The sequence below is a fragment of the Podarcis tiliguerta genome (assembly GCF_965153285.1).
Source record: "Podarcis tiliguerta genome assembly, chromosome: 12".
Classification (NCBI taxonomy): domain Eukaryota; kingdom Metazoa; phylum Chordata; class Lepidosauria; order Squamata; family Lacertidae; genus Podarcis; species Podarcis tiliguerta.
Window position 1 is genome coordinate 16,904,393 of NC_139545.1, and position 111,040 is coordinate 17,015,432.

The 111,040-nt window shown below is 43.4% G+C and overlaps 1 protein-coding gene and 2 long non-coding RNA genes across 7 annotated transcripts; 1 reads left to right on the top strand and 2 right to left on the bottom strand.

Annotated features, from left to right (window-relative positions):
• Positions 1–2,288: 2,288 nt before the first annotated feature.
• On the top strand, positions 2,289–99,359 carry GADL1 (glutamate decarboxylase like 1; the record flags this gene model as incomplete). 5 transcript variants are annotated; one of them, XM_083404980.1, is made up of 16 exons in its annotated part: positions 12,823–12,877; positions 17,896–18,017; positions 19,503–19,678; positions 20,195–20,321; positions 23,533–23,623; positions 24,683–24,789; positions 25,905–26,020; positions 30,584–30,663; positions 30,778–30,832; positions 41,641–41,757; positions 45,582–45,646; positions 45,898–45,979; positions 61,668–61,867; positions 67,634–67,685; positions 69,093–69,182; positions 97,614–99,359. In XM_083404980.1, 15 exons carry the CDS (start codon positions 17,993–17,995, stop codon positions 97,785–97,787), a joined length of 1,557 nt encoding a protein of 518 aa, XP_083261106.1. In that variant the 3' UTR covers positions 97,788–99,359. The 5 variants fall into 5 exon arrangements, with proteins under 5 accessions (XP_083261105.1, XP_083261106.1, XP_083261102.1 ...); XM_083404976.1 differs by lacking the exon at positions 12,823–12,877 and adding an exon at positions 13,438–13,502; XM_083404977.1 differs by lacking the exon at positions 12,823–12,877 and adding an exon at positions 15,217–15,233.
• LOC310660539 lies at positions 38,702–39,683 on the bottom strand. Its single transcript, XR_014503493.1, has 2 exons — positions 39,367–39,683; positions 38,702–39,001 (listed from the first exon to the last, which is right to left on the bottom strand). It is a non-coding gene; the product is annotated as an uncharacterized lncRNA (long non-coding RNA).
• LOC310660514 lies at positions 42,207–52,545 on the bottom strand. The gene is made up of 3 exons (XR_014503467.1): positions 52,168–52,545; positions 45,760–45,813; positions 42,207–42,875 (listed from the first exon to the last, which is right to left on the bottom strand). It is a non-coding gene; the product is annotated as an uncharacterized lncRNA (long non-coding RNA).
• Positions 99,360–111,040: the final 11,681 nt, after the last annotated feature.

Below are 111,040 nucleotides of genomic sequence, written 5' to 3' on the forward strand. Positions count from 1 at the left end.
TTGAGTGTTAAGATAGTAATCATTCTTACCCACATGGCATCTTTGCAGTTCTGCAACAGGGGGATTGGGCGACTTTGAGCGAGTTTACTATTTCAGCATTTTAGGCCCATGCCTCTAAAATATAAATGGGAGCAATTCATCTTTTAGGATTCAAGTTCACCCCATCCCACCAACTGAGCTGCAAGGCAGAACTTGCAGTTTCAGAAGCAATCAGGTTGTCCACCTCCGCCACCCAGCTCTGTTTCAATTTGCATTTGCACATTGCTGTACACACCAGAGAAGAGCAGTGGTGTATTCATGCAAAGCATCTTACCTGTTGGTTTCCCTGCACCTGCAACCCTCGCCCTCCTTATTTGTGAAATTACCATCTACGCATGTGTTGTCATCAAGGCTGGCCCAATACATTTTGGCGCCTGAGGCAAACCACAAAATGGCATTCCCTCCCTGCCAGGAAAGAAGGGATGGGTGAAGATTTACATCAGGAACGGGGGGGGGGGGGGGGATAAAGATCTACATCAGGATCTGCTGCCCCTGTGGATCTTGCTGCCTGAGGTGGTCTCCTCACCTTGCCTCATGTGGGGGGCTGGCCCCGGTTGTCATTTGCTCATGCGCAGCAGATGTCTGAAATGTATACACTCCACCTTAACTGCAAAGTGAATGTGGCTTACATCTTCAAATTGAATGGAAGGTGGTTTCAGGTGTATGTTTCCAACAGGTAGATATGAGTTGTGGCTAACATCATGTGCTTCCAACACCAGGAGTGGGAGTGCACTGGAGCTGGAGTAAATGATAATGTGCACACAGCCTTCATTTCTAGTTACAGGGGTCATGTTGCGGAAAAACAACAACAACCAGTGAAAGCCTTTGGTTATAAAACAAATCTATTAAAATACAGATAGTAAAATGAAGCTGTAGCAGGCAAGAAATGCTTCATTTCAGAAGTGGCATTCTATGCTCTGGTAACCTCTAGGTTAGATTATTACTGCAATGCATTATACAGTAGGGTTGCCTCTGAAGATGATTTGGAAACTTCACCTAATGCAGAATTCAGCAGCCAGGTTGCTCACCGGGCAAGATGGTTTGAGCATATTAGACCGATCTTGGTCTGACTGCACTGGCTACCAATTAGTTTCCTGGCCCAATTCAAAGTGCTGGTTTTGACCTATAAAGCCTTAAATGGCTCGGGACTGCAAGGACTGCCTCTCTCCATATGAACCTAGCCGGTCTCTAAGATCATCCTCTGAGGCCCTTCTTCGTGTGCCTCCTCCACGAGAGATCCAGAGGGTGGCGACATGAGACCAGGCCTTTTCTGCAGTGGCCCCCCCATTTGTGGAATGCTCTCCCTGGGGATGTTCAACTAGTGCCTTCATTTTACACATTTAGGCACCAGGCAAAAACCTTCCTCTTCAACCAGGCCTTTTGCGGACTGACATCCGATGCCCTTTTAAATGTGTGTGTGTGTGGGGGGGAGGGGTTATTGGTTATTTGTTCTTATTTGTACTCTCTGTTTTGTAGTTTTTATATTGCAATTTTGTGTTGTGAACTGCCCTTAGATATTTAGAAATAAATTTAAAAAGCGCACACAAATATACACTTAAAAATGTAAGGTAGCCCCCCCCCCAAGGAGGGGGAATAAACACGTAGTAGTATTGCAGCAGGCACCAAGTGAAACTGCTGGTTTTCAAACAAAAAAAGCCAGCAAAATGTTACTTTCCAGAGGCAGCTGGTGTTAGCACATACTTTTCGAAAGGGAGCTAGAAGGCGTCAATAAATTATAGGCCTGTTAACCTAATATATAGCCAAGATAAATAGATGAAAAGCATTTCTTAACAAAACCCTGTTAGAATCCACCTTGGGCACATTGCAGACTTCATACAGAAGACCTGCAACACAGTCCTTAGGATAGTGTCACCTGCATAAAGCACTTTCATTATGTCTCCAAATTCCCCTCCCCAACCCATAGTTTTCTTGCAGAAAATGTTTTTCGGGGGAAATAGTTCCCCCAAAATTTGGCGTGAGGGGGACAGCTGACCCCCTCCATGCAACTTTTCCCTTTCTGTGTATTTGCACGTGAGACACGGAAGAGGGGTTAAAAATGTATTTATTGAGAGGGCTAGTCCCTGCCTCTGGGGACAGGTCAAATTTCCGAAGGAAATAATGGAAATATCTCTCTCGTGGCGCCCCCTGAATTCTGCCCTCAGCGTCCCCTCAGCTCAACCCCCCCCCCCCGGCCAGGCAGGAGGGTCTCCGCGCCTTCGTGTGAGGTATTTATAGCCGGCCTTGCGCTACAATCCGGCAGCGGCGGCACCAGGAGTCCAGCCGAGCGCCTAAGGGCGGAGCCGAGCGCAGCTCCGGGGCGGGCACGGCGCGCAGAGGAGCCCCGGCTATAATTCCACCTGCAGCCATTTGCGTCGCGGCTTCGGCGGCTAGGCGACAGCGCGGAGCCCCGGCGACACCGGCCGCCACCACCGCCGCGCCTCTCCGCCTTTCTTTCCCTGACCAAAAGGAGTGGCGGCGCCCAATGAACGGCAACGCCGGCGGCGAAGGCGGGATGATGATGGAGGAGGAGGAGGAGGAGGGTAAAGAAGCAAACTGGCCCCGAGGCTTTCTTTCTCGTAATGTGGAGGTTCAAAACCCTCCTTTTGGAGGGATACAGCAGGAGCGAAGTCGTGCGCTCCCGCCGCCCTTTCGCGCGCGCGCTGGGGGTCGCGTTTGTGCGCTCCTGAGGCGGACGGCAGCCAGAACTGCACCGGCCCAGGGACGCTTCTTTGTTCTGGGTGCTTTATTGAGTATTTGTGTGGTTGTGTGTGGCGCTTTTGGTGTTCCTTCTCCCCGCCAAGCTGACTCTCCCGGCTGCGCCTCCCTGGGCAGCGGCAGCAGCAGCATCCTCGGTGGCGCGCGAGCAAAGTTAAATGGAGAGCTTGAGGTGAAACGGGGCAGACTTTCCCCAAGAACTCCTCCAGGCGGGCGGGGGGGGGGGGGGGCTGTGCGTGTGTGGGAGTCAGGCATGCGGGGGGGGGGGGGGGAGGAGGAACCCGGCATCTCTTCCCAGCAGCAAGTGACTAATGGTGCTCCTGCGCTTATCAGTCGCCACCATTACGGTAACTTCTGGCTTTGCAAGGGCGCTTGGGAGGGGAAACCTAAACACGCCGCCACCCACTTAGTATAAACAAACGCACACCCTCAAAGGCGGTCGGGGGGGGGGAGTGGGGGGGTGGGAGAGAACCCAGCAGCCCAAAACTTTGTCCACATTCACTCAGTTTTTAGCAAGTGGGCGTGTCCCTTTTAAATAATGAGCAGCAGCAGCAATAATAATGATGATGTAGTGCAATAAAGCGTATTCACATTGCTATGGGCACAAAAATGAAGTTCTTAGCGAAACGCCCCAGAGGAGATGGTTTTTTTTTAAAAAAAGTCCAGTGCTTTTATCAGAATGCAACTGGCAATGAAGCCTGGCAGATCCAAAGTTTTTGCATTTTTATTTTTAGATTGAGGTAGGTATCTGGGTTGGTCTGACGCAGTCGAAATAAAAATAAAATAAATAAAATGAAAAAATTGTCCAGTAGCACCTTATAGACCAACTAAGTTTGTTGTGATATAAGCTTTCGTGTTCATGCACACTTCTTCAGATATTTTTATTTTTCTTATTTTATACAATACGGTCGCAGCAAAGAGAAGACCGCAGCATAAAGTTTGTGGCGTTATTTTACACGGAACCTATATGGACTGCCAATGTTTTAAGGTCATGTAAATAGTAACCATACTGGCATCCTCAAGAGTTGAGCAGCGATCCTAGTCACAATCAACTTAAGTGTAAGCCCCTTTAAAATTTCGTGGGGCTTGCTTGAGTTTAGCTGCCAGGTAGCTCCATCCAGTTCTTTTTTATTATTATTTAAATACATTTAAAAAGTTTTTAAAAGGGGGGGGAGAATAGGGTATAGTATATTGCTATAACAATTGATCACATTTTTAACCTATTGTATTTTGCAAAAATGAGTTCCAAATTCCATTATACTTGTCCATGCAATAAGCATATTTGTCCTTCTATAAGCAACCTGCTTACAGGTAACAAGTGTAATCAAGTCTTTGATCCACTGGAGAAATGGAGAGCTCCATGTAGTTTTTATCAGCTTTGCCTGGCTGTGAGTAGGATTGGCCCAAAAGTTGACTTGTAGTGTGAGGATGAAACCTGTTTGAGGTTGCAGGTGTAGGCTGCAGTCTTACGTAGAGCTGGGTGTGCCCAAGCCATCGGTTTCCATGGACTTGAGCACCTAATTCAATATAACATTGTATGGCTCATACTGCACACATAGGAAGATTAAGCTTTCAAAAGGTTAGAGATAGTGAAAAACAGAAAAATACAAGCGAGTTTTCCAGGTATTTCCCAGAGTGTGTGGAGCTTTCTTTTAGCAGTGTGAACGTTTTCCTTTACTAACTTTAATTTTGGTAAACAACTTTTCAAAAATGTTGCTAATGAAAGCCCTTATTGCTATTTTAGCAGCATAATGTAGCCACATGCTTTATTTCCCTGCCCTTCCTTTAAGGAACTTATTCCGTGGTTCTTCTCTTTCTCCACGCATCCGTATTCCCAATTCAGTAGCTTGCTCAGAGACATGATGATAAAGCACAGGTCATCCAGCGAGTTTTGTAAAAATTCACACTCGGGTATTTCATATGCAAACCATAGGCCAAGGCCCTATGGTTTGAAGTGCATAGTTTGTTTGGGAGCGCTGAACTTTGAATCCAGTTCAGACAATCCACTGTCCTCCAATGGCTTAGATCAGCATGGTGCAGCAGAATGACCAGGGATGAGTAAAAGCAGCTGTGATCTTGGTCATGCATTTAAAGCATTCTTGCACCACTGTAGCAGTCATGGCGTACCCCAAAGATTTCTGGGACCCCTCACAGAACTGCAATTCCTAGCACCCTTATCAAACAACAGTTCCCAGAATTCTTTGTGGGAAGACATGATGATTTACATGTATGGTGCGGGTGTGTTCCTCCTCTGTAAGTTTGTTCCTCCTGTAAGTTTGTTCTGAGCCATGGTGTGGCTCAATGTGGTTGTGCAAACCAGGCCACTATGGCAGTAGCACTCCAGGGTTTCAGATGACAATCTTTCCTACCCTGCATGGCGTTTCCAGGGACGCGGGTGGCGCTCTGGGTTACACCACAGAGCCTAGGACTTGCTGATCAGAAGGTCGGCGGTTTGAATCCCCGCGATGGGGTGAGCTCCCGTTGCTCGGTTCCTGCTCCTGCCAACCTAGCAGTCTGAAAGCATGCCAGTGCAAGTAGATAAATAGGTACCGCTCTGGCGGGAAGGTAAACGGCATTTTCGTGCACTGCTCTGGTTCGCCAGAAGCAGCTTAGTCATGCTGGCCTCATGACCCGGAAGCTGTACGCCGGCTCCCTTGTCCAGTAAAGCGAGATGAGCGCCGCAACTCCAGAGTCGGCCACGACTGGACCTAATGGTCAGGGGTCTCTTTACCTTGATGGCGTTTCCAGGGATTGAACTCAAAGCATGTGCCTTGTTTAGGGGTGCCATATTTCAGAAAGGGAAGATCCAGACACAAAAGATGTTGAGCTTTTGTTTGGCAAAGTTGTAGGTTGAGTTGGTTGGATTTTTTTTGCAAAATATCTTTAAAAAATGAAGTTTTCACCATAATCTACACTTCATGGGTTGCCAAGCATCCGGATTTTCCCGGTCATTTTGGAGATTTTCACCCAGACACTTTTTGATAGCTGTATTCTTGCTATGTCTGGGAAATTCCGCACGTATGGCCAACCCAAGCCTCATCAATACAGTCGTACCTTTGTTCTCGAACATAATCCGTCCGGAAGTCCGGTTGACTTCCGAAACATTCAAAAACCAAGGCATGGCTTCTGATTGGCTGCAGGAGCTTCCTGCACTCAAGTGGAAGCCGTGTCAGACATTTGGCTTCCGAAAAAATTAGAAAACTGGAACACTTCAGCGTTCAGGAGCCAAAACGTAAGAGTAGCACAGCATTCAAGAACCAAGGTACGACTGTACTGTTGAGCTGCGGCCCCTACCTTGAATATTGCATGTCCAGTTTCATGGCAAATTTCTTGCACAAGTGCCCCCTGTTGTTGCCAAGGTGCCATCCTTTGTGTTTACAAAATAAATAACCCATTTGGGGGGTTTTGGATTTTTTTGTCCATGGACGAAAACTTAATCTCTTTTACGTACAACTGGAAAAGTTACTATCTTGGCGTCTCTTACTGTACACTCAAGAGTCTTGTTTGAACACAAATGACTTGATGTAGTTAAAACATCAGTTTAGCTTTGCTTTTAATGTTTGTTAAACATACAACAAGTAAATTAAATCATATTATTGCCCGGCACAGCATGCCCCTTTAATATATTACAGTTCTGTTTGCCAGTGAAGAATGAATTGGCCCAGATAGATCTGTTTAATGTTCCTGCTGATGTCAGCTTTCTTTGTTGGAAAAATATGAATGCAAAGTAATAATCTTATAAAATTAAGTTCCGTTTAGTCCATGCTGGTGTCCAAGGTACTTATTCTGCTTCTTTCAACTGACTTGATTTCGCCTAGATAAAAAGCCGTAGGCAAGGAAACTATCACTTTTCCAATGTATGGGATTCCATCACTTTCTGGCAAATTAAGATTGCACAAGTCACCAGGGAGTCTTGCAAAAAAACAAAAAATAAAAATCCTTTCCCCAAAAAGGTCAGACTTTTTCTGATAAGGAGTGTGATGTGGAAATGCACTGGGAAGGGTGGGATAAAACTTGTCACCCTCTTTTTAGATTCAGCATCATCTAACCTCCCGTCAAACAAACTGAGATGAACACTCAATTAAACAGGGGGGTGGTCCCCACTGCTTGAAAATACTGAGTTGAATCCAATTAAGTCTTACTATGGACAGACCAATAAAATCAATGGACTTAAGTTAATCATGCAGTCCTAACTGCTCCTGGAAGGAGTTAGGGTCCTGAGAGGTGGGTCCCTCTGCTGATAGCGAACTCTTCTACACCTGCTGAGAATGTGTGTGGTTGCAGTAACTAACACAAGGTTCCCAAAATGGAGTGTTATTGGAGGAGCAGGGCCAGTTATTGATTCATTGGCTTAAAAACCTGCCAATTTCTAGGTGAAAAAGCCCAATCTGGCTCCCTCCGCTGTGCTAACTTCAAGCTGGTGCAGCAAAAAGAGAATTAGAAGCAGACACAAAGGTAGCTCCACCCTGGCTCCTCATTAGATTGTACATTAAAGGTAAAGAGACCCCTGACCATTAGGTCCAGTCGTGGCCGACTCTGGGGTTGCGGTGCTCATCTCGCTTTATTGGTCGAGGGAGCCGGCGTACAGCTTCCCGGTCATGTGGCCAGCATGACTAAGCCACTTCTGGTGAACCAGAGCAGCGCACGGGAACGCCGTTTACCTTCCCGCCAGAGCAGTACCTATTTATCTACTTGTATTTAGACGTGCTTTCGAACTCTAGGTTGACAGGAGAAGGGACTGAGCAACGGGAGCTCACCCCGTCGCGGGGTTTCGAACCGTTGACCTTCTGATCAGCAAGTCCTAGGCTCTGTGGTTTAACCCACAGCGCCACCTGATTGTACAGTACTGTAACTGAAATTCGTTTATTTGGATCCTGAAGATTTGCAATTGGAGAAGGTTTGGTTTAAAACTATGGGGAAATGATCATGATTTTAAGAGTGCTGTCTGAGACAGGCACACAGACTGAGCTGCTTAAAATAATTTACAGCCAACATGCCTTTTTTCTTTTCTTCTTTCTGTACAAAAACTAGACATATTGATGACCATCCCTCAGGCAGGCACACACAGTTTGGAATGATCCCTTGGCACCAATTGAACTGTTACTCTTCTCCCCCCCCCCCCAACAAGGAGTTAGTGAGTTATTCCATACCTTAGATCTAAGGAGTGATTCAATCTAAATGAACAATGAAACTTGTGTACCCTGTAATCCAGGGGTAGGCAAGGTTTAACTTGCCTGGTCCGGTTCATTCCAGCGGAGAACCCTCTGTGGGCCGGATCCTGCTCACGTGCCCGCGATTTCCGGCGTCTGTGCAGACACAATTTCCAGTGTCTGCGTCTGCACATACAGTGGTGCCTCGCAAGACGAAAAGAATCCGTTCCACGAGTCTCTTCGTCTAGGGGTTTTTTCGTCTTGCGAAGCAACCTTATTAGCGGATTAGCGCTATTAGCGGTTTAGCGGCTATTAGCGGCTATTAAAGGCTTAAGGGATTAGCGGATTAGCTGCTAAAAGGCTATTAGCAGCTTAGTGCCTTAGAAAAAGGGGGTGGGGAGCGAAAAAACCCCTCAAGAATCGCAAGACATTTTCGTCTTGCAAAGCAAGCCCATAGAGAAATTCGTCCTGCGAAGCGCATTGAAAAACGGAAAACCCTTTCGTCTAGCGGGTTTTCTGTCTTGCGAGGCATTCGTCTTGCGGGGCACCACTGTATGCAATTTTCAGCCCCACGGAAGTGAGTCCCTGCAATGTTTAGTGCAGCGTGCGGGGACTTGCCAAGCAAGCGGCTTGGTTCGGGGGCGGCTCGGGGGGGCGGTTAAACGACCCCTGTGGGCCGATTGTGGCCCATGGGCCTTAGGTTGCCTACCCCTGCTTGTAATCCATATATTATATCTATTTTCTTATAATGTATATTAAATCAGTTTCCTGTACTGGAGCATTCTTCCCAGCTGTTTTAGCGGTAGGACTACTTAAATAATCTAACCACGATGATCATATATGACTCAAATAGCTATGGACACAATGACATTGATGACTAATTTATTCGGCACATCAAACTGAAAAGGTAGAAAATAACTTAAAATTGTGCTTCCGTGAGACCTAAGAATGCACTTAAACTTCATAAAAGGTTGACCGGCAGAGTAATTCTGTGCAGGGTTATTTGGAAGCAAACTTAACTTGCATTCGATGGGGCTCACTCCCGAATAAGTTTATTTGGATAGGTTTGCAGTCCAAACTATGTACTGGAAGATGTGGCTGCTGTGTGTTTAACACGGGCAAAGTGTGCCCTGCCAGAAGAGTTAGGCTATATAGTTTGTAATGGAAAGTGTTGCATTTTAGGTTGGGTTGAGTTGAAATCATAAAAAAATAAAGAAATGCTTTATTGGTTTTAAAAACAATTAGAAAACAAACAATTCGCAACCATCAACAAAAGGCAATTCAAGGTCAACACTCATTACAAAAGAAAAGAAAAGGTTGAATTCACATGTCACGAATGCCAACCTCCCCCCCCCCCCCCCACTGTTGTGATTCCTAATTTACGTTACAACTGCACACTTAACTTTATCTCTCCTAGGTTATTCGGTTGTGTTAATTTTGTAATGTTCATGCAGAAATCAATCCGGGCCTACCAAAGAATTTAGATTATTGCAATGTTCTTTTAAGCGTTCTCTGTAAATATTCCACTCTCTATTAAGTATTTGATCTGTGTGGTCTCAAAACCTTGCTGTCAATCTTGCTATCTCTGCATATTCTAACATTTTATTCTTCCAGTCTAGTTTTGAGGAAGTAGAATCTCCTTTCCATACCTTTGCAATTAAATCAAGTCTTTATAGTGTACAGTGGTGCCCCGCAAGACGAATGCCTCGCAAGACGGAAAACCCGCTAGACGAAAGGGTTTTCCGTTTTGGAGGTGCTTCGCAGGCCGAGTTTCTCTATGGGCTTGCTTCGCAAGACGAAAATGTCTTGCGATTCCTGGGGGTTTTTTTCCGCTCCCCACACCCTTTTTCTAAGGCACTAAGCTGCTAATAGCCTTTTAGCAGCTAATCTGCTAATCCCTTAAGCCTTTAATAGCCGCTAATAGCTGCTAAACCGCTAATAGCGCTAATCTGCTAATCCGCTAATGGGCTTGCTTCGCAAGACGAAAAAACCGCTAGACGAAGAGACTCACGGAATGGATTCTTTTCGTCTTGCGAGGCACCACTGTAGTTCGGTTGAAGGCTCTCCTCGCTTTCCTGCAATGGTGATGGGATAGCAAAGACTACCCTCCATTTTTTGGAGGTGTTAAGAAACATGCTGCATAGGGCAAAAGGAAATTTGAACACTACTAGCATTGTGATTACTAGTATTGTACCAAGGAGACCCTTGCTCCATCGTGAAGGTTCTCATTGGCTTATGGCTAGCTAGCCTCTCTTTCAGTCTAGCCTGCCTCTCAGAGCTGTTCGGAGGATAAGTAGAGGAAAACTATCAACCCTGCTCCAGATGAGTGAGATAAAAATGTAAGATTTTTAATGATTCTTACCTTTGTATAGGGACGCGGGTGGCGCTGTGGGTAAAAACTCAGCGCCTAGGACCTGCCGATCGCATGGTCGGCGGTTCGAATCCCCGCGGCGGGGTGCGCTCCCGTCATTCGGTCCCAGCGCCTGCCAACCTAGCAGTTAGAAAGCACCCCCGGGTGCAAGTAGATAAATAGGGACCGCTTACCAGCGGGAAGGTAAACGGCGTTCTGTGTGCTGCGCTGGCTTGCCAGATGCAGCTTGTCACACTGGCCACGTGACCCGGAAGTGTCTGCGGACAGCACTGGCTCCCGGCCTATAGAGTGAGATGAGCGCACAACGCTAGAGTCTGGCAAGACTGGCCCGTACGGGCAGGGGTACCTTTACCTTACCTTTGTATAGTACACTATGCATCAGAGCCAGCAGTTTCTATACTTGCCCACGCATCTCTCCATTGTCCCATCAGCGAGCAAGATCAGTTTATCACAGAGACTCATTCCGGCCAAGCAAACGCTTTTGAGGAGGGTGCAAAAAAAAAGGTCAGCTAGGGGGAATACTTGGGGCCAGTTGCTTTTGACTCTTTGGTATGCCAGCCTTGCCCTATCCTGTGCCAGCCCCCAATTAAAAGAATAAGACACTTGTACAATCGCTTTTTCTCTTTGCAGAGTTTACAGCAGGGCAAAGCATTTTCCTTTGGGTTAACTTAAGTTGCATCGGGTAACAGCTTCTGTTCAGAAAGTTACTGTTTTTGGAAACTCAGTGCTGCAAGATATCCAGGCCCTGTGCTTACTCAAGCAGTGCCCATATTTAATTTCAGTACAAATGCTTGAATGCCCAGTGACTCTGACAAGGGGCCTTTTGTCACAGAAAGCTCACGCTTGCCCTGAAGTGTGAGCTCCAAGTATGGGTCAGTCTGTAAAAGTGACCTTTTCTATATAAGCTAAATATAGATGCAGACATAACAGGGACATAGTCTGTGTCTTCTTGGAGAGAAGTGTAATTTGGAAAGAGATTTATTGTTCCTAAAAGGGCAAATTAATGGGCATAACCCTCCAGAGAGCTTTAAAAAACAAACACCCATCCCACAAATGTTGTTCTTATCCCTAATAACAACAACAACAACAACAACAATAATAGTTGTTATTATTTTATTTATATCCCATCTGACTGCGTTGCCCTAGCCACTATGGGTGAGTTCCAGCGTAGTATAAAAACACAACTAGACATCAAAAACTTCCTGATACTGGGTTGCCTTTAGATGTCTTCAAAAGGTTGTGTAATTGTTTATCTCTTTGACATCTGATAGGAGGGTGTTACACAGGGCGGGTGCCACCACCAAGAAGGCCCTCTGCCTGGTTCCTTGTAGCTTCACTTCTCGCAGTGAGGGATAAGTCATTGAAGGAACTTACTGGATTTTACTATGGGTTTATCTTCGGACTAGATCAGCTGTACAGGTGCATTAAATTTGCCACGTAATCACTTCCGTCGAGTAATGATGGAGAGGTGAGCATAGTAAAAAAAAAACCATAGTAAATAAAACAGAGCGCTTTAAAACACACATACAAAAAAGAACTTTACATAATGAACAGAAGCAGCACAACACCAGTACCAGAATGAGTAGAAGCATTTGATGGCCTGGGAAAAGAAATATGGCGAAGTACGTGCCAAAGGAGATCATTTTACAAGTGGGCCACCACTGGTATGATCTGCCACCTTGCTTCTGTTGTTGGGGGCACCTGGAGGTGGACCTCAAAAAAGATCTTAACAGACAGGCAGGCTGACATGAAGGCAAATTATCCTTCAGCATAACTGGCCCCAAGGCATATAGGGCAAAGCTTTAAAAAGCAGCACTCAATGTTTATTTCTAGTTAGCAGGCCGCACCAGAATCTTGAACTAGCTGCAATTTCCAGGAAGACTTAAAACAGGCCCCACTTGCTGTGAGGTTCACCCATGGGAAGAGTGGACGGCATCCCTCCATCAAATAGTTGCTACCATGAACAAATCCTTGAGTGCTGCAACCAGTTTGAGCCGTGAACTTTACCATAGGTTTATGTGTCTTTGTTACAGAGAACCCGGAATCAAGGATATTAGGTGGCATTTCCAGAAACGAGAAATGTGTGCAGGGAGTCATGGTTCTAGCCACAGGGCTATAGAACTGTGATCTGCTGAACTGAACCTTGCTAAATCTCTTGCTTTTTTAATGCACGTCAAGACCACAGAACAGGGTTGTTGTGTCCAGTGCTAGCCATATGCAAGAATTAGGCCCATTGAAATGAATGGACTAACTTGCATTTGTTAATTTGAGTGGGTCTTTTCTGAGCAGAGCTTCATTGTCAACAAGCGTGAGTTTGTCATGGCTTCTTATACCTAGGAAGTATAGCTAATGGTGTCCATCTGTCATACCTTGGATCCCAAACTGCCTTGGTACTCGGACGTTTTGGCTCCCAAACGCCGCAAACCTGGAAGTGGCTGTTCCGGTTTGCGAATGTTCTTTGGAACTCGAATGTCCAATGGAGCTTCCGCAGCTTCTGATTGGCTGTGGGAGCTTCCCGCAGCCAATCAGAAGCTGCGCTTTGGTTTCCGAACGTTTTGGAAGTCGAAAGGACTTCCGTAACGGATTCTGTTCGACTTCCAAGGTATGACTGTACCAGCTGAACAGTGGACAAAGAAATGTATGTGGGGGGGGGGATCAAGAATGTGTATAATGGGGGGAAATCCTCCATTTTACATTTTTCTAGTAAACGTTAGCGAGGTGGTATTAAGGAAAACTTACGACGAATGACAAATTAACATCCTATACTTCATTAAACTATCTTGTCAATTAAGCTTCCGAAATTGCTATCACATTAATGCATTGGGATCGTTGTTGCACATTAACTCAATTTTTCATGCTTATTAGACAAGCTGTATTTTATGTGCCAGATTTCTCTCTCTTCTGCTTTAAGTAATTCAAGCTAATTCCCCCCCCCCCTTTGTGTGTGTGTGTGTGTGTGTAGGATTTGTGTGTTGGTAAAAGTCAGTGGTTATGTGTGGAACACCAAGCACTAAAGTATGGAAAACTACAGCAGTTCATTTAAAAGTAATCCAAAACAGGAATCGGCAGCAAATGGCTTCCAGGCCTCTCCTGAAGAAAAGCTTTATTCCTGAATGATTAATTATCCTGTGGGTGGCAGCCAGATAACAGCACCCTGGCTGTTGCTGGGAAAGAGATATGGGTCTTGGTATAAGGCAACTTCCTGTGATATATTTGGCCATTAAAATGTCAGAAGAATTCACGGTTCAGTTTTTAATTTTTTCAAATTATATCTTAAATAACTGAGAATATTAAAACAACTAGAGTGGCTCATTCCCTGTTGTGCTTATGGTATTTCTGCCGCCTCTGGCAGTTTTCCTTGTATTATGTCCCCCCCACTTTTCTGCTTTCAGGGAACTCTTCCCATATTGGTTTGTCTGCCAAAGAATCTCAGTGCATCTGCCACAAAATTCTTGCCCGTTAGAAAAGTCCTGAGGTTGCACGCTTGAGTAGCCCAAAAATTGCAAGATGCAAGCAATCAGGCCAGGATTCTTAGGCCACATCGCAGCCCAGTGTGAACTCAGAATGCATTGAATGCTGCAAAACCTCTCTCCAATGCTAAACACTGCAGGGCAAGTACAGTGGTACCTTGGATCTCAAACTTAATCCGTTCCGGAAGTCCGTTCCAAAACCAAAGCATTCCAAAACCAAGGTGCGCTTTCCCATAGAAAGTAATGCAAAACGGAATCCGAGACCAGGGAGAAGAGTCGGTGGAAGAAGATTGGAAAAAGTTTAAAGACTATTTACAGAAATACTATAAAATTAATGAATGTTAGAAAAGTGTTGGAATGAAGTTATATGAAGTTATATAGTAGAAATGTTATAAGGAATTAAGTATAAATAGATTATTAGAGTATTAAAGGGAAAAATAAGGTTAGAATGTGTTAAGACAATTATAGGATAGAGGAAGATGGAAAGGAATTGCTGAAACAGGAACGAAGAGGAATACAAAAAGGGAGGTGTGAGGAGGTCGTGGAAATTAGTAAAAGAAAGATAAGATATTGAAATGGTTTTTGTTTTGTTTAGTTAGTTGTATGTTAGTGTTGTTAGTTTGTATGTTAGTTTTTGTTTTTTGTTTTTTCCCCCCCTTTTTCTTTTTGTATTGTATGTTTTTTCTTTTTTCGTTTTTGGTGGTATTATGTTTAATTTGCTGGAAAACTAATAAATATTATTATAAAATATAAAGAAAAGAAAGTAATGCAAAACGGATTAATCCATTCCAGACTTTTAAAAACAATTCCTAAAACAGCAATTTAACATGAATTTTACTTTCTAACAGGATCATTGATCCTTAAAATGAAAGCAATAAACAATGTACTGCAGTCACACAATCAGTCAATCAATCAGTAGCTGACCTGGGTTTCAAACAGTCACAAAAAAGAGCCACAGAAACGCAAAATAAATAGCAAAAACAGACAGTCCTCAGCATAACACTTAAAACAGACGTGTGGCACTCGAATTGGAAGTGTAACACTCAAAACGGAGCACGTTTGGCTTCTGAAAAAAGTTTGCAAACACGAACTCTTACTTCCGGGTTTGCAGTGTTTGGGTTCCAAGGCGTTTGAGAACCAAGGTACCACTGTATTTAATTTCTTATTGAAGAACTCCTGAGAAATTTCCAGAGCTCCAGAAGCTCAGTTTGAAAAATTGACTCCCCAAAGGGGTGATACCAAAATTTATTTTTTCACTTGTGCATATTTTTTCATGTTGCACTGTGTGCTTGTTCAAGCATTGGCCTGTTGCATAATCTGCTTGTGCAAGCAATGATGTCACATAAGTCTGAAGTTTGTAGATTGAGGTCGGGGAAACATGCCACAGGGGTTGATAAATGCAGGTTCTTGGAACACAGTATTACGGCTTCTTACTATTATCATGGCTGCTTATGATGTTAACGAAGTTAAAATGGATTTATTTGAAAGGTAACCAAGAGCTTACATTTGTAGCTGCTGCTGTTTGTTAGGATTGACTTGTTTTGGCGTGTGTTATCTGAATTGTGTAGGCTTGTAAGCTCTTCAGTGGAAATGCGCTATATAAATATTTTAAATAATAATAAAAAAGATGATTTGCACACATCTGAATAGGATCTAACATTTACTGGGGAGTATACCCCCATTGAACAGAGTTGGACTTCCTTCAGAGTAAACATGCATAGAATTGTGCTAAAACGCTGCAGTTCCATGTATACTTTCATGGGGGGGGGGCGGTACTCTCTGAAATTTTAGTTGGTTACTTCTGAGTAAAAATGTTTAATATTGCATTGCATGTTTTGGAAGTCTCTAAAATCCCGTTGCAACAGCTAAACAAAGCAATTGCTTTAAACATTTTTTTAGCTGCTCTTGTATCATAATTTGTGAGTTCTCTAGCATCGAGAGTTTGCAATTTTCTTGAAATTCCATTATACAGTGGATGCATGAGGATTACCTAGTATTTATTCTTAGGACTTTTATCATGTGTTATGTAAGAGGCGAAACAACCTCTACTGTTGCTTGTAATTTTAGACATTCTTGTTTTTTAAAGGTGTGCACTTCCGCACTGCAGTTTGTTGTGGTATCGCTGCTGATCGTGCACGTTTTAGTTTTGCACAGCAGCCACATAACACTCTTAACCAAAATTCCTTCCCAGATTATCCCATTTTAATCTGATTTACAACCACCACTACCCTATAACCCTATACAGTGGTGCCCCGCAAGACGAATGCCTCGCAAGACGGAAAACCCGCTAGACGAAAGGGTTTTCCGTTTTTCAATGCGCTTCGCAGGACAAATTTCTCTATGGGCTTGCTTCGCAAGACGAAAATGTCTTGCGATTCTTGAGATTTTTTTTCGCTCCCCACCCCCTTTTTCTAAGGCGCTAAGCTGCTAATAGCCTTTTAGCAGCTAATCCGCTAATCCCTTAAGCCTTTAATAGCTGCTAATAGCCACTAAACCGCTAATAGCGCTAATCCGCTAAACCGCTAATAGGGTTGCTTCGCAAGACAAAAAAACCGCTAGATGAAGAGACTCGCGGAACGGATTCTTTTCGTCTTGCGAGGCACCACTGTACTGTAATGTGGACTAAGTTGGGCTTGTATCTGAATATGTATGCCAGGGTAAACCTAGCCATGGTTTCCTGGGACCGTGATGCTGCTGGAGTGGCTCCACTCCCACCAGAGCAAAGTGGGGCTGCACTGATCCGCCTGCCCACCCACGTAGGAGGGAGCCCACCTTGCTGATGTGGCCCTTGGCAGCTGGAGAGGAGCACTGGGCTGGGCCAGGCTGGGGGCGCCTATGTGGAGGTACCTGGTTCATGCCCCCACAAAAATTGTGTGCCTGGAGCCCTGGCCCTCCCTGCCACCCCAGACACTACGCCCCTGGCATTGAGACACATTTAGATGGGGCATGTCAACCTGGGAAGGTGGTCCATCTGGGAGAAGAAAAACTCTGATCCTAAGCCTCTGTGGCCTTGTAGGAATATCTTTGGGAGAAGGGTCCCTAAAACGGTTGAATGGCGCCCTGTGCGCCTCCTTCCGGTAGCTCCTGCAGCCAGCTGATGCCAAACATCTTTCTCTGCTTAATTTTGGACCACACAGGCAAGGCTGGGTCTTGACATCTGGGCTAGGACCCTGCTCAGGCTTATGCCCCAGGGAGGTCCCTTCTGTGCTGCTAACACAGTAGTTTGACTTTACCTCTGGAGGCACACTCCATTGTCTCTTGAGACAGACAGATGTCAACAACAATTCAGACACATAATTTCTCACCAGTAAAACAATGTAGTCTGGAAAAAGAAGTACCGTATTTTTCGCTCTATAAGACGCACCAGACCACAAGACGCACCATGTTTTTGGAGGAGGAAAACAAGAAAAAAAATATTCTGAATCTCAGAAGCCAGAACAGCAAGAGGGATCGCTGCGCAGTGAAAGCAGCAATCCCTCTTGCTGTTCTGGCTTATGGGATAGCTGCGCAGCCTGCATTCGCTCCATAGGACGCACACACATTTCCCCTTACTTTTTAGGAGGGAAAAAGTGAGTCTTATAGAGCAAGAAATACGGTATTTCATCTGCTATTTCTGTGCAAATGGAATCTTAACTTTTCTGCATTGCAAATTCCTGACCATGTTAGAAAACTTCAGAGCGCTGCATGCTGGGAGCTACACTGCCGTCGACAAAACTTTCTTTTTTGTAGCTTGACAAATACACAAAATAGATTTACTGTGGAGAAACGTATTTGTTTCATCTTGAGACTGACCATTATTTTAATAGTGTGAATTCACAGAGTGGCGACTATACGAAACCAGCATGAGAAGTGAATTCCCTGCCATTCATAAATAATGATATAAGCTTTTGAACACAATGCACGGTACGATGGCAACAAACCAATATTCCTTGTAGGGCATTCAGCTTAAAATCATTGTGGTTCGTCTTTAAAATTTAATTGGTACAACAGGAGATCTATTCTGAAGCGCTGTCTGTTTCTCTTGGCAGTTACCATGAATAAGTAATGAAGGATAGTGATATTTTAAGAGATGTTGATGCTCTAAATATGCATAGTTCTAATACCACTGCATTCAATTATTTACTTACTATATTTTTACCCCTCTTTGCAGACAATTGCTGTTTCTCAAAGCAGCTCGTATCAATAGAGAGAGAGACAAAGAGAGAGAATTCTGCCACCAGGCTTACAAACTAAAAAAAAATGACAAGATGCACAAGGAAAGGGGAGTAACAGGTAGCGGTGGGAAACCAGCTCTTTAAAGCCAGAACAAAGTGTTGAGCTAAAAGCACTTATGCCCAGTTTGAGCCAGCCTGATTTTCCTTGATTGGTAGTCTGTCAACTGGTGCCGTTGTCTCTTCAGCAGACAGCCATTTCCCCTTGCTTCTGCCAGCCGCAGGGTCCCCTGGAAGCTAGTGTCCTTTCAGGCAGGGAGGAGCCAACTTTTTGGCTGATGGATGGGACCAGGTTGGTCTCCGTCTTGCCATGATGCTCTCACTGGGAGGCAGGGAGTACAGCTGCCCGGTGACTATTGGTCCCCTGGCTGATGGCAGAGGCCAGGGTGTGCTGATCAAATGACTGATCTGTTCCTGTTTGCTGAGCCTCTCTTGCATCAGTTTGCAATTCATGTACCCATCTGACTAAGCGAGTGAAATTTGGTCTTCTGTATGGAGGGACAGTTTGTTTAGCACCAAGCGCCCATCCCCTTTTTGTGAGTTATTACTCTATTTTTATTGTGAAACACCAGACGGTACTCTTTCTTAATTTTTTATTTTACAGTGCACAATCAGTCTCTTTCGCTCTCTCTCTCTCTGCCTCTGCATGTATGCACTAGTTTTGTATATATGCATGCACATGCACAAGGACACAAGCACGCACATCCTCTTTCATGCTCTGCTGCCAAAGAGGAGGAGAAAAATACAGATGTTTTGCATATTTGGACGTTCACATAAGTAACACACACATTTTAGTGATCACAACGCTCCACACACCCCTAATAGGGCGCTAAAGGTAATTTTTAAAAAGCTTCACTCTCCCACCCAAAAAAAGCTCAACTCTGACCCCCCCCCCAGTTCAGCGATTGCCAGCAAGGGAACAGCTGATAGCAGTGGCGTAGCGTGGGGGTGCAGGGGGGGCCGGCCGCACCGGGCGCAACATTTGGGGGGGGGCACGCTCGCAGCTCTCTGCCCCTACCTGGCTCACTCACTCTCTCTCAGTGCAGTGCTGGCTGTGCGAATCCAATCCAAGCCGCCGGGTCGCCGCCCACTGTCGAGGGGGGGGGGTGCCAGGCGTGCGGTGCAGTGCGGAGAGAGAGCGAGGGGGAGGGACAGTGCAGCGGGGGGCGCAAATTACTTGCCTTGCCCCGGGTGCTGACAACCCACGCTACACCACTGGCTGATAGGCAGCCTGTTAGACACGTGGGGCTGTTAGCCTTTGGGCAATCCTCCCCCCCCCCCCAATCTCAACAAGTCAGGGCAATTTCCCCACATTTTCTTAATTTGGAGTCCTCAAAAATGGGCGTCGTATACATGAGGGCATCCAATACACTGAAAAATACGGTATATAAAAAAGGATCAGTAAATACTTATAAGCCAGTCATCTTTCTCACAGAGCTTTGCCTGCCATTTTGCAATTATACTTGTGACAGTCTTATATATAGTTTAATTCAGTGCATGATGCAGTTGTCACTGTTTTCCCCCATTTTATCTTACTAATTTACAGCTAAAATGAATAACCAGCGGGAAGCACTGCAGAGAAAGAAGAACGCAATCTTAGTGGATGGCGTAGTTTTAAACGGCCCAGTGGCGGATGCGAAAGCAGGAGAGAAATTTGTGGAAGAGGCCAGCAAGATCATAATGGAGGAAGTGATAAAGAAAGCTGCGGATGTAACAGAAAAGGTAGTGATCTCAAATGTAATACTTTTCAGTACATAATTCACAATAAACTGTCACTTTCCTCGTCCCTCACATGCCATTATCCTAAACGAGAAGCCAGTTTTTTCCTAGTACGGCCGTAGCTTGGTTTTCCAACAGCTTAGTTCTCGAATGGTTTGACTCTCGAATACCGCAAACCTGGAAGTGACTGTTCCGGTTTGCGAACTATTTTTGGAAGCCGAACGTCCGATGGGGCTTCCGTGGCTTCTGATTGGCTGCAGGAGCTTCCTGCAGCCAATCAGAAGCCGTGCTTTGGTTTCCAAAAGTTTTGGAAATCGAAAGGACTTCCGTAACGGATTCCGTTGGACTTCCAAGGTATTACTGTATGTGATTAAAAATTGGCACAGTTCTTCTTTAAAGACTTATTTTCAGTTATTTACATTTGTGTGTTTAACTGAGGGTCTGTAGTGGGAGATAATATATGAATGCTGTGTCCTTGGCAAGTTTCTTTCCACTAACCCGATAATTTCCCCAAATTAGGTGTGTGAGTGGCACCCTCCTGAAAAGCTGAAAACGTTGCTTGATTTGGAATTGAAAGACACCGGAGAGACCCATCAGAGACTCCTGCAGTTTTGCCAGGATATTATACGTTTCAGTGTCAAAACCAGTACGGATCCTATGTCTATTATCTACTGTTTTTATTCCATTAAATACTATGATGCTCTTTGAAATAGGTTTTCGGAACGTCAGGCTGTTCTTGCTTTTGCTGTCTGACAAACAAGGTGACAGTTTGACAGATTCTTCATTTTCTGCTATGTCAAACCAGAAAGACCCGTAAGGCCCATTTTGGATGTACGGCACCAGCTTCATAAGCCATGGTTTATGAAGCTGTGATTGAGCATCAGGGCTGTGCGCTTGTCCATCACCTCCTGATGCTCACCCCTGCGGCTTAATATTCTGGTTGGTTAACCTACATTAAACCAGAGTTTTCCGGTTTAAACAAAGCAACATCCTAATGCTGAAGTTGGTGTGGAAATGGAAAACAGCAAGAAGGGCATGGTTCAAGTATTCCTTCTTGACTCCATAAACTGTGGTTTATGAAGCCAGGAACCTAAGTCTGTAAGAGTTTATTTTACTGTTGCTCTGGGGCAGTTCCTGAAAACTGACATCTGTGGGTGAGTTTTCTATGTCTTGCCTTGATGTCATTCTGCACTTACTGTATGAATTGGGAACATCATGAAATGAATTTCCCTGCCATTATGCAATTGGCGGTCAGCTGTTGTGGCAGAAAAAAATCAGTACATGATGGCCCTGGTTCACGTTGTTTAATATCATAGCACAGACTGAGGATCTTTTTTCCTCAAGATGTCAAGTCTTATTGGTAAGGAATATATTGGACAACATTCCTGTAAAATGCAAATGCAAATCATGGTATAATTAAGTTTAAACCTAACTTTATGAACAAATGAATATTACGGCTTCTTCTAAAGCTTTTATTATGTAGGGGTGTGGGAGGAAAATAAATGTGCAGACAGAGCCCACAGTAAATGTTAATCTATTGCTATTGCTATTAATTTCATTTCTATATCGCTTTATATTTTTTAAGAGGGGGGTGAATCTCAAGGTGGTTTACATACAACCTACGTTAAAACATCAAATAAAACTATCCAGAATTAAACATTACTGAAGAAAGCCAGATATAAAGTATACATTCAAAGCAACATAACTAAATGGAAACTAAAATATCTTAAAGATAATACATTACAAAGGAGGTCAACTACAGAATGCACATATAGTGCAGCAAAGATAACAAAAAAAATTACCTTAAGCATTTCAAAAGAAAACATTACTAAAGGAATATAAAATGCACATTTAAAACAGCATAATTAGCAAGAGAATCAAGCACTGATTGATTTTGTAGCTGGAGTCTATCCAGGCCCCTCCTTCCCAGGCCAGATGGAAAAAGACCGGCAATTCAGGGAACAGGTCTTCTAGGACTTCCAGCCAGTTCTTTATTTCAGGGCGCACTTAAGGGTACGCAGAACCGGCACCTCTTTTTGTTGTTGTGAAAAAGTGTGGCACTTACTATAACAACTTCATGGTGAATGCTAGCACCTATTTTTCTAGAAGAAGAAAAAAGCACTGGTTGTAGCTAATCAATACTTACGAAAGCTTCAGAGGTAAAATTCCCAAGTGTGCATTAATGTTCTAACATCCCATATGATGGATCTAATTCTAACTCTTTTTATCACAGAATGCTAGATAGCTTTAATATGCTCTTTTTCATTATTGATGCTGTTTACCTATTGCTTATGCAGCTTGAACTATTCCCATCTAAGATAACAAACTCTGATAAGCTTTTAATTATTCGCCTTTTAACAGAGCCTCTTGTGTGTCTCTTAAAGGGGACAGCATAAGTTAAAAAGTATAGATAAAGGGAGAAAATACCTTTCTGAAACTTTTGGAGAATCCCCCCCCCCCCAAATTATGGGCAGTGTAATAATATATTTATTTGCAAAAAATTATATACTTCCTACGTTAAGAAAACAAGGACGCGGGTGGCACTGTGGGTAAAACCTCAGTGCCTAGGACTTGCTGATCATAAAGTCGGCGGTTCAAATCCCCGCGGCGGGGTGAGCTCCCGTCGTTCAGTCCCAGCTCCTGCCCACCTAGCAGTTCGAAAGCACCCTAAGTGCAAGTAGATAAATAGGTACCGCTTTATAGGGGGAAGGTAAACGGCGTTTCCTGTGCGGCGCTGGTGCTGGCTTGCTAGCTGCAGCTTCGTCACGCTGGCCACGTGACCCGGAAGTGTCTTCGGACGGCGCCGGCTCCCGGCCTCTTGAGCGCGATGAGCGCGCAACCCTAGAGTCGGTCACGACTGGCCCGTACGGGCAGGGGTACCTTTACCTTATGTTAAGAAAAAAATACACTTGCTGTGAACAGCATAAACATCAGTGATAAAACTGCAACAACAATATAATATTAAAATTTATATCCCACCCTTCCTCTCAAGTGATGAAACAATTAAAACATGTAAAAACAATTCTAGTACAGATGGAGACTAGGAAAGACCACTCCTTCAAAAGTTTGTTAAAAGGGGAAGGTCTTCACTAAGTCGCCATAATTTTCCATGCAGGTTTTCTAAGCCCTATGTGCTCTATATATCCACTATCCCTATTGGGCAAACTTGTCCTCATTGTATATAGAAAGTGAGGGCAGATAATAGAAATTTCAAATGCTCAATTTTCCCCCAGGACCCCTGCAATTAGGTGTGTAGAGGTTTACCTTCTTAGCGACGAAACGGAGACAACCCCCCACCCCCTAAAAAAATACTAAAACAAGAAACTATCTTTTTGTCTTTATGCAACCCAGTTTCAATTTAGAGATCTCTCTACTTCTGTAGTTAGAAGAAGAGTTGGGGTTATTCTTTCATTTGGAGAGGCGTTCCACCTCATCAAATAGATCAGACCCAATTCTAAGGGGACACAGGTGTATCAATAAGCAGGTGTGCCTTGAAGAGGGCCGGCTCAAATTCAGCTTTGCAGTGGTCCTGTGCGCTACATTTGTCCCTCCCTGACGGTCCATCTCTCAGGCAAAGGAAAAAGCCTGGAGCAGGGGGGGAAAGGATTAACAGGCAGCGCAGAGCTTCTGTCTGTTCAGAAGAGGCTGCAAGTGATACACAGGGTATCTCTCCCTGCAGGTACTTGTGGGACTTAAAAATCCTCCCTTTTCAAGCAAGTGATAGGAACATCCTCTGCCCTCTGATATTTATCAGGAAGGGCTGATCATCATCTCTAGCTGAAACTGAGAGGAGGGATTGCGCATTGGTTTTCCTGCACCACTTACGCTAACCAGATTTATGTCTTTTTAATCTACAGATCACCCAAGATTTTTTAATCAGTTGTACGCTGGTATTGATTATTACTCTTTAGCAGCGCGTTTCATTACTGAAGCATTAAACCCGAGTGTGTAAGTGCTTTTTATTTTTAATTGATCTGCTGGGTCTGCCATGCTGTTTCAGTGTAAAAAAAATCTTATTTCCTGCAGATGTCCATGTGCGTTAACAGCATTGATGGTGGGGTGGGGTTTTTCAGATGTCGGATGAGTTAAAGCTTATTTTGTCATATTGTAAGTTCAGTATAGACACTCAAGTAAAAATGTGGAGGAAACTCTTGGCTTAAGAATGTTAGAATACCCATGTTAGATCAGACCAAACACTAGTCCAACACTCTGTTTGCATAGGATCCAACCTTACACTCACAAGGAATATCAGTGTCTTTTTCATGTTCCCAAACAATTGGTATTATGCTGCCTCCGATGGCAGCCCTGTTTAGGGAAGTTTTTAATATTTAATGCTGTATTGTTTTTAACCCTCTATTGGAAGCCGCCCAGAGTGGCAGGGGAAACTCAGCCAGATGGGCGGGGTATAAATAAATTATTATTATTATTATTAAGGCTATGGATGGGAAAGGGAAAGGACCCCTGGAAGATTAAGTCCAGCCAAATGTGACTATGGGGTGCAGTGCTCATCTCACTTTCTAACCAAGGGAGCCGGCGTTTGTCCACAGACAACTTTCTGGGTCATGTGGCCAGCATGACTAAACCGCTTCTGGTGCAGAACTAGAGCAGCACACGGAAACGCCGTTTACCTTCCCGCCAGAGCAGTACCTATTTATCTACTTGCACTTTGACATGCGTTCGAACTGCTAGGTTGGCAGGAGCTGGGACCGAGCAATGGGAGCTCACCCTGTCGCGGGGATTCGAACTGCCGACCTTCTGATCGGCAAGTCCTAGGCTCTGTGGTTTAATCCACAGCGCTACCTGCGTCAACTATAAAACCTCACGTGGGCTTGACTGCTGGAATACTGACTACACTCAAGGAAGGAATCCATCATTTAGCTCGTATTCTTCCTTGTTCAGCTATTCATGCTCTCTACCTCACTACCTTTTCATTCAATTTTCTTAGACACATTTTGTCAAAGCATTGTTCACACAGTTGCCTTTTATGTCACGTTTATATTTATTCAGATATACCTATGAAGTGTCCCCAGTGTTTTTGTTAGTGGAAGAAGCAGTCCTAAAGAAAATGATTGAATTCATTGGGTGGGAAGAAGGTGACGGTATATTTAATCCAGGTAAGAAAGTATTCCCCCCCCCCCTTTTCTTCTTGCATGCAATTTAATTTAAAGTTATATTTTACTGCTTTTGCCAGTGCTGTGTATTGGAGTAAAGCCTTCGTTAGGTCACGAGTGGTTCTTAGGCAATGTCCATACAGGAGTTGCCTTGCTTTAGGCAAGTACATTCCCCTGCTTGGGCAGCCTGGTTTTTACAGAGGGATAGAAGCAATTTATGTTACATAGTTCATGGTGCTTCCTCCTGCTGTGTGAACTATGCAGTGAAATATGAGGCCAGATCCGTACCATTTTTGCGTACTCTGAGGTTCAAATGTGCTACCAATGTTCAAAAGATCTTCCAAATTTGATCCTCACTGCGAGAAGTGAGGTTACAGGGAACCAGGCAAGTGAGGTTACAGGGCCTTCTCGGTAGTGGCGCCCACCCTGTGGAATGCCCTCCCATCAGATGACAAGGAGATAAGCAGCTATACAACCTTTAGAAGACATTTGAAAGCAGCCCTGTATAGGGAAGTTTTGGTATATGCTGGAAGCTGCCTTGAGTGGCCTCGGGCAACCCAGTCAGATGGGTGGGGTACAAATAATAAAATAATAATAATAATAATAATAATAATAATAATAATTATTTTTTATTCACTCATCTCCTTGAAAGCATTCTTGACAAGGTTACCATTGGAACCTCATGGTAACCAAAAGCCCAGATATATTTATTTTAATTTTAAAATGTTTTAAAACTTTTTTTTCACGCACTGTTAAAAGCTTTCATCTTTTAAATGTATTACTGTGTATATATATTTTTAAAACTTCAGATTTTATTTACCTTACAAAAATTAGGTCAACTTGTTTTAACACCTGATTTTATTGATAAATTAAATGCATATTTCATATGGTTTCATGTGAGCAGCTCAGAGGTTTTTTTAATCATTATGTGGTATATAAATCCTGTTAAACATTCAGAAAGTTGTACCTTGATGTGGCTAATTTTTGCTGGTAACCCTTCGCTGACATGGCAAATGTCCACGCCTGAACATTGGGCACCTCAGTGCTTATAAATTGGAACTGCGAAGTATTAATGAGTATGAGTGTTGTATGAATCTTTTCCTTTTCATTTTTTAAAGGTGGCTCTGTTTCTAATATGTATGCGATGAACTTGGCAAGATACAGATACTGCCCTGACATAAAGGAAAGGGGTCTTTCAGGGATGCCTCGACTGGTGGTATTTACGTCAGAAGAGGTAACCAACCTTCCTCCTTTGTAATTATTCAAACAGTACATTATGCCGGATTTACGTATAAGCCAAGCAAGCTATAGCTTAGGGCCCCACTCTCTTGGGCCCCCCCAAAAAAATTTAAAGGGAAAAAAACCTGGATGTACATTTCCAAAATATAAGGTAAAAAACAAATAAAATAAAACCTACATACAGCAACAGATTTTTGTGTTGTGTAGGCTCCTATGATGTAAGTAACGGGCCCCGCCTGCTAGCCTGCTCCCTAAAATATCACTGGTTTGCTCATTTCTATATATAGGGTGCCTACATTCTGCATGGACTAGTTGCATGGCAACATGTGCAAATGGCTTTAGATACCTATTAGGTCCATAAATGGCCATATAGCATATATTCAAGACAGAGACAATTCGTTGTTGACAAAGGTCAGCTGGACATATAAAGGGCCCCATTACCTTCAGTAGCTTAGGGCCTCATCAAACCTAAATCCGGCCCTGTTCGAGAAAATGTATTTGTTATAGCAAGCATAAAAGGCTTACTACTAGCATAGAGAATCAATGCTGGTCTAGGATCCAGGCTTGAACTGGTTCTGTCTGCTTCTGAATCTCTTTACCTGGTTAAAACACAGCTCGGTTCTCAATTTCAATGGAAAGTTAATTGAAATGCATGGAAACACAGCATTTCATAAGAAACGGCAGGATTGATACGGATTGTGTTGGTGGGATCAGGGCCGGATTTAGGTTTGATGAGGCTCTAAGCTACTGAAGGTAATGGGGCCCTTTATATAACAGGCGGGGCCCATTACTTACATCATAGGAGCCTGTTGTTGTTGTTTAGTCGTGTCCGACTCTTCGTGACCCCATGGACCAGAGCACACCAGGCACTCCTGTCTTCCACTGCCTCCCGCAGTTTGGTCAGACTCATGCTGATAGCTTCGAGAACACTGTCCAACCATCTCGTCCTCTGTCGTCCCCTTCTCCGTGTGCCCTCCATCTTTCCCAACATCACGGTCTTTTCCAGGGAGTCTTCTCTTCTCATGAGGTGGCCAAAGTATTGGAGCCTCAGCTTCAGGATCTGTCCTTCCAGTGAGCACTCAGGGCTGATTTCCTTAAGAATGGAGAGGTTTGATCTTGCAGTCCATGGGACTCTCAAGAGTCTCCTCCAGCACCAGAATTCAAAAGCATCAATTCTTCGGCGATCAGCCTTCTTTATGGTCCAGCTCTCACTTCCATAAATCACTACTGGGAAAACCATAGCTTTAACTATAGGAGCCTACACAACACAAAACACTGTTGCTGCATGTAGGTTTTATTTCATTTGGTTTTTTATTTTGGAAATGTACACCCAGGTTTATTTCCCTTTAATTTTTTGTGGGGGGCCCCAAGAGAGTGGGGCCCTAAGCTATAGCTTGTTTAGCTTATATGTAAATCCGGCACTTGGTGGGATCACACTGGATGCAGAGGAAATGGAAGTGTGTACATACCCCAGTTAGCAAAAAAATAAAATATAATTGTGAGAAGTTTCATTTGAAATCCTTCCAGAACTGTTTCTCTTCTGCTCTTTTCTAAGCTCATGTAGTAGACCAGTGTTTCCCAACCTTGGGCCTCCAGCTGTTTTCGAACTACAATTCCCATCATCCCTGACTACTGGTCTTGCTAGCTGAGGATTATGGGAGTTGTAGTCCAAAAACAGCTGGAGGCCCAAGGTTGGGAAATGCTGTAGTAGACAATATGCTGTTTCAGCACCACTTCACTTGCTCTGCACTCTTGCTCCCTACAAGTTTTGCCCACAGTGGGAAGCCTATTGATAGACTTTATTTACATTGTGGGTGGGGGACACGCACCTGTCTGCTTACCTGCAGTCTTTCTGTTCCTTGCTGTATTCCTCTCCCTTGGAGATAGCTTTCCTACAGTGAGTTAAGACACGAAACATTCATTTATTTTCACCCACCGCTCCAGTGTTGAGAGTAAAGAGATACTGTTTTAAATTACAGCAGAACGGTTCCACACTCATTTCTCAGTTAAAATAAAAAATAACAACGGCACAACAAAAACATCTGTTTTTTACTTCAAGGGGCTTTCTTTACTTGATTATTACATGCTACTCAACTGATAATGACAAATCACATCTCCCTAAAAGTGACCCAAAAAAAAAAGCCTGTTCTTAATGGTTTGTCAAGAGGGAATAATCTAGTCCAGGAACAAATTGAAATGCATTGTTTGGAATTTGTTATTTCAAGCTGATGTAAATGGAGTGTTGTGTTCTTCAGTGATTGTATTTTAACAGCAATTTGCAGTAATCTGCATTCCCCCCCCCCCATGGCAAAACAATTTGAAAACTGGACGAAATGTTTCCCCCACTTTTGTGGGACCATTTATCCTGTGTAGAAGCGTGTCTGGGATATTCAATGTCTTTTTGCAGGGAAGTTGCACTCTAAGAATTTGTGGGTGGGAAGGAGGTTGAATACTTTACCTTTCAAGTAAGAGGTGGTCAAGGGTTTGTTTTGTTACTGGGATGAGCAATGCTATATTATGGGGGCAGCCACCTTTTGCCATCAAGGATGCCCTTGGAAAACACTATGGCATTGTCTCATTCTCAGGGACATTTTGTCCCAGGAACAGATAGGGGCTGCTGTCAGCTACCCAGCTTATTTCCATTCAATGAGAGAACAACCTTTTCCCACCTCATATGTACAGGTAGTTTCATCAGATCAAAACGTAAGAAAAATGCCAGACTGAATACTTCATTGAAACACTTCTATTAACCGCCTACTTTGGTCTGCTTAGTAAATCATGGGAGTAAATTTGGGGGGACTTTGACCAGGTATGGATGTAATGACGATCCATGGCTGGTTGTTGTGGGAATGTGGCTACATAATAATAATAATATTTTTTATTTATACCCCGCCCTCCCCAGCCAAGGCCCCGCGGGCTCAGGGCAGCTAACAAGCAATAATAAAAACAAATTGAATGAATACAACTTAAAAACAAGATTGAAATACAACAATTAAAATATTGAAACATTAAAATGCAGCCTCATCACAGGAGGAAAAAGGAAAAAAAAGAGGGGGAGGGCATCAAATTGGCTCCAAGCCAAGGGCCAGGCGGAACAACTCTGTCTTACAGGCCCTGTGGAAAGAAATCAGATCCCGCAGGGCCCTGGTCTCATGAGGCAGAGCGTTCCACCAGGCCGGAGCCAGTGTTGAAAAGGCCCTGGCTCTGGTTGAAGCCAATCTAACTTCCTTAGGGTCTGGGACCACTAGGGTGTTGCTATTTATGGACCTTGAGGCTCTCCGTGGGGCATACCGGGTGAGGCGGTCCCGTAGGTCCCAAAGATTGCATGCCCTTCCTCTCTTGAAAGCTCCCACTTTTGGACCAGCCACAGTTTCCCATTATTTCTCTACTCTTGAGCGCTCCATTGTTTGTTTTAGCTAACTGAAATTAGAACAAAGTCGGGACCAAATTACCGTGGGCCCTTAATTGTGATCTTCTCATACTTCTATACTGTTCATAACAAGAGCTGTGATTCATTGTGCTGCCTTTGTCCCCCACCCCCCTGCCCACTTTGGAGATTTTGCTGATCTATTATTTTCTGAGCCCGGAGAGGTTTGACATTTTCTAGTAATTCAATGTCACACTCCCTTTGATTGAGCTTAATAAGTGACTCATAGCTTACTAATAAGGAGCTGTTTTGTGAGAATCACTCGCAATTCGAATGAAACCTTGCTGCCTAAGAGCCCAAATCTCTAGTGAGTGCCGCATTGTAGCTTTGCACACGTATTTCATTATTGATGTAATTCAATGTAACAGAAGATTAATTATCCACCTATGTATGTTATTATTCACACAACACTCTGAGTGAATGGATTCTAAAGCCTTTGTGAATGTGCCATGTTAGAAAAGATTGGCTGGTGGTAGCTGGTGATATCTTCTGTGCATTTAGTTAAAAATTGGGGAAGGGGGGAAATAAGTCCTGTCAAAAAGGTGGGGCGATCCATCTCATCAGAAAAAGTGTGACAGGATTGAGTACCTTTAATATATTCATACCCACACATAAAAGTGCAGTATTTTTCATAATTATGTTCCTCCTTAACTGCATTTGTGTGAACTCTCTTGAAGAAAACTGAATTAATTAACCACCTGGTTTCACCTGCTGTATGCGAAGGAACAATTTAAGGCGTTTTCAGGGTGGTTGGCAAATATATTAATTTAACCCTTAAATAACATAACAATTTGCTCCAGTTTCTTATTCCTCCCTATTTTATTATTATCATTCTACTAAAATAAATAAGCTCTCCTAAATTTTTCTAGATAGCTCAGTCAGTAGAGCAATTACTTTGAGCCATGAAACCAGAGGTTTATGTCCAGTGCTTAACTAAATTTAAGGTTCAAAAAGCTCAGAATTCCCCCCTCCCCTACTTTGAGAGGGGAGGATAATGCTCACCTATTTTGCAATTCTGTGGCTGTCGTTGGTTTTGTGAAGCCTTGATTTTTGCCCAAAACTGGCAACGTGTGTGCCTCAGGAAACTTATTTGTTGATATGCCTAATTGTTTGATTTTTACCCTTACTCAGTGTCATTATTCCGTGAAGAAGGCAGCATCGTTCTTGGGGATCGGCACACAAAACGTTTACTTCGTCAAAAGTGACGAAAGGTAAGGCGACCGAAGCCGCCGAGGCTGTCTGATGATCCTTTTAAAATGCTGAAGTAGTGCTGAAAGCGAGTAACCTATTACATAACTGAAAAGTTTTAAATCTGTGTCCCATAGAGGTAAGATGATACCTGAGGAACTGGAGAAACAAGTCCAGCGGGCAAGGAAAGAGGTGAGAGGGGGAGAGAGAGTGAGAGAGCAAGAGAGAGTCTGTGTGCCCTGTGAAAGGCATACCTTATGTGCATTTGTGTATGGCAATCTGCTCCAGTGGGGGGCAGTGTTGCGCTCGGACCACGGGCCACGGTAATGATCTGGCGAATGGCTGAGCTGGATGGCTGCCAGCTGGCGATTGACCAATGCTGGCTGGTTTCGGGCAGGTGCTTCCTGGGGGGTGGGGTGGGCCCAGCCGGCCAATGAGTGCCACCCTGGCCCACTCCCAGGGGGATAAATCGTGGCCTGTCCCGGCTCTGCTCCTCAGCCTCTTTCGTCGGATCATGCACGTGAATCTTGCAACACAACGTTGCGAGATTTGCAGCTGCAGCTGCTGCTCAAAAATTGAGAAGAAGGTGCATTAAGGATAATATGATGGGCTGTAAAGATCTGATCAGAAATGAATTTTGGAAGCTTATACACACACACACATACATACACACACACACAAAACTATCTATCTATCTATCTATATATACACACACACACACACACAATACAATGTACAATTAGGGTGATACTACATTGTCATGGTGTATATTTTGTATAGTATGCATATATTTCTTTTTTAGCGGTGGTTGAAAGGTCGTGATGGTCGCAACAACAACAAAAATCATAAATTCAATTTTTGGTGGTGTTGTTAGAATGGAAAAAGGGTGAATGAACGTGAATGAAAGTTAAAACAGGGTAGTTTCTTGTGTTGCAAATGTTTCCGGTCCAGTCTGCTTTGCCACAGATTGCACGGTAAGTCGTGAACGGGCAATGTGATCCCCAGGTATTTTAGTTCATCGCTTAAAAAGTAATAACGCTAGAACTCACAAAATGGCATGAAAGAATAACTCTTGCACTGCAAACCTGAGCCATTCTCATTATGCTCCTCCCTGAGATTATATCTATAATTGTGCTCAAAATTAAGGAACACCCCAGCTTTAGTAGGCCAGTAGTATCTTCAGGATACAGTATATGCTTAATGACTATGGCATTTCATCAGACATTTCATTCAGTTTGGGCAGATAGGAGAAATGTGGAATAGAATTAAAATAAATCTGTTCATGAATAAAAGATCAGCTGCTATTTTCTGAGCAAAACAACTATTGACAAGCAAACAGCATTCCCTTCATTGTTTAAATGGATTATTGATGATAAAATCTCCTTTGATTTTAAAGTGTTTTGCAGTGAAAACAGTACTTGGCTATAGCTTCTCGTCCTGCACTGTTCTTTAAAAAACTATCCTTGCGGATGCGTCTATCTGTGCTTAATATGGTTTCATTTCCTTGAAGTGAAGACTATAAGCATTTGAAATGTTCTCTTATCTCATTTCATGTTTGCAAGTGTCTCTGCTGAGTTCCATTCGATAACAGTGTTTGGTGTGGGAGGCCTCCTATCTTCTCTGCTTTGCTGTGCAGTGCTTCACAGATTGCAGAAAAAGATTGGTGCCTGTGTTTTCATAGGGTATTCACAGAACAGATTCATTATGTTTGGAAGGAAATCCATAGATGCAAAGACATGGGGAACACATTTCGGTTCCTTAGCTCATGATAGTCTCAAGGGCAGGTTCATGAATGTAACTTCCTCTTCAAACATTAGAGAAAATACAAGATGGATACACGCTCCAGTTATGGAGACCTTGCCCCATGAAAACAAAATTTGCTATGGTGTATAATTTGTTCAACAGGTTTTCCTATAAATGCAAATTTTGTGAGGGTTTTTTTCCCCCCTCAGGAACTTTTATGTGCCAAATAATATTTTTTAAAGTTGCAAAACGGTAGAAACAGAATCAGTATGATACACACAATCTTGGTCTGGCAGAAATAGAGGCTTTAAAATAGTAAAAGAAGCAAACTGCAGCTTGAAATAACGTATTTTTTGCTTTATAAGACTCACTTTTTCCCTCCTGAAAAGTAAGGGGAAATGTGTCTGCGTCTTATGGCGCGAATGCAGGCTGCGCAGCTATCCCAGAAGCCAGAACAGCAAGAGGGATTGCTGTTTTCGCTGCGCAGCGATCCCTCTTGCTTTTCTGGCTTCTGAGATTCAGAATAATTTTTTTCTTGTTTTCCTCCTCCAAAAACTAGGTGTGTCTTGTGGTCTGGTGCGTCCTATAGGGCGAAAATTTTTTTATTTTTATTTTAGTTTTTATTTTTATATTTATATATATTTTATATTTATATTTTATATTTAGTTTTTATTTTGATCCTATCGTTTTCATATTGATTGGCCTTGATGGTTGTAATATCTATCTAACCCTCCCCCATCCTCACCCCACAAAGGCTGTAGTGTCATGTAGTGTTTTTTGTTGTGGGATTGGGTAGAAAAGAACTGTTGTGTGTATCTTCATGATGGGGTATTCTGTCCATGTTGTGATGGGTTAGGGTTGCTCCCTAACATGGTTCCAGAGTTCTTCATTTGTTGCAATGCACACACAGAGCTCCCTGCTTTCTCATTCACTTCAATGGAGAAACAGCATTTTCTTTTCTTTCCTTTAAGGTATGTGTACCCCCTCCTTTCCCAAAAGAGCCTCAAGGCAGCTTGCAGTAAAAAAAAAAAAAATATAATAAACCACAATAAATAGAACAGGTAAGAAGCAATTTGCAGGAGCCAGCGAAGCAAGCTGAGAAAATATAAAAAGCTCCAGCACTATTAAAAGCATCTGAGAATAGCATAGACTTTGACAGGCACCTAAAGGACAACAGTGGTGGTGCCAAGTGAATTTGGGTGCCACTACTGAAAAGGCCTTCTTGAGTCACCTCCAACTTTTGAAGGCACGGACATCCAGGGGAGGATTTCTGAAGAGAATCTGAATTGGTAGAATGAGCCCTCTGAAAGAAGTTGGGTTTTTTTATATCCAGATCCTGGTCAGTCACTTAGCTTTAGTGGTGAACATGACAGACCCTCCAAGTGTCCCTATTTTCCAGGGACATCCCTGATTTGGAGAATGTCCTGCTTTTCTTTAGGATGTCCCTATTTTCACTGGAGAAATGTTGGAGGGTATGGAGTTATCCAACTTCCGAGCTGTCTGAAGGCAACCCTGTACAGTGGTACCTTGGTTTGCGAACTTAATCTGTTACGGAAGTCCGTTCTTAAACCAAAGCGTTCTTAATCCAAGGCGTGCTTTCCTATAGCAGCGGGGGACTCAACTGACAAATGGAACACACTCAACAGGAAGCGAAACAAGTTCTTATTCCAAGGAAAAGTTCACAAACCACAACACCTACTTCCAGGTTTGCAGCTTTCTTAATCCAAGTTGTTCATGAACTAAGCTGTTCTTAAACCAAGGTACCACTGTATAGGGAAGGCTTTTTTTTTAATGTTTAAAGTTTTATAATGTTTTTATATATGTTGGAAGCTGCCCAGAGTGGCTGGGGCAACCCAGGAAGACGTGGTGTGTGTGTGTGTGTTTATAAATAGTAAAATTATCATTATGGAACGGAACGGCCCTATTTTCCTCAGAGAAATGTTGGAGGGTATGGCATGAGCACTTTGGTTTGGGTCCAGAAGCAAACTGTCCAATGTGTGAAAACATTCACTAGATGCTGGCTGTGGTGATCAGCCCCTGTTAATAACTGGGCCATTATACTCTGCACCAGTTGAAATCTCTAGGTGCTTTTCAAACGCAATGTGTCATTCTCTCTACGAATCCTTCTGTCTGTTTGAATAAAGCTGCCGGTGAAGCTACCTTTCCCCAGAAGAAATCACTGGACTGCAGCAAGTATGATTTTATTTTAGCCTGACATTCATGGAAGATTATGGTTTTAAATTCACATTTAAATTATCCAGAATGAAGTGTGGAGAGAAGGAAGAAAGAGCGGTGGGGAAGCCCGTTTAATTCACAGGATGTCTCCCCTTCCATTCCTTCTGCCCAAATGCATGTCAATATCATTGAAGCATTAAAAAAATATTTCCCACTGAAAATGCATTTGGCAATCATTTCGGCTAGCTCCAGAGTCTCATGGCAAAGTGAAAAGACAATTTCTGAGAAGTACTCCTCCTTTCCCCCCAATGTTAAGCTAAAAACCTATTTAAAGTCTCATCAAAGCCAAAAGAATCCAGTTTACTGGGATTTATGAGGCTGTTCCATTGGCTGCAGGAGAAATTATTTTGGGGGGTTTTTTTGTTCAGCGTTTTAAGTTCGTAACCTGAAAGTCACTTTAATCAATAGTTCAGCGTAATGAAAACTTACAGCTGTTGCTTTGGGAGGAAAATGTTACTTAGCAGGGTTTTTTGTGTTTGGCTTTTCAGGAGATAGTGTTTCTTAAGATACTGCAGTGAGAATAATTTAAAAGAAAGGTCCTAAGTATTGCAGATGGTTAGGTTGTCAGCTCCATAGCTTCAGCATATGTATAAGTGCAACATAAGGCTCACTCACTCCTGTTCACAAACAACTGCATATAATGGCCTAGTTTGCACGGTACAGTAAATGAAATCATGACTTTCTGGGACTGCAGAAAGATGCAGGCTCCCAGATAAGTTTGCAGCTTATTTGTGTCCCCCCCTACCTTTTTGCTACTGCACAACACGGAGGTAAGCCAATAATGTGGCTTACTGCAAGTGTGGGGAATCTTTGACTTTCCAGATGTTGTTTAACTATATCTCTAGCAAGCATGGCCAATAGCCAGGGAAGATGAGATTTAGATTTCAGCAACATCTGGGCAGCCAAAGGTTCCCCATGCCTGGCTTAGTATGGTCACCTGAAGAAACCTTGCTATAGCTCATGATTAGTGAGGTTAAATATGAGACTCGGTTCAGGTGACACACTAAACCATGGTTTGCAAGGTCCCTGTAAACCATAGTTTGGCTTACTGTGTTGTGTAAACCAGGCCATAGCGTGCACTTTGAAATTTTAGTTTTAGTGCTATATGGCAATTGAGACTCATGCCTTTGGAAACAAATAACAGAAATCCTACTTCCTGTTGTAAGTTTAATACTTTGGGTGGAAAGTCTTTTCCAGCAGATTGATGAAGACTTGCATGATAACGATGCCAATGTTGAGACGGAGACCCAACGGGTTTATGCACATCAGTATTACCGGATTTTTTGCTTTCCAACTGCAGCCCCTAACATTTTGTGTGCTGCTACACCTGAAGTTTGGAGAGAGTTGGGTTATGGCACACAGTGGTCAAAAGGGGCTGCTTCATAGCCCTGCTACGTATTCCTTGTGTGACCATTTGGACCATAGGATGCAGCTTGTTGTGGTTTAGTCGTTTAGTCGTGTCTGACTCTTCGTGACCCCATGGACCAGAGCACGCCAGGCACGCCTGTTTTCCACTGCCTCCCGCAGTTTGGTCAAACTCATGCTGGTAGTTTTGAGAACACTGTCCAACCATCTCGTCCTCTGCATCCCCTTCTACTTGTGCCCTCAATCTTTCCAAACATCAGGGTCTTTTCCAGGGAGTCTTCTCTTCTCATGAGGTGGCCAAAGTATTGGAGTTTCAGCTTCAGGGTCTGTCCTTCCAGTGAGCACTCAGGGCTGATTTCCTTAAGAATGGAGAGGTTTGATCTTCTTGCAGTCCATGGGACTCTCAAGAGTCTCCTCCAGCACCATAATTCAAAAGCATCAATTCTTTGGCGATCAGCCTTCTTTAGGGTCCAGCTCTCACTTCCATACATCACTACTGGGAAAACCATAGCTTTAACTATACGGACCTTTTTTTGGCAAGGTGATGTCTCTGCTTTTTAAGATGCTGTCTAGGTTTGTCACTGCTTTTCTCCCAAGAAGCAGGCGTCTTTTAATTTTCTGGCTGCTGTCACCATCCTCAGTGATCATGGAGCCCAAGAAAGTAAAATCTCTCACTGCCTCTATTTCTTCCCCTTCTATTTGCCAGAAGGTGATAGGATGCAGCTATCTGTCTACAAATCCTACCTAGTAGCAGGGCTTTCCCTCCCTCAAGATCCCACCCATTGTGATTAATATGTCATTGGGCTCATTCATAACTGTAGTTCTGGAGGGGTTTGCATGTGAAGTTGCTACATACCCAATCCCTGCAGTCTACTCATCCCAATAACTTCAGTCTATGGTGGTTCCACACCTGGTGTCTGGTGGGATTTGTGCTTTTGGTGCACCCTGCCTCTCTGGGCCTGTCTTGTCCACTTCTCATGCACATGTTCTCCTGCTACTGTGTGGGAAATTGCCACACATTCATCCTCTCCTTTTGTAGACCTATCCACATTTGGCGGCAGATTCAGATTGTTGATGGCAGGAAAAATAAGCACTAATTATGTAATGCAGGTAAGATCCCCTGAGAGGTGAGGAATCTCTTCCTTGCATGAGTAGCCTCCTAGCTGAGCTAATTAGTACTATCATCAACTGAATGTTGTTATTAGCATTTAATACCAGGGACTCCTCTTACTCTTAGTTCAGAAGAAAGTAACAGGGAAGGGAGAACGATAGCTATGCTATAGAAAGGCATGGCTATGGCGAGGTGGTAGTAGCAGCACCCTACCTATTATGCTGTCATCTGCTCACGTTACGGTCTCTGACAGCTGTGAAATTCGAGGCTATACTGTGCATTTCTTTAAATGTGTAAATAATCAAAATGCACTTAAAACAGTGAGTGCCTCTGGTTCATTATTTGAGAAAAGGTCTGTATACATCTTGAACCCATACCACTCCTTCCTTTGCTGCTCCCATCGAGCTTCTAAATTTACGTGGAGAAAGAGGAGAGGAAGGGGAGAGCAGCAGCAGCAGGGGCATTGGAGCTTTGCTGTTGTCTAGTCGTGTCCGACTCTTCGTGACCCCATGGACCAGAGCACGCCAGGCAATCCTGTCTTCCACTGCCTCCCGCAGTTTGGTCAAACTCATGCTGGTAGCTTTGAGAACACTGTCCAACCATCTCGTCCTCTGAGGTCCCCTTCTACTTGTGCCCTCAATCTTTCCAAACATCAGGGCTTTTTCCAGGGAGTCTTCTCTTCCCATGAGGTGGCCAAAATATTGGAGCCTCAGCTTCAGGATCTGTCCTTCCAGTGAGCACTCAGGGCTGATTTCCTTAAGAATGTAGAGGTTTGATCTTCTTGTAGTCCACGGGGCTCTCAAGAGTCTCCTCCAGCACCATAATTCAAAAGCATCAATTCTTCGGCGATCAGCCTTCTTTATGGTCCAGCTCTCACTTCCATACATCACTACCATAATTCTAATTCATAATACATCACTTCTGGGAAAACCATATGTTTCTGCAAAATAGGGCACAAAGACTACATTCCCCAGTGTGCCAGGTCTATTTGTGCTGAGGAGTTATCCTTCATAGAATCATAGTTGGAAGGGTCACCTAGTGCCAACACCCAGCAATGCAGGAATCTCAACTAAAGCATACTTAAAAGATGGCCACCCAACCTTTTTTTCAAAATTTCCAAGGAAAGAGAGTCCGCCATCACCCAAGGAAGACTGTTCCACTGTCAAATGGCTCTTATTCTCAGAAAGTTCTTCCTGAAGTTGAGTTGGAATCTCCTTTCTTCTAACTCGAATCCATTGGTTCAAGTCCTAGCCTCCAGAACAGGAGGAAACAAACTTGTTCCATCTTCCGTGTGACAGCCCTTTAGATATTTGAAGATTGCTTTCATATCTGTCTCCCCCCCCCCAAGTCTCCTCTTTTCCAGGCTCAACATACCCAACACCCTCAACTGTTCCTCATAAGTTTTGGTTTCCAGACCCTTGATCGTCTTGGTTGCCCTCCTCTGCACACGTTCAGCTTGTCGATATTCTTCTTAAATTGTAGTGCCCCAAACTGGACGCAGCACTCCAGGCGTAGTCTGACCAAGGCAGAATGGAGCTTTACTGTGACTTCTGTTGATCAGGACACTACACTTCTGTCCCCACTGCCCAGAATATCATTGGCCTTTCTTTGCTGCTGCATCAGACTGTTGACTCGTGTTAAGCTTGTGGTCTACTAAGACCCCTAGACCCTTTTCACATGTACTACTGGCAAGCCAGGTGTCCCCCCCACCTTATATTTGTGCAGCTGGTTCCTCCTGTCTAAGTGTAGAACTTGACATTTCTCTATTGAAATTCATTTTGTTAGTTTGGGCCCAGTTCTGCAATCTGTTAAGGTCCTCTTCAATCCCAATTCTGTTATCTGTGGCATTAGCTACCCCCATCCCAGTTTGATATCATCTGCAAATTTTATTAGCATTCCCCCAATACCTTTATTCGGGACGCGGGTGGCGCTGTGGGTTAAACCACTGAGCCTAGGACATGCCGATCAGAAGGTCGGCGGTTTGAATCCCCGCGACGGGGTGAGCTCCCGTTGCTCGGTCCCTGCTCCTGCCAACCTAGCAGTTTGAAAGCACATAAAAGTGCAAGCAGATAAATAGGTACCGCTTGGGCGGGAAGGTAAACGGCATATCCGTGCGCTGCTCTGGTTTGCCAGAAGCGGCTTAGTCATGCTGGCCACATAACCCGGAAGCTGTCTGCGGACAAATGCTGGCTCCCTCGGTCAATAAAGCGAGATGAGCCCAGAGTCGGTCACGACTGGACCTAATGGTCAGGGGTCCCTTTACCTTTACTACCTTTATTCAAGTGCATTATCAGGCATAGGCAAACTCGGCCCTCCAGATGTTTTGGGACTACAACTCCCATCATCCCTAGCTAACAGGACCAGTGGATCAGGGATGATGTTGTAGTCCCAAAACATCTGGAGGGCTGAGTTTGCCTATGCCTGGCTTTATAAAGACGTTGAACAGCAACAGCCCCAGGACAGAACCCTGCGGCACCCCACTTGTCAGTTTTTCTCCAGGGTGACGAGGAACCATTAGTGAGCACTCTTGGGGTTTGGTCTATCAACCAGCACTGGGACCCATACTGAACCTCCCTCATTGGTGGGAATGTGATACATTGGTGCCTCGCAAGACGAAATTAATTCGTTCCGCGAGTTTTTTCGTTGTGCGAGTTTTTTCGTCTTGCGAAGCACCACTGCATTTAAACACTAACAACGGCGGGGGGGGGGGGGAGAAGCAGGACAGCTGCCGCAGCCGGTACCTCAGACTCACCCGCGCTTTGTGGCCACCGCACGACGCGGCTGCTGGAGGGCTGCGGGGGTCAGGAGCGCGACTCTGGCTGCAACGCTGGCTGCTGGCGGCAACGGCTCTCTGAGAGGAGCACGCGAGGGGGGTGGACAGCAGCGCGAGGCAGCTGGAAGGTGGGAGGGAGCCGGAGGAGCCGTCAGCCGGAAGGTGGGAGTGAGCCGGAGGAGCAGGAAAGCGAGCGTGCGTGCGTGCAGTGACCGTCGCCATGACACTAGAGGCAGGGCCGTTTCATCTAGCGAAGCAAGCCCTTAGGGAAATCCGTCTTGCGAATCACCTCAGAAAACAAAAAACCCTTTCGTCTAGTGAGTTTTTCGTCTTGTGGGGTACCACTGTATTCCCTTGAGGAGCTGGAGGGCACTCTCCCCTTATAGTGGATAAATCCCTTTTGTGCTCACTTGCTTAGAATTGCTAGTGCATTTGTGTTTGGAGTGCTCACAAAGAATCAAGGCTCTTTTGGGACATGCACCCCCTTGTTACTGCATGCAATGTGGGGGGAAAAATCTGAAATAGCCCCTCGGATTTCTGATCCAGATCAGGATCATTGGCACACAGGAAGGGGATGGTTTATTATTTTTACATTTAAAAGCAGTCGACCCTTGTCTCCCATGCTGTGAGCTTGCTGAAAATCACACACACACCCCGAAGCAAATTGCAATCTGGGGTGGGGGGCACGTTTATTAGGACCATAGCAGTGGAGGAAAGGTTTGGGTACTCACCCCCACATGCCTCAGCTGCAGGTTTTGATTCACATTAAATTCAGAAAGGCATAAATGCCAGGCACAACTTGTCCCTTACAGAAGAACCCAGTGGCGTAGCGTGGGTTGTCAGCACCCGGGGCAAGGCAAGTAATTTGCGCCCCCTAACCCGGGGCAAGGCAAGTAATTTGCGCCTCCCCCCCCCCGCTGCACTGTCCCTCCCCCAGATAGTCCCTCGCTCTCTCCCCGCACCGCATGCCTGGCACCCTCCCCTCCACAGTGGGCGGCGACCCGACGGCTCGGATCGGATTCGCACAGCCAGCACTGCAGTGAGAGAGAGTGAGTGAGCCAGGTAGGGGCAGAGAGCTGCGAGTGCGAGCGCGCCCCCACCCCAGATGTTGCGCCCGGGGCGGCCGCCCCCCCCTGCACCCCCCACGCTATGCCACTGGAAGAACCCACTTCTCTTTTAAAGTTGACCCAACCAATCAGTTGAAATATCTTAAATATCGCAGTAGTCTTGTGCTGGGCTGGCCTTGCCTTGCCACGAAGCAGAACCTGCCAGCACCATCAGGTTATTTTCTGGGGGCGGGTGTTCTTTGGTACCATCTGAAAGGCAGGAAATTGTCCTTTGTTTATTTGGTTATATTTTCCACTGCTTGGGAGGGTGAACCATTGCTTAGGCTGCCGTTTGGATTTTCCACTTCACGTACCGCAAATATCTTAAGCTAGCCCTGCCATAACGGAAATCTTTCCAACCTGAATTTAGAGAAAGAGAGATAATCAGTTTGCTTCCAGTGACATATGTGTAAAGATTTTGGGACCAGACCTCAAGAGAGCATTGATCATTGACAATCGATGTTTGACATTCTGGCACTTAAGTAACCCAGGTTTTTCCAATGTTTCGGATAGAATACTTTTAAAAGACCAGTTTGCTGCTGAGAATGTAAAATGTAGGCATTGTTAGTCTTGTCCTAGATTCCCAGACCTTATTGTATTTAGCGTGTCACCCTCACTGGAGAATTTGAACAGTGCAAACAATCTTTTGTTTTGGATCATTCCACAGGGTTCAGCACCATTTTTTGTCAGCGCTACAGCTGGCACCACAGTTCTGGGAGCGTTTGATCCTCTGGATGAAATTGCCGACATCTGCGAGAAACATGACCTTTGGCTGCATGTCGATGTAAGTTAGTTTTATTAACATTTGTTCTTTGTTTCACTTTATTAAGCCTTCCTTTTAACCGCGGAGCCGTTCTCACACATGCTGGGGGGGGGGGGGGAGTGCAGCCGATTTTGCAAACCCAACTAATGGTGTTCTAAAAACCGAACTACATTTTGTTTAATGCATAATTCTGTGGACTGTCTCTCTCTGAAGAGTTCAGTGTATCTTTATTTTGATGTAGCTTAGCTTGAGAGGTTGTTTTGCCCAGACATATTTGGTAACTTTCACTATCTAAGCCCTGTACAACATTACATTAGTTTTTCATTGTGTAATATTAAGAGCTTGCCTGCATAGTAGTAGTAGTAGTAATAAATAATAATAATAATAATAATAATAATAATAATAATAATAATAAAATAAATAAATAAATAAATAATTTATTTGTACCCCTCCCGGAGCTGGGCTCAGAGCGGCTAACATCATATAAATAATACAATAAAAACAAGCAATCAATAGACTAAAATGCATCCCAAAATTAATTCAACTAAATTAAAATTAAAACTGAACAAATGACAATCCTCAGGTTAAAATTGAAAGCGGTTAATACTCGCCAGGACCAACTATTTCCACTGATATCATAAGGACCAGTGAGCGGGCTGGGAACCCTCCTGCATGCTTGTTCTCATACAAAGAGAAAATGAGTCAGACTGAACCCTGACCAAAGGCCTGGTGGAACAGCTCCGTCTTGCAGGCCCTGCGGAAGGATGTCAAATCTCGCAGGGCCCTGTTCTCTTGTGAGAGAGCGTTCCACCAGGCCGGGGCCATGGCCGAAAAGGCCCTGGCTCTGGTCGAGGCCAGTCTAATCTCTGTGGGGCCCGGAATCTTCAGGGTGTTGATTTTTGTAGACTTGGACTTTTCCTCAAAGGTTGTGTATGACATAACATAACCTTTTGTTTTATTATTCCTCCAAGGTGCTCGTGGTTCTTTCATAGGCTCCTTAGTGGAAAAAGGGGAGTTTGAGGGGGACTTCTTCTAGGCACTGGGTTCCCCTTTGTGCCACTATGTGAGGATTAGGCGAGAGCTCTGAAGACTGCTTGCAATCTCCCAGTGGGAGCAATTCCCCATGTCTGTTCGAACTCCTGAAAAAATTAGTCAGAAAATATTAGTCTGGTTGGCTGAGCCATTGGTCTTCTGAGTCCAGGACGATGGTGGTTAGGAGTTTATTATCCTATTGTTTAGTGAATGTTGAGGTATTTATTCTAAATATCTAGAATGACTCCTAGATTTCCATTTCTGTGCCAGTGGTACTAGCCTTTAGCAATACATTGTTTCTCTGTGGGAATTCCTTTAAAAAGAATTATACTTTTCAGTTATATACTTTTCACTGATTTTAATTTTAAAACTTGACTTCCTCCCCCTCTTTCTGAGGTTCCTTAAATTTATTTTTAATATCTTCTGCAAATCCAAATTAACTTATTTATTGATCACACACACACACACACACACACACCCCTTATATAGCTGCAGGTTATTACAATAACCCGCCAGTGTTTTTATCTGTTTACAATTTATCTGTAAATGTCCAACAAACCATTTCCATTCTTTTATATATAAAAAAAGTTTGTTATCATGATTTCTTCCAGTAGGTTTCGCTATGGGAATTCCAGCACAGTTCTGTTTGCTTAACATCTAAACATTCCAAAACTGTCTGACTTGCAGAAATATCCATTCATGGTGAATGACTAAATAATTTTCAGATTACCTAAGTGGTATTACTGTAGGCTTTCAGTAAAGCAGTTTTTGCAAACACAGCTAAGGAGGATTAATGTAACATGAAAGTTTGGTAAGCTTCCCCACCCCCACCCCCCAAAAAACCTGAGAGTTTTTACTATTTTCCTGATCTTCTTGCAGATGGTTTATTGGAAATATGCAAATCTTTTTGTTGTTAAAAGTGCCTTCTTTCGGAATCAGTGAGCTGTTGATTGCTTGGCAATAATGCCTTTGATAAGGCTCTTTATTTCTTCAGAGTAAATCATCTGGAGAAGCTAAAAATAAATTGCTTCCCTAGTATTACGTTTCATGTCATCGGCTGATCTAGCTGTCATAGGGATGTTATTTGATTCCCTTGGGAAGAAGAGGTACCATTCATAATTGTGTTGGGAAGATTTCTCCACAGAGTTGGCCCAAGTAGTCTCTTTGTGCGTTTAAGGATGTGGAAAAATGTCTTCCAGGTATGAGCTGATCCCAGAGGGATGGATGCAGAGTCTATCAAGGGCATGCCTGCTGTAATTTATCACTCTCTTCTGTCCAGGCCTCCTGAGAAACAGCTATATATAAAATGTGCTAAATTTGCAGTGGCTTGGGAAGAGATTCAGATCACCAAATATAGGCTGTTATTTATGACCCAAGGCTATATACAGCGTGATCCTATATATGTCTGCTCTCTTGTTCCTAAATCCCGTGAAACACCCTTTTCTGCTGAAACGGCCTTTCACCTTCCACATGTTCTGAATTCTCCTTGTGCAACTAGAATGCTTATGAGTATTCCACAACTTCAGAGCATATTCCATGATGGCATAGCAGCTTCAGTAGTGGCTGTGTGTGTCGTCTGGTTATTTTATCATTTATTAAATTTATTTATTAAAATTTAATTCTTCCCTTCCTCCTAAAGCAGTCCAGCGTTGCAATTATTCCTAAAACTGACAATAATTCAAGAACCTCCAAGTGTCCCTATTTTCCAGGGACAGTCCTGGATGTAAAGAAGCTGTCCTAGTTTCTGATTTGATCTCAGAATGTCCCACTTTTGCTTAGTAAGGTAAAGGGACCCTTGACCATTAGGTCCAGTCATGACCAACTCTGGGGTTGTGGTGCTCATCTCACTTTATTGGCCGAGGGAGCTGGCGTACTGCTTCCAGGTCATGTGGCCAGCATGACTAAGCCGCTTCTGGCGAACCAGAGCAGCGCACGGAAATGCCATTTACCTTCCCGCCGGAGCGGTACCTATTTATTTGCTTTCAAATACGTGCTTTCAAACTGCTAGGTTGGCAGGAGCAGGGACTGAGCAACGGGAGCTCACCCCATTGTGGGGATTTGAACTGCCGACCTTCGGATCGGTGAGTCCTAGGCTCTGTGGTTTAACCCACAGCGCCACCTGCGTCCCTTTTCCTTAGGACGTCGCTATTTTCATGTTGGAGGGTATGGGGTTATGCAGCCCCTGAGCCAAAGAGATAACTAACTAACTAACTAACTAACTAACTAACTTCCCTGCATAGGGAAGTTTTTAAATGTTTAATGTTTCATTATGTTTTTACATAAGTTGGCAGCCGCCCATTTTCATTGAAAGAATGTTGGAGGCTATGTAATATCAAGTTAGATAGAATAATTTCTGGGTTTCACTCTGTTTGAATGTATGCAACAGATAAAGAGATGGGAATATAAATCTTCCAGAATCCATTTTGAAGATTCTCACTAAGTTATGGTTAGTTTCCATGATTACTCATGTAAATAAACACCTTTGGTTTTATTCAGCTATTCAGTGTTCCGTAACTTAGTCTGCTGGCAGAACAATAGTAAAATATTTCTGAAGAATTTCAAACAAACTTTAGACTGATATACGTACGTATCTAGCTCAGAGAAGGTACTTACAGCGACATACTGTCCTTGTGTAAGTGAGGCCTTATTCAAGCCAGTATATATATCTTCTTTTGGATTCTTTGAAATGAGTGGCATAATCAAGAGAATCCAGTTCGTACCGTCTAAACTTTTAAAACCCTATAATGAGAGTAATAATAAAATTATACAGTGCTGAACTAACACTTTATAACTTTTAATAAATATCTCCACAGGCATCGTGGGGAGGCTCAGCTTTGCTGTCAAGGAAGCACCGCAAACTTCTGCAAGGCATCCACAGGTAGATGACGTTTAATTTGGAAAGGGGATAATTAAAGTCAAATGCAAGCGTTTTTGAAGTCCCATTGACTTCAGGGTGACCATCATTTCCTCATTGAAACCACAGACACTCACGCTTCATTTCGGATAGATTGTGTCATGCTCACGATGAGGAGGATGATTGGAAACCTGGGGGAAAAAATGAAGAAAAAGTCTGCTTTATCATATGCAATCACACTGCAATTGCAAAGTAATTTTCTGCTTTTGTCATAGGGCCAATTCAGTGGCATGGAATCCTCATAAGATGCTAATGGCAGGGATCCAGTGTTGTGCCCTTCTGGTGAAAGACAGTTCTGTAAGTCTTCTTTTTTTAATTTCCCAAATGCAACTGAAGTGTGTTTTTGCTGCATTGAGAAAATAGATAAATTAACTTAGGTTTTGCAATGCAAAAGCATAACATTGCAGACAACTGCATACAGGGCATGAGGTGCTGATGAGGGGTGGTGGGAAATACCTGATTTCTGCATGTGAATGACAACCAAACTTCTACTTATTTGCCAGTACAGTGGTACCTCGGGTTAAGTACTTAATTCGTTCCGGAGGTCCGTACTTAACCTGAAACTGTTCTTAATCTGAAGCACCACTTTAGCTAATGGGGCCTCCAGCTGCTGCTGCGCCGCTGGAGCATGATTTCTGTTCTCATCCCGAAGCAAAGTTCTTAACCTGAGGTAGTATTTCTGGGTTAGCAGAGTCTGTAACCTGAAGCGTATGTAACCCGAGGTACCACTGTATTTTAAAATTAACAGACCAGTGATTAGCTAATTTAGGATTGTGTGCATGCCCATTTCAAGTAGCAATAGATTAAGGTAAAGGTCCATTAGGTCCAGTCGTGACCAGCTCTGGGGTTGCGACGCTCATCTCGCTTTATTGGCCGAGGGAGCCGGCGTACAGCTTCCGGGTCATGTGGCCAGCATGACTAAGCCGCTTCTGGTGAAACCAGAGAAGCACACAGAAACGCCGTTTACCTTCCTGCCAGAGTGGTACCTATTTATCTACTTGTACTTTGACTTGCTTTTGAACTGCTAGGTTGGCAGGAGCAGGGACCGAGCAACGGGAGCTCACCCCGTTGTGGGGATTTGAACTGCCGACCTTCTGATCGGCAAGCCCTGTGGTTTAACCCACATCCCTTAGCAATAGATTGCATGATTTTAAATAGGTTTGGATCCAGATCAAATTTAAGAAATGTGTATTGGAGTCTACAAATATAGATACAGTTAACATTTTATCATTCTATTTGAGATATATAGATTCATTCTTTTCGGAATGAACGGGATTAGGAAGTGTTTAGAAGTTAAAAGCATTAGTGGGCAAAAGAATGACTTAAATGAATAGGACTTCGGAAAATATGGGAAGGCATGTTGGAACGTCATTGAATTAACAAAAAAAAAGTTGGGGGAAGGTAAAAGGGTTTTTAAATTGATTGAAATGGGAAAGCGCTTGGGATGCAGAGGCAGTGAAATGCAGAGATTAGTAAACCCATTGTAAAAGCACAGATCAATCAAAGCAATTGCTGGGTGTCCTCTTACTTTGACAGGAAGCGCTGGGGAAGATCACAATGTCTCCCAGGCTGTCCTGTTAAAATAAACCTTTCCCTAAACGAACCCTGTCACCACAAGCTTGCATTTAAGTGTCTGCCTTTTTAGCTAGGAGAATCATAACCAAGTAGGCTGGCATACAGCTTTTATACATTTGAGATCCTTTAGAAAATAAAATGTTCACTGTACTGAAAAACATGATATAGATGTATTGTCATTTAAAAATTTATACCAAAAGTTGATGTTTGACTGCATCTCCAAATTACAACACTGTTCATCATAGGGTGGATTTGACTTAAATAAAATCGATTTAAATCACTAGTCAGTAACAGATTTAAATCTCTTTTTTTTTTTTACAGAAAGACTCATTCTTGCTGGTATAATCTTAATATTTACAACCAGATAAAGTTTTTATTTTTGGAATGATAAATTTTCAGAGTAGTTTTTACCGTTATATCAAAAATTACTGATTTGGTTATACTATTAGAAGTACATTGACAGAAAATTATGAAATTATTGTGAGGTTTAGTAAGTTAACTGTTTATATTTGGACAACTTTTCTGTTGTACTTCAATGGAAGGAGAAATATAATCATTTCCTTAATAACAATTTAAGCAATTTATTTAACTAAAACAATAACAATATAGCATATGTATCCATGTTTGTTAACTGATGTGGTTAAACAATTTTTTTAAAAAAAAAAACTTATTGAGTTTTAGCACACTTGAAAAACTTAAATCATTTCCTGATGTAACTTAAATAGAAAACTATTCCTATAAAAGCATTTTATTTTTAAAAGCTGGTTTAAATTTTAAAAATCCGATTTAAATAAAAAAAATCCAATTTAAATAAAAAAAATCTGATTTAAAAAATAGTAATCATTGATTTTTATCCACCCTGGTTCATCAAATATATAAAGGTTCCAGATTTCTGTAAATTCAGTGACCAGGTTATTTTTTTCATATGATTAGTTGGTAATTATTTTGGATCCAGTAGAACTTTGTTGGCATAGAGCAGAATGTACATACAGAAATACTGTATGATTATTCACTGTGGCAGGTGAAGATGTTTCATGCACATAGTTCATAATGTACATGAATTGTTTATCGGCATCGTAAAGAACGTTGAGAGCCCCTGTTTTGGCCGGCTTTGGGTAGGACGTGAGAATCACTGAGTTTTCATTTGCATCCTAACTCTACGTCTGTATACCCATATACCAGTGGCTAGGCCAGGGGTCTGCAACCCGCGGCTCCGGAGCAGCATGTGGCTCTTTTACACCTTTGCCGCGGCTCCAGGGCAGATACTAGCGAGGGGAGGAGGTGCATTGTGCGCCCCGACACTCCCCACTGTGGCGGGCGCTGTACTGGCTGTGACGTCGCATGGGGGCAGTGCGTGCGTTAGTCACGCACCGTCCCGACGTCACGTTCCCGCCCGTCCGCTACATTGTAAGGGGCATGTACGTTGGTCACTATTTTGAAGGGGAGTGAAGAACACACACACACACACAAAAAACGGTAACTTGTTAATTTAATGTTTATTTCTATGAGGAGGAGTAATTCTGAGGGGTCAAACAAAGAAATAATAAAAAAGTGACAAAAAAGTTATTTTTATAATGACGAGTTTTGCGGCTCCCAGTTTTTTTTCTTCGGAAACGGGTCCAAGTGGCTCTTTTTGTCTTAAAGGTTGCAGACCCCTGGGCTAGGCAGATGTGAGATACTCATGCATTGGTGGACATATATATATATATATATATTTTATAAATATTTTATTCGATTTTACATAAAAGACGACAAAGCAAAACAAAAACAACAAACAATACACCAAAAACATACAGAATTACACAAACATAACATACTACAAACAACAGAAATAAAAACAATCTTATCTTCATATTGATCTTGCATTAACTTGTTTCTCTGACTTCCCCGAGTCTCCCTTCCCTGTATTCCAATTCATACAATTAAACAACAAATCCCTTCCCTCTGTCATAATTAACCTCCTTTCTTATTTGAATGTCTTAATATAGCTTATTCAATGCTTAGAACTTAAGATGTTGGGTCTTCTGATCCTTAAAATTTTACTCCAATAACCTTATACATTCAATCTGATGTTATTTTAACATTCATTAATCTTGTAGTGTTTCTGTAAATAGTCTTTAAATTTCTTCCAATCTTCCTCCACCGTCTCTTCTCCCTGGTCTCTGATTCTGCCAGTCATTTCTGCGGATTCCATATAGTCCATGACTTTCATCTGCCATTCCTCCAGCGTGGGTAATTCTTGTGTCTTCCAATACTTTGCAATAAGTATTCTTGCTGCTGTTGTGGCGTACATAAAAAATATCCTGTCTTTCATACGTACCTCTTGATTGACCATGCCCAGGAGAAAGGCCTCCGGTTTCTTCGGGAATGTGTATTTAAATATTTTCTTCAGTTCATGCATTGGTGGACATATAGAAAAGAACAAAAAGCATTACATGGGAAAAGAAAAAATGGTTATGTATCAAAGCACAATATGGCTCAAGCTTAACTGACAAGGGTGACAGAAATCGCATCAGGAAGTCTGCTCCACGACTTCGAAAGGCCGTGTTCCACACTGGAGAATAATGTTTGCAAACCGAGAACCCTTTCCAATTCCCATGTTGCATAATTAGTATTCCGAGACACGGCTTCTCAAAGAAGTGCTAATTTAGTTTACTGCAGTGTTGAGGTCGTAGATGGGGGGAAAAGATGAAGGGAGTGATGGCAGGTGGGCAGCAATAGCCGTGGAATCAAAACAAGAAGATATATCCATGGTCACTGTAAGGCTGGGTTCATACGTATACCCCCGATTCTTCATCCAAAGTTGCTTACCGAGACACTTGCGAAGGAAGGATGGGAGGAACTTTAAGGTATACAGTATTTTGTGAAGATACCTGTTTCCATACTTGGAAGTGGTTGAAAGTACACACATGTTGAATTCCTGCAGTTTTGAGATAATTATCTAAGTCAGTGGTGTTGTGTATTTAGCAGATTAATTGCGCTGCAGAAAGCATGCTGGGGAGACCACGCGTTCAGGAAACGATGAAGAAACGCAAAAGTATCTTTTGCTTGGCTTTAATTACAGAAACTCCTCTTACATTAAATCTATGAGTATGACCCATCCATCGACCCATTCACCAGGGTACTGAGAGAGGTACACACTGCTCTTCATATACTATACCCAATTGTTGACACAGCTTAATTAACTCAACAGCACCTGCTATACAATGAACCTTAATATTTAAATAAACCATTCAACAAATGGTGTCCAATTTTTTTTCAAAGAGTGCCAGATTTGATGAAGTGAAGGGCTGTGAGGGGCGACCAAAGGGCCAACCAGTTATTGACCTATTTTTAGGATTGAAGTTGTTGAGCTTTTCTTTAGGGTTTTACCCCAGGAAGTAAACTGCCACAGGGGCTGGATTAAACCAACCGGCAGGCCCGGATTAGGCCCCCAAAACGGACTTTGGACATGCCTGATCATATTGATATATTCGCCGATCTTTTCCTTCTTTTTGCCCTTCAATCTGCAGGCTCCATTTCCTTTCGATTTCTTCGTTTATTTCCTCTTGGGTTAAGGCTAAGGGGTTGGGACTTGCCTCAGGCCGCCATGAGCTCATTGCTGAAGTGAGATTTCAGCCTGAGGACTTAGTGGCTCCAAGCTCATTTCCTCATACTGCAACCCACAAACATAATAGAGGGCCAGACACATTGAATACATGAGGCCTTAACTTCCAGGTGACATGCCTAGGATTGCATTGTTAATCACTCTACTGCAGCCATCCGTCTTCATGAGGAAGATTAGTCGCTTCTCGCTGGCAAAGTGTTGCTCATTCTTAATTTCCATGCATAATTATTTGTCAGTTTGCTGGGATGGGCTGCAATGTTTAGTCAGTTAATTGGTTAGGTGAATTGTTTGAAAACATTTTGATTGACTGGGGAAAAAAAGGTCCTCAGTTAACCCGGCAGCAAATCTCGTAATAATACTATAATACTACTATTAGAAAACCCTGTAGATGAAAAGGCCCACCTGTCAGCTCTAAAAAGTGTAGATAAAGAGAGGCATTGCTTCCCGGGTGAGAGAGAAGAGTGAAGTTCTCCTTCCAAGATGCTACCTGCTGTGATACATCATCTGAAAACAGAGAATGTGTCTTGTTTTTTCTTTAGAACTATTTTTCAAATACAGTGGTACCTCAGGTTAAGTACTTAATTCGTTCCGGAGGTCTGTACTTAACCCGAAACTGTTCTTAACCTGAAGCACCACTTTAGCCAATGGGGCCTCCTGCTGTTGCCGCGCCGCCAGAGCCCAATTTCTGTTCTCATCCTGAAGCAAAGTTCTTAACCTGAAGCACTATTTCTGGGTTAGCGGAGTCTGTAACCTGAAGCGTATGCAACCTGAGATACCACTGTAACGCAAACTTATATGCATCAAGGTCTAAAATCCTTGCTTAATCAGCAGAGATTTCTTCCATCTTATGACAACCCTGGTTAAAATCACAGGATCAGGGAGGTTGTCACACAAATTGCTTAGAACTGTGGTGCCCGTGGAGTCTCCGCAAGCCACCCATTTGTGAGATGTCGTACTGCACATAGATATTGAATGTCTGCTGAAAACTTTCCTGTTCTGCCAGGCAATTAAGAATACACCCCCACAATGGTCAGCTGGTGTTTGTTTTTCATTTCTTTCCGCTGTTAACTTTTTATGATTTTATCAACTGGTTTTTACGTTTTCATACTGTTGTAAACGGCTTCGCCCCCGATACAGTGGTATATAAATATTATTTTAAAAAATAAATAGATATATAAATATTCTCCTAGAGACTTCCATTGATCTATTTATTTGTTCAATGTCAGGCTTCGGGAAATTCTATCCCTCCCCTGGTCGCAGCAAGAAGCATAGAAAAGATAGGAAAACAAGGAAGAGTTCTTACTTAATGAGTTTATTCAATCATCACAGCGAGAGACGAAGGAAGGCAGTCCGTCTCCCATTAATGGCGTCGCTCCAACTGAGCTCCTTCCCCCTCCCTTCCAAGCAACACCACTTCCCCATACGGTGGCTGCCAGGGGCTAATTTTCTCTGAGTCTTTTGCTCTTGCACTCTCAACGAACGCCGAGATCTGGGAGAAAGGGGGTTCAGAAATACTCTCCAGTGAGAACATGTTAACTGGCTGCTCTGCCTCCCCTCTCCTTTCTCCCAACTCTTCTGTCTGTCTGTCTCTGAGCTGTGACCTTCCTCAAACCACTGCTGTATTTCAACGCTGCCTTCCTCTTCTCTGGAAGCTTCAGGAGAAGTGGGGCGGCGATCTCCACCATTCATAGAATCATAGAGTTGGAAGAGACCACAAGGGCCATCGAGTCCAACCCCCTGCCAAGCAGGAAACACCATCAGAGCACTCCTGACATATGGTTGTCAAGCCTCTGCTTAAAGACCTCCAAAGAAGGAGACTCCACCACACTCCTTGGCAGCAAATTCCACTGTCGAACAGCTCTTACTGTCAGGAAGCTCTTCCTAATGTTTAGGTGGAATCTTCTTTCTTGTAGTTTGGATCCATTGCTCCGTGTCCGCTTCTCTGGAGCAGCAGAAAACAACCTTTCTCCCTCCTCTATGTGACATCCTTTTATATATTTGAACATGGCTATCATATCACCCCTTAACCTCCTCTTCTCCAGGCTAAACATGCCCAGGTCTCTTAGCCGTTCCTCATAAGGTATCATTTCCAGGCCTTTGACCATTTTGGTTGCCCTCCTCTGTACACGTTCCACTTTGTCAGTGTCCTTCTTGAACTGTGGTGCCCAGAACTGGACACAGTACTCCAGGTGAGGTCTGACCAGAGCAGAATACAGTGGCACTATTACTTCCCTTGATCTAGACGCTATACTCCTATTGATGCAGCCCAGAATTGCATTGGCTTTTTTAGCTGCCGCGTCACACTGTTGCCTCATGTCAAGTTTGTGGTCAACCAAGACTCCTAGATCCTTTTCACATGTACTGCTCTCAAGCCAGGTGTCACCCATCTTGTATTTGTGCCTCTCATTTTTTTTTGCCCAAGTGCAAAAATTCCTCCTCCATCTCGTCCCCTTCAGTCCAGTCCCTGACATTCAAGCACATAGTTAAGCTGATGGAATATGCTTCCATGTGATGTAGTGATAGGTGGATAAAGGTAAAGGTAAAGGTACCCCTGCCCGTATAGGCCAGTCTTGACAGACTCTAGGGTTGTGCGCCCATCTCACTCAAAGAGGCCGAGGGCCAGTGCTGTCTGAAGACACTTCCGGGTCACGTGGCCAGCGTGACATCGCTGCTCTGGTGAGCCAGAGCCGCACACGGAAACACCGTTTACCTTCCCGCTAGTAAGCGGTCCCTATTAATCTACTTGCACCCATGAGTGCTTTCGAACTGCTAGGTTGGCAGGCGCTGGGACCGAACAGCGGGAGCGCACCCCGCCGCGGGGATTCGAACCGCCAACCTTTCGCTCGGCAAGCCCTAGGCGCTGAGGCTTTAACCCACAGCGCCACCCGCATCCCCAATAGGTGGATAGGTGGATTTTAAAAGAGCTAAGAAGGCAAACCCGCGGAAGTTAATGTTATCCATGGCTGCTGGTCACAATGGCTACATGGAGAAGGATGCCTCTGAACTCCACTTTCTGCTCAACAACTGTCGGAGAGGGATATTGCTATCTTGTTCTGTGTTTGTGTCAACAAAGGCAACTGGTTGGCCACTGTAGAATTGGGATGCTGGATTAGAATAGGGGGTGGGCAGGCTCTTTTGTTACCTTGTGTATGGGTGTTTTGCATCTTTTAAACCTTCTCCCTCAGTGATGCTAAATTTAGAACAAGACCGATTGACATCCAGTCTTCTCTCTCCAATGGCCTCCCTAAAGGATTGTTAAAATTTTCCCTTTTAGGACTATAAATGGCTCCTCTCTTTCTTAAAGTAAAGGTAAAGGGACCCCTGACCATTAGGTCCAGTCATGGCCGACTCTGGGGTTGCGGCGCTCATCTCGCTTTACTGGCCAAGGGAGCCGCCGTACAGCTTCCGGGTCATGTGGCCAGCATGACTAAGCCGCTTCTGGTGAACCAGAGCAGTGCACGGAAACGCCGTTTACCTTCCCGCTGGAGTGGTACCTATTTACCTACTTGCACTTTGAACTGCTTTTGAACTGCTAGGTTGGCAGGAGCAGGGACTGAGCAACGGGAGCTCACCCCGTCGCAGGGATTTGAACCACTGACCTTCTGATCAGCAAGTCCTAGGCTCTGGTTGAACCCACAGCGCCACCCACGTCCCCCTCTCTACCTTAAGGAGATTTAATTGTCAGAAGCTGTCTGGCTAAAAAAATTTTTAAGCTGTTTGTACTTTTAATATTGTGTGCTGTTTTAGTGCTTTATAGCTGCTTTAGATTATTATTATTATTATTATTATTATTATTATTATTATTGTGAATGGTTTTAGAATTACTTAAGTTATTGTTTTAATTCACTCTGCTTCCTTGTTGAGGAAATGCGGGGTATAAATGTTTTAGCAGATGAATATTGGAAAGATAGATACGCAGAGAGGAATCCTCTGCCCCAACCTGTCAGTACCCATAGATGAGAAAATTGGCTCCTTTTCAATCCAGGACTTGTGTTTTGTACATGATGCTGAATAGCTTGTGTCTGGTATGCATATGTTTTAGGTTTTGCCTTGACATATTCCCCCCTCTGTTTTATTCTAAGCTTGACAGAGCTATCTGTGCTATATTGTAATGCAGATTAAAGGCTGTACATTCAGTTACAGAAATACAGACACTTTCATTAGGCATAATGTCAGAGTCCTTGTAAACCCGTTCCTGCAGCAGACAGGCAGGAAGAGGTGCAGAGAAGTGCCATCAAATACTAAACTTATTTTCGGTCTGTTCACAGTGGACATCTTCTGTATTCAATTTTAAAGTGGGTTGTGTGCTGCGTTGTGAGATGATATTCGGCAATATCATTATGAATCGGTGTGCGGTTCTATAGCCTTCACGCTCTGCTGGGAAATTGGGCAGGATATCTTTAACCCGAACACCGGCTTGCAGGCCAATTATATTTCCAAAAGCAACTTATTGGACAGAGATGAATCAGAATTGAAATCGGCCCCATTACTGGCTTGAATTCTCTTTTCTAGCTCTTCTGTTTCTCTCCGGCACCTTCTGACTACATGCTTCCAGTGACTTTTTTGCTCAGCGCCTCTTGCCCAGTTATCAATCTGCATCCTTCTCCCACAACTTTCCATTCTGACCTGTGTGCCTCTAATGCAAATAAATTTTATAAATAAAAATTATTATTATTATTATTATTATGCATTTCCAAGTATTTTCGTACTTCCATAAGTGTGCAGGATTTCGTAGTCAAAACGTTTGGTGTTCCTTGGTGCAGAATTCATACCTGATTGATGCACAGACTTTGCTTCTCCTCATCCTTTTCCTTTTTCAAGCCCTTCTCTGTATCATTTCTCACTTTTTCATGTGCCCAATTTGGTGACTCAGTGGTCAGAACTTAGCATCTTGGGAAACATGGGATGTCTACCAGTAGCTCCCTGAGTGATCTTCTTCTTTGGCGATCACTCATAGCCAAGTAAGATTGTCTTCCATAAACACGGTTTTAACAATGAGTCCGTAAGTGACTGTGGAGGCCAATTCTGGATTCACACGTCCTTCCACATTGGTTTTTTCTTTATTTTCCTTTTACAGTATCTCGCTTTCTTTTTCTTTGGGTTTCTCCTTTCCTTGCCTTTTTCTCCCTTCTGGCTTTATTCTCTTGTAGACCAAGTAGCTGTTTTATCTCAGTGTGTTATAAAAAATATGGGTATGTAATTTTGTATATCTTTCAATAAGTATCAATAAACATTTTTTAAATTTATTTTTTCAAGGATAGTTCGGTGAAGATGTAAACTCAGTGTTGGGCTACTGTGAAAAAGGCAGATTCTATGCTAGGGATTGTTAGGAAAGAACCTGAAGATAAAAGTGCTGATTCCATAATGCCATTATACAAATCTATGCTGTGTGTACACCTTTGGTCACCTCACCTCAAAAAGAGTACAGTCATACCTTGGTTTTCTAATTTAATCCGTTCTGGGAGTCCATTCAACTCCTGGAACAGTTTGAAAACCAAGGTGCAGCTTCCGATTGGCTGCTGGAGCTTCCTGCAGCCAATCGGAAGCTGTGTGAGCCACGTTGGACATTCGGCTTCTGAAAACCGTTCGAAAACCAGAACAATTACTTTGGTTTTCGATCATTCCAGGAGTCAAAACGTTTGAGTTCAAAGGCGTTCGGCTTCTAAGGTTCCACTGTATTGTAGCATTGGAGCGACTCCCCCTATGAGAGTCGCAGTATTTGGGACTTCTTAGTCGAGAGAAAGAGCGAGTTAAGGCAGAAATGTATAAAATCACGCATGGCATGGGAGACAGTGCATAGAGAACAGTTTTTCACCTTCTCGGACATGCAGTGAAGCTAAATGTTGGAAAACTCATTGAGGTCAAAGGAGCTACTTCCTTACACAGCACATAGTTAAACTACAGCATTCACTCCCACAAGAGGCAGTGATGATGGCCACCAACTTTGATGGTTTTAAAAGAGGATTTGACATATTCTGGGAGGATACTGCTATCAGTGGCTTCTAGCTATGATGACGGTGCTGTGCCCCCATGCCAGCTGCTGGAAAAAGGTCAGTGTAATGGTTCTAGGGGTTGCTCGTGCGTAAGTTGCCGCTACTCCTGGCTAGGTTGCCTGGTTGAACCCTTTCTGTCTGGACAGCCTCAAGTTCCATGGCTGCCTCAGTCGCTGGCAGAATCCGTCAGTGGGCGTTTCTTGAACCTCTTCCAGCATAGAAGCTGTTTGACGCCCAGTCTTCTTTTACTCTGCCTGCGCGGAAGTCTTTTGCACAAAGAGGGTGTGGGCAGCGGAGTACCCATGCCCTCTCCGCTGGTCTCCGGCGAGGAGTCCTGGAGCCACCTCTCCGATTCCCCCATCTGCCCCCCTTCTCCACTGGTGTTACGCTGATTTCCTTCCCCAGCGGATGGGCTGCCTCTCTCCCTACTGGGACCCTCTCCGCCATCCCTCTGGAGCCTTCTCTCCGCCTCCAGCTCCGATGGCAGTTCCTGACAGTCAGCTATTGTGATAACAGGGTCCTGGACTAGAAGGGCCGCTGGCCTGATCCTGCAGGCTCTTCTTATGCACCCAGCTGCGAAGACCACGCTGGGAATATTATTACATCCCCAAGACCTCGACAGGTAGTCTAGGGTACTGTCCAGATTCTGCTGAACTCCAATGCCTATCAACCCTGGCCAGTGACCTGGAAGATACTACGTTGGCTAGCCTTGAGTAATCACAAATTATTAACACAAAAATCAGATATTCAGAGCTGGTGTAGTTTGGTGGCTAAGATGTGAGATTTGAATCTGGCCCCTAGTTCACGTCTGTCAGAAGCTACCTAGAATTATTATTATTTATTGAATACCGCCCTATACCCAGAAGTCTCATCGATGTTTTTTTTGTACATTTTCTGTGCACAAAAGTGGTTCCTTTGCTGACATCTCAGTTGAGATTCTCTGCTGAAAAGGCTTTTGTACCAGCCCACAACAGTTATTAGAATGTTATCTGTAGGTTCCTAAACCTAATGGTTAAGTTCAAGACGTAGTCTTAGAAATCCTAGGTTAATAAAATGTTATAATTTGAGGCTGGAGGGGGTGGGAGGGCCTTTCTTTTTCTTCTTCCAACAATCTTCTGTACAACCATGCAAGAAAATACCAAAGGTTAGACTGTCAGAATTCTAAGAAAACTTATGAAACCAATAAAAATTGCATAGCAATTGAGACATCTCACCTTTTAATCTGAGCAGCTTATTTTTAGCCCTGTGTTTCTCATTCCTTCAGCTTGCTCTTTACATACCTATATTGGGTGATTTTGCTATCCTTGTAATTCATTTTCAAGACACATTTATTGTGGTTTACTACTACAGTGCTCATCACTACTCAGATGTTATGCGTTAGGAGGTGAGAAATAAAGAGGCAAAGACACAGGTTGTGGGATAAACTAGAGCCACTTTCACACAATTGTAGAGTTGCAAGAGACCCTGACGGTCATCGAGTCGAACCCCTTGCAATGCAACTAAAGCATCCCTGACAGATGGTCATCCCAACTTCTTCTTAGAAACCTTCAAGGTAGGAGAGCCCACCACTTCCCAAGGGAGTCTGTACTACTGTCAAACACAGGCTTCCTCAAACTTGGCCCTCCAGATGTTTTTGGCCTACAACTCCCATGATCCCTAGCTAGCAGGACCAGTGGTCAGGGACGATGGGAATTGTAGTCTCAAAACATCTGGAGGGCCGAGTTTGAGGAAGCCTGGTCAAACAGATCTTACTGTCAGATACAGTGGTACCTCTGGATGCGAACGGGATCCGTTCCGGAGCCCCATTCGCATCCAGAAGCAAACGCAACCCACGTCTGCGTGTGCGCGGGTCGTGATTTGCGACTTCTGCGCATGCGCATGACGTCATTTTGACCGTCTGTGCTCCGTTACTTCTGGGTCGCTCTCAACCCGAAAATACTTATCCCGAAGCTACTTCAACCCGAGGTATGACTGTAATTCTTTCTGATGTTTAGTTGGAATCTACTTCCTTGTGACTTGAATCCATTGATTTGGGTCCTACCCTCCAGAGCAGGAGAAAACAAGCTTGCTCCATCTTCCATGTGACAGCCCTTTATAACTTCAGCACTTAAGAACTTATTAAACTTTCTGAACTGCATCAGGGGAATTAGACCACGTGGAGGAAAATCCCAAAAGCTTCTTAAGCTCCTAAGCCTGCTGGCCATGGGCTAGCCCACCCCACAGAGTGTCAGGCTGGTCTTAAACCCAACTCTTTCCCCTCTTCCGCACCCTCAAAGGCAGATGTTCCCCATCCATGGCCTCTCCAAGCTGCACAACCTGGAGTGAGTGACCCAGGTTCCCCTCAAAAGTGGTTCATATTGTGTACCACAAGGTCGCAAAGCCCTGTGTGCGAGTCTCTGGAGTCATAGAATCATAGAGTTGGAAGAGACCACAAGGGCCATCGAGTCCAACCCCCTGCCAAGCAGGAAACACCATCAGAGAACTCCTGACATATGGTTGTCAAGCCTCTGCTTAAAGACCTCCAAAGAAGGAGACTCCACCACACTCCTTGGCAGCAAATTCCACTGTCAAACAGCTCTCACTGTCAGGAAGTTCTTCCTAATGTTTAGGTGGAATCTTCTTTCTTGTAGTTTGGATCCATTGCTCCGTGTCCGCTTCTCTGGAGCAGCAGAAAACAACCTTTCTCCCTCCTCTATGTGACATCCTTTTATATATTTGAACATGGCTATCATATCACCCCTTAACCTCCTCTTCTCCAGGCTAAACATGCCCAGCTCCCTTAGCCGTTCCTTAGTCGCTATTCGCCTGAAAGTGCCTCAGGATACTTAATATTTTTTCCACCTCTTAACTTTCCTTTCCCTCCCCACCACACAGGCCTTCTGAAACCAATAAAAATTGCATAGCAAGTATCTGCTATCCACAGGCTTTATATTGACTGTTTATTGAGAGACCTCACATTTACATTTCAATTTCTTACTTTTAGTCCTGTGTTTCCCATTCCTTCTGCATTCTGTTTGCAGGTGTTGTTCCTGAAATTCATTTTCAAGGCACATTCACTGCAGTTTAAGATTCCAGTGCTCTAGATGTTTTGCAATGGCATTTTCTATGGAATTAATTTGGAGAGTAAAAAGCCAATGAATCACTGAGTGAAATAATTTCATTTTAAAGCTGGAATCATCATGTAATAAAATGGTCTCCCTGCTGCCTGGTTTTAAATGTGAAGCACTATAGAATTTTAGAGAGAGATCAGAGTTGATGCTCTTCTTGAGTGTATCTTTATGGTGCGGAGTGAGAGAGTTATATGATAACATTTAGAAGCTGCGCCTGGTAATAATGAAACATTTCACTGCCCAGCGGTGCAGGTGCTAATGTGGAAAACCTTCGAGCATGTGGCTGTCATTTGTCTCTGAAGCCCATAAACCACTGAGAATTGTGAAAGAAACATCATGTAGCCTTGAACAAGATTCAGCAACAATTTACTTAACAGTGCAATCCTATACATGTCTACTCAGAAATAAGGCCTACTGAGTTCAATGGGGCCTGCTCTCAAATAAGTGAGGATAGGATTACGAGGGGGGGGGGGGACAAACATAAAAAGATCCTGGCCTGAGATAGTAGTAGTAATAATAATAATAATAATAATAATAATAATTTATTATTTATACCCCGCCCATCTGGCTGGGTTTCCCCAGCCACTCTGGGCGGGTTCCAACAGAATATTAAAATACAATAGTCTATTGTAGTCTCCATCGTTCTGCCCGGACACTGAGGTCCAGCGCCAAGGGCCTTCTGGCGGTTCCCTCACTGCAAGAAGCCAAGCTACAGGGAACCAGGCAGAGGGCCTTCTCGGTAGTGGCACCTGCCCTGTGGAATGCCCTCCCACCAATGTCAAAGAGAAAAATAACTACCAAACTTTTAGAAGACATCTGAAGGCAGCTTTTAATGTTTAATATGTTATTGTATTTTAGTGTTTTGTTGGAAGCCTCGCAGAGCGGCTGGGGAAACCCAGCCAGATGGGCGGGGTATAAATAATAAATTATTATTATTATTATTACTAGTATTATTATTATTATTTAATTAAACATTAAAAGCTTCCCTAAACAGGGCTGCCTTCAGATGTCTTCTAAAAGTCTGGTAGTTGTTTTTCTCTTTGACATTCAATGGGGGGGCGTTCCACAGGGTGGGTGCCACTACCGAAAAGACCCTTTGCCTGGTTCCCTGTAACTTGGAGATGTTGTGTGTCTGTGTTTTAAATACAAATTCCTGGAGCTCCTTGGCTATTGTTGAGTCGGTTTCTGGAAAGAGTTTACAGCAGTTATTCCGAGCTATAGGACAGATGCAGAATTGGATAGTGCGGTTCAAGCACAAGGTTTGTAGGGATTCAGTGTGCCAAGTAATTACACCCATTGCCTTGCATTAAATTTAAATTACAGCAAATCTGCTTTGTGAATAAAATCAAGGCTCTACTAATTTATGGAATGAAATTCAGTTCCTAATACAGATGGAGATAAGTTAGCCACCAGCTACCCGAATTCATTTCCCTTCAATCTTCCTCCTTTTTCCAAAGAAGGTTGGAATTGCTGAGCTCATCATTTTGCTGGTATCTTGGTAGCCATGGCTCCTATTTTGAAACTGTAGCTCCCACGGGCAAAGCCAGAACTTAAAGGGTTCGTGCTGCACACAAAAAAAGAAAACATCAGCTGCATTATTGCATTCCAGTATTTTTAATTACCTGTTGTGAATACTGTAGAGGTAAGACTCATGCTGTTTCATCTCATGCTGTTTCATCTCTTGTTGCCTCTTATAACAGGACTTGCTTAAGCGATGCTACTCTGCCAACGCATCCTACCTGTTCCAGCAAGACAAGTTCTATGACGTCAGCTACGACACAGGTGACAAATCGATCCAGTGTAGCAGAAGAGCAGATGCGTTCAAGTTCTGGATGACCTGGAAGGCCCTGGGCACAACTGGCCTGGAGGAGAGAGTAAACAGAGCCCTTGCATTAGCCAGGTAAAGGTAAAGGGACCCCTGACCATTAGGTCCAGTCGTGACCAACTCTGGGGTTGCGGTGCTGATCTCGCTTTATTGGCCGAGGGAGCCAGCGTTTGTCAGCAGACAGCTTCCAGGTCATGTGGCCAGCATGACTAAGCCGCTTCTGGCGAACCAGAGCAGTGCACAAAGACGCTGTTTACCTTCCTGCCGGAGCAGCACCTATTTATCTACTTGCACTGGTGTGCTTTCGAACTGCTAAGTTGGCAGGAGCAGGGACCGAGCAACGGGAGCTCACCCCGTTGTGGGGATTCGAACCGCCGACCTTCTGATCAGCAAGTCCTAGGCTCTGTGGTTTAACCTACAGCACCACCCGCGTCCAGGCGTTAGCCTTTCAATTCTGAAGGTTTGGACACCAAGTGTATAAAATCATGTCAGGTTAAGGAATGATGAGTTGTTGCGATAAGATCCATCTATTAAGCTTATTCCCTAAAATGTAACCTCTTGAAAGTTTCAGAGGGCACAGAACACTCTGCCTAGATTTTTTTTAGTGCTTCATTGTGTGGTGGGTTACAGGGTGGTGAGTATCAGAGTTGAGTTTAGAAGTCTGGATTTGTGCTATCACCTCCATCACACTAATCTGGTCCTGGGGTGGGTGGGAGTGTCAATTTGTGGTTTGCCTCAAGGCCCCAGAATGTATTTCCCCGGGACATTCACAGAATTACAGAAGCAATCCTGTGGTTTCTGATTTCATCTGGGAATACCCTGGTTTCCCCCCTCCAGGATTACATCTGCAGAAAAGACTCCGCTATGTAGAATGTTACCATGAACTCAGCCAGAAATGAAGTTCTATAGAGGCAAATACTCTGAGAAACAAAGCCGTTGTGGTTTTGCGGGACAGATGTCCTTGAAGCTTGCTGAACAAACCATTTGAGGCACATCCTATTATCCTGTGTATATTCAGAGTCTGTTGGTTGATTCCCCCTACCAGCAAAAGAATTGCTCGTCAGGGTCACTCTCCCCAAGTTCACTTTGCTAAGAATATACAGATTAATGATCCTGTTGAGATCAATACTTCCCTTTGATGGCTAGCATTTAGCCAGTGGTGTATCTAAGCAAAAGTGGCATTGTTTTCCAAAGAAGAAAATTGCCTTCATCTGATAATGACCAGCAGCGATATTCAGCACAGGAGCTAGCTTTGGAGCGTTAGGCACCGAGACTTTACAGCTGAAACATCAGTTTCTCTGGGCAATAAGCCAGGTTGGTTAGCTACATGACCAACTGTACTGCATGTTTCCGGATATGTTACAGTAAGCTTCCCTCTGATGCCGCAGAGATAATATTTCAAGGTCCCTGAATATAGACTTGCCTTCATTCTGGAGCTAGCCTACTGACCTTATATCTTGAGGTCAATAATTTTTTCCATTGCCAGACTGAACTGCAAAGGTTTTTGTTGTTGTTGTTTTTAAACTCATGCTACAGTGTGGTTCGTGTCTTGCACCATCAGTGCACCTTCATTTATTAGCATTTCCCCCTGCTTTCTGGGCAGTATTGGGCTCTATAGCTTCTTATTAGACAGAAGATCCGAGACTTGTGTTGAGCCATTTTCCTTACAAGACCTTAGCATTTGAGATAAGTGCGACAGAGGGCTCAGCTGATCCCTAAGGGGACATTTTGTGAGCTTTGTAGCAGTGCTGTAGAAACCTTGTTAATTTGAGCTTAGAGCAATGTGTTCCGAAGATATGTTTGCCTCGCTGCTTGTGGCATTGCATCGCCGCTGCGCACCCCTTGGTTGTCTTCTTTTTGTGGTCTACACAATGTGGATAATAGCAACCTTCTGTGCAGCGTGTTTTGAGAAGGAATGAAAAAGAACATTCCAGGCAATTGAAGGTTATAATGATACTAATGCAATGATAAGCATGAGTTGAAATTATCGTTTTTGTTACAGCGCATTCATTTAGACAGTGTTGGTGCTAGTGGCAACAGTTCACCATGGCAATCTTGGTTGCATGGATATGCGTCGAAGAGAAAGAAGTCACATGCACAAGTCTTGTTAACAATAAACATCTTGCCAACTCCCCATGCTCTGGCATAAACACTCTTTAGAGTGTTCCTTTCATTGACTCCCGGGGCAGCCTTGATAAAAATCTCTTTGCTGCCGTATACATGGGTAATTCTGAAAGTGCAGAACCATTCTAAACTAGGTTGTATTTCATTTTACTTATTTGCCTCGGACTTCATCCTTTGCTTCTTGTGCTTGAGGGTTTGCTGTGAAAGCCAGGCCACCAAAGGACAGCAAAAGGAAAGGCTATTGTGGAAGTCCGCTCACCTGGTTCTGTGTAGCCTTTGATCAGGTCGGGGGAAATGGTTTCTGTATGTTTACCGCGGAAAACGGCTGTGCTCAGTGCTGATAGGCTGGGACGTGTGATGTCATAAACACACCTCCCTGCAGGGAAGGCAGGCTGTCTGTTTCTTTAAATATTTGAAGCGCTACACATAGAAACATGTTGCTCTGCTTTCCTCAGCGAGGCTGAGAGGGAGGGTCTTGTCATCTGGGCAACCCAGGACCTCCATGCATACCACACAGGGTTGCACACCGTGGAACATCACAAAAGCAACAACATGTACATTATTCCACTGAATATTTCTTCTGTCCTCCACAAATTGAAAGTCCCATATTTTTCGCTCTGTAAGACGCACCAGACCATAAGACGCACCTAGTTTTGGGAGGAGGAAAACAAGAAAAAAAAATATTCAGAAGCCAGAACAGTAAGAGGGATCTGGCTTCTAGGATAGCCTCTTGCTGTTCTGGCTTCTGGGATAGCCGTGTGAAGCCTCTTCAGGGCAGTGGGATGAAGGCTTCCCCAAGAGCCGCGCTCCCTTTAAAGAGCACGTAGAGCATGTGTGCGGCTCTTGGGGGCTTTTCCCCGAGGCGGGAGAAGGGCAGCCCTTCTCACTCCTCGGGGAAAAGCCCCCAAGAGCCGCACACACGGCTCTTTAAAGGGAGCGTTGAGCAGAGCCTCCTGCCTGCATTCGCTCCGTAAGATGCACACACATTTCCCCTTATTTTTTAGGAGGGGGAAAGTGCTTCATAGAGTGAAAAATATGGTAGTTCAAAATGCACATTTAGTCAAGTAATGTGCATGCAGTAGTTTAAAACACACACACACAAAAAAAACCACGCTCCCTGCTTGCAGCACGGGGAAAGGGCAAGACAAAATGACGGAATCAGCAACTGAATCACTGCTAAGTATTTCTGCCATTCATTGTGATGGCAGGAAGAAGTCCCCCAGGGGAAACTGCAGTGGCTCCTTTTCCATACTATGTTTCTGCACAGCCTTAGTTTAACACTAGTCAGAGAACAGGAATACTATAATGATTTTATATATATATATATATATATATATATATATATATATATATATATATATAAATAATCATACTGCAAAAATACAATGGAACAGAAATGGTGCCGGTCCCCTCCCCATTAAAAAAACCCAGTGGTTATAGAGTTTTGCATGGGCTTAATATTGACTGTGCCTTGCAAACGTAGGCCCCTTTGTGGGTTGCTGCTGGCACAGCAAAAGGTGGTTAAGTGGTGTGGTAAGAGAAAGGAAATTGGGGAAGGTGAAAAGAAGGGTAGATTAAACTTGGAGAGAGGAATCAAGGCTATATTGCCTAGTGCAGGAGGGGGATGCAGAACTGGGCAGAGTGGGATGGAATACCCAGCTAGGCTATTCTTGGTCCTATAGGCAGTAAATCTACTTAGGTGTTAAGAGGTACTTCAAAGAGGCGGGGGAGGGGGAGGCTGAGTCAGAGGCCCTATATAGGCAATTAGACATAATGTCTGTTAGACTTGTTACCAAGCAATATTCCTGCTATTAAGCCTTAGCTAGAATACGAACACAACCATTCAGGAACAGTGGGCTGATACGATTAATTCCTGTTAGAAGAGATTGTTCTTTCCCCCACCTTTGGTGGAAATGCATCGCCCTGGAAATGCTCTGAATGTAGCCATCATAGGAATTTCGGTTTTTGTTTGTGACTCTTTGGCTAATGTGGGGCTGTATTTTGATTTTTTTTTTAAAAAAAAACTGTTTCTGCCATGAAGAACAGACCACATACTGGGGCCATCCATTTTTAACATACTTTGCTCCTTGGGTTACCCAAAACAATAAATTATGATAAAATAATTATAAAACACACACATATATATTCTTTTAGCTCTTCTCCCCAGGTTAGATCATTGGGGCATGTGCAGGTAAAGTTAGCAGCTTGGGATGAGCAATTTTGGGTGGGGTGAGACACAAAGCATAGATTGTTTTCATTTATTACATGTTAACCAAATAAACATCTTGTTAATACCAAAAGGGAAATTGTCAGGTGCTTGCCCATCACTGGAGTGCCTTCGCAGTCATTTGCGTGTCGAGGTCCCCAGGGCCACCCCAATAACTCACACATCACACAGAATTTTTTGTTTAAGATTTTTGGCATAATTTTGGCCAAAACTTTATTGAAAGACAAATTTGTGAGTGGTTGCTTAGGCATTGGTTGCGACTATCTGCCCCCACCATGGGGGACAGACTGACATTCCACACGATGCGAAAGTCAGAATAGGGGAACACACTTGGGGGTTACGCAGAGCAGGGAACCTGCCCTCACCCCAAATGCAAGCAGGAGCTCATTGCTATGGCCCGAGCCCCCTTGACAGAGTGGACAAGCAATAGTTAGCCCCCAATTCCTTTAACGGAATCCCTTGCAGCAGCAGCATTAGAGGGGCAGGCACTCAACCTACCAAGGGCAGGCACTCAACCACTTCCCCTCAACCAACCGAACCATAAACCAATGCCTAACCGCAACCTTACAAGTTGTGACGATTTGCTACGCTGTGGGCAAAAACCAAATGGCCCCAGCCAATCAGCCAGATGGACAAAATTCCTACCAGGCCCCTGCCCCAAGAGCAGACGAGCCCATGACAGGCATAGCAAGGTCAAAGCGAACAACCCTAATTCTAGGGGGGGGGGGGGGGACGGGCAATCCGATGCACGGTCGAAAAGAGGAAGCCCTAGCCTCGTGCAAGGAGTTTTAGCATTTCTGGCTGTCAATCAACAAATGGCAACATTAACTTCTTCCCAACAACAAGGGAAGCCCCAATCGCATCAGTGGCCAACGAACAATTAGCCCACCCCCAACTTTGGAGTGTCCTGGCGGCCCCCACCGCAACACGTGCTCTCCATGAAGGAGAACACGCTTTGTTGCAACACTGAATGCCAGAAGAATATGATAGAATACTCCCTGCACCCTTTCCCTTCTTTCTCCTTAAATAAAATACACCTTCTCATGACTGTAGATTTTGGGTACCTTGGGAATTAATATTAAGTTATTCTGCAGAAACATTCAGTCACCATTGCATCATTTTGAGTTCCATCACGAAGGATCAATAAGAAGAGTCCACCGATATTCCATTTGCAAACCCCACCAAGCATACAGTAGTCATTTTAGGCAAATAAATTCTCTCTAATTCTTGGACCAGTTTTGTGTTGGTATGGTGAGTAGAATTGGAGAATTAGTTCCGTGTCTTTCAGCCCAAAGCAAATGTATATTCTTTAGATATGAGTGTATACATTGAGCAAGGCATGGTAAATTTTGTAGCTAAGCATCAGGCTTAGTAATTTACACCAACCGCGTGTTTAACAATGCATCTCATATTCAGTAATGTAGGCAGTTGACAGGATCTTAAAACTCAAAAGTTAGTGTATTCGTGTATATCTTTATGTTTAATTGCAGATACCTAGTGGATGAAATTAAGAAGAGAGAAGGATTCCAGCTGCTGTTGGAGGTTTGTTCCAAATATTGTGTATGTCCAATCATTTTGAAACTGGTGGTGCAAAGCTCGTTGATGCAGGCAGTATTTATTATTATTATAATGGTTGTTTTTGTTATTTATTGAATTCATATTTCATATCATCATCCTGATTGCTTCCGGGAGAGCAGACCTTTAGAATGTAAGTTCTACAGCTAACTGAGCTGCTGTCTGAGAACTAAAAAAACCAAAACAAAACTTTAACAACATAACAGTGTGAATTCTTCTTGAATGAATAGGCCCAGATTGCTTGCTCCATAAGGAACAAGCTTTACTTAGTATGGCAGGAAGTCTGAGTCTAAATGACCCAGCGGCTTATCTGTGGCTAGCAAAATAGTCAGGCGATAGGGCTCTCTCCCTTTTTCTCCCTGAAAACTAAATTCAGTATTCAGCAAGCGCAAGTCTATGCATAGCATACCTGGGCCCAGTTCGTGCTAGAGGAAAAGCTTAACTTCATCTCATTTCACAGCAGCAGGTGGCATGCTTGCTGATCTCTTCCCGCTGACAACTGTATTCTCCTTGATGATTAAACCGTATTTAATACATTCTTTGAAGGAAGGCAGAAAATGATATTATGAAAAGAAGCAGTGCCCTTTCATGAAAGAATTTAGCACAGCTGGTAGTTTCTACCCACTTGGGAGGAAGATTAGAACTGTAATTGAGGCAGTGTTCACACTGGGGGGAAATGACAATGCGCTGTAGATACTGCCCTCCCTCGCCCATTATGGTCTCTCTCTCTCCCCCCCCCCCCGCCCCCGCCAACTTTTATTAATCGGAAGTGTTCAGAAAGAACTGGCTATGTGCGGGAGGAAATTGTTCCTTTACAAAATATTTCCAGCCAAAATGTTGATAGAGGACTCGGCTAGACTGGTGAAGAAAAAGCGAATTATATGCGTTGTTTGTGCAATACAACGTTGTGCCTGCAGGTGGCGATGTGGAGCCCCCCTTTTCTCTACCTGGTTTCCCTGTTTAAATTTACAACGCTTTAAACTGAAACGCTTCTTTGATGTGTCTAGATCCAGCCAGAGAGGGGAGTTTCATTCTTTAATTCTTGTGTGGGTGGGTGGGTTTGGGTTTTTTTAGTACGTGCATGTATACACACACATTACTTGAAAGAATGGAATCCCACGCTGCAATTACGGGTGAATGAAAGACCTGGAATAAGTAAAAGGTCAACCTTTGTGTTCCTATAGAGAAATATTAAATGAGGTTGGCAGTTAATGACATTTAATGGGGTTGGCAGGCCAGGCTGATTATTAAGATCATGGGTGAGGTGGAATTTGCCCTCTTCCTATATTGACTCTCGTATATGTACAAAATGAGTGGATTTGCCAACTTTCTTTGTATGCATCTTGAAAACCTTAAATTGTTTCTCTCCTTTAGCCGGAGTATGCAAATATTTGCTTCTGGTACATTCCACCTAGTCTGAGAAACATGGAGAAAGGGCAGGAGTTCTGGGAAAAGCTCAATCATGTGAGTACCATATTTTGTTCATGGGATTTCTGACTTGGATATTGTGCTTTAAGCAGTTGCATGCAGCACTAGTTTTCTAGAGAAAGAGGTTCCGGAACTCTCCATGAACACCTCCCTTGTTCTCTTATAATGGCAAATGCGCCCACCTGAGAGGTGCTGGAACTGAGTTCCGGCGAGTTCCGGCTGAAAGAAGAAGAGTTTGGATTTGATATCCCGCTTTATCACTACCCGAAGGAGTCTCAAAGCGGCTAACATTCTCCTTTTCCCTTCCTCCCCCACAACAAACACTCTATGAGGTGAGTGAGTGAGAGACTTCAGAGAAGTGTGACTGGCCCAAGGTCACCCAGCAGCTGCATGTGGAGGAGCGGGGAAGCGAACCCGGTTCACCAGATTACAAATCTACTGCTCTTAACCACTCAGCACGTGGTGCTTTTCCCAGTATGCAGTGTGTTGATAATAACTTTTATCTGTTGGATTTCTGCTTGTCCTCTAGCTCTTAAAGGCATAGGAGCCCTATCAGGAGGGAAGAAGTTGGCAATCACAGTTCTGTACACTGGTTGAGGATTTATGTTCCTGATACGCATTGGAATAAAAGTGAAACCTGCTTGTGCCACGTGCTCACAAGCCTGGTTCACCTTCAGAGTGTTATTTTGAACCTAGATAGGTATCTGCAGGATTCTAAAGTTTGCCGCGATCTCAGTTTAGACAAGGCTAATTAAGTTTCCCCCTTAATATAATAGATGCAGACATTATACAAGCCTTCCGCTTGCTATCAAAGCTGCTAACAGATGGCAGACCTGAGCGAAGATGAACAACTGTGCCTGTATCCATTGTCTAGACAGAGCATTCATTACCTGTTTTAGACATTTAACATTGTCCTTGGAACTTGCTCTGCATTATCAATGGATAATACGAGGGGGTGGCGGGGGAAAGCTTAAGTCTGAAATCCCAGCCCCACTTACCTGTGAGTAAGCCCCATTAAATTCAATAGGACTTGAGTTATTAGTAAGCATGGTTAGGTGGTACAGCCTGTAAATGGAATTAGAAATCAGAATGGGGTAGAATTCATAGCAAAGGTTTTTTTTTTGGTAACCTTTATAAATGATGGGAAATGCCTGAGCTTGAGGAAAGGAGGGGGGACATTTAGCAATTGGTTCTTTTGATAAAAGGTGTTGAACATCAAGTTAATTGAAGAAGTAAAATTGCAATAAGCAGGATACGGAATAGCTTATACTGCTTACTGTGCCTTGTTTCAGCCACCCCTCTTCCTGCCATCTTTAATATTTGCTGTATAAAAGGTAAAGGGACCCCTGACCATTAGGTCCAGTCGTGACCGACTCTGGGGTTGCGGCGCTCATCTCGCTTTATTGGCCGAGGGAGCCGGCGTACAGCTTCCGGGTCATGTGGCCAGCAGGACTAAGCCGCTTCTGGCGAACCAGAGCAGCGCATGGAAACACCGTTTACTTTTCCGCCGGAGCGGTGCCTATTTATCTACTTGCACTTTGATGTGCTTTTAAACTGCTAGGTTGGCAGGAGCAGGGACTGAGCAACGGGAGCTCACCCCCTCGCAGGGATTCAGACCGCCGACCTTCTGATCGGCAAGTCCTAGGCTCTATGGTTTAACCCGCAGCACCACCCGCGTCCCTCTTGTAATCCATATATCGTATTTATTAAATCTGTTTCCTGTACACAGCACCACCCGCGTCCCTATTTGTTATATAAGCACTTGGAATATAAAGCCAAAGTGGAAGGAGAACAACGTAGCTGAAATTCAACAGCAGAGCACATGTGTAGTTAATTCTGGTCCTGTATTACTGGATATTACATTCTGCTGTGGCTGAATTAATCTCTCATTATCACTGACCGTTGGTCATGCTGGCTAGGACAGGTGGGAGTAGATATCACAACAACAGCTTGAAGGACTAAAGATGTAAAAGGAATCCATTGAGAATGGATTATCAAGTGAATTTCCTTCAGGCTGTCCGTTCAACTCCTGTTGCAGCATGGAAAGCTTTTGAATGTAGGTCTGTACAATTAAGTTTACTTTTTACCATGAACACATTATGTGTAAATTGATACATAAATGGCTTTGCAATATACATTATTTACATATTAATTGATGTGTATAGGTGCTGCTCTGCTGTTCTTGTTTCTGAAGTGTTATTTAAAGGCAACCTTTATACACTAATACTCCAATCCTAGCCATGTCTACTCAGAAGCAAATCCTATTGAATTCAGTGAGACATGCACCTAGGTAAATGGGATTAGGACTTCAGACTTAATCTACTACCTGTTGTAAAGTTTTCTTAAAATGATGGAATGCATTGCTTATCATTGTTCGTTTCACATGGAAAGAAGTGATCTCTGTTGCTGCTTGTGGATTTTATCTGCACTCCTCAAATAAAGTCCTAGCTTCTTTGTCAAAGTGGGGAGAACCAACTGGATTTGACTGCCTGTTTTTTTGGCTACCCTGAGGCCAAGATGGATGAGCCTATTCCCTGTCTCCCTCTTGATATCATACAGAGCAAATCTGAACAATTTGCAGCTTCACATTTAACTTAAACTGGCTGTCTCAGGTTGATTCAAAAGGCACCAATAATTTTATGAATGTCTAATCCCAGTAGATGGTTCGGTTCCCTTAAAAGATGTTAAGTGCTTAAAGCAATGATTCATACACTTGAGCTCAGCGCGTCTATTATATATGTTGGTTTACCTTATGAAATAAATATGGTGACTATGATAAAGCCTAGATGTAATCAGTATTTGCCCTTAAGAGCTTATGTCACTTGTAATTAGCTGTGAGCAATTAGATGACTGCGATCGTGAATCCCTTTGCTAAACAGGGCTCATTGAATCAGCGTGATTATGCAGGTGTAAGAAACAAGGAAAGCATTTCTGTCTGTGCAAAAATATAACCTGGCAAATGGAAACCCAATGTTACAAACAGCTAGCAGTTTATAGATATGAAAGTAATTTTTGCTAACCTTATGATGAAAACTACTGTTGAATTGAAACTTCTGTAGCTTTGTAGATAGTGGGATAAACCTTGAGCTGCTTTTGCTAGTACTGTACATGCCCCCTGGTGGAATTTTCGCTTCTTCTCACTTACAAGAATTATGCAATTAAACCCAACAGGAAGGGAAGTTTGTGACCTATAGAGAGCGAGTGTTTTGCTCCGTGTCATGCATTTGTGGGTCTGGGGCTGAAATCCAAACATTACTTTCTTTCATCTGTGAAATGCTATCAATTTGAAATACGTGCTTTCATACACTTTACAAAGACAAATCCTGCACAATGGAGATGGATTGTAGAAGTGACTCAGCCCCTTATAAATTGTGATCAGAGTGTGTGACCCGATCCTGTCTTTGGCCTGAAGACCAGTGTTTTGTGAAATGTACTGTGTGTTGAGTTATTTCAGTACAGTGGACCTTCGTGTTACATACCGCCCTCCTTATGAATGCTTCGGGTTACAAGCTCTGCTAACCCGGAAGCAGATGCTCCCGACTGCGGACTTTGCCCCGGGATGCGAGCGGAAGTCGTGCGCCAGCAGCGGGAGGCGCCATTAGTGAAAGCGCTGCCGGAGTACGATTTCTGTTTTCATCCTGAAGCAAAGTTCTTAACCCGAGGTACTATTTATGGGTTAGCGGAGTGTGTAACCTGAAGCGTATGTATCCTGAGGTACCACTGTACTGTTGACAAAATGCAGGAAGTGTTGCAATTCATCTTCAGTGATGAAAGTGTTAAGAGCAATCCACAATTCTGCAACCATCAATACATGACCACCTCTCAACTGCAGTGATTTGTTAACAGAGTTCATTCTTTGCAACAAACTGTTCCACAAAAATATGAGGACAGTATTTTCACCCTCCTTAAACCTTTCATGCTAAGGATTTTGCTTCAGCCTTTTGCAAGAAACTTCTCATTCTCTACTGTGGCAATATCAAGGAGGGAATTCTTCATTCCATAATCATAACGTTTATTCTAAGCCAAAATGGCGCTGGCTCTTGCAGGTCACCTTGTATCCAATGCTAGTCCTACTCAAAGTTGACCCTCTGAATTTAATTTAGGTCCATCCATTTCAATGGGTCTGCAGTGAGTAGGACTAGCGTTGGCTACAGCAACCCTTCATTGCAAGTCAGTTATATATATGAAGCATGGAACCACTGCTGTTCTTTTAACAAAATGGCAGGGAAAATAAAACCAGAGGCAGGTGGCTTTCTCACCAACCGATAGCAATCACTGTAATCCAGTCCGTGTGTTTCAGAATTGTTCCACTTCACCAGAGCCTAAAGCAGCTGCAGCTCAGGTTTTACAAAAATTAAAAAAGAAATTGCAAGGCACATAGTGTCCATTGCTGGCAAAAAAGCAATACAGTGGTGCCTTGGTTCTCATACGTCTCGGTACTCAAACAACTTGGAAACCAAACACTGCAAACCTGGAAGTAAGTGTTCTGGTTTGTGAACTTTTTGCGGAAGCCTAACATGCTCCATTTTGAGTGTTACACTGAGGTCTGCCTGTTTTTGCTATTTATTTTGCATTTTTGTAGCTCTTTTTCTGTTTTGTTTTTGTGACTGTGTGGAACCCAGTTCAGCTACTGATTGATTGACTGGCTGTGTGACTGCAGTACATTGTTTATTGCTTACATTTTATGGATCAATGGTCTCGTTAGATAGCAAAATGCATGTCGAATTTTTGTTTTAGGGGTTGTTATTAAAAGTCCAGAACGGATTAATTCATTTTGTATTACTTTCTATGGGAAAGCCGGCCTTGGTTTTGGAACACTTTGGTTTTGGAACGGAATTCTGGAACGGATTAAGTTTGAGAACCAAGGTACCACTGTATATATATCCCAGCATGTCTTTGAAAGATGAAAGCCTGTCTCAGTGTCCCCGCCCCTTCTTCCTTCTACTTTCCTCATCACATAATTATCTTCTTAATTCCATCAGCTTTAAATCAGTGTGAACTGTTACAGGAAATATGCCCCCCAAAAATTATATTTATTTTTATCCAAATCACCCCATCTTTTAACAAAAAAAAGACACACACACACAAAAAACCACTTCATTTATTAAACCAGTCTTGACCAGTAGTGAACGAATAGGCCATCAGGGGGCACCAGTGCAACAGAAATGTATTTAAACTTCTAATTAGTGTGCATGTTGTTAATCTCTTCTTGGTGCAATCATGCAAATCTTAATCTAAAAGAAAAGTCTGCTCCAGTTTTTAATATATATTTTTAAACATCAGCATTTTTCCCCTCTGATGCATTTATAGGATGATCTGTTTTTCTGGGGAGCTAAGCTACTACCAGGGAATAACTTACAGCTTGTTATTTTGTCTTCCGCCTTCCATCAGGCAAAAACCTGTTCTCCTTTCTTATATGAGACTTTATGTACTGGGTTATATTTTTGGAGCATTCTGAGTCTTTAATTCATATCTTTTTTAAAGAGAGACAGAGAGAGACTGTGTTCAGTTGGATTTGCTTCCTAGTAAAGGTGCTTAGGAGTCAAGTGACAGGACACAAATCCCGATGTAAGGATAGTTTTTTTACGGATGGCTTTGGTAGAATAGGAAAGGTCTATTTATTGAAGCTGAGAAAAGCGCCTACAAATATAGGCTGTTAGCAGGTATAAATTCAGTAAGTGTATCATAAACTTCTCCTTTTGTAGGAAAGATTGCCCAGGACATTAGTAAATTTGATCTGACTATATATGAGTACAAGTATTATTTGTTGGAAAAAAAGCACCAGTAGGATGACTTCATGTACTTAAGCAAGGTCCTGAAGAACCTAGGTTTTCCCATTAAAAGGATAATATAGGCAAACTTAAGGGACGGGGGTGGTGCTGTGGGTTAAACCACAGAGCTTAGGACTTGCCGATCAGAAGGTTGGCAGTTCGAATCCCCGCGACAGGGTGAGCTCCTGTTGCTCGGTCCCCGCTCTTACCAACCTAGCAGTTCGAAAGCACTTCAAAGTGCAAGTAGATAAATAGGTACCGCTCTGGCGGGAAGGTAAACGGCATTTCCATACGCTGCTCTGGTTCGCCAGAAGTGGCTTAGTTATGCTGGCCACATGACCTGGAAGCTGTATGCCGGCTCCCTCGGCCAATAACGCGAGATGAGCGCCGCAACCCCAGAGTCGGCCACGACTGGACCTAATGGTCAGGGGTCCCTTTACCTCTACTTTATAGGATGTATTGGGATGCAGCTTACCCATTTTTACCTATGCATTTCTTTACAAATCCATCATTTTTCAAATGGTGGAAATAACATTAGCCATCATAGCCTTTTTACCGCCTGACTTTGGGGAAAAAACCAAGTTAAGCCCTAGAGCATGAGTAGGCAAACTAAGGCCCGGGGTCCGGATCTGGCCCAATCGCCTTCTAAATCCAGCCTGCAGATGGTCCAGGAATCAGTGTGTTTTTACATGAGTAGAATGTGTGCTTTTATTTAAAATGCATCTCTGGGTTATTTGTGGGACCTGCCTGGTGTTTTTATATGAGTAGAATGTGTGCTTTTATTTAAAATGCATCTCTGGGTTATTTGTCGGGCCTGCTTGGTGTTTTTACATGAGTAGAATGTGTGCTTTTATTTAAGATGCATCTCTGGGTTATTTGTGGGGCATAGGAATTCGTTCATTCCCCCCCCCCATATAGTCCTGCCCCCCACAAGGTCTGAGGGACAGTGGACCGACCCCCTGCTGAAAGTTTGCTGACTCCTGCCCTAGAGGCTAGTTGCCTTTTTCCCCATACAGACACATAGTTTGCCTATTGATCTCTCCATCACATCTGACCAGCCACCCCCTCAACTGCAAAATAAAAATAAAAATGTTTTTGCATGAAAAAGAATGTTATAAAACACAAGAGCTGAGATACTGAGCTTTTTAAAAAAATATATTTTCACTTCTCTTCTATGAATGAAAGCTTACCCATTTTTGGACCACAGTTTTTGGTGTAGCAAGCCCTTTGGTTGCACTGAAATGTCCAGCAACATGCCACAGAATCTAAGCAAGATTTACAGGAGTGATATTTTCCTGAAAGGAAGAAAGAGTGAGAATATATAATTGATTGACTAAGGGGCTAATAGCTGTCACCCTTGAATAGTCTCCAACTGGTATTTGAAAAAGTAGGGAAAGAGGAGCAAGTCCTGTATATCTGAAGAACTATAATGTTATTTACATAATGGCTTGTGTTCATTTAATGGCCTTGGCTTGTATTTTTTTTTGAAGTCCATTGTATTCTTCTGCTGCCTTAAATATGTCTCTTATCAATAATTGCTTTTACTTTTGCTAAATTGTGTCCCTGTGATTTTTGTCTTCTGTTACCCAAAATATCTTGGACACCTGATACTTGAAGATACTGGCTTTCACATTTAAAACATCCAGTCTTTCAAGGGAGCCCGCTGGACATGCTGAAAAATGATCCCAATCGTGTTGTAGAGATGACAGTCCATTGTGAAATTATCTCCGCCATGTGCGCAGTTCCTTAATTTGCTCGCTAGATGGAGATCAAAAGCAACATAAATGATATCCCCCCTCCTCTTTTCCCTCAGTCACCCAGCAGAAAATGAAAACGTATCGACTACCTCCTTTGCCAAGCATTTAAACTTTTTCTTTCCACTTCCAGAAAGATTAATCTTTTTTTCCACAATCCTTTTGGCGATTAAGCTAGGAAAGGGAAGGTTTGGAGGGATGCTGAACTGTGAAATCGTTACGTGCTTTTGTTACAGTAATTACCGTGCTGTTTATTTTGTGGTGTAAAGGAAGCCATTTCTCTCCCTATCGTTATCAGCTGACCATAATAAAGCGACCCATAACTGCGGGATAAAATTAGATTGTTATTCTTGTAACAGAGGAATTAATCTATAGCAGCAAGGCCAAACTGTATCTTGGAAGCTATGAGTGGTTCCCAAGGCAGTTAAGAGAGCAACTCTTCGTTGGCTTATCTCCTTTTACAAGGTTCTCTATCTTTCTCTTGTCAGAACCTGGAACCAAGGATATGGAAGCAGCAAAACCTGGGCAGAAAAGTTTTATAGTTGTTGCAGTAGCAGCCTGGGCGATGGGGAGATGGACAGTCTTGGGGTAGCGTGATTCTCAGATACATGAAGATAAAGGTCCAGTGGTGACCGACTCTGTGGTTGCAGCACTCATCTCGCTTTATTGGCCGAGGGAGCCGGTGTACAGCTTCCGGGTCATGTGGCCAGCAGGACTAAGCCGCTTCTGGCGAACCAGAGCAGTGCACGGAAACGCCGTTTACCTTTCCACTATTTATCTACTTGCACTTTGATGTGCTTTCGAACTGCTAAGTTGGCAGGAGCAGGGACCGAGCAACGGGAGCTCACCCCGTCGTGGGGATTCAAACTGCCAACCTTCTGATCGACAAGTCCTAGGCTCTGTGGTTTAACCCACAGCGCCACCCACATCCCTTATACATGAAGATATTTATTATGTAAATACCTCCCTACATATGTGAAAAGGGATTTGCCCTGTCTTTGGCTAACCTTCCTTGCTTAGTTGTAGGCTTGCTGGGAAGGAACTGTTGTAGAAAACATAGGAAGAGCTTCTTTTTCATATAATTGTGGAGTTGGAAGGAACCACGAGGGTCATCTAGTCCAACCCCTGCTTTTAGGCAGGCTTCCTTCCCTGGGTTCAAGGGTTGAACCGGACACCTTCTGCATGCAAAGCAGATGTCCACCACTGAGCTATGGCCTTTCCTCAGTCTGTGTTAAAACGGGTAACCAAAAGTGGTCCTTTATGCAACTCACCTGGCAATAGATTCCTCTGCTCATTTCATCCGTCAGGTGACTTCAAAATTAGATGGTCGCTGGCTTGGGTTTGTACTTGTTACCAACTGGGTAATAATATACATTAGCAGTAAGACAATTATGGGCTACCCTTTTTAGCCAGAAGCAGTGCTGATTTGCCAAGATGAATTTTTGAATCTAAACGATTCTGGGAACTTTGCATTGCATTTTAACTTACAACATTTGGGTTATCTTGTTTGTTGTTGTGGGGTTTTTTGTGAGTCACATTGTACTAGCCATTGCGCACAAACAATAAAAATCTGTCTGGCTGACTCATAAACTTTATATGGTAATATTTCACAGGAGCTCTTCACAGTTCCAGAGTGTTGGTTCCAGCACTTTGAAAGCTGCCGGAGCTAAACAAATGTTTAAGTAGTAGTATCAGTCACAGTCACTGGAACTGTTACAGAAAATTATATATATATATATATATATATATATATATATATATATATATATAGTGGTGCCCCGCAAGACGAATGCCTCTCAAGACGGAAAACCCACAAGACGAAAGGGTTTTCCGTTTGCAGAGGCGATTCGCAAGACGAATTTCCCTATGGGCTTGCTTCGCAAGACGAAAAATGACGAAAAATTTCCTGAAGCGCTAAGCTGCTAAAAGCATTTTAGCAGCAAAACCGCTAATCCCCTAAGCCTTAAAAAGCTGTTTTTAGCCCTTAAATTGTCAACAGCGCTAATAGCGCTAATCCGCCAATGGGCTTGCTTCGCAAGACGAAAAAACCGCAAGACGAAAAGACTCGCGGAACGGATTCTTTTCGTCTTGCGAGGCACCACTGTATATATATATATATATATATATATATATATATATATGATATATATATATATCCTGTAGGGACGCGGGTGGCGCTGTGGGTAAAACCTCAGTGCCTAGGACTTGCCGATCACATGGTCGGCGGTTCGAATCCCCGCGGCGGGGTGTGCTCCTGTCATTCGGTCCCAGCGCTTGCCAACCTAGCAGTTTGAAAGCACCCCCGGGCGCAAGTAGATAAATAGGGACCGCTTACCACTGGGAAGGTAAATGGCGTTCCGTGTGCTGTGCTGGCTCACCAGATGCAGCTTGTCACACTGGCCACGTGACCCGGAAGTGTCTGCGGACAGCGCTGGCTCCCGGCCTATAGAGTGAGATGAGCGCACAACCCTAGAGTCTGGCAAGACTGGCCCGTACGGGCAGGGGTACCTTTACCTTTCATTTCGCCCCTTGATTCTAGATGCATTCACACACCCCTTTGCAAACAGCAGTATTTTTTAAATAATAATAATAATAATAATAATAAATAAATTTATACCCCACCCATCTGGCTGGGTTTCCCCAGCCACTCTGGCCGGCTTCCAGCAAAATATTAAAAATACATTAAAACATCAAATATTAAAAGCTTCCCTAAACAGGGCTGCCTTCAGATGTCTTCTCAAAGTCAGAAAGTTGTTTATTTCCTTGACATCGGATGGGAGGGCGTTCCATAGGGCGGGCACTACTACTGAGAAGGCCCTCTTCCTGGTTCCCTGTAACCTCACATCTCACAGTGAGGGAACCGCCAGAAAGCCCTCGGAGCTGGACCTCAGTGTCCGGGCAGTATTTTACTCCCATATTGTCCTCAGAAGGAGAATACATCACTCCAGCACTGTCCGCCTTTAAGCGAAGAGCAGCTATCCCTTGTCATAAGAAAACCTGGCTCATACTGTTCTCCCCAATAATAGGTGCCCAGGAAAGTCAAAGCAATTTCACTTTACCGCTGAACCACTTGTATTGTCCAAAATAGCAAGGGAGGTCACAGTACTTTTGCCTCAAAATACTGTGGGCCACTGAGGACATGATTCTGCACGTGTATGTATGTACAGCTGTGGCACCCGTAATGGAACCGAGCATGCTAAATAGACACACAAGAAAGTCACAAGAAGACTGTGGCACAAGAGGCCACTGGAATGGAAGCCGTAATGAATGGCCAGGGCAACTTCAAACTCCAGAGCCAGGTAAGGAATTTCAATTCCTCATCTGAAGCTTTGACAAACTTACTCTACATATCAAATTCCCATTTACTTGGCTGCATTATTATAGATGGTGAAAGGCGTCCAACATAATGGCCGTGGAAAGGCTTTTGTAAGCCATTAAGCCCGATACCTTTTAGGTTTCTGAATTTCTGAAACATGGAAGAACAAGCAGAATTAAACACCTTTCTTTGCTGTTACCTCTCTCTGCCATGTCATTCATTTCACCCCTGTCAAAACCCTAGTGATAGTATAGCTGCTATATTAAGGCATGGCTTTCTGCATCAGAATTACACAAAACTGTCAGAACGTTATGAACAGCTAGCTTAAAAAGGGGGGGGGAGAATGAGCCTAACGTTCATTCTAGGTGTGAAAGTAAACTAAAATAATTTAGGGCGAAGCTAGCTGCTACTTGTACATTAGCGATATTTGCTGCCGTCAGGGAATGCACCCAGACTACTAAGCAGTAGAGAAGATTAATATGCCATCTTCCTAATTCAGTTTGGAATGCATCTGATGGTGTAGAAGAATAACGCTTCTGATTCCCAGGTATTTCCATAAAAGTAATAATGCAGCAATGTAAAACTGAATGTGTATGCAGTGTAATAAGATGTAAGAAATTGTGCTTGCTTGTGACAACTGTTTGGTATGTATCCTGGAGTCATGGGAGCTGGAGACCCTATTGTAACCACAGTATCTCAAAGAAAGGAATCATTTGGTTTTCAGGTCCAGAGACCGAAGTGATTTCTCATTATTTTATTTTTAACACCATTCTAATTCTCAACGTGTGCTTATAGATGCCTGCGTTCTTAACTTTCCACATCTGTCTTGTTAATGCTAGATTCTTCTCAGGCCGGGGCGGATATAAGGAAAATCTAAACCCGCAAAGTATAAATACAGTTAGTTTCAGAAATACAAGTGATGGCATTTTAAAAAAAAGCAACAACTATTTAACATTTTGATATATTGAATATTATTAGATTTAATAATCAGGACTACGGTAATTGCGACTTGCGTTGTGGTAATGAATATTGACACATGACTCACAAGTGTACTGAATTTAATTAACACTAATAGAACAGATTGAATAATAGGAGGATTAACATCTGTTAGAGAGCCAAAACAGCGAGATTTATAGCTCTTTGAATAAATATTGGCCTCTAGAATATGAGGTCAATAAATCTTATGTCTGACCTTCTCTTAAACTGGCACCTGAATCCATATAGAGGACTCTGTAAGTGTTTGTGAAGTTCAGCTCCCCACCTCCTTTCCTTCTCCCTGTTTGAAAAATCAGTGAGAAGACTAGGAGTCTTCTTACTGATTACAAAACAGAAGCACCCTAGTCCTTTCCTTCAAAAATCAGATTTTTCAAGCGAGATTACTAAATTGACAGAGGGGAATCAGCATAAAGAAACATTATTAAAAATGACCCTACTCAGATGTGACACTAAGCCATGGTCTTCATCTCCATTTCCCTTCCTTCCACCACCTCATATGTGGCGATTAAAGAGTTCCCGATCCTAGTTTAGGAGCAAACCATAGTTTGCTGTTTCATCCAAACTTATGTGTGCAATAATTTGCCTGCAGACCAATTGTTATGTACTGAGTTGAATAGGATCCAAAATGCAGCAGTCTGATTGGTCCGCAGGAGCCATCCAATCCAACTCCAGGTGGAAGTGAATCCACAATCTGATTGGCCTACAGGAGAATCCCAGAATTAGCCAATCACATGGGGGCCATTGTGTAAATAATTTATATAAGGCAGACATTTTGGGGGAACTTCCATTCCTCACTACTATGAGCTGAATAAAGAGCATGAAATCCACACTCGACTCCGAGTATATTTCACCAGAGTATATTTCACCCTGGACCAGAACTTATGTACTCTGCATGCAAGGGAAGCCTGAGGCTCATGACTATAATTCTAAACCTTGATTTCTTGTGATACCAGCACCCAATATTATTATGGTTACTAATTTGTTCTTTAATTCGCTGTAGATAGCTTGCACTCCTCTCCAGCAAATAGACTGGCATGGGATTCTAGACTAGCTGTGCTCTAAATCACCATGTTTTGGGGGACCTTCCACTGTAATAGTGGAAATAGTTTGCGAGACACTTGAGCTCAGTTGTAATTTTTCTATGTTTCTCGACTTCTTCTACCCTCTAAGCTGGCTCTCCACCAGTTTCGAGACTTTTGTATTAAGCAGCGTATTAAAATGTGACATGTGGAAACCACTAAACACACAGCTGGAAAACACTGTTTGAAAATTGACTCTGAATAAAGCTCACAGCATTTTATTAATTTTGCTATAAAGAGCAGCATCTATACAGAGGGAGCACGTAATGTGGCAGATTGTGACCCTGTGCTCACTTTTTAAAGCATTGGTTGTGGTTACGATAAGGCTGAAAGGCCAGAAATTATTCATGGTGCATCCACCACAACAAATTATTACAGCATCATTTGTTTCTGATTGTGACTACGCCAACAAAACATTCCTGTCTGAAGAAGAGTACGCAGTGGTTAAAACTTTTTAAAAAAGAAATTATTTTAAGGACCATAAATAATAACCATCGGTAAAGGTAAAGGGACCCCTGACCGTCAGGTCCAGTCATGGCCAACTCTGGAGTTGCGGCGCTCATCTCGCTTTACTGGCCGAGGGAGCCATTGTACAGCTTCCAGGTCATGTGCCCAGCATGACTTAAGACGCTTCTGGCGAATCAAAGCAGTGCACGGAAACGCCGTTTACCTTCCCGCTGGAGTGGTACCTATTTATCTACTTGCACTTTGACGTGCTTTCGAACTGCTAGGTGGGCAGGAGCTGGGACTGAGCAATGGGAGCTCACCCCGTTGCAGGGATTTGAACTGCTGACCTTCTGATCAACAAGCCCTGGGCTCTCTGGTTTAGACCACAGCGCCACCCGCGTCCCTAATAACCATATTCCAAACAAAAAATTCAGGATCCATATTCTCAACACTGTGTGTCCTCCCCCCTCATTTGTTTTCAAAGTCATTTGTAAAATGCAATAATAATAATAAAGATGTCCTTTTACATTAGCAGATATCTAAAGCCCCTGCAAACTGTTTCCACTGTTAATTCCCTTGGGCTTTCTGGAAAAAGTGAAGAGACTCTAGATTTAAAATTTCTGAATTAATGTGCTGTAAGGTGAACTCTTAACTCTGCTTAAAATATTAATCAGTAATTAATCAATGGTGAAGGCTTATTGCTATTCATTTTTAATTATAATATTTGGATTGGGATGTTCTCACATACCAAAGGTTACTACTCTTTTGCGTTTTAGGGCAAGCATTAATTTTAAAGTTTTTATTGGAGCAGTTGTAAAATATTTAATGAGAACCATATAACTGCATTTAATAAAATTGTTTATTGGCAATATAGCTATAAAGAGAATTAGAATTCCAACTGGTGAACAGCTTTTGCCTTTTAGCAAAGAAAGAAAGAAAGAAAGAAAGAAAGAAAGAAAGAAAGAAAGAAAGAAAGAAAGAAATAGCAGAAATATTCTGTGGACATCGGATATGGTTATTTTCTCTTAATTTAGAACTTACTCTAATGTAATGTTTGATATTCCCAGGAAGATCTTATTGGGGAAAAGTGGGGGAAATTACACTGCGATGATCTACACAGCTTTTGCAGGGCTAATCCTAAAAACACATGGCAGCTAGAATTATGAAACTGACATGAGACTATCCCAGGAAAATATGCATAGATAACCTCTCATTTTTAAAAATGTGAATGCTCCTGAGATCACTTAAAAAAGGCATATTGTGAGAAATACCTGTGTTAAGAACTATTTTGGATCTTAAGCTGCCAACAAACCATGGAATCGTAGAATTGCAGAGTTGGAAAGGAATCATCTAGTTGAAAGTATCATCTAGTCGCCTTCTCCCCTGCAATGTAGAAATCACAGCTAAATAAACCCTGAGAGATGGCTAACCAATCTCTGTTTAAAAGCGGGTCATTCCACGTCATTTCAAAGAGGTCATGTCACCCTCTGTCTCGGATATTGATGAAATTTGGTGTATACCCTTCCGTTATGGTTGAAAGAAACCCCCTTAAATTCCCCCCCTCTATCTCACACGGTTTTACTTTTATAGCCCTTCGAAGTTTCGTTAAATCTGAGTTGTCTGTCCCTCTTGAGACCCTCGGCACAAGATATGCTTGTGCACATTTTAATTTTTTCCCTCCATAACCAATGATCAGATCTCTTTGAAAGTTTACACAGAGCTCAATAAAATGATGAGGATTTTGAAGGGGGGGGGGATACACCAGCACTCAGAAGATTTTATAAATGCCTAAAAAAAATATAAATGCACTTGTAGCCTAGTTTTTTGGGTGGAAAAACTAGGTTTAGAAAACCTGATTTACAGGTGTCAGATTGCTTACTGGGGCAAGACAGTTTGAGCATGTTGAACTGATCCTGGTCCAACTATGCTGGCTGCCCGATGGTTTGCAGGCCCAACCCAAAGTGCTGTTTCTGACCTGTTGTTGTTGTTGTTTAGTCGTTCAGTCGTGTCCGACTCTTCGTGACCCCATGGACCAGAGCACGCCAGGCACTCCTGTCTTCCACTGCCTCCCGCAGTTTATTCAGATTCATGTTTGTAGCTTCGAGAACACTGTCTAACCATCTCGTCCTCTGTCGTCCCCTTCTCCTTGTGCCCTCCATCTTTCCCAACATCAGGGTCTTTTCCAGTGAGTCTTCTCTTCTCATGAGGTGGCCAAAGTATTGGAGCCTCAGCTTCAGGATCTGTCCTTCCAGTGAGCACTCAGGGCTGATTTCCTTAAGAATGGATAGGTTTGATCTTCTTGCAGTCCATGGGACTCTCAAGAGTCTCCTCCAGCACCATAATTCAAAAGCGTCAATTCTTTGGCGATCAGCCTTCTTTATGGTCCAGCTCTCACTTCCTATAAAGCCTTAAATGGCTCAGGAACACAATACCTCATGGACTGCCACCGCCCAACCTCTCCCCATATGGACCGACCCAGACCCTGTGATCATCATTGTGTGCATCCTCCATGAGAGGTATGGGGCAACACAAAAACGGGGTCTCTTTAGTGGTGGCTCCCCATTTGTGGAATGCTCTCCCTGGGGAGGCTTGCCTGGTGCCTTCATTACATATCTTTAGGCATTAGGCAAAGACATTTCTCTTTAACTAGGCCTTTGGCTGATTAACATTCTATGTCATGTTAAACGCGTCTGTGGAAGTGGGAGTTACTGGTTTGTTCTTGTTTTTATTATGTACTTTGTGTTCTCATTTTGTATTTTTATGCTGTGATCATAGTCTAACCCCCTTCAGTGCATAAATCTCAACATGTGGTCCCCCATCCAATTCGAAACCATACCAGACCCAGGTTTCCTTTGCAAATGTGCTAAAGGTAAAGGTAAAGGTACCCCTGCCTGTATGGGCCAGTCTTGACAGACTCTAGGGTTGTGCGCTCATCTCACTCTATAGGCCGGGAGCCAGCGCTGTCCGCAGACACTTCCGGGTCACGTGGCCAGCGTGACAAGCTGCATCTGGCGAGCCAGCGCAGCACACGGAACGCTGTTTACCTTCCCGCTGGTAAGCAGTCCCTATTTATCTACTTGCACCCGGGGGTGCTTTCGAACTGCTAGGTTGGCAGGCACTGGGACCGAACGACAGGAGCGCACCCCGCCGCGGGGATTCGAACCGCTGACCGTGCGATCGGCAAGTCCTAGGTGCTGAGGCTTTACCCACAGCAATGTGCTAGCAGTTTACAAATATAATAAATAATATATATATTTTTTAAAAAGTCATTACAGAAAACACTCACAGTTTACCATTGTTTAGAAAACATTAGGCAGCCTCCCCACCTTCTCATGCTTAGAGGGAAGCCCAAGTGAGGATGCAATGAGGTTTTCCAGAAATGTGGGCACCTAGGGAGGCTGCATAATGTAGACCTTTGGAAAGATGCTTTGGAGAATGAAAGGAAGGAAACATCCCCTGCCACCTTGAAAGTGAAATAAGCAATATACCTTGCCCATGAACTTTCTGCAAAATGTTATCCTGTCTTTCATGATATTTCAGATGTTCTTTTCTCATAAATTGATAGAGAATGGTAAGGGGAAAAAATATATGCAAGACAAATTTTCAGCACAGCCTTGGTCCATACATGACTGCTACATGCAAGTTACTTGCAATAATATCTGCTTGGCTCAATATTGCAGAGATGGGAAAGACCGATTTTAAACAACCCCGAGAAAGGCATAGAAATAAAGAACATGGATAATAGATTTTTGAAATAGAGGTTTCCCCTAATTCTTTTTAATGAGGTTGTATGGCCACGCAGCACTGTATATTTTGCTGATTCTTTTACTTTCCTTGGAGTTGATCTGAAGGTCATTGCAATGATTTTGTGCTAAACCATATACAAGAGTTTGGGCTTTCTTAAATGTGAATGCTTCCCTTTAGATCTACCTAAAACAGAGGCACAACTATCATTATAACTCTTTAATCCCTACTGCAATGCAAATCTGGAGGTTGCTACACATGCTAGCTCAGATAACGGTAATATTCAGTGTGAATAATAGGGAGCCGTTCCAAATCTCTCATGAGACATTTATTTTTCTACAGTACTGTACAACTCTCTCTCTCTCCTTTTAATAGCCAGTCATCAAATAATGCATCCTTTCCTACTGAATGTACATTTGTACTGTGATTTTTCTTTGTTCCCCTAGAGGAAGAGAGCAACAAAAAACAAAACTCATCCCAGTTCACACAAACTATGAAAAGATCTTTAAAATATTCTTTTCAGATGACTTGCTGCAATTTCTTTACTCTGGGGGGCGGGGGAATCACTTTGCATTAGGTTGGGGGCTATTCTCTGAACAATATTTTAATGACATGCTTTTTAGATGAGTATTAAGTAAATGACCTGGTTGTGTGTAAACAAATAACTATAGATAGATATTGATATAGATGTTAACACCGTAGCTCTTGTACTTTTGATATGACCAACCAGGACTCACTACAATGATAAGGATAACTTCTGCTAATTAATAGACCACCTTTAGTTTTAATTTTCCGTGCTCTTGGTGACCTTCATACTTTGTATTTGCAAGGATTGATATTAGGCAGGCAATTTTCTTCTACATTGTTAAATACTTTCTTGTTTAATTTTGCCCCATTAGGCTAATACATTTTTAACAAGCAATTTTATTTTATTCGGTACATTTAAAAAGAAAAATCTGGTTTTACTTGGCTTTTGATCAGTGTTAACTTGCTCTTGACATTAGATTTTTATCAGTGTTTTTTAATGTTTATTTTTATGTAAACCGCTTAGACGTTATGAGTGACTAAGTGGTATATAAATCCCGATAACTGCTAAATGCTACTCGTATTATAGGAAGAGTGATTGTGGCATGAAAACCAGTGTGTGGAAGAAGTAGATAGAGGTTAGAGCTTGTATTCAAGTTCTTCCTTCACGCAGAAGGAGATGTTGGCCAGTAGCTAATATCTACACCATGGGTAAGCAAACTAAGGCCCGGGGGCTGGATCTGGCCCAGTCGCCTTCTAAATCCGGCCTGCGGAACATCCGGGAATCAGCGTGTTTTTACATGAGTAGTATGTCTGCTTTTATTTACAATGCATCTCTGGGTTATTTGTGGGGCATAGGAATTCGTTCATTATTTTTTAAAAAAATATAGTCCAGCCCCCCACAAGGTCTGAGGGACAGTGGACTGGACCCCTGCTGAAAAAGTTTGCTGACCCCTGATCTACACACCTTCTTTTCTGCATGTAGGATAAGAAGGGAGCAAGCCCCCTCTTGCCCAATTGACTCTGTCACTCTCCATCAGTTGGACGCCATCTGTGTGCGGCAAGGAGCCTTCTCTACTTTGCAGGCTCGCTTTGTAAGCCTGGAGGACCGTGGTTCTAAAATGCACAGGCTCCCTCCTCTCCCTGCAGTCATCTCATGGGGGCCGGACAAGAGGGTCATGCCAGCAGGGTAGCAAGATCTCTCTTCTCCCCTTCCTCCTCCTTGGGATGACTAAAAGAATGCTTGAAGCAGCCTTGTCTCCCAGCTTTATTTACTTGGAAGAGCAATTATATCCTTTTAAAAGTGTGTGGGACGCGGGTGGCACTGTGGGTTAAACCACAGAACCTAGGACTTGCCGATCAGAAGGTCAGCGGTTCGAATCCCCGCAACAGGGTGAGCTCCCGTTGCTCGGTCCCTGCTCCTGCCAACCTAGCAGTTCGAAAGCACGTCAAAGTGCAAGTAGATAAATAGGTACCACTCTGGCGGGAAGGTAAGCGGTGTTTCCGCGTGCTGCTCTGGTTCGCCAGAAGTGGCTTAGTCATGCTGGCCACATGACCCGGAAGCTGTACGCCGGCTCCCTCAGCCAATAAAGTGAGATGAGCGCCGCAACCCCAGAATCGTTCACGACTGGACGTAATGGTCAGGGATCCCTTCACCTTTAAACGTGGTTGTGCGAGGGGTGTTACTGGTTTGCTCGAGTTTTAATCTTTGTTTTGTGTTTTTATGCTGCGGAACACCAACGAGATCTTCTTATTTTATTTACCATTATTTATTATCATCTTCGTGTTTTCATTATGTATTTTGTGTTTTTAATCTTGTATCTGTATGCTGAGATCCACGGATGAAAAGCGGTATACAAATCAAATAGATAAATAGCATGAAACAAGCTACTTCCACATGTGCTTCCCAGAGCTTTCTTCAGAAAGAACTGGAAGCACATAAATAGAACAGAGATGCCACCAGAATTTGAACCTTCCGTAGCCAAGCCCAGCACAATATTCATTATATCTACAAATGAGGAAAAAGCTTCATAACTTCTTAAAAGCTGTTTAAACAAGTTGTTTTAAAACCATTAGTTCCATGTCATCGGTTAAGCTTTGAGGACTGGGAAGGATCCATAGCTCAGTAGTAGAGCACATGTGAATTTAGTCCCTGGTATCTGTAATAGTCTCCTGCCAACCTAGCAGTTCGAAAGCACGTCAAAGTGCAAGTAGATAAATAGGTACCACTCTGGCGGGAAGGTAAACGGCGTTTCCATGCGCTGCTCTGGTTCGCCAGAAGCGGCTTTGTCATGCTGGCCACATGACCCGGAAGCTGTACGCCGGCTCCCTCAGCCAGTAAAGTGAGATGAGCACCACAACCCCAGAGTCGGCCACGACTGGACCTAATGGTCAGGGGTCCCTTTACCCTTACCTTTATCTGTAATAGTCAAGCTAGGGAGGTCTTCTGCTCCCAGAAAGCACTGGGCTACTTGATCTTATTCCATATATACAGAACACATTGAAACTCATCAGTGTACCTAATGGGGCTTTGCTAATTTCCTTTCCTTTCCCAAGCCCAACTCCTGACTTTTGGCAGCTGCTTTTGGGCCCCACAGGAGAATACAGCAGGATGGGCGCTCCTATTCAGCCCTAGCGTTTCACAACCTGGATTTCCTACATAGTTTTTGTTTATCTAATCGCAGTATTTCTCAAGTCTGCTTTCGGGTCGCAATGTTTCATGGCCGCAATTCCCCATATCGTAGCTGACAGAGACCAATGACACTTGACTGGTCATCTGGCTTATGCGCCTGGTGGTGAATTCAATGAGGTGAACCTGCCATCTTTGGAATTATGACTAAACATGTCTAAGCCAAAAACGCCCCCCCCCAATAAATGAAACGGGTAGGGCAAATACGGAGGCATCTGTTTCTTCCTCTTCATAACATCCAGTAGCTCTGAGGAATGTGGAAGCAGCTACAATTATTTTGACAAATGCCTCTATCTCTCCATTTTGTTGTACGATGCAGTGCAAGGGAAACTCTGGTGCACTCATGCGCAGCAATAATTTATTAGTGGTTTAGGGATGTGGGCCCAGAACAAATTCTAGACAAAAGAAAAACATGTTTGGGTTTTTACAGACTGCTTTGGCAAAAGGACCAAAGCTGCAATTGGGAGTGCCAACATTTGGTATTTCGTTTATCCTAGTCGGGGTGACAGCTGACAAATGACCTGGGTTTGGTTTTAATTACCGCTGGAGATGGCGGGGGGGGGGGGAGCCTTTGAATTCATCTGCAACCAATTTCACAATACAAAGCAATAAACAAGCAAAGTATTTGTGGCATTTCACTGATTTTTATTTTTTTAAAACGCCAGTAAATGAAGGGTGCAGTTTTAACACCGTGAAACAATGGCCTGCTTGGGGGTTGTGATGAGTTCCTAGGACTGAAATCAAGACCCAATATTTGGTATTTTGCACCTGATTCTCTAATGTGCTCTGGGGGCTGCAGCTCTTTCTGAAACCATGCTGCCCTTCATTTAAATTAAATTTATCTCTCTTTTTAAAAAAAAGTATTCAGAAGTTATTAACGGAATCTGCTCTCCTTTCAGCCATGTGAGAATGATGACTAGAGAAAGGGAGTGGGTAGCTGAATTTTGCTGACACATGATGGTAGTGGTATTATGGGTTGCATTTCAGCATAGAAAAGCCTATGGCAGGAATTCCCACATATGATCGATTTGCAGAATGTGCAGCAGGGATGGAGAATCTGTGGCCCTCCAGATGTGGCTAGACTCCCAAGTCCCATCATCCCGGCCACTTGGCCATGCCGGCTGAGGGTGACCAGAGTCCGGCCATGCTATCCACAAAGCATACTGTGCAAAGTCAGAATTATCCACAGAATGGCAATGCTAATCATGGAAAAAGTCATGACTTCTAGAAAGCCATTGTCTGCACAGACATGCACCTTCCCCAACCCAAATGTGCAGATGTTTTGAACTACAACTCCCATTATGCCTCCTGCCAGCTAGAGGGCATGAGGTTGCCATGGTTGAGCAGTGTCAATCGCCACATTTAAATGACATCCTCACACACTGAAAGACACAATGCAAGCAAAGCACAAATATGTTGTGGTTGTTGTTGTTGTTGATCTGGCTGGGTTTCCCCAGCCACTGAGGGCAGCTCCCAGTCGAGTGTTAAAAACAATACAGCATTAAATATATACAGCATTAAAACTTCCCTAAACCGGGCTGCCTTCAGATGTCTTTTAAAAATAGGATAGCTGCTTATTTCCTTGACATCTGTTGGGAGGGCATTCCACAGGGTAAGTGCCACTACTGAGAAGGCCCTCTGTCTGGTTCTCTGTAACCTAGAATCATAGAGTTGGAAGAGACCACAAGGGCCATCGAGTCCAACCCCCTGCCAAGCAGGAAACACCATCAGAGCACTCCTGACATATGGTTGTCAAGTCTCTGCTTAAAGACCTCCAAAGAAGGAGACTCCACCACACTCCCTGGCAGCAAATTCCACTGTCGAACAGCTCTTACTGTCAGGATGTTTTTCACTTCTCACAGTGAGGGAACCACCAGAAGGTCCTTGGCACTGGATCTCAGTGTTTGGGCTGAACAATGAAGGTGGAGACGCTCCTTCAGGTATACAGGACCAAGGCCGTTTAGGGCTTTAAAGGTCACCACCAACACTTTGAATTGTGCTGTGTAATATATATGTAATATCACTTTCATGAAGACATCCTGAGAAAGGCAAAGCCCAGAAATCTAAAGATGATGCCTTTTTTTTTTCATTGACCCATTTACTACAGGATTTGTTTCGGTGTTTTTCTCTTGGACTTGGGAATGTCCTTATGATTGGCATCTATCCACAGTCTGTTTCACAACTGCAAAGTCTGCTATGAGATCATAGAATCATAGAATTGTAGAGTTGGAAGGGACACCAAGGATTATCTGACACCTTGCAAGGCAGGAATCTCAGCTAAAGCATCCATGACAGATGGCCATCCAACCTCTGCTTAAAAACCTCCAAGGAAGGAGAGTCCACCACCTCCTGAGGGAGACCACTCCACTATTGAACAGCTCTTACCATCAGAAAGTTCTTCCTCATGTTTAGTTGGAATCTCCTTTTGAAGCCATTGGTTCAAGGTCCTACCTTCCAGAGCAGGAGAAAACAAGCTTGCTCTTTCCTCCATGTGAGGTAAGAGCAGGCTTACTCAACCTTTGCCCTCCAGATGTTTTGAGACTACAATTCCCATCATCCCTGACCACTGGTCCTGCTAGCTAGGGATCATGGGAGTTGTAGGCCAAAAACATCTGGAGGGCCAAGGTTGAGGAAGCCTGGGTCAGAGACTTGGGTATTGAAGTGACAGCCTCCAGAACTTGTAAGCTCTCAAACACAATGTTTAAAAATCATGTTACAGAGCCTACAATTTTTGAATCACATTAGTGATATATATATTGAGAGAGAAAACCCAATGCATGCAACAAGTGAATAGTGGTGGAGTCTCCTTCTTTGGAGGTCTTTAAGCAGAGGCTTGACAACCATATGTTAGGAGTGCTCTGATGGTGTTTCCTGCTTGACAGGGGGTTGGACTCGATGGCCCTTGTGGTCTCTTCCAACTCTATGATTCTATGATTCTAGTACAAGAACCCATACAAGTAACACTGACACACACTAAGTAGAATAGTAGAAGCATAATCACCCGACCCTCCGCCACTCCCCCTCTCCCTTTTTTCCCTTTTTTCTTCTTCCTAATTGTTTAAACCAAGAACTCATACACTGTCCACTAACAATGAAACATATGTTGTAGATATTTTTCCACATTTATTTTGCCATTTTTGTGATACACAAATGACATTGGGGAGGACAAAGCATAAGACTGAGGAAAGGCCCAGTAATACTTTTTCATTGCTCTTATGTAAAAACATAAATAAATACTGGCAATCTCCCAAACATTTCCATCTTTTCACTTTGCAAAGTTCCCAAGCACATCCTACAAGATGAGCATTTATCTCCTGAGAATCTCACTAAGCCACAGGGTTGTCCTCAAGCACTAGACTGAATATTGGCATGTGGGCCAGCGAAATGTCCCCAAATTCAAATTAATTTAAGCTTCTGCTCCAAAATAGGTCAAGAATAAATTACTGTTCCTGGACCTAGGTCAAGTAGGTCACTAGGCCAAGTTCCTATAAATTTCAAAACAAGGACACGGGGAAGAAACTTAGCTAAGCCACTTCAATTTTTAGATGGGTTTTATTTAAAGTAGTGTAGTTACTGTAGTATTTAGGTTGTCCAACAATATTTCTTTATGCAAATCTCTATTCTTCTGTATAGGAACATCTTTTACGAAGAAAGCAAGCTATTGATGAGATTATGAACTGAGCAGCAACATTATGAACATGTCTGGGATAAAAACACAAAAACAAGGTTTAGGTTACATTCATCATCTGAAGAGAGAATGTTATAGCTATTCTTTTAGGGGTGTAGCTTAGCAGTTCAAACAGCCCAGTGACACATCTGGCTGCACAGAAAAATGGTAGGAAAATTTTTTTTCCAGTCTAGTGAATTTTTCTACAAGGCTGGTTAAGGGCGCGAAAGGAATTCCATTAGGTATCAACAATTCTAATTATCATTTTCACTTGTCCATACATTTTCCTAACTAACTCTAGATCTTTTGCAACACACGTCTTATTAACAATATCTGCTTTCTCTATTTCTATTTCTCTTTCTCTCTCTCGCTCTTGTATTTTTCCTTACTTATCGAAATTGAAATGAATATTCGGGCCGTGTATCACATTCTGTATTTTGTGCTCATTGATACGTGCTTGTGTCATGTTGTGATGTGTAATTAATATCCAGAGAGTGGGTTGGCCTATAATAAAAAAAAAGCAGGACTTACTGCAAAAGCAAATCGAAATGAGCAGAGGCAGGTTCAGGTGAAAACATGCCATCTTTTGAATCTAACATTGATTTCAAGCCAAGATTCTCTTGCACATTAGATATTAAAATAGCAAGGGATGTGTGTACAATATGATAGGTTGGGAAATATATTGAGTAATTTTTTGACATTTATATTAAAATTAATTGCCTGGGCTTTATCAAGTGAAGTGTATCTTTGTTGCAGGAGAAATAATGTTATTAAGTAAAGGTAGGGATCATCATATTTATTGTATCGATCGATTAGCAGCGTCTGCCACTGCCTTTTTGAGGTTGAGCCGATGAGTTTCAAAATCAAAGCAGGCAGTATATTTGCTCATAGGAAGGAGCCCAGAGCAGGTTGAATGGAGGCTGTATTTTTTAGGGCTATATGGCAAGTATTTATTTTCTAATTAAGAACTTGTCAGGCCAAGATTTCCAGCATAGTCTGGGAAGACCTAGATGCAGCTACTCTTGGGTGAATTTCTGTGCTATGATTATTCGTGGAACACCTATGTTATCAACAACATGCCTGAGATCACATGCTGAAGCTGCAATCCTAAAAGCACACTCACTTGGAAGTGTTCCCAACGAACTCAGTATCCTCTGAGTAAACCTGAACATGTGTAAGATGGTGCTACGTGTCATTTTGGACTTAATTTGCAAAATGGAAAATCCTGTGTCCTCTCCTTTCATGAAATCCTTCCTCCTGAAAGTTGTGCCATGATGAGAGAAAGGTTTGAGTGTGTCAGAAGAATTTACCACCAGCTTGTTGCCTTCGTAAAGTGAATTGGGTTGTGTGTTTTTGTGTAAACCTGGTGAAGAACAAGGGAGAGGTTGAGTTATATACTAGTTTTAGTTTGTGGGGCGTCGTATCCCGTGGAATGGGTGTTCACCATGTTGCGAGACACTAGACAGGAACAAAGACTTGTGGGAAATAGGCTAAACCCTCAATTTTTCCTCCTATCTAGACACAAACAGTACACTCCTCCCAGCTCTCCTGACTCACCTAAGTTTTTTACTAGTTTCTGAACCCTCCTTTTTTCCTTTAGATTTCCCTGATTGTCGTTTTTGTTTTACAGTTCTTTGCGTGTTGTGTTTCCCCCCACAAACCCTTTCATTTGCTCTCTACGTTTGGCCGTTCTGCTTATTTGCCACCTTTCTTTTATTCCTTAGTTGTTTACTTGCATTGATAAATTCTCCAGAACCGGTGCCCTTGCTGCTGCAGCACCAATGGCCGTTCCCGCCTTCAGGAGCGCTCTTTTTCTTCCCCTCAGCAGCTGCCCCCATTTTTCTGGGGTCACAACTGTCTTTCTTTCGTTTTGGTGTGTGTGCTACTTGTGTGACTGCTGGTGTGGCATTTGCATTCTCTTGCTCTGATTTAAAAACGACTTGGCCACCTAATCCCGGTTCGCTGTTTTAACACGGGCAACGGAGTGAGCGTTCCTATTACATTTGCCTTTGAAATTGAGTCCTGACTGAGTGCCTCCCGGTTCGCTTTGGCGCTGACGGAGTGCCTGCCCTCATCCTTACCCTCCTGGTCGGTAGCTGTGATGGGGAGTGTGTGTCTAGCTTCTGTTTCCCCCAACTCCTGGTCCACGGTGTGGCAATTGGAGTTGAGTGGTTTGGAGTCAGGCTTTTGCCCCCTTATTCTCCTGGTCCACTGAGTGGCAAACGGAGACTTTTGGGGCTGAATTTCTATAATCCTCCTCCCGGTCCACGGTGTGGCAAAAGGAGTTGAGTGTTTATTTGGTGAAAATCAGAGGCTGTGTGTTTATGTGTGTGCCTCTTTGCCGTTTTAATGGCCGCCATGGAGGAAAACTGACTCTTTATTTGTATCTTAGGGGTTAAAGTTTCCAAAGCAACCTTAGGTAGGTGGATTAAGGCCTATATTTTCATGGCTTTACGAGTCCCTTAAATTACCCCATCCATCTCACGTTCTAGCGCATGTTGGACATTTGTAGGGCAGCCACCTGGTCGTCATCTTCCACCTTTACCAGACATTACAAAGTGGACCAGCTGTCCTCAGCTGAGGCAGCCTTTGGCTGTACAGTGCTCCAGCAGGCATTATACTCAGCGTATTGCAGAGATGGGACCCGCCCAAATTGGTGACTCCACTATGGAATGTCCCATTCCATTGGATACGACACCCCACTCCCAAAACAACACTTTTTGTAAGGCCAGTTCTTTTTCATTGACACACACGCACATAAATGTAAAGCAGCATTGCTTGTTTTGAAGAGAGATTATATCAGGGAGCAGAATCTAACCCCTGTAGTTCTCATTTTCAAGTGAGATGTTTTAATCCAACATTTCTTTCTCGATACATTAACTAATTGAGTAACTTGTGTGTATTCTTTTGACTGAGAAAAACAAAGGTAGTAACAAAATAAGCGGTGCTCCAGAATTGTTTTTATTCTATTTTTATTTGCATTTTCAAAAACGGGAACAGAGCATATTTAACCCCCATACCCTTCCCTCCCCCTGTCCCACTTACAACTTTGTACCAAATACAGCATGTATACATATACCATATGACTTCCTTTCCACACTTTCCCTGATTCCTTTGCTTTTCTACTACTCCGCATAATCCACATCTTTTTAATCATCCAGTTTGTTATCTATTAAATACTCCATCTATTTCAACTCTGGTGGATTTACTCGAGACCCGCTAAGCTATGTATTTGTCTATACTGGTTCTTAAAATATTCAATAAATATTATCCCTTCCTCCTTATATTCCTTATCTTTGTTTTCTCTTACCCTGTTCATCAGACTGAGCCACTTCAGCATATTCAAGCATTTTACACTGCCATTCTTCCTTGGTGGGAACTAGACTTGTTCTCCACCTTGGTGCCAATAAGGTTCTAGCTGCTCGTTGCAAAATTGTCATTTTCTGCCAGTGACAATGCAGATCCACAGTGAACTATTTTGAGTTTTGTAACGTAATGGGTTGGGTATTAAACAGTGAGCACCTCTTGCTTTTGAACATGTGTGCTACCACCCATAAAGGGGTGTCGTGTATATTTTATTGCACTTGATTTATGTTAATTTTAGCTGCTTTGTTGCACTCCCCCCCTCCCTTTATCTAAACCATAGTTTTTAATTCTGCTAACTGATATGAGGCATGATCCTGCCAATGTGTTGTTGTGCGCACATCTCCCTGTGTGGGAGGGAGGTCAGTTTCTGGGTTCGCCAGCCAGCCAGGATGTGTTTGTGGGACAGAATTCCATATGTAGAAGCATTGTGGAAGAGGGAGATTTGGTTGAGCAAACAAGCAGAGCCTAAGATTTTAAGGAGGCCAGTACAAACTTGCAGGTTCTTATCAAACCAAGCATATGTAAGGTTTGATACATATATGTGGATTCTTCCCTGTGAACCACTCTGAGACCTCCAGGTACAGGGTGGTATATTTTGTTGTTGTTTAGTCGTTTAGTCGTGTCCGACTCTTCATGAGCCCATGGACCAGAGCACGCCAGGCACTCCTGTCTTCCACTGCCTCCCGCAGTTTGGTCAAACTCATGCTGGTAGCTTCGAGAACACTGTCCAACCATCTCGTCCTCTGTCGTCCCCTTCTCCTTGTGCCCTCCATCTTTCCCAACATCAGGGTCTTTTCCAGGGAGTCTTCTCTTCTCATGAGGTGGCCAAAGTATTGGAGCCTCAGCTTCAGGATCTGTCCTTCCAGTGAGCACTCAGGGCTGATTTCCTTCAGAATAGATAGGTTTGATCTTCTTGCAGTCCATGGAACTCTCAAGCGTCCCATAGACTGCAAGAAGTCTCCTCCAGCACCAGGGTGGTATATAAATTCAATAATTAATTCTCCCCCTTTTTATTTCATTTTCTTTTACAGGATTTTGACCCTTTCTTGCCTACTTGAGTCCCTTTGCAAAGTATCATTCTTAATATATGACTTCCTTCCTTCCTTCCTTCAGGTTGCACCCATCATTAAAGAGAGATTGATGAAGAAAGGCAGCATGATGTTGGGCTACCAGCCGCATCGTGGCAAAGTCAACTTCTTCCGCCAGGTCATTATCAGCCCCCAGGTGAGCCGAGAGGACATGGACTTCCTGCTCGACGAGATTGACTCACTAGGCAAGGACTTGTAGTTGATGCTTCACAGCGCTAGGCTTTCCTTAGTTGTGCAGAGTTTACAGCATTGTCGCCCAACCTGTGGCCTTCCAAAATGTTGCTGGACTACAACTCCCATAATCTACGACCATTGGCCATGCTGACCGGGGCTGGTCAGAGATGGGGTCCGACAATATCTGGAAGGCCAAAGGTTAGCCACCCCCCTACCCAGTTTTCTGGGAGTAAGCCTCCTTGAACTCTAGGGGACTGACCTTTGAGTAGACATGTCTAGGGTTGTTTGCGACATGATGGTATTAGACCATGTAATCCATAGATCAATGCCCAGCTGGCTGAAGCCACTGCCAGGAACGCCTAGAGAAGTGGTTGTCAATTCTTTGTAGCCTTGCTTGTAATAAAGAGCCGATGCTTTTCAAAACTAGACATTTTGTGTCTAACGTTGATATGTCATTGGCTGATAAGTGAATGCTAATAATGGGCCCCGTTAACAGCTAACATATATTGTTATAAATTAGTTAAAGTGAATGGAGTTAAGCCATCGCTGTAGTAGGGCCAGATCAGTGGGTATTAAATAAAAAAGTACCTTTATATGCATTGTGAAGATTAGATGTTCAGGACTGGTGGGCTCTACTTATGCAAGAGTTTGTTTCTTCTTACTAACTAGGAAATTAAGTGTTGTGCACTAATTACCATCCACCATTTTTTCCTGGAAACATCCAAAATGCTACATACAAAATACTGGGTTGGGGCAAGACTAAGCTAATTCTACTTAGGTACCATTAAAATGGAGGGGAAAGTGGGTGATGATTTCAATGGGATCTAAGTTCATCAAGTGCGATTTAGTCTGAAGCCATCCTATTGTAATTTACACATCCATCACCCTTTTCTCTTTTTATCTTGGGTCAGAGGGATTGTACACAGTTTCTAAGACAGTTTGTATTAAATTTCTATTGCTAAAACATCAGCAAGGTATTTCTTAAGCATTTTAGAGGCCTATTGAAGTTAAATAAATTCCACATGTGTATGTGTGTGTATATATCTCCTAGAGTTGTATTTTTTTATGCTGTGTGGCTATTTAAGGTAAGGATTACTGTATTGATTCATCCACTGGTGTGTTTCTGAAGATGTAAAAACTATCAAATTTCACTTGAGCAGAGTATAAATGGAGGGATTACACTAAAAAAATAATATAGGTGTGTAATAAGTTGAAATTTGTCCATAATATTTAGAGACATAATTTTACAGTAAATACTTTTGTGAAGCTGAAAAGACCCATACTAGGTTTAATCCATTCTATTTAATTTGTTTATTACAGTGTGTTTTAACCAGTTGCTTTGTAATTCATGGTCTTGTTCTTCCATTATTGCTGTATGTAGAAGTTTTGCTATATTTGCAGGCATGGTGAAATGATTAATTTATTAGAGATCTGTCTTTTACCTGCTTCTGTGAGATCTATGTGATGATACGTATAGTGCATAACAAATTGCCTAGAAGTGCTTTTTGTAGCAGCACATTGAAGTCTAATGTGCAAAATATGTGTGTTCTTAGTTGAATGTTTGAATAAAAAGGCATTGATAACTCTTAAAAACCAACCCAGACTATTTCTTCTTTTTTAAAAAATAAATATGGAGCTTGAATACTTGTTAAAGAGGGACCTCACGTATCTCTCATCTTCCCAGAACTAGTTTTAGGCCTGAGTAGGCCCCGGGGGAAGTTTCCTTCTGATGAACCCCTTCTTACCATTTAATTATTAAATCAATTTATATATACTGCCCTGGGGTGCTGGTGGTGAGCCTGCTGTTCTCACTTACCTGCTCAGAAGCTATTGTGTTGTCTTGTTTTGTAGTCCCCACTCAGACAGGAAGCTCACTGAGGAGTTGTGATGATAAAACGGGGACCATGTTTTCCACCTTGAGCTCCTCACAGGAAAGGTGGGATGGAAATATATCAACAAATTCTGCTCAGTCCCTTTGTCAGCTGGCTTTCCATTCATAGAATCATAGAGTTGGAAGAGACCACAAGGGCCATCGAGTCCAACCCCCTGCCAAGCAGGAAACACCATCAGAGCACTCCTGACATATGGTTGTCAAGCCTCTGCTTAAAGACCTCCAAAGAAGGAGACTCCACCACACTCCTTGGCAGCAAATTCCACTGTCGAACAGCTCTTACTGTCAGGAAGTTCTTCCTAATGCTTAGGTGGAATCTTCACTGCAGGGGAGAGAGTGCGTTCTTCACCCCTCGGTTGTACCTCCATTTAAATGTCTGGAACAGTCCTTAGGGACAAGCATAGATGCTCTAAACCCACAGTTCAGATCTCGCGTGCTTCCAAGGAATTGCTATGCTTGCTTTAGCTGCCCTTTCTGTTGCCAGATTAAGCCACCAACATGTAGCCCTATGAGCAAGGAAATGATGTGTAGGTAAAAAGGTAAAGGACCACTGGACGGTTAAGTCCAGTCAAAGGCGACTATAGGGTTGCGGCACTCATCTCACTTTCAGGCCGAGGCAGTCGGCGTTTGTCCACAGACAACTTTCCGGGTCATGTAGCCAGCAGGACTAAACCGCTTCTGGCGCAACGGGACACCGTGACGGAAACCAGAGCACACAGAAACGCTGTTTACATTCCCGCCGCAGTGGTACCTACTCATCTACTTGCACTGGTGTGCTTTCAGATTGCTAGGTTGGCAGGAGCTGGGACTGAGCAACGGGAGCTCACCCCGTCGCAGGGATTCGAACCGCCAACCTTCTGAGCAGCAAGCCCAAGAGGCTCAGTGGTTTAGACCACAGCGCCACCCGTAGAGGATTCTGTCATGAGCAGGAGTTTAAAAAAATTAGAATGACTGAGAAACCAATCTGCTTTGGTCTCTCATTGGCAGCTAGGATAATAAGCTTATGCTACATTCAATTTTTATTTCTGAATTAGCACACAATGTGTCGTTGCAACTGCTCCAGCTGGCCAAATCCTTTTCCCTTCTTACTTATCGCTGTGGATCTGAAATAATCTCATTCCTTAATTTTGTCAGCAAATCCAGGCAGGTTTTCAAGTGCCTGGAAAGTATCCACTCTATTTATTTACACCTGCAGGTTGGCCACTATCCTGTGCAAAAATGTTATTACTACAATGCTGAAACATTGTAATTGTACAAATAATGTAATTGCACACAAATTCACTATGTCATGATTAAACATGCTAATTGCAGGTTGCATGAACTTGAAGCTGTTCTGGTTGGCAAATGCATTGTGTAACGTGGGGAAAATATTTCTTTTTTTAAAAAAAATTAAATTAAACCAAGACGTACAAAATTAGATCCTTTTGCTTCAAATGTTAAATTACCCGCTGCACTAATTTTGTTACTTGAAAATAATTAAGCAGGAATACTATTAAGATGAAATGGAAAAATACAGCAATTTTGTTCAGCAGCAAGAAAATTAAAACCAGACTCGGCAACTGATTTCCGTGGAGGAAGTCACTTAAAATCTGTGGCCTTGTTGGCCTCCCAACTCCCATCAAATTCAGCCAACGTGGCCACAGGCTAGGGAAGATGGGAAGGCGAGTCCAACATCTAGGAAGCCACAGGCTGCCCAGCATTGCTGCAGAGCATAGTGGATGAATCATCTCTCTTAACATGGCATATCCACACCAAGGGCTGGCAACTTAAATAAAATGTGGGGGGCGGGGCAGGTAAGCCCCACCCTGCATAATCAACCACATGACACGGTGCACGCCCACCATTTGAATGGCAATGCCCAACAACTTTGGGGCCCGGTCCCCTCAAATATTTTACTGGGGGGGGGGCAAAGACCCCCTCAGCCCCTAGTAGTTGGCCTAGTAGTTCACACCTCTAAAGTCTCAGCGTAGCATCTTGTGTGGAAGAAAAAGTTGATTCCGAATTTAATAAACAATGGCAGTGCTCATTATAATAAGGAAATGTTAGTACAGTGGTACCTCTGGTCACTGGAAGGACAGATCGTGAAGCTAAGGCTCCAATACTTTGGCCACCTCATGAGAAGAGAAGACTCCCTGGAAAAGACCCTGGTGTTGGGAAAGATGGAGGGCACAAGGAGAAGGGGACAACAGAGGACGAGATGGTTAGACAGTGTTCTCGAAGCTATCAGCATGAGTCTGAACAAACTGCGGGAGGCAGTGGAAGACAGGAGTGCCTGGCGTGCTCTGGTCCATGGGGTCACGAAGAGTCGGACACGACTGAACGACTAAACAACAACAACACCTCTGGTTACAGACACTTCAGGTTACAGACGCTTCAGGTTACAGACTCCGCTAACCCAGTAGTACGTCGGGTTAAGATCTTTGCTTCAGGATGAGAACAGAAATGTGGTGGCAGCAGGAGGCCCCATTAGCTAAAGCGGCACCTCAGGTTAAGAACAGTTTCTGGTTAAGAACGGACCTCCAGAACGAATCAAGTTCTTAACCTGAGGTACCACTGTAGCTGGTTTTTTTTTTATCCCATTTCTGTAATAGCCAGCACCTCAGAAACATAGTTGCGTCCTCCGTTAGTTTGCTATTATCACTTAACATAAGAGATTTGGCTGATTAATGTAGCTGAGTGCAGGTAAAGAGATGATCATGCAATGATAATTCAGAAGTAATACGGGGTCCATTAGAAGGCAATTACAATTGATGCTCCCCGCCCCTCTGCCCAGTCTCAATCAAAGCTTTCGCTGCTTAATCTCACTGAACCATTTTGCAGTAAATACAAGAGCAGGTGTGAGGGGCTATGGTACCCAATTTTCCTGATTTTCTCAGCAACAACACTGCTCAGGCTGCGAGAGGAAGCCTATACCCAGTTCCTTGAAGCTCTTTTTTCTGCGCTGTGCCTATATCTGCCCCCTCCCCTCAGTTCTCAAAAAGCTTTTATCACCCGTGGAACGAGACTTCATTTCTTCCCCCTGCTTCTTGCAAGTGCTTTGGGATTTCTTTAAACCTTTGGTGAGTGCAGAACCTGCACAGGGTCACAGGGGCAATATTGATTAGCTAAATTTATGCAAGACCAAATTAACAGTGGGTGACAGGAGAACGGGAAAGACATTGAATAAGTTGTATCCTCTGCGTTTCGTTCTCGCTGTAAATGAGCGATACGGAGGAGGAATTAAGAGATGGGAAAACTCAGCAAATGGAAAGTTAATAGCCTCTAGCTTCCATTCAACAAAGCACTTGTAGAAGGGACAGATCAGCAGGGATGACCCAAGACAGTTTAGCACCTGAGGCCAACCACTAAATGGCATTGCCAGGCAAGAAGGGGTAAGTGACTATCTTAATAATGATGATGATGATGATAATTTATTATTTATACCCCGCCCATCTGACCCCCAGCCACTCTGGTCGGCTTCCAACAAAACACTAAAATACAATAACCTATTAAACATTAAAAGCTTCCCTAAACAGGGCTGCCTTCAGATGTCTTCTAAAAGTTTGGTAGTTATTTTTCTCTTTGACATCTGGTGGGAGGGCATTCCACAGGGCGGGCGCCACTACCGAGAAGGCCCTCTGCCTGGTTCCCTGTAGCTTCACTTCTCGCAGTGAGGGAACCGCCAGAAGGTCCTTGGCGCTGGACCTCAGTTTCCAGGCAGAACGATGCGGTTGGAGACGCATCAGGAACAAAGGTGGGAGAAGACCAGCAGCACCTATTTCACAAAGAGGCCAATGTAGAGGAGGAATACTGAATCTGCTGCCCCTGTGGATCCTGCCGCCTGAGGCAGTCAGCTTGCCTTGCCTCATGGGTGGGCAGGCCCTACAAATCAGCATAAGCCAGTTCTCTAGAGGCGATGCTTCCATAAGCGGAATAACCTTGCTCTGCTCACCTGACGTTCTAAGCAAGAGGTGTCAAGCGCTCCTTCGGTAACTAAGAGTTGCATTTGGTGCCTATAGCGGCATCTAGACCAAAGTCTTGCTGCGGTTAACATGCACCTATGGGAAATGAACATAGCTTAGAATGCTTAATTCTGCCGCCAATTCAAAAACAACAAAAAGATAAATAAACACTGTCAATTTAAATGGAAGTACATGCAGCTTAAAGAGTGCATGCAATTTCTTCTCCACTACTTCCGGCTGTCAATTAACATAGTCATTGAAACAGAAGTCATACGAGAAACATGGGGCGGGAGATGGAATTACTAATGTATGCAGATTTGTTCAGCACTGCCTTTAATGCGCTCCCGCAAAATAATTACTAGTGAAGTTTGCGGCTCTGCAGGCCACGCTACGATTGCTGCAGGAGCTGCTGTGATTATAGAATCCATTCCCATAATTAACACAATAATTAGTTTACTGAGAATCACGTTTAGAAAAGAAATGGAACCCGCTCTATTTATTTATTATTTTATTAAAACACATAACTCTGTCTCATCAGAGCCAGCTTTCAAAAGGAACCAATACACCAATAGGAAACTAGTCATCAGACAGCTGTCAGACTAACCCCTAAATCATAAAAAAGCAATAAAAGAAACCACAAACAGCTACCAGCAAACAGCAATTCTTCAAAAGCCGCCCAACATAAAAGTGGAGGAGAGGAAAGCAGGGAGGTAAACACTAGGTGGCGCCAGAGCTAACAAATGCTAGTTTTGCCCCCATTCTCCTCCCTGCTGAGTTTTGCAATGACTACACCAAGACTGAGGGGCGGGTTTTTAAGTAGAAAAGGGGCAGATATGGGACTAGCTGAGGGCAAACTGAGGTTGGCAGGGCAGTGCCCTATTTGGCAAATACACCAGCCTTGCCCCTTGCAATTTCATTGTACACAGGTTGTACATTGAAAAAAGGTATTATTATTATTATTATTATTATTATTATTATTATTATTATTACTGCCCCGGAAAATTGAACTGAAGTAGGCTTCTCATCACTAAAGATCATGCCACCTTCACTGGTTGCTAAGCAACACCTCCCTTCCTCCTCCTCCTGGCTAGCTGCCTGACCGATAACAGAGTTGACCCTTAAGTTACAAACTGAATGATTCTTGCTGTTGAACTTCCAATATAAAGTATGTTTTGCACACACAAATCTCAGATGCAGTGCATTTCCAGTCAAAAGCACCAGGCAGTATGAAAGAATCATAGAATCATAGAATCATAGAATCATAGAATCATAGAGTTGGAAGAGACCACAAGGGTCATCGAGTCCAACCCCCTGCCAAGCAGGAAACACCATCAGAGCACTCCTGACATATGGTTGTCAAGCCTCTGCTTAAAGACCTCCAAAGAAGGAGACTCCACCACACTCCTTGGCAGCAAATTCCACTGTCGAACAGCTCTTACTGTCAGGAAGTTCTTCCTAATGTTTAGGTGGAATCTTCTTTCTTGTAGTTTGTATCCATTGCTCCGTGTCCGCTTCTCTGGAGCAGCAGAAAACAACCTTTCTCCCTCCTCTATGTGACATCCTTTTATATATTTGAACATGGCTATCATATCACCCCTTAACCTCCTCTTCTCCAGGCTAAACATGCCCAGCTCCCTTAGCCGATCCTCATAAGGCATCGTTTCCAGGCCTTTGACCATTTTGGTTGCCCTCCTCTGTACACGTTCTAGTTTGTCAGTGTCCTTCTTGAACTGTGGTGCCCAGAACTGGACACAGTACTCCAGGTGAGGTCTGACCAGAGCAGAATACAGTGGCACTATAACTTCCCTTGATCTAGATGCTATACTCCTATTGATGCAGCCCAGAATTGCATTGGCTTTTTTAGCTGCCGCGTCACACTGTTGGCTCATGTTAAGTTTGTGGTCAACCAAGACTCCTAGATCCTTTTCACATGTACTGCTCTCAAGCCAGGTGTCACCCATCTTGTATTTGTGCCTCTCATTTTTTTTGCCCAAGTGCAATACTTTACATTTCTCCCTGTTAAAATTCATCTTGTTTGTTTTGGCCCAGTTCTCTAATCTGTCAAGGTCGTTTTGAAGTGTGATCCTGTCTTCTGGGGTGTTAGCCACCCCTCCCAGTTTGGTGTCATCTGCAAATTTGATCAGGATGCCCTTGAGTCCATCATCCAAGTCGTTGATAAAGATGTTGAATAAGACCGGGCCCAAGACAGAACCCTGTGGCACCCCACTAGTCACTCTTCTCCAGGATGAAGAGGAACCATTGATGAGCACCCTTTGGGTCCGGTCAGTCAGCCAGTTACAAATCCACTGAGTGGTAGTATAGTCAAGACCGCATTTTACCAGCTTCTTTACAAGAATATCATGGGGCACCTTGTCAAATGCCTTGCTGAAATCAAGGTAGACTACATCCACTGCGTTCCCTTCATCTACCAGGCTTGTAATTCTGTCAAAAAATGAGATCAGGTTAGTCTGACATGACTTATTTTTCAGAAATCCATGCTGACTATTGGTGATCACAGCATTCCTTTCTAGGTGCTCACAGATTGTTTGCTTAATGATCTGCTCCAGAATCTTCCCTGGTATTGATGTTAGACTGACTGGGCGGTAATTATTTGGGTCCTCTCTTTTCCCCTTTTTGAAAATAGGGACAACATTTGCCCTCCTCCAGTCTGCCGGGACTTCGCCTGTTCTCCAGGAATTCTCAAAGATGACTGCCAGTGGTTCTGAGATCACATCTGCCAGTTCTTTTAATACTCTTGGATGCAGTTCATCTGGCCCTGGAGACTTGAATACATCTAAACTAGCCAAGTATTCTTGTACTATCTCCTTAGTTATTCTGGGCTGTGTTTCCTCTGCTGAATCATTTCCTCCAAATTCTTCAGGTCGGGCATTGTTTTCTTTATCGGAGAAGACTGAGGCAAAGAAGGCATTGAGGAGTTCAGCCCTTTCTGTGTCCCCTGTTTGCACTTCACCATCTTCTCCTCTGAGTGACCCCACTGTTTCTTTGTTCTTCCTTTTGCTACGAACATACCCATAGAAGCCTTTTTTGTTGCTTTTAACCTCTCTAGCAAGCCTGAGTTCATTCTGTGCTTTAGCTTTTCTGACTTTGTGTCTACACGTGCTGGCTATTTGTTTGAATTCCTCTTTGGTGGTTTCCCCCCTTTTCCATTTTTTGTACACATCCTTTTTTAATCTTAACTCAGTTAAAAGTTCTTTAGATAGCCACCCTGGCTTCTTTAGGCACCTTCCATGTTTCCGTCTCATTGGTATTGCCTGAAGTTGTGCTTTTACTATCTCCCTCTTAACAAACTCCCAGCCATCATGAACTCCCTTTCCTTTTAGTATTACTGTCCATGGGATCTCACCCAGCACTTCCCTAAGTTTTATGAAGATCTCTATCCAAGATATCTGGAGAGCCACGGCCAGTCTTGAGTATAACTAGATGGGCAAACAGTTTGACCTGTTGGGAGGTAGCTTTTTAACGGTAATAATGAGTTAGGAGGAAAGTTTTCCATCACATTAAAACTAGTTGGCCATTTCCCACAACTTTATGCTAGTGAGCCTTGCTTTATGCTATCGGGGGGGGGGGGAGATTCTTAAACTGCAGTTGTGATTGACATGCTAATTAAAGGCTGCCAGCAAAAAATAGGTATGGAATACATCTATAGGATGACAACGGCATGCAACCGAGCTGATTGGAAAATGTGTTGGAGATATTGCTCTACCTTCTTTTCAAGGCCAAAAAAGCTTGCAGGTTTATTCCCCAAGCCTCGTCTTAACATGCCTTCATTCGTTGTGACAACACTTGTTTACCTTGTGATGTCAAAAGAGTCTGACAGTAATCCATTGTAATGAGTCTAACACCCGACATGTGCCTTTGAAAATCATTGTGCATTTTTCATGTTAGCCTATATATATCCACACACTTCTTATAGGGAGGATTACTGTCTGATGACTGAGCAGCGAAAAGAATAAGCAAATCCGAACATGATCTGAATATATATTTGGTACAGCCTACGATAGGTGTGTCTTGCATATCTTACTAGTTTCAAGGGGCTCTCCCAAGAGATGCTTTGGCCATCGGCAACCTTCACAGTTCGCCACAGGTGTCCCTCTGGGGGTTATTTGGGGGCTGGGATGAAATCTCCCTTCTTTCCCCCCTGTATGGAAAACCAGCAGTAATGTTAAAATGTTTGAATGGATTTCATGTGGCTGGGCTTTTTTAAAAAATAAATTAAATTAAATTAAGACTCCTCCACCCCCCCTCTTTCTATATATGAAGATCCTTATGACCAATCAGCTTTTACACCTTTCTAAATCCATTTCTGGGACACGGGTGGCGCTGTGGGTTAAAGCCTCAGCGCCTAGGGCTTGCCGATCGAAAGGTCAGCGGTTCGAATCCCCGCGGCGGGGTGCGCTCCCGTTGTTCGGTCCCAGCGGCTGCCAACCTAGCAGTTTGAAAGCACTCCCGGGTGCAAGTAGATAAATAGGGACCGCTTACTAGCGGGAAGGTAAACGGCGTTTCCGTGTGCGGCTCTGGCTCGCCAGAGCAGCGATGTCACGCTGGCCACGTGACCCGGAAGTGTCTTCAGACAGCGCTGGCCCCCGGCCTCTTTGAGTGAGATGGGCGCACAACCCTAGAGTCTGTCAAGACTGGCCCGTATGGGCAGGGGTACCTTTAAATCCATTTCTACAGGTTGCAGTAGAGCCTTTCACCAACTCTTAATTTTTTTATTTTTTAAGATGCATGTTTACCGTCAAGTTCATGCCTTCATCCTACTATAACTACTAATTTATTATTTATACCCCGCCCATCGGCTTCCAATCGAGTGTTAAAATCAATACAGCATTAAATATTAAAAACTTCCCTAAAGAGGGCTGCCTTCAGATGTCTTTTAAAGATTGGATAGCTGCTTATTTCCTTCACATCTGAAGGGAGGGTGTTCCACAGGGCGGGTGCTACTACCGAGAAGGCCCTCTGTCTGGTTCCCTGTAACCTCACTTCTCGCAGTGAGGGAACCACCAGAAGGCCCTCGGAGCTGGACCTCAGGGCTGAATGATGGGGGTGGAGACGCTCCTTCAGATATACTGGACCGAGGCCGTTTAGGGCTTTAAAGGTCAGCACCAACACTTTGAATTGTGCTCGGAAACGTACTGGGAGCCAATGCAAATGAGAGTTACCAACACTCTCATTCGTTGTTTCTGCCACAAGGCACAAACCAAGCAAGAATGAAAGCATTCAAACATAAGCAGCAGAACACAAATAGGGACACAGGAAATCCCTTTATACTCTCCCAGGCCACTGGTCCATTTAACTCAGAAGAATTTCAGGCCTACCTGGACATGACTGGTATTTAACCTGCATGCAAACAGATGCTCTACCACAGAGCTACAGCCATCCAACGAGATCTTAACGAAATAAGCAAAGAGAGACTATTTTAAATGCCCTCTGTGTGGAACAGGGATTCCTTTGGAATCCATGAAAAATTGAATCAAAGCTGTATCAGTGCCCCCCCCCCCGATGCTGAAACCAACACGCTGATGCATGAATGGATCCAACTTTTCACAGCTCCCACTTGTACCCCTTCATTCCCCTCTTTCATGCCATTCAATGGCAGCAGAGGTCTTTTCAGTGGCTGCCTCAACTTTATTTTCCTGCCACTCCAAGTTTCAGCATTTCTTTTGGGCTTGTAGGTTCACCAATGCCCGTATTGCAGCCCTAGAGAAGACCTCTGCTGCCATAGCAAGCAGCACCAAAACACTTAAAGCAGGACTACACAAGCACTACGACAACACGAATGTAATGAGGCAAATGCGGTTTATGGAGAACAGCAAAACAGATGGGCTTTTTTTAAAGAGATCCTAGCAGAGTAGCAAAACTGCTTTTCTTTCACTTCCCAAGTGTGGAACTGATTTCACATCTCCTTGGTAGCTCCTGCAAGCACAGCAGTGTGGTCTACCCCTCCTTTACATGACACTCAAGTCTTTCAACATCTGTACTGTACTATGATCCAAGTCCTAAATAACTTGGGCACAACAGAACTCGGGAGCACAACTTCACTACAACCGAGGAGGAGTCTGAAAGCATTTTCACAGTCGACTCCCTCCCCAAACCCCTAGGAGTTGCAGTTTTACAACAACACTACGAAATCGTGACTGGTGAGCTTTCCACAAAAACATTTTCCTCAAACCCTTCTTAGCTCGTAGTTTTGACAAGCCGTCAAGAGTCAAAACACAGTTTAAGACACAAAAAGAAAAGAAATAGTGCTCTGTGCACTTGTAATTATGTGGTTTTTTCCATCTTTCAATCAAGAATATATCTAAAATTGAAACCACTTAATATTTTCTCTCTCTCCGATATTCCGAAAATGGGATGCTGTAATACACACTTTCATCAATTAGGCAGCCCCATTAGTTAGATTTACCTAATTGTGTTATCTATATAATCCAGAAGAACAAAACAGTATATAATGCAATTCTCTCTGTGTGTAGTGTTATTAACTTCTTTCATTCAGCTTTCATACAAACCATCTCCTGGCTGAGTTTGCCCTTGAAATCGTTTCTGCACACACACACACACACCGCACCGAAAAAGTACCATACCTAAAATGAGAACACGCCAGGAGCAAGCGTAGTCATCAGGGTAGTCATCAAAAGTTATTGACCTTACACGACCTTCCCTGTACAGGGGACCCTGCAAATTGTTTGAAACCAGACTCCGAAGCAGTCTCTCTGACACCACGGTTTCCAAATGAAAGGTCTGAGGGGCTTGTATGTGTAAATTATTCATCCCGATAATGACCCCATGCATAATGTATACCTAGAATTCCCATTTTGCAGATGGCGGGATCAGAACCTGACACACAATTACTGCCCCGAGACCACATAGTGCACTTTTTTATTATTAAAAAAAGCTGTGAGAGTTATTTAGAACTTCAGCGTTCCTTGTTGATGTTTAACCCAGGTACGTAGCCGTGTTGGTCTGATGCAGTCGAAACATATAAACAAATAAAAAAAATGTCCAATAGCACCTTGTTGTTTAGTCGTGTCCGACTCTTCGTGACCCCATGGATCAGAGCACGCCAGGCACTCCTGTCTTCCACTGCCTCCCACAGTTTGGTCAAACTCATGCTGGTAGCTTCGAGAATACTGTCCAACCATCTCGTCCTCTGTCATCCCCTTCTCCTTGTGCCCTCCATCTTTCCCAACATCAGGGTCTTTTCCAAGGAGTCTTCTCTTCTTATGAGGTGGCCAAAGTATTGGAGCCTCAGCTTCAGGATCTGCCCTTCCAGTGAGCACTCAGGTCTGATTTCCTTCAGAATAGATAGGTTTGATCTTCTTGCAGTCCACGGGACTCTCAAGAGTCTCCTCCAGCACCATAATTCAAAAGCATCAGTTCTTCGGCAATCAGCCTTCTTTATGGTCCAGCTCTCACTTCCATACATCA